Consider the following 144,179-nt stretch of genomic DNA (forward strand, 5'->3'; position numbering starts at 1 on the left):
GCCAGAAAAGTTAAAGAGTGAGCCCCTTTCTAAAAGTCTGACCCAGATGGTCTGGAGCCTAAAGAACTGGGATGAAGCCTCGGTGAAGGAGGGGGAATAGAAAGTCCTTTGTAAAATTTTGTTGGAGACTAGGATTTCAACTGAAACTTAGGTATGTGGTCATTGGCAGAAGGCATGTTTAACTGATATTATTCACTAACTGTAAAGATATAAATTTTAAGATCAACGTTCTCTGAAAAATTATGTTGTTAAAAAATAAAGTACAAAAAAAAAATACCTAGAGAAGCCAAAATGGAAATCTACATTTTTGACAGGAAATATTTCTGCTTCTGTAGCAATTTTTTTAAAAAAGAAAGAAAATAGTTTTTATTAATGCTATAAATTTTTCTTCCTTTCATACAGAATTGTGGCTTTTTCAAATACTCTAGCAATAGTATTCTGGCGAGTCCCTGAAATTTCTTAGAGAGTTTCTTAGCACTATTATTGCACCTTCCAGAGGAAAACTGAAATGTTTGCTTGGGATAACTCTAAGGGTTTCTGAAACTGAGCTCCCTGCCTCGGACCTGGGGAGTTTGGACCGTGTAAAATGCTAGCAATTTGAAAAATGTTGGAAATCTTAGAAGACCACTAAAGAAACCACCAGCTTCTCATCTTCCATGTTTAAGAGCAAAGAGCTATTTTCAAAATCTTTACTGACAAACCGAATTCTGTCTCAATAAGAACTCTAAGTTGACACAGTGACGGTTTTAGGCTGCATAAGGGGATTTTAAGATTAACACACAAAAAATTTTGTTCTAGGAGAGGAATCACTTCCCGAGCCTTGGGGATCAAATGCATAAATCCTTTATTAGGTATAATGATATAGTTATTTATCACCTCACATTTTTACCATACTCTTTGTATTTAATGCCTGGCCAGCCTCCATAAATTTAAGCTGCTCTCCAAATTTACGGAGAGCTATAAAACTAGTAATTAATTTATAGATTCTATCTGAGGAATTGCTATTTATTTCCCAGTTTGAGTCCTAGTACTGTGAGTATCCTCTCATTTCTTGAGCAACATTGCCATCTCGTGGCTAAGTCCGTATGTTTCCCAGAGAAACTCCAGGCCTAAATGAACTAAAGAGGCCCTGATAGCACCTACGATTGGAACTGATCTATGTCCCCAGATTTTCCTACAACTGTGAATCAACTTGGTTAGGGAGGGAGAGGTCATCTCAAGAAACTTTACAACTTTGGTTTCTAATATTCAATGTTGTTTTGTCTTACGTTACCACCTTTGGCTATTCAGTGAAGAAAAGCTGAATTCAGACAAGGAAAACATTAAGAAAAAAATCTATGATCATTTCCACCAAAGCATCTCCATTAGAACTATTAGCCCACGTATTTCAAATCCTGGCACATTCAAATTGGGGTTACATTTGGCCGCTCTCTATCAATATTTCTTTCCTGGAGCTTTTTAGAACCTGCTGTTCCACTTAGACGCTGTAACAATGAGAGATTCTACTGGGCTCTAAAAAGAAAAAGTGCTTCAGTTTTCATGAGTGGAAATTGAAAGAGGTTTCTCTCCAATCTTCTCTTTGGGACATTTGGTAGTTTGCAGAGTAAACAGAAAAAGACAAATTTCTCTCCTCTATTCAATATTCAGGAAAATTGCACTTCAGGTAGACCACGTGTGAGGTCTAATATTTGGATATTGCTTTCACTCTATTTAGATTTTTCTCTAGAGACACATATGAATAATCATAAAGATGTTCCTAAGTCTGAACCATCCAGGTGACTACCTCTATTTGCCAGACAATCATGACTAGGCAAACGATGGCCGATGGGGGCTCATTATTCAATGACTCTAACTCTCACTTATACACAGAGGACACAGATCTACAGGGTGGAAGGAAATGACTGATGATTTAGTAAGAAATACGTATTCTGACAGCTCAACAAAGAAGCTGTCCAAATACAAAATACGAGAGGAAAATTTTAATCTCTAGGGAAGAAAAAAAATTGATATTCTTTTTCATCCTTCTCTTTCTTTCATGGAAAATCTAATTGTATAGCACATAATTAGCCATATTTTTATATGTATGCATGCAAATAAAGAATACATATACTAAACTTTCAGTAATTTACCTATTACTGGAATGAAGCAAGTAATTTAATATTCTGAGAGGCTTTTAAATTAATACATTATTTTCCATTTAGAAAGTTAAGGGCAGCAAAATATGCACAACAAATTATTTCTGCAGCATTTTGTTTGTGGGTCATTAAAGCCCGACACTAGTGCTTTTCAAACTTGTCTGCTGATGTTAAAAATATAGATGCTGCTGGAGATTCTGATTCAATACGCTTGGAGTGGAGTCCAAGAATCTCTCTCTGATAAGCATGCCGAGTGATTTTCATCATCAAACAAATTTGGGACATGCTAGTCAACATTTTTATTGACGTGACTTAAGATTTAAATATAATCACAGCTCAGACTTACTGAAAGTTTAAGATAATTTTAAGAATTGTCATTTTTTAATAACTCAAATACTCAAAATTTTGTTTGAAATTTTTAACTTTTCAAAAATACATTTGAAATTTCCATCAAATACATTATGTGAATCAGGATATAAATGCATCTTTATATGGAATGCTATTCAACGTGTTCTGATTTTGAATACTATCCATTTGTCGCTTTCATTGATTTATAATTTATATCAAAGTGTAGGTGCCTGTTTTTAAGAAGTGTAAATGGATGTGCATTAGAGAGATTAAACAGGAAAACTGAAACCCTGAAAAAGAGGGAAAGTAGAAGAGAACTAGAGAGAGAAAAGAGAAGCGAAGATGGAAAGGTATAACAAGGCAAGAGAGGTAAGGAAAAACATGAACCCTGGAAAAACAACACTCACACAAATATTGGGCTCAAGGGAATTTTATTTTACGATACAATTGATAGAAGGGGGAAAATAAGACTAAAGGAAAAGATAAGCAGAGATATAAAGACCAGAGATAAATAAGAGATCTTCATTTGGGGCCTTCTCTTTAGTAACTAATTTATTAGTCTTATCAGGCAATAAAATCAGGTTTCTTCATTTGTTGTAAAAGTTGATAAAACCTAACTCCCACGGTCAGCAGCATCTGTAACTCTAAAAAAATAAATAGGTTTTCCTGCATTTCCTTCAATAGTTCTTCTAGAACAGTACTCCATGAAGAAAGGGTTCCATGGTGAAACAAATGTGAAGAGCACTGCGCATGACATCGTCCTTGAAGCTTCCCCAACAGCAGAAGATTAAGGGCTCTGCAGAGTCCTGCGCAGAAGATCTGTTCAACTCACTTTTTAACTCATTATTTTCCAAGCCTATATGGTCACAGGATACTTTTTTTAATTCCACATCTTATAAACATCCTGTAGAATCAGTGAAAAAATGGTGGGCTCAACATAAGAAAACCCGGGTTTGAACTTTTGTTTCGACATTTACTAGCTTCGTGACCTGGGGTACGTTACTTAATAATGACCTGGAGCCTTAGCTTCTCCATCTGTAAAATGGGTTTGATAATATAAAGTGCTCTTCACAAAGTCTGGCGTATACTAAATATTGGATTAAGTACTAGTTATTAGTCTTCTACAGAGGATGTTCTGGGAAACTTAAGGTCTTAAGTTTTCTGTCAAGTTATCAATATAACATATATGTATTAAATTATGCCATCACTCATAACATCCAAAAAAAATTCATTTTTCCAATCAAAGAAAACCTGAAAGTTTTTCTTTTATTTTTCCTCCCCCTACCTTTTGCTTTTCAGTTAGGCAGTTTTAAATCAAGAAAGGTCAGAAGTCAATTACATCACACCAAGGCCAGTGATTTGCAGCAAAGAGGTGTCATAAGCAACAAGATGTAGTATGGATACAAATGGGTCTTGAATCAAAGATAACCATTGTCTTAGTCTGTTCAGGCTGCTATAACAAAAATACCATAGGGTGGTGATTTAGATAACAAACACTTATCCCTCACAGTTTTGGAGGCTGTGAAGTCCAAGATCAAGGTACCAGGAAATTGACATCTGGTGAGGACCCACTTCCTCCTTCATAGACAGCCGTCTTCTTGCTGTGTGCTTACATGACACAAGGCGGGAGGGAGCTCTCTGGGCTCTCTTCTATAAAGGCACTAATCCTATTCTTGAGGGCTCCACCCTCATGACCTCCCAAAGGCGCCACCTCCAAATACCATCACATCGAGCATTAGGTTTCAACACAAGAATTGGGGGAAGGACACAAATATCTAGTCTATAGCAATCATTCCTAAGATGAAAATGCCTTTTGGAAAGACAAAACTCTCACTGGCCAATAAGACTGTGCTAAAGCCAAACACAACAGTAGAATGGGCAAAACCTGATTTTCATGCCCTTGACCATCCCAGTTAAAGGGAAAAACATTTCTGTTACATACCCTGCCAACCCTAATCATCCTATAAGGGCCCTAACAGTCCTTCATCTCTCCCTCTATCCATTTGACCTTCAGGAAAGAATCTAAAACCTCATTCATACTATGAGTTACTGCTGCATGTGATATGCATTTGCATTCTAACATCCTACAAAGTCTCAAGTCTGAGTAAAGCTCTACAAGTGAAATGTCAAGAATTTGCTATTAAAGTGTAAGTGGGTAGGGAGGCCTCCCTGGGAGGGCTCCTAAAATTACTCCTGTGGGAAGAATCTACTTTCCAACCTTGATGAAATATCTTCCCTTGTTCTAATTAATGCCTCCTTTCTAAGGGTGAGTACAAAGTCCTTTGTGCCCTACTTGCCATTTACAGTACATTATTTAAGCTGCAAATGTATTTTCTCAGATCGTTCTCACCATGTTACATTAAGCTGGGAAACCTCCCTGAGTGAGTTATCACTCGGTGCTGTCTGGGCTTCCATGTGACTGTGCCATGGAAGACTGATTCAACCCACCATCAACATAATGGGTTTAAGATTATCTCCCAAACAAGACATCATTCCGAGTCACCTCGCTACCTTTCAGAGAGATCACAGACCCACTCTAGAGGTACACCCTGCCAAGGAGTGCTGAGCGCTTTCTCTCCACAATGCAAAGCCTTGTTCACCATTGCATCCCCAAGGCCTAATGCAGTGCCTGGAACTTCATTTAGCAAGCACTAGCAAATGCCTCCTGAATGAACGATTATTGAGCAAATAACTTTTTCCATTCTCACTTCAATTTGTGATGCGTAGAGCTGGGCCGATTCTGAAGTCTGTTATTCTGAAGACATGGCTATGAAACATGTTCCCTGATCTAAGAAGATAGAAGTAGGAGGGTAATTCCCCATCCCCAGCATCCCAACACCAGAAATCAATTGCAAAAGGGTCTGACTCATCAACTGTCACTCAAGATCTTCTGGCAATTGTCCAATTACTAAAGACCTTTTCTAAAATATATTTCACATCACATTTCAACACATTATTTTGGTTGTATCACTAAAACTATGGCTTAAACTGTATTGAAATAAAGCTATAATTACCATTTATCATATTCTTTTGTTGCTCATCCAATAGAAAATAGAGTTAGCTGCCCAGTTTTGATATACTAATTGCCAGTGATACTATGGAAAGTATAATGTTCATGCTGGCACCCAGTGGGCAGCTTTTTAAATGTGAAATTGTCTCATCAAATCTCATTTTGAAATAAGAAAATTAGTTCATACCTCATTTTCAAGGCCCCTGTTCACTCAGTGTATTAAGGCCAGCAAACTTCACTGCTTTGGGATTTAAATGGCATATACTGAATGTCACTTACCCATACGGTTCCTGGGCTCACACTTCAATGACTTAATGCAGTTTGTAATACCAGTTTCTTAAAAGCTCCATACTTTACCCTTAATTATGGTACGATGTTATTCAAAGTCACACTATTAAGAAATCTTTCACTCAACCTAAACTTTATAGAATGCTACTAGCAGCAATCTGCCTCATGAAGGATTTGTGGGGCGCCTAAAAGTGAATTAAAATGATCTCCTAATTGCCCGGTTACTCAGGAATACAGCAGGTGGAACACACAGCTGTGGTCATGGGACGTGTTGGAACTGATCTTATGAGCTCCTCCTCCCCACGTTTATTTTATTATTGATGATTCTAGGATCATAGGTTTAGTAGACATTTGTTAAAAGACTGTGTTACACCTGTGGATAACATAGCCAAGTTGCGCTGTTACATTCTCTTCTGTAAGTCATCGCACTTTTCTATTGCCTTGCATAACTTTCTGATGTATAGGTATTTGTCCCCCAAATTAAGGTATTTGAATTCTTCAACTGATATGTGGCATTCTTTCTTTTAAATTTGCTGTTCTGACTCAATTTTTTTCTTCCTTCCATCATATATTCTCTCCATGACAGGAAAATCACCAAGGAATCCAACTGGACATGACATGAAATTCCATAAGGGCCAGAATCCTGTCCACCACTATATCCCTAGCAAGATGTACTGTATCTAGCACACAGGAGGTATCACTTACTGAATAAGCTTTCTTGAGTGTATGAATGAATGAGCAAACCAGTAAACAAAAGAATTGGTGCTACAAGCCACGGCAGAACAAAAGAAAATAGGATAGACTATCCTTCTAAAATAAAAGGCCTTGAAAGAAGACTGCATGGCGTATTGGATGAAGAGGTTCCTTACTGAAAACATTGAAGATATGCCTGGATTTGCTGTGGGAAGTAACTGAAAGAAGGTATGGGAAAGCTCCATGAAAATGCTTAAGCATTACTCAGAGAGAGTGTCTTGAATATGATGACATCACATTGTGAGTAAAACAGACTAGAGCTGGCAATTACTTTATTGAATTGCAGCAATCACAGAGTCAACCCCAGAGCAGGGGTGCAGTCGATATTTACTGAACGAATTTGTGGCCCTGGTTCAGGCCTCACAGAATGGAGATGGGTGAAGGCCATAGCTGAACTTGGGAATCTGGACAGAAAGCATGTCATGGCACAGAACCTCCAGATACAGAAGCATTCTTTTTCTTGATTTTACTAGTAGATGTTAAACCGATAATACAGAAATTGACACTTAGGTACAAAAGTAAGAGCTTTTCATTTTTCAAAGTTACTAAGGTTAAGGTATATGCCCAGATAAATGAGTACAGGTCACTCTCCTTTGTTTTGTGAATCCTTTCCAAAAATTATTCTAGACTATTCACCATTCCCTGTGTGGTTGAAGTTCAAATCAGAAACTTGAGAAATGGCAATTGGCCAGACAGGGTAGAAATCAAATAAACTGAGCTACATGTGACCTTTTTCCAAATCAGGGCATACATTCCTACATACAACAAAAATTCTGATATTTAGGCATTCTCATTACTTAGTGAGATTTTAGAAAAGACGTTTAACATATAACACAAAGGAATTGTTACATGGTTTTAGTGTACACTGATTTTTCTAGGAATGCATTTACTGTGATAATCAAGGCACAACTGTAAGATTTTTGTTCAAAACTACCAGGAGTTGTCCACCATTTCAGAAAATCATATCCAATGACAACACTGTTAGCGATGTTGCCAATGTAATGATCTGCATTTGTAGCAGATAGGGTGTTCCACACACAGGTGCAAGCATCTGATAACTTGATTTTATCTTCTAGGATAGTTACACCCAAGCTTTTTACGGAAATACATTTTATTTTATTAAAAACTGCTTTCTTTTTTTTCTGCTTTATATTACAGGCAGAGTACTATATTCATTGTTTAAAAGTATATACACAATGCAGATCATGTTAACTTTGAATTTCCTTTCAGAATAACCAGAAAAAAATATTTTTTATAAAAGGGGACACTGAGTCTTGGAGGGTTGAGAAAACCATAATCTCATCCAGCCTTCTTACTCTACAACGAAACTAAGGTTCAGAGAGGTGAAGTAACGTGCTCAAGACCACAAAGCAAGGTGAGGACCAAACTGGACACGGAGTTCTCCTTAGAGCACACTGCGTTGCCTCCAAGTGATGCCCACAGAAATGCACAGAGGGAGGAGAATGAATCGCACCTTTCAGAATGAGCTGATGACCATTAGACCCAAGGGGCAGGGACTGAGGTGGTCTGTCCGTCGTCTCTCCCTCCCAGCACAAGGGACAAGATGCTTTAGAGAAGTTGGGATTTTTTTCACCTTAAAAGCCTCACACGCTGGTTTTTGTACTGAGCTTATGCAAACTGAGCTCTGGCCAATTCAGAGCTTGTCTCTAAAAGGCACACGGCGAAAGAAGGCACTCGTAAGGCATCTGTTTAAGGTCGGCTTTAAAGTGAAAAAAAAGCAGAAAGACCATTATCTTGAGAAAGCCATATTCCATTATTATCTTGAACTTTCAACAGTACTTTAGGCTGAAGAAACTAAGGGATATACACTCAATTTAAATCAATAAATGGTGCCCCAGTTCTAGGGCTTGAGTTTAGGTATTCTAGTCAGATGGAGTTCATAGGAGGTCTGAAGTCGTGAACTACTAGGTGGAATAGATAAAGGGCATGTCCCAGTAGCTTTTATTAAAACATTAAAACAGTATGAGACCTTCCCAGGAGATAAACACAAGGTAATTAGCATTTATCTCAAAGCTGGCTTCTAGCCACATCACTGCTCCACATTTAGGAAGCAAGAAAATTCTCTCAAGTCAGTGGCTTCAACATATAGTACTCAACTAAGTCCTACAGGGCACTCTCAAAGTAGGAAAAGAGAAGCAAGCCAACAAACTGTATTCTCTTAAATCATCATCTACATTTAGCCTGAAGTCACAGCTACAGCTACGAGTCCACCAACCTGAGATTAGGGCTGTCTTCCAAACCTTAAAGGAAGATTAAAACAACAATATTGTTTTCCTGTTAAAGCTAATACCAGCCATTATAATATTCGTGATCAACTTATAAGCTAAAATGACTCATCTTGTCTTTTGGACTCAGCATGGTAAAGATTTTCCACTTTTGTTCACATAGTTGCCATAAAAGGCCTGGTATTTCAGGATGAAAATCCTGAACCTGTGTAATAGACTCTGCTTCGAATGAATATGATCCTAAACACCTATGCAATTGTTTTTTATCAAATTAATGGAATTTGTACCTATAAAATAAAATAAAATGCAATATATCTGAAGTTACAAACATGCTAAGCCAAAACATTTAACTCTCTGTGTGGAGTGATACACAGAATTGCCTTTCACATTATCTTAAATGAGGTCGGAGGCAGACACAGCAGGCGGATGGAGGCACTGGGGAAGCTGACTGTTGCAGATGTACTGTGGCAAAGGAACACGGCTGATGGTTTTAAAACCCTAGGGAGAAAAATAAAGAGTTCATTATTATGGTCATTTTCTCAGAATTTCTTTTGGGAGGACCGAAACGAAAGCAGGGTGGTTAATCTGGGTTTATGTCAATAAGATCTCTCAGTGGGAGGCTGCTCCCATGTCACCCATGGGACCTGCTCAAGTACCATCAGTGAGAAAGCCCAGAAATGAAGAGTGAGGTGGAGGCAAAAGATATTCCCTAGGGAGCAAAACATTCATTTTGCTGCACAATGCTGAGTACTAAAAAGAGCATTAAAAAGCAGAAAACTTGTTCCATCTAAACCATCCCACTTACTGGGCAATACGCATCTTATTGGAGAAGGGCTCCGGCTGCGAGAAATCTGGAAAACAGAAAAGTGTAATGTGAATTACACAGTAGGTGGAGCTCAGAGAATGAATCCTCTTGACCTTTTTTTCCCTAAAACCAGCTAAATAGTTGCTATGAGGCACTTTAGAACTATGATTTTTCTCCCCTAAGGTTGAGCACTGCAATTACTTTCATACCTCCTGAAGGAAATGGGCATTCAATTTAAATTATATTATTAATTAAAAGCTGGCCTCGATGACCTAGTTTTTTGTTGCTTTTTGTTGTTTTTTAGTGGTTGCTAATGACTTTGAGATTGGATGCTCAGTGGCCATATTGAATTCAATGCTTTCTAGAAAATAAAAATTATTATTATTATTATTATTAGCTAATTAAAGCTAAAGTGATCAAATACTCTCTGGCAAATTGTTTATCTGAATTATTTTATGTGTCCAAAATGCTGCCCTATTAGGACAACCAGAAAAGAATCATTTTTCAAATCTCACCTTTGCTTTCACTAAGCAAAAGCCACCACCTATACCTAAAAATCTGTCACAGCTCAGAAATAACTGACTATAAGCATCATTCTTGCTCTGAGCTTTTAAACACTTTAGATAAATAGACACTAATAAACATGGAAGCTGGGGTCGGCCCCGCGGCCAAGCGGTTAAGTTCGCATGTTCCGATTCGGTGGCCCGGGGTTTGCTGGTTTAGATCCCGGGAGCAGATCTAGGCACCACTCATCAGGCTATGGTGTGGCAGCATCCCACATGAAGGGACTAGAATGACCTACAACTAGGATATATACAACTATGCACTGAGGCTTTGGAGAGGGGGGAAAAAAGCAAGAGGAAGATTGGCAACAGATGTTAGTTCAGGGCCTGTCTTCCTCACCAAAAAGCATACCTTAAAAAAAACTCTCAAGATTTCCTTTTTATTGATCTGTCCACTAAATGTGCTATCCTTTCACTTTTACCTACTGTAATTATTTATTCATGAAAAAGGATAATTAAGTTATATTAAAACCTCCAAGAGCAAAAGAACTGTGTGAGATACATGCCTTTTCCATTCTCAGGTCATTTCCTCCACCTGATTATCCCTGCCCAATTTCCCAGCCCATTGAAATTCTGTTAGATCAAAAACCAGTGTCCCCATGAACGCCTTCCTCACCACCAAATCCAGAAGGCATCTCTGCCTCCTCCGATAGCTCTAGCCCTTTGGGCCTCTTTTGTGGACTGCATCGTATACCACATTCAGTTACGTGGTTTAAATCATATTGATCTTCTTATATTGGAACCCATTCAGGGAAGAGACCATGTTTTAGTGATTTTTGTGCCCCCTCCCCGAAATCTCACATTCATCAGATACAGATGGAATGCTTTATAAGGACATTATCAAGTAGGTGTACCAACACCTACTTGAGTAGGTGGAGTAACGATAGATGCTTGCTAAGCTCAGGAAGAAAGGTGGATCTTATTAACTGCAGAGATTTTTATTTTTGTCTTCGGTTTTGTCTTGCTGAGGGGGTTTTAGAAATTTAGAGTAGAGTTGCATTACTACAGGTGATTTCAGAGAAGTGGAGCATTGCCAGATGTGGTTCTCCTTCTCCACTACTCTCCCTGAAACTAGGTTGAACAAACATTTAAAGAATTTTTGTGCAAAGGAACAACAAATTGTAAGCCTATCTGGTGTCCCCATGTCTTGGTCCAGCCCTGTATTCAAAGGCATTGACTAAATATTATTTGTGGAATAAGTGAACAGTGGTAAATCATAATAATGTTTTTAGGGATGTTATCTCCATCATTTTCAGAGATGTTTTTGTTCTTATTTTTTTTCTTTGACAGAAGTGTTAGTAATCCTCTTAAGAACTAACACACAAAGAGATTAATCTTATTCTTCCTACTTTGAAGTTTGGAAGAAAATTAATGCCTGCAATGCCCTTTATATACTATTGAAGTCCAGACCATTTGAGCGATTTCTCCAACAATAAGTCCTGGAGGAACCAGGGACCTGTGCAGCGATCCATTGACTAAGGGTCCCGTCTCCATTCAGAAGACTAACTGATATCTCACAGTCATTTTGATTCAAAGATAAAAATAAAACTATGAAACAAGTCTAGTATTCTTTCAACTAAGAAAAAACTATTTCTACTTCTTTCTTTCAAAAATGATAAATCCCTTCGCCTAAGGTGGTATAAAAATCAGTTTGGGGTTATTGAAACAGATTCCCTTTCTGCCCATAGACTTGTGATCACCTCTTTTATAGGCAACTCTAGAAGAGAAAAATATTGACTGTAGGATGATTTTATGTAAAGATGATTAGACAGATACATACCGTGCTTAAACCAACATGGCTACGGGGGCAGATGGGACTTAGACTCCTGCTGCGACACCGACTTACAGATCGCACTGAATTCCACTGAAAAGAGAGAGAGAAAAATAGTCCATAGTTTGTGAAAGGTCACATGGCTCAAAACAATATGCACATCCCATAGAACCAGAGGTTTTGCTGATATGATTACACTCGCCCATTACTGGTCTTCAGCACAACATACACTCCTGTCACTTCCCATAGCTCCCCAATATTTGACAATAACTTCAGGGTACTTCTCAAATAAAATCCCATTTCAATGAACCATGGGATATTCAAATTCTTGGTGCTAGTAGAATTTTGTTTTGATGAGTAAGCCGTTAGAAATTACATTCAAATTTGCAAGTGTTGGTGAATGCAAGCTCCCCGTGGTGGGCAGGGATTTGTGTGTTTTGTTCATTGCTGAATCCGCAGCACCTAAACACAGTGCTGGGCTCATAAATAACTACTGAATAAGTAAATATTATTGAATGTACTGAATTAACGAATGAGTGAGTCACCACTGCTGCCCATCTACTCTCTAACTAAATGAATGAATAAGAAGAAAACTATATTCATTATAATGAGATTTCACTATAAAAGCCTTCTTACAAATTTCCCTTCATTCAACTCTTTCTTTTTCCAAGTTCTTCCTTTTAGGGTATTCTCGTTTTGTTTCAGGAGTTTAAGCTTGGGCAAATGTTGGCGATATGCTTGATGGGAGAGAGAGAAATTAAAAGACAATTGCTATTTTTTGTAGAACATAAGAATAGTTGACTGTTTTCTCTCCCTCCCTTCCAAATTGCACTGCAGACAGCCTACAGTAAGAGTTTCTTAACAGAAGGTGATTATTGTAGTGGCAAGGAGCATGTTTTATGAGCTCATTCACTGTAGAACATGTATGTTTGTCAGATCAACAGAACCCAGTTTCTATTGGCTCAACTTTCATAGCATACAATAATTTATAGAGATACTATTAGCTATAGTGGGATGTTTATGGTGCAAAAACTCTTTTCTTAAGTTCCTTTAAAATACACTACTCCCCTTCTCCACTATATGTGTGAAAAGCTGCCATGAAGCACTTCCCCTATTCTGCAGTTCAAAGAGAGAAGGAAGAGAGATCATTCAGATAATGGCTTTGCTCTGGACTGAGGAGCTTCACTTCAGAATTTACTTAGCTCTTTCTAGGACGTCTAAAAACTGCATAACTATACAGAACAGCCAAGCACCCGTGGCCCCCAGTTCCCATACCCCATCCCCACCACAACACACACACCCACCCCTAAGACTCCACTTGGAAGGCTGCCCAATTGTTTAATGAGTTCAAAACATTCTACAACCAATGTCTATGGGAAGCAACCATCCAAAACTTATCGGCTCCTCTCCCCTCACCTCTTCTGCCCTCTTTTTCTCCATCCCGCCCCTCCCTACACATCATACCAAGGAGAGAAAAACAGGGCACATTCATCATTTCCCAAAATGGAGAACTGTCAGTAAAAATTTGTCAGACTGTTTCCTGAAAGTGACTCACTTTTAAATGTTTAGAGTTACAGAGTGTCTCCAATAAGGTGAGCACAAATGGTTTGCCCTTATAATAGCACAATATTTCTAAGATGGAGGTGGCAAATATGACCAGTTCCACCTTATAAATAAAGCGACAAAGAAATTACTGCCTGGAAATTAAGAAGAATTGTGGAAGAATCAGAGAAGAGAATCTGTTCTTTTCCAGCCACTCCCTTTTCTCTCCTTTGTATGAAATTTTAGCAAACAACCCTTTATGAACTTCTTTTATAGAATCTTTGGGTTTATAAACGTTCTCGAACTTGTGAATCAAACACTTGGGATGAATTGTCACTATGCAAGGCCACCGTACAAAAGCCCCTCTCTTGGTGACAGCTTCTCCCTTCATAATGACATTGTCATTCTCCATGAGAGCAGGCCAGATGTGATACAAGACCAAGGGAGCAGTGAAATCGGAGTCATAGCTGCGACGGTACCTATTTTAAACACACAAAAGAACAAGAAAGACAAATTAAGCAATTATGCAGCATTACTGGCGAAGGGGAGGACGTCAGTGTAAATTTTCACTTCTGATTATTCTCAGATCTAAATAAATATGGATCCTGATTCTGTTATTAAAGAGACAGTTGTGAGCTCTTAGAATAGCAACCAGTGATAACAAGGACCCAGCATGGACTCACTAAGAACAAGTCACGTCAAGCTAATCTTGTTCCTGCTCTTCTCAGGATTACAAGAGATGCAATTCAGGGAAATGCTAGAGATGAAGACGATCTGAAGTCCCATAGGCTTCCTACAAGATTTCTCGTGCTATATTTGTGGACAAAATAAGAGAAATATAGGTGGATGATTAACTTAAGTAGGTGAATCAGAAACTGGTTCAACGATCATATCCAAAGAGGGGTGATTAATGGGTCAATGAGAACCTGAATGAAGGTGTGAAGGTCTCTCTCTCAATCCTGTGAGAAATCAACATGTTCATCAATAACTTGCATGAAATGTAGAAAAAAATGTTCAAAGGTGGGGAGTGGGTAGGAAAAAAAAAAAAACCAGAGGACAGTATCAAAAACTAGCTCAATAGGCTGGAACAATAAGCTGAATCTAATAAGATACTATATAATGTGGACACATATGAGGCCCTGCAGTTGACTCTAAAAAGCATTTAATTGCACAGATAGAGGTGATAAATGGCTTAATCACAGCACAAGTACAAATATAATAGATTTTAGTTGACCTCAAAATGAATCACCAGTGTTATATAGCTGAATAAGACAAAGAAAATCTCCTACAAATTAGCTGAAAATAGAGAACAAGAATAGAAGGGGTGTCAGTGCCTCTAGGCTAGTCAGTTCACAGTATGGGACTACAGTCAGGGTGGACACTTTCCAAAAAGGAATACTCAGAAGACCATGGAGCACAGGCCAAGGAAACCAGTCTATTTGTCAAGAAGTCTCAAACCCCCGTCATATGGAAAAAAACCCGAAGCCAGAAGGCCGGAAAGAAGATTTGAGTAATTGCTCTCAAATGTGTGAAAAGCTGCCAAGCAAATGCAATCACTATTAGGAACTCCAGTTTCAGCTCCAGTCATCCAGGAGTACAGTGCCCCCAAGAGGCGGCATGATCCTCTGACTAAAGGCAGGTCAGCAGGAGGCCCACCAGAGGTCTGTGAAATGTGCAGATTCCATAAACTAAAATGGGTGAATATTTCTGAGGGGTACGATGCATCCTGTAAAGGAAAAGGAATAAAAGAAGAGGGGTGAAGATGATATGTTCTGTGAGAGAATAAAAAAGACCCAACTGCAGTGTAACGTTCTAATATCCAGCTCTTCCATGAGTGGATGCACGCTGGGAGCAGTGATCTGAAGAAAACTAGACATGGAAATGGCAAGAAAATATGATATTTTATAAGGCAATTGGAAATGCCATCATTGTGATTTCATAAGCAAAGAAAGGTATGTGGCCTCTGTCATCAACAAGCTCACAGGGATAATGGGCTATCACCAACCCATAGCTGTACAGCCTGAAGAAAGACCCAGACAGAGCTAACATTTCCTGGATTCTCACTACATGCCAGGGAGCATCCTAACCGCTTTATCTGAATGATCTCAACTAACCTTCTACAGCCCCAGGAGGTAGGTACCATTATTTCCCTCTTTTGACAGAGAAGAAACTAAGGAACAGAAAAGTTACGTAACATGCCCAAGATGGTACAGCTAATTGGTGGTGGAGCCGGGATTTGAACCCTGGCAGCTTGACACCAGAGCCTCCATTCTTAGCCACTACCTTGGCCTCCTCCCAGATGATCTCCAACTACATCATAAGATCTCATAAAGTTTCAGTAAAATGTTCTAAATTAATTTAATTTCTTCTAATTTATAAAGGAAATATTTACCACGTAAAAGTTGGTAGAAATTGAATGGTCCTCGATAAAAGAATCTAGAGCAGTCACTCTCAAATGTTAGTGTGCATGAGAAACACCTGAGTGCTTGTTCAATTGCAGATTCCTGAGCCCCACTCCAGACCTACCACATAAAATATCATGGCATGTGATCCGGAAATCTGCATTTTTTAACAAATATCTTGAGTAATTCTAATGCAAGTGATCCATACCCCACACTTTGAGAAACCTGGCCTAAATAAGGCAATAAAAACCAATAAAAGCAAAAAAACTAAAAAACCAAACAATCCAAATAAAAAATGGGCAGAGGATTTGAATAGACATTTTTCCAGTGAAGACATACAGACAGCCAACAGGTACATGAAAAGATGCTCAGCATCACTAATCATCAGGGAAATGCAAATCACAACCACAAGGAGCTATCACCTCATACCTGTTAGAATGGCTACTATCAAAAAGACGAGACAACAAGTGCTGGTCAGGATATCACAGGGAACCCTCATGCACTGTTGGCGGGAATGTAAAGCAGTGCAGCCACTACAGAAAACAGAAGGCAGCTGCCTCAAAAAATTAAAAATAGAGCCACCGTATGATCCAGCAATTCCTATTCTGGGAATTTATCCGAAGAAAACAAAAGCATTAATTGGAAAAGATACATGCATTCCATGTTCACTGCAGCATTATTTACAATAGCCAAGATATGGAAACAACCTCAGTGTCCATCAATGGATGAACGGATAAAGAAGTTGCGGTATACACATACAATGGAATATTAGCCATAAAAAGAAATGAAATCTTGCCAGTTGCCACAACATGGATGGACCTTGAGGGCATTACGCTAAGTGAATTAAGTCAAACAGAGAAAGACAAATACCATATGATCCTATTTATCTGTGAAAACTAAAAAAAAACAAAGAAACAAACAAAAACCAAGCTCATAGATTCAGAACACAGATTGGTGGTTGCCAGAGGTGGGGATGGGAGGTGGGCAAAATGGGTTAAGGAGGTCAAAAGGTACAAACTTCCACTTATAAAATAAATAAGTCAGGGATGTAATATACAGCATGATGATTACAATTAATAATACTGTGTTGCATATTTGAAAGTTGCTAAGAAAGCAGATCTTAAAAGCTCTCATCACAAGAAAAAAAAACAGATGTTAACTAGACTTGAATCATTGAATCATAGAATCATTATGTTGTACACCTGAAACTAATATGTTACATGTCAATTATATCTCAATAAAAAGAATTTTTTTAACAATAAAAAGTAGTACATGTTTGTATTTATATAGCACCTTTCTTTTAAAATGTTCTGGGCAGGCTCCAGGTACTCACTAGTTCTCCCCAAGATCACTATGTTCCATGGAAATCATAAAATCATCTCCAGATCACATTTGAGTGAGAAGGAAAATGACCAGGAGAGGGCCCTGCCCTGTAGCACAGAGAAGGAGATGGCAGGGCCCAGAGATCAGGCAGTGTTTGCTGACTGCCCCCCGGCACCGCCCCCCTCCCCCCCAGAGTTCTTTTCCCTAAATTGTTCCCAGGGAAGACAGATAAGATCATTTATTTATAAAGAATCTCTTAGGTTCTGCTCCTGTATCTCTTACTTGCAATCGTTAAAAACTTCTCCATCGGCCCCAAATGCAATATCTAGGGGTGGTTCTAAAGTCTGCATTGCAAAAGCAATGCAACATATCTCCTGGATGAAGTTACTGAGGAGGCAAAAGTCAGCTTCAGGAGGGAATGAAATCTTGGGATTGACATTCATGGCTCGGATCACATCCTGAAAAACAAAAAGATGGCATCACCTTGTTACCAACCTGTGACAAGAAACTCTGACAATCCTAAGGACATTATGACTGATGTGAGGTGGGAAAAGAGTCTGTGAGTGACAACAGTTAAACAAAAAAAGAGTGCATGTACCAAAAGGAGAAAGGCTCATTAATAGGGAAGGAGAAAAGATAAGAGTACAAATGACACAGTAAAGCCCCCCCCAAAAAACAACTAAAGAAAAAACCCTCAGTAGCTTTTATTTATTATTTCTTTATTGTTCTATTCTGGGCAAGTTATACGATGTGCCAAAAAGAACCCTGACTTGTTCATCATATATAATAATAATTATAATAGCTTGCTTTTATTGAGAGTTTACTAGGCACCAAATCTTGTGCTAAGCAAATTACCTGCTTTCTTTCATTTAATCCTCTCAAGAACTCTAGGAGGTCATGACCATTGTTGCTCTCATTTAAAAATTAGAAAATTAAAGCAGAGAGAGGTTAAGTAAATGTGCAAAGTCTCACAGCTAGTAAGTGGCAGAGCCAGGAAGCAAATTCACATCTATCTTTCCCAAGGCTCTTAAGCACTAGTGTATCCTATCTTCCAATCTTAAGGGCCCATCTAAAGACTAGAACTATAAAGCTCAGAACGTTTTCCCCCATAAAAGGCCTAAGAAAGAAACAGGCAATCATGACTGGTTCTACAAAGTAAATTGGATGCTGCTCATTTCTACTCTTCCATTACACAGAAGCAATTCTAAGCACTGGATGGATTTCTGAATTATTAGTATTCAATGTAACAACAGCAGCAGCAAACCAGACCCAATAAGAGACCGAACACTTACGTTAACACTGCTTTGGGAATCATATAGATCAAGATGACAAATGATATAATCCGAGACAGCATCCTCAAAGTCATTTGACTCCACATAAGATGGTGTCAGTGATTTTCTCACACGGATCTTGAAATGTCTGAATGCCATTTTAGCTACATGGAATGCCTCCTGCACATCAAAAAAGCAGGAAATTTATTTGGTGGGAAGAGGGGGGTAATGAAGTCCAAAGCAAGGAATGACGAAAGAATGTCCACCAAAAGTTCAACATCATATCGGTCTTCTGATAACTAAACACAGTGGTCAAAACTATTTTTAATCTGGGAGAAAATACTTATCTAAATTTTGAAAAGTATGTAAATACATATATGACTATCCACATTCACTAATTTCAAAACACTTGACCATTGTTCTAGCAATCCTGAGTGTAGGAAACAGGACAGCACAGAGGTTTAGGAAATAAATCATCTGTGGTTACCTAAATACTTGAAAAGTGCCAGTTGATGCTATGATCACACAGCAATATCATATTACTGGTGGAGAAATAAGAGAAAATTATCAATCTAGTGTTTTGTCATACATAGACACATATCAAGTGTCTGGCATGTTTCCTGGAATATATTAATTCAACAAATATTTATTAAATGCCTGTTATATAGTAGACACTGGGAAAACTCAGTTATGCATGAAAAACGTGCTCTATACTGACAGAACTTTAACCAATTCAGTAATTAACTCTTAGTTATATAAACCAGAGGTTGGCAAACATTTTCCTGTAAAGAGCCAGAGAGTAACTATTTTTGGTTTTGTACGTCACATACTGTCTCTGTCACTTTGTTTTTACAACCCTTTAAAAATGTAAAACCATTCTTATAGTCTTAGTTCTTCAGTGATATTTCTCTTAGAAATACAGGCCTGGGCCAGGTATGGCTCACAGGTCATAGTTTGCTGATCCTTGATATAAATGAATAAATACAGGACAAAGTTCAGGAGATTCTGATAATTCTGCTCTCATACCATGTTCTGTCTTGTTTTTTTATATTAACTGTCCTTATAATGGACTCAGTATCTCAATATGGTTCCCACTGAATAAATGCATTTGCTTTGGGAATCAAGGATTGTATATGAGCATTTTTTAATCTGCCATACTCAAGCAGCTGCTCAAGTTAGCAGTTTTAGGAACTGCACTTAGTTAAACAAAGAGTTAAAACAAAAACAGTCTTCTGATTTTTCTAAGAACAGAAGGAAACAAATGACTACAATAGTATATCCACTGTGTATGGCCCATATAGGAGATTCAGTGCGAATCAACTTTGTATATATACCCATTTGAGATAGACCTGCATTTATGGGTACTTCAACATAAATATTAATATACATGAAGTTACTGATTGTGAAGATGATTCATCCCAAATATCTGTAATGAAAGGAAGGAAGGAAGGAAAGAAGGAAGGGACAAGAGGAAAGAGGGAGAGAAGGACATGGAAAGGACAGGTGGAAATCCCACCGTCCTCAGTGACCTCAGGATCTACCAGTCTTTTTAGGCTGTACTGCTCAGTTTACCAAACCGCTCGCTCGCCGCGGCGCCCACGTTCGCCTGCAGCGCAGCCGCGGGAGCGTCACGTACCACGGTGGCGATGTAGATGATGCGCTGCACGGTCTCGGCTTTGTCGACGCAGCGCCGCAGCAAGCACTGCGCATCCAGGCGGGCCTGGGAATAGGCGTCACTGAAGCGGGACAGGAGGGCAGCCTTGCGCGCAACGCTGGACAGTTTGGCGCGATTTGGGGACGGGCTCCTGATCTTCGCGACCGCGGTGGAGGGGCTGGCGGAGCGGCTGCGGCTGCGGCTCTGACTGCGGCTCTGGCTACGGCTCTGACTGCGGCTCTGACTGCGGCTCTGACTACGGCTCTGGCTGCGGCTGTGCGGGGCAGGGCTAGGAGACCGGCTCCTGGTGGACCTGTTGGGAAGCAAGAACCAAGCATCAGGGAAGCGCTCTGCTTCACTTCTCTCTCGTTCCTGGACTCTGCTTCTTCTCCCCACGGAAACTGCAAATACTACCCAGGAGCCATGGGCCCCTGTAGGCCGTGACAGAGGCCACTTCCAGGACCTCCCCGCTAGGCCTGATCGAGGCAGTGTCTCCACCAGGCCTCAAATATGACCACAACCAAGAAACAATACCCTACATTTGCATGGTGAATTCGAATTTATAAAGCACTTGCAGTCACTCAGCACCTCAATTTATCCTTTAGGCAGCTGGGTGAGGCCAGCATTGATCGTTCACCAGTTTACAGACAAGGAATTTAAAGATCAGAAAAGTTAATAGAGCTATCCCAGAGAAACACAGCTAGGAAGAGCCAGGGCGAAAGAAGTCAGATTTTCTCTGTTTCTCACCCCAACCTCACATCACATGAGCCTTATGGTATAAAATGAGATGAACACTGGTGGAACAATGAGGAAGAAGATCTGTGTTCTCGCCCCAGCTCCACCAAGTCATAGCAATGGGAACATTTGAAACCATTTCTCCTCTCCAGAGCCCCAGTTTCCACCTACATAATTTTTGCCTATGTTGGGGTGGGGGCGGGGGCTGGAAGATCAAGTGAGCTAATACATGTGATGTACTTGTGAATTGTATAGGGCTATATCAGTGAAACGTATGCTGCTACCAAGCACAGAGTGAATTATCAGACTAGCTAGACTAAAGGAAATGGGGCCCCAAAAAGGGAAGTTTTGTAGTAGAAACTATAGGGCAAAAGGTAGTGCAAAGCTGGGGCTGGCCCCGTGGCCGAGTGGTTAAGTTTGCGCGCTCCGCTGCTGGCAGCCCAGTGTTTCGTTAGTTCGAATCCTGGGCGCGGACATGGCACTGCTCATCAGACCACGCTGAGGCAGAGTCCCACATGCCACAACTAGAAGAACCCACAACGAAGAATACACAACTATGTACCGGGGGGCTTTGGGGAGAAAAAGGAAAAAAAATAAAATCTTTAAAAAAAAAAAAAAAGGTAGTGCAAAGCAGACTCTCTAAAGGGGTAAAAAAAAAAGCCCTCATTTCCAGTGTTTGCCAATTTCCATGGTGCAACAAATTTATACTCCCACCATAGCCAATTTCAAGCTATCAATGTGACGTCCTTGAACTCGGAGTTAGGCAGAAATACCCAGAATCGGTTCTTGGGAGGCAGTACAAGCTGGCACCAGCACAACACTGGTGGAGTACTTCCAAAAAATGAAAGGTTAAGGTGACATTTAGGGGAATGGGGACCAAAGGTGGGGGTGGCTTTGATCCTCTGAATCAGGGCATGTTGAGGGTAGGAGGGAGTTGTTAGAAAGAACAAGGAAAATGGAGAGATTCCAGAAAGGAACATCCTCCTTTGTCCTCACTTAACGCTGTCAGAATGACCCGTCTTAATGTTCTGTGCATCAGTAGACAGGGATTTCACAAGAACATCTGCATACTCCATCAAACAAAGTGAGCTACAAAACAGAAATGCCCTACAGTACCGTGACAGCTGGGCATCGCTGGAGAGAGGACTCCTAGGCCTCAGAGAACAGGACCCTCATATTATGGAACATTCTTTTGACATGGTGCCACCTCTTGCATTATTGGCCCACTCAAATCTGGTTTTAAGCTAAAGAATTTTCCTTTTGTGTGTCTGTTTCATTCCTTAAGTTTCACTGTTAGCCCAAAATCAATTAGCGCCCAAGTACTGGCAATCCAGGAGGGGTTTTCTCTGTCTGGAAGGGTGCAGTTAGAGAAAACCAACAATTTACAATTCAAGACTTCCCATATTGTTAGGTTTGGGGTTCGGGGTGTCATTTTACTTTTTTTTCCAAGCCAGGCTTTTATTACTAACTCAACAAAAGAAGCTTAAATGGGAAGATCTGTGAGAATTTGTCAGACCTTCCTTGGAGTGCAGATTTTTCCGCAGACAGAGCGGCTATCTCGTCCTTCAGCGTTCGGAGCTGTTTCTCATAATCGGATATCACTTCCATACTCCGCGGGTCTTTGCTCCGCTTTTCAGCACCCCTCGGCTCCGAGCCCCTTGGCTCCGATTTCCTCTGCTCCGAGCGCCTGTGCTCTGAGCTCCTATGCTGTGAGTTTCTATGGCGGGCGTCCTCCTGGGCTTGAAGAGATTTAAGCCTGAAAAGAAAAAAACAATTTTTATATGAAAAGAAAGAAAGAAAAGAGAGGAAGGAAGGGATGCAAGAAAGATAATAAGCAACAATTGGTATAATTAACAACAGAAGCTAATCTACTTAGTATGCCATTATTGCATCAGAAAACTCTGATGGAAATACATAGGAAGAAACACAAATTAGCAAAGCGCAGAATGCCAGGATCAGGGCGCTACTCCATGTCTGCAGCTTGCATGGAAAAAGGCTCCTGAAGAAAGGATACACATTCACATCCTCTAGCAAAAGCAGAGTGGGCTTCTAGCCATACTTTTCTATACTGATTTTAACTGTGCAAATCTCCTGAAGCCTTTGACTTCCAAAACCTATCAAGAAGCTGGTCAAAGATATATTCTTCTATCCTCACTAGCTTTTCAATTCTCAGAACAGATGGAATATGGGGAAAAACTACCATGGAAATTGAATAACCTCCACAATACTACATGGAAGTGTGGACCTGTGAAAATAATGTATTACAGAAACAAAGTTTCAACAGTAAGATTGGCATCCTCATTAAGATACAGAGAGGCATGGCCATTATAAAACAGGAGGAAAAGCCATAAGATGAGAACAAGCTGTGATGAAAATGATGATGGTGTAAGATGAAAAGGTAGGGGTAAGATTAAGAAGGATGTGGAGAAAGTAAAAATGCAATAGCAGAATTAAAAGCTGCACTAGAAACAGTAAAGAACAAAATCGGTGCTATAGGAAAGCACTGAGCAATATGACCAATGCGTGTGAGAAGTTTTATCAAATAGGAACTAACAGATGAAAATGATGATGAGAGAGGAGATAGAAGTAGGAAATAGAACAGCACTCCAAGCTAAAAGTTATGGGTGTTCCTGAGGAAATCAGAACAATTGGAACATGTGCGAAGGTCATAGAAAGATATTCATATACATATGTATCTTAATACAACTCCCATTTGCTCTTTTTTGGGTAAAAAATCAAAATTAAGATTCAGGAAAATATAACCTTAAAGGATCAGTGTTTATTTTCTACAAATTTTCCTTCTAGAAATTCCCTTCTAGAAATTTATCTCTAGAGAATAATCTGAAATTTAAATTAAGATTTGCCACAAAAATTACCACAATGTTATTTCCAATGTTGGAAATTAGTATCAAAGTAAATATTCAATATTAGGAAAATATCCAAATGATGGAATGTGATGCACCTATTTAAAACTGAGTTATGCAGTATTTTTTCTTAGTAATAAAGAAAAACAACATTAAGTGAAAAAATAGGGTCCAAACTTGCATACTTATGCTTATTTTATAGTCTTAACTCTACTTTTAATGTTTAATTGGAAGAAATAGCAAATGGTAATAGTAACTGGCTGTAGAATTATGAAAGGGTTTTTAGGATCCTTTATGCTATGTTGTACTTTGAAAATCGTCTATGGTAGATAGGTAATGTTTTTGTAGTAAGAAAAATACATAAAACATTAATAAAAATATTGCTGCCTTTCCTTTTCGATTGTAAACAGATTCTTTCATATTGTAATGGAGCACCAAAAAAGCTAAATTCAAAGATTAATCAGCAGGCTGCAATAATCCTGTCATTTTTTTCTTACTGCTTTTTTAGCTGATTTATTTCCTCCTCTGCAGCCAAAAGGGATATGGCCGATCTGTTCTTGGTTTCTTCAAGAGTCTTTTCAGTTGCACCCAGACTGTAAGAGAAATCAGTAACTAAAGACAGATTTTCCAAAATTGGCAGACTTTCTAAATCAAGGCATAGGTTCTCTTGGGAAATTTTGGCATATGATATAAATTCAACTTAAACAAGATCAAATTATAAGACATCTGCATTCAATCAGATGATATTGCAAATATTATGGTGCACTTGTATGCAAAAACATGCTAGGATCCTTTCTCAATGTCAAACAAAAACAAATAACAGAGCTACAATTCCTACAAGACTATGTAATAATTATGAAAATTAGAATGTAAAGGACAATGGAATTTGTTGAATTCCTTCTTCTCACTCTCCTAATTCAACTGCTCTGATTACACCAAATCCCCACGTTGCCCCTCTCTATAAAATCTCCATTTTTCTGCACTATACTAACACCTATTCTCATTACTTTGCACTATAGAGCTGCATTTGACTTAATTTTCCCAGACTTCCTAAATATGAAAAAAAAATTATTTGCCCACCCATGAAGTCCTCCACAGTAACACTTGACTACCAAGTATTTCATGTCTTCCTGCCTCTCACTTCCACCACTTATGGAGCGTGATTTTCCTGAGTTTTCAACATAACTCAGTCATTATTAGTTTCAAGGACTCTCTTCATTGTAGACAAATAATAATTTCTTTAGGTCTATCAAAATTTAAAAAGAAATGGGGGTGTGATGGATGACATTAGATGAAAACCAATGGTTCCCAATTAAGATGTTCTAGTACAGTGAGGGATCATGGGTTGGCAAAGGTTTCTTGTCTTCTCTGACCCTACTTTCCTGGAACATCCAGGCTCTTTCATCATAGTGGTCCTGAGGTTAAGAGAGGGCCACCACTATCTAAACTCACACCCGTCTTCCTCTCCCTTCGAGGGCCACTCCAAGTGCCGTGGCTTACTCTCTCAAGCAAAGTTTGTCTCCCCCTCTCCTGAGCTCCTCCAATGCTTAGGTCACATTTATGATCTCATTACAAACACACTGGGAACTACTTGAGGAAAAGGACTTTGTGTTATTCATCTCTTTATCCCAAGTGCCTAAAACAATGCTTGTCACATAGTAAATATTAAAAAAAAAGAAGAATGAATAAACTAAACATCTAAAATCTAACACAAATCCAAAGTATCAATAACTTCACATAAGGCTACCAGCGGTTGAAAGGGAATTGCTGAGATTTAACTCAAATGTGAATATGCTATAGTTTTAAGAAGTATATTTGGGAAAAATGAACATTTTTATCAAGAGAAATTGTAGAAAATTAAAAGAAGAAAATAGAACCAAGAAAGGAAGGAGAGTATGAACAAGGATAAAGTAGTTTTTTTCTCTCTCAAGACATGGCATATATAAGTGAGCACATATACATATAAGCAAACATATGTGCTAATTTGGCGCCCATGGGTGACATACAGAGAGAAGAAAGGGAGGTACATTCATGTGCCAAGCATTTGTTTTAAGCAGGTTAACATATTTAAATTTTTTGTTACAGATGTATTCATTCATTAAGCAAATTATTGAGAACTTACTATGTGCCAGCCATGATGCTGGGTGCTGGGGACACAACAGGTCAAAATAATGATACAAGACAGTGATCCCTTGGAGCTTCCAGTCTAGTGGATTATAAACATGCAAACAAATTTTTTAAAATTCCAAATTGAGGTAAGTGCTATTCCTAGATCATTGTGAAAGAGAATTAAAGAAGGAAGAGAAGAAAGATCTTTCAATGTATGGTGGTCACAGACTCTGAGATGTCACATTTAAGCTGAGACCTCAAGCATAATAAAGAGCCAGCCATGCAAAAAGCCAGTGGAAGATTTCCATTTTTCTGAAAAAGCAAAGCCTTACGGTGAGGAAGTAGACAGTAGACTAGATGAGGGGAGCCTGGTATGAGAAGAGGGAGGGCTGTGAGAGCCCTGAGAAGGAGTTCAGAATTTTCTCCGAAGTGTAAAAGGAGGTTACTAACAGCTTTTAAGCAGGAGGGTGGCTTTGAATATTTGCTGTGTGGAAAATGGATTGTAGCAGAGAATGAAAGCACAAGAATGAAAGCAGAGTAGCCAGTTGGAAGGCAACTGGTTGAGGCAACAGGTATCAAGGGCAATGGTAGAAGAATAGAAGAAAGGGACCAGTGTAAGAGATGTTTAGGAGATAGATTTAACAGGATAGTCTAATAGATTGGATATAGAAATGAGGACAGGTGAGATTCCCAACCAGAGTCCAGGCATAAAATCTAGTGGTCTTCCCTCGTCTAGGGTTCATCAAACCTGGGCAGACCTGTCCCCATTCAGCACTGCACTGGAGTTTTCACCTTTGGAAATGAGTCACAACAAACCAGTCTCCACCAGGTTAGACATTGTGAAGCTTCCTGGATGGGCCACCTATTCCACAACAGGTAGCACCCTGGCCTTAGAGACAAGTAGGCAGGGTAAGGAGAGGAGAGCTGACTACCATAGAAAGTGAGGAACAGCCTCCGTTATCTGTGATGCCTTGAATAAAAAATAGAATAAGAATCACAGGTGGGTTAAAAACAAAACTCTAGGAAATCCAGGGTAAAGCAGCAAGCACCTCCCTGTGTGCAACTTTCAAATGTGGGGGGGGGGGGGGCAGTGTGTGTAAAGACAGAGAGTGCACACACAAATGGTAAAGAAAACAGGGCAAAAGGTAAATGAAAGGTTGTATGGGTGTTTTGAGTACTATTCTTGCAAATTTTCTATGTTTGAAATAATTTCCAAATAAAATGTTTTTTAAAAGCATGCAGTCATGGGAGAGACATCAGCATCATGGTGGAGTGAGCGTGCCCAGGACTCTCTCCTCTCCAACATACAACAAAAAGGAGCAACGATATTCCAACAAAAAATATCCTAATAGCACAGGAATCCTCAGAGACCCACAGCAGCCAAACGACAGAGTGTGGAGAGGCTGGAGCCCCCCTCGGAGGAGCTAGAATGGCGTAAGAGAGAACTTCGCTCCCTCCCCTAGAGACTGGGATTGATGCTGCAGGAGGCTCTTCAAGGGAAGGAGTCAGGGAGGGGCCATGCATCAGCAGGATCACCCAGGACTCCTCAGGGCCCTTGCAGCCCAGATGGAAGCCCTCTAACGGGGTGAAAGTTTTCATATGGGGTGACCTCATCAAGCCAAGACCTCAGGAAAGCAGATAACAAGAGCTGATTGGGAATCCCAGGTCTGCACACAAGAGACAGCACCCCCGTCACAACCTGTGCTGCGCTGCGTCATCTTGGCTGAAGGCAGAGGCCTCAGAATATGCAGCTCTCAACCCCCTCCTAGTGATGACAGGTTGTAACTGCAACCTATCACAATGGGGAAGACCCGTCCATCTTCCAGCATCCATCAGTCCATCAAATCTCCAGACCAGAGGGAAAACAAGCACCCAGAATTATGTCCTGAGGACTCAGAAATAAGTAAACTAAATGACAATTAATTCAGAATAGCTATCATCAAAAAACTCAGTGAGGTAAAGGAAAATATAGAGAAACAAGTCAACGAGTTCTGGAGTTACTTCACAAAAGAGATTGAAACTATAAAGGATAATCAATCAGAAATGCTAGAGATGAAAAATACAATGGAAGAAATAAAACATAATATGGATTCCCTGAATGCCCGTGTGAACGCCATAGAGGAGCAAATCAGCATAATCCAAGATAGGTTGAATGGCTCCAGCCAGAGGAAGAGAGAGAACTAAGACTAAAAAGAAATGAAGAAAATCTCCAAGAAATAGCCGACTCAATGAGGAAATGCAATATGAGAATTATAGGTATCCCCGAGGGCAAAGAAAAGGAGAATGGAGCAGAAAGCATGCTCAAAGAAATAATAGGAGAGAACTTCCCAAATATAGGGAATGAGAGAGAAATGTATGTGGAGGAAGCTTTCAGGTCTCCTAGATATGCCAATGTAAAAAGAGGTACTGCAAGGCATATAGTAGTAAAACTGGCAAAAGTGAATGACAAAGAAAGAATACTCAGGGCAGCAAGGTAGAAGAAAATAACCTACAAAGGAACCCCTATCAGACTTTCAATGGATTTCTCTGCAGAAACCTTACAAGTTAGGAGAGATTGGAATGACATATTCAAAACTTTAAAAGATAAAAATCTTCAGCCAAGAATACTCTATCCAGCAAAAATATCCTTCAGATATGAGGGAGAAATTAAATCTTTCCCAGACAAACAAAAGCTAAGGGACTTCGTAGCTACAAGACCTCCTCTACAAGAAATCCTCAAGAAGGCTCTCATACCTGAAAAAAGAAAAAAAGGGAGAAAGGGGTCACAAAACACAGAGTAAGGAGACAGATAGAATCAGAATAGGATAGCAAATATACAGCTATAGCATTAGGATAAAGGGAAGGAAAACACCAAAAACAAAGACAATCTTGTCACTTTAACCACAAACTCACAACACAAGTTGGAATAAGAGATGACAAGAATAACTTAGGAGGGGAGGAGGAAAGGGACTAAATCAGTTTAGGCTAAGGAAATAAGAGGCCATCAGAAAATGGACTATGTTATGCATGAGATTCTGAATACAAACTTCAGGGTAGACACTAAACTAAAAAACAAAACAGAGACACAAAAAATAAATAAGGAAAAAGCTAAGAAACGCAGCACAAGAAACTGCAGAAGTCAATGGGTAGGCCAAAACACACAGGATGAGAAACAAAGGAAATCCAGGAAAACCAGAAAACAAATGACAGAATAACAGCATTAAGCCCTCATGCATCAATAATCACCCTCAATGTAAACGGATTGAACTGTCTAATAAAAAGACACAGAGTGGCAAGATGGATTAAAGAACAAGATCCAACAATCTGTTGCCTCCAGGAAACACACCTCAGCTCCAGTGACAAGTACAGGCTCAGAGTGAAGGCGTGGAAGACAATAATCCAAGCTAATGGCAAACAAAAGAAAGCAGGTGTCACAATATTTATATCAGACAAAGTAGATTTCAAGATAAGGCAGGTAAAGAGAGACATAGAGGGTCAGGATATAATGAGCAAACGGACACTACATCAAGTAATAATGCTTATAAATATCTATGCACCCAACACAGGAGCACCAAACTTTGTTAAGCAACTATTAGAAAACCTAAAGGAAGATATCGAAAATAAGACAATAATAGTAGGGGACCTCAACACCCCACTCATATCATTGGACAGATCATCCAGACAGAAAATCAACAAGGAAACAGTGGAATTAAATGAAAAGCTAAAACAGTTGGACTTAATAAACATATATAGCACACTTCATCCAAAAACAGCAGAATACACATTCTTCTCAAGTGCACATGGAACATTCTCAAGGATAGACCGTATGTTGGGAAACAAGGCAAGCTTCTATAAATTTTAAGAAATTTAAATAATAACAAGCATCTTCTCTAATCATAATGCTATAAATCTAGAAATTAATTACAAGAAAAAAGCTGAGAAAGGGACAAAGATTTGGAAACTAAACAATATGCTATTGAACAAGCAATGGGTCATTGAAGGAATTAAAGAAGAAATTGGAAAATATCTGGAGACAAATGAAAACGATAACATGCCATAACAACTCATATGGGATACAGCAAAAGCTGTATTAAGGGGCAAATTCATCGCAATAGAAGCACACCTTAACAAACAAGAAAAATCCCAAATCAGCAATCTTAAACTACACCTAACTGAATTAGAGAAAGAAGAACAAACAAAGCCCAAAGTCAGCAGAAGGAGAGAAATAGTAAAAATAGAGCAGAAATGAATGCTATTGAAACAAAAAAGGTAGTAGAAAGCATCAATGAAACAAAGAGCTGGTTCTTTGAGAAGATAAATAAAATTGATAAACCCCTAGCCAGACTTACAAAGAAAAAGAGAAAGCTCAAATAAACAAAATCAGAAATGAAAGAGGAGAAATAACAACAGACTCCACAGAAACACAACGGATTATAACAGAATAGTACAAAAAAACTATATGCCAACAAAATGGATAACCTAGAGGAAATGGATAAATTCTTAGACTCTTACAATCTTCCAAAGCTAAGTCAAGAATAAGCAGACAATCTGAACAGACCAGTCACAAGGAAGGAGATTGAAACAGCAATCAAAAGCATCCCAAAGAATAAAACCCCAGGACCAGATGGCTTTCCTCAGGAATTCTACAAAACTTTCAAAGAGGATTTAATACCTATACTTTTCAAGCTATTCCAAAAAATTAGAGAGGGTGGAACACTTCCTAACACATTCTGCGAAGCCAACATCACACTGATACCAAAGCCTGACAAGGACAGCGCAAAAAAGGAGAACTACAGGCCAATATCACTGATGAACATAGATGCAAAAATTCTCAATAAAATTTTCACAACTCAAATTCAGCAATACATCAAAAGGATCATACATCATGATCAAGTGGGATTCATACCGGGGACACAAGGATGGTTCAACATCTGCAAATCAATCAATGTGATACACCACATCAACAAACTGAGGAGTAAAAACCACATGATCATCTCAATAGATGCAGAGAAAGCATTTGACAAGATCCAACAGCCATTTATGATAAAAATTCTGAACAAAATTGGGATAGAAGGAAATTACCTCAACATAATAAAGGCCACATATGACAAACCCACAGCCAACATCATACTCAATGGGCAAAAACTGAGCGCCACCCCCCTGAAAACAGGAACGCGACAAGGATGCCCTCTATCACCACTCTTATTCAACATAGTACTGGAGGTTTTGGCCAAAGCAGTTAGGCAAGAGAAAGGAATAAAAGGAATCCAAAAGGGAGGGAAGAAGTGAAACTCTTGCAGTTTGCAGACGACATGATCTTATATATAGAAAACCCCAAAGAATCCATTGGAAAACTGTTAGAAATAACCAACAACTACAGCAAAGTGGCAGGGTATAAAACCAACTTACATAAATCAGTAGCATTTCTATACTCTAATAATGAACTAACAGAAAAAGAACTCAAGAACACAATACCATTCACAATCACAACAACAACAAAAAAAATACCTCAGGGTAAATTTAACTAAGGAAGTGAAAGACCTATACAATGAAAACTACAAGGCTTTTCTGAAAGAAATGGATGATGACATAAAGAGATGGAAAGACATTCCATGTACATGGATTGGAAAAATAAACACGGTTAAAATGTCCGTACTACCTAAAGCAATCTACAGATTCAACGCTATCCCAATCAGAATCCCAATGACATTCTTTACAGAAATAGAACAAAGAATCCTCAAATTCATGTGGGGCAACAAAAGACCCCGAATTGCTAAAGCAATCCTGAGAAAAAAGAACAAAACGGGAGGCATCACAATCCCTGACTTCAAACATACTACAAAGCTACAGTAATCAAAACAGCATGGTACTGGTACAAAACAGGTGCACAGATCAATGGAACAGAATTGAAAGCCCAGAAATAAAACCACACATCTGTGGACAGCTAATCTTCAACAAAGGAACTGAGGGCATACAATAGAGAAAAGAAAGTCTCTTCAACAAATGGTGCTGGAAAAACTGGAAAGCCACATGTAAAAGAATGAAAATTGACCATTCTTTTTCACCATTCACAAAAATAAACTCTAAATGGATCAAAGACCTAAAGGTAAGACCTGAAACCATCAGACTTCTAGAAGAAAATATAGGCAGTACACTCTTTGACATCAGTATTAAAAGGATCTTTTTGGACACCATGTCTTCTCAGACAAAGGAAAAAATTGAAAGAATAAACAAATGGGACTTCATCAGACTAAAGAGCTTCTTCAAGGCAAGGGAAAACAGAATTGAAATAAAAAACAACCCACTAATTGGGAAAAAAATATTTGCAAGTCATATATCCAACAAAGGGTTAATCTCCATAATATATAAAGAACTCACACAACTCAACAACAAAAAAATCAAACAACCCGATCAAAAAAGGGGCAGGAGACATAAATAGACATTTCTCCAAAGAAGATATACGGATGGCAAATAGACACATGAAAAGATGCTCATCATCACTGATCATCAGGGAAATGAAAATCAAGGCTACGCTAAGATATCACCTTGCACCCATTAGAATGGCAAAAATAACCAAAACAAAAAGTAACAAATGTTGCAGAGGTTGTGGAGAAAAAGGAACCCTCATATACTGCTGGTGGGAATGCAAACTGGTACAGCCACTATGGAAAACAGTATGGAGATTTCTCAAAAAATTAAATATAGAAATACCATATGACCCACCCACTACTGGGTATCTATCCAAAGAGCTTGAAGGTCAGTAATTCCAAAACTCCCATGCACCCCTATGTTCATTGCAGCCTTATTTACAATAGCCAAGATGTGGAAGCAACCTAAGTGCCCATCAACCAATGATTGGATAAAGAAGATATGGTATATATATACAATGGAATACTACTCAGCCATAAAAAAGAATAAAATCATCCCATTCACAACAACATGGATGGAGCTTGAGGGAATTATGTTAAGCGAAATAAGCCAGACAAAGAAGGACAATCTCTGTATGACTCCACTCATATGAGGAATTTAAAAATGTAGACAAAGAGAACAGATTAGAGGCTACCAGGGGAAAGGTGGGGTTGCGGGTGGGCACAAAGGGCAAAGGGGTGCACCTACAACACAACTGACAAACAACAATGTACAACCGAAATTTCACAAGATTGTAAACTATCATACACTCAATAAAAATTAACTTTAAAAAAAAAATCATGCAGTCATAGTCTCTTCTTATCCCATGGTGCTCCTTATAGGAAACTACAGAGCCAGAGTGATAAGAGAGGGAGATAGGAATTCCTGGCTCCTACTGGTGCTGATAAAAGTCAAGAACCAGCAAAATCTCAAAGCCCTGCCTCACAACTAGAGGCAAATGGAGGAGCCTGGCCATCAGCAGCAGTGGCAGCCAGTGCCCCAGGAAACCAGACAAGTCACAACTTAGCACTCCTCAGCACAAGACTCTAGTGCCCGGGTGGAAACAAGGCAGCACGAACCCAGAGGGCAGTGCAAGACCCAAAGCCCCTCTCCTCCAGGACCAGGAGAGCATGCAAGCATCCCTCCGCCCCTAGATACCAACGTAAGGAAGGGGGAGCAATGAGACCCCTCGAGAGGGCAAACGCAGCCCCTCGCAGAAGTCTGAACTTGGAATTAACTGAGTATTTACACAAAAGGGACTACAATAAACCAGAAAAAAAAGTGACAAATTTAAGGATTCTCCTCACTCCACTCCAAATCAGCTGACATTCGTTGAAATTTAAGTTGCAGAAATTCAGAGGAATTATGCTTTTTGCACATTACTTTTGTAAATTTTGACTTCGGCAGCTATAAAACTGCTCATTCAAGATGGGGGTGTGTGGAGGTAACTGTGTATGCTTGCAAGCACACACCAAGAAAAACGTCTGGGGCAAAATATTTCAAAATGTTAACAGGGAGAAGATAAGAGGTGATTTTCATCATTATACTTTTATCTGTGTGTGCATTTTGAGAAGGAAATTTGCATTACTTTCTTAATCAAGCAAAACTAAATCAGTCGAGATGTTTTCCTTAGAAGGAAAGCTCATCAGAGAAAAGGGCAGAATGCCACACCCTATTCCATCACACGTCTTAACTAGTGAAAAAAGAATTCCGTGCTGTCCTGTACATGTCAGCAGTGGAGCAATGCGGTGGTAGGAGAAACGCCTTCTTGATGGATTTTTGTCAGGTGTGTTGAGTGCAGCTTCATACACATTTGTCTATCTTCTCAAGTACAAATGCAAAGTTTGCAATTTTCTTTCAGTGATTCCCTAAGCTTGCCAGCCTGGCTTTGCACATAGCAGACATCCGATATCTGTTGCTGCCTGGCATTGCTTAACTTTTTTAAATACATTTTTTGTATCTAATAGTTATTCCAAAATCTTGAATTGTTCATTCTTTATAGGGTCTGCTCTCTCAGTCACGCAAATATACCCCTAAATGACTACAACTGACAGACAAATGCAGCCCGCTGCATCTTACTTTCACTCTCTTTATCTTCATGTTTCTCTTTACCTGTTCTTTCACTCCCTTTAACCCTTCCCCTTCGGCATCTTTTATTTTCCTCCAAAAAGATAGATTTCCATGTAACAATCTTCCCCTACTTATAAATATGGGCTGATAATGGTTCTATGGAGAAGCGGGGGCTCCAGGAATGGAGCTGAGAGCATCAGGGTCTTAGGGATGATAACATAATCTAGATATCCTGTCCCCAAATTCAGAGACACTGACTCCCGACACACACACACACACACCCATATTACTTATTTGTAAGTGTCTACACTTTTACGAGCCATTATTCTCTTTTCAAGCTTAAAAATTAAATTAAGAACAAGCAATTCTTTTTGGAAAAAGATAACTTGCATTCCTCTTACTCGTCTTGAACCTGGTTGAGTTGATTACGAGTTGAGTTCAACTCAAAGTCTAATTGTTGTATGTCCCGCTCCCGAACACCAGACTCTTTCTGTCTCTCCTTATCAAACGTGTCCTGGAATGATACACAAATCAAAAACTAGTCTGAATACATGAAACAACATGGACAGATTGCAAAAACATTATGCTGAGCAAAAGAAGGCAAGCATAAAAGAGCATGTAATGTATGGTTCCAATTACATAAAGTTCTAGTGCAGGCAAAATTAATCTAGCACAATGAAAACCAGGAGAGTGGCTGCCCTGAGGGTGGAGGGAGGTGACAGGGAAGTAGCTCTGAAATGATGGAAATGTTTTATGTTAAAATAGGGTATAAGTTACACAGATATGTGCCTTTGTCAAAATTCCTCAACCTATAGATTTCACTGTAGGTAAATTATACCTCAATTTTTTAAAAAGACATTGAAATATCATCCTATATCTCTATATCTAGAACACTCACAGGGGGTAAAAATCTAAGAAGCATACATAAATCCCCAGGGAAAAATCTGCTTAATGACAACTGAATCTATAGAGTACTCACCACATGCAAGCTGTTTCACATGCTTATCACATTTAATTCTCACAATCTTATTAAGTCAGTAAAAGCACTGTCCCCATTCAACAAATGGGGAAACTGAGATATACAGGTTAGACAACCCACCCAGGACCATAGAAGATAGACTAGAATTCTGTCCAGTGTCTCCAAGTAGGAACCCTTCAGCCACTATGTGATAAGGCCCTCTTCCTTAGGACAGCCTGCTCTAAATGCTTTAATTTTAGAAAGGAATTTATGTAAATCTATGTAAACATTTAAAATCAAGGTTACCAATGCTTTGCTTAGTCAGATATAAGGATGCCAAGGCCTAAAGCAAGGTATATGTTCTCTTTCCAGTCTAGTCTTCAAATGTTAAAACACTGACACTGTTCCATGGAAACCACCGACATCAACCACAAATTATAAGACTCTTTGTCAGTCTACCAGAATTGAGTTTTTTTTCTTATCTTGGAAGTTTCCAATTAATTTCAATATTTCAGAATACCAAGCTTTCCCCCATTTGATGATCTCTTTCTCTTCTGAGCCCCTGCGGTACCCTAACTGTCTGGGTGACATTTGTCATTTAAAAGTTGCTATTTAATGCCCAGTGTGGGCAAGCAATGTCCCAGATTAGACCATCCTCAGGTCCTTTTTTTTTTTTTGAGGAAGATTAGCCCTGAGCTAACATCTGCTGCCAATCCTCCTCTTTTTGCCGAGGAAGACTGGTCCTGAACTAACATCCGTGCCCATCTTCCCCTGCTTTATATGTGGGACACCTGCCACAGCATGGCTCAACAAGCAATGCGTAGGTCCACACCTGGGATCCGAACCGGCAAACCCCAGGCCACAGAAGCAGAGCGTGCAAACTTAACCACTGGGCCGCTGGGCCAGGCCCCCATGGGGTCCTTTTTATAGCTGAGGAAACAAAGGCTCGTTGATTTGCCTGAAGTCACACCACTAGTAAGTAGGCAAAGCTGAGATTTGAATGTAGGTCTGTCTCAAGAAAAAACTCAATCCATTATGCTGCATATTACTGTAAATAGAAACTCACCTTTATAGCTTTGTCCCAATTCCCCAGGCAGAGTTGAGCCCCTCACTAGGTAAAAACCATATCTTACTTATGTCTCAGTGCCCAGAGCCTGATCAGGGTGCTGAAAGCCAAGGGTGATCCTTTAGCATCCTTACCTGTAGAGAGGGGACCCTGCTGTCAACAGGTTTTCCCAGGGAAGCAGCAGTAAAGGAGGCCTCCAGCCAAGGCAAAAGGCGCGATTTGATTATTTCCACACCATCGTAATGTCCTCCTAGAAGAATCCACAAGTCAGGTCAGCAAGAGAAATCCAGCCACACCAGCTCAGGCGGGGAGCACAGAGAAAGAGAGAGAAAAGGCAGAAAAGGAGGGAGAGGTGGTGGGAAAGCACAGGCCACTCTTACCTTCCTGGGCTGTGGTCGTGAGGATCCCAAAGAGTTGTCCCTGCACTTTGGCAACTTGTTCAATGAGTTCAAGGCATTGATTTAGATTTTGATCACATGAGTTTGTCTGCAAAGCCAAAACAGTAGACATCAGTGCAATTCCTTTATTCTGGGACCCACTGCAGGTAGACAGGGGCCTCACTTTATATGACGGCCTTCTGGCTCTGGGATGGGGGCAGAGACTGCTGTGTATTCACCAAAACATACTTCCCTTTCCTTCTGGGCACACAGCTAGACCACTTTCCCCAGCTTCCCTAGCAGTTTGTGCAGCCACATAACTGAGTTCTGGTCCCCAGGATGGGAAGTGATATATGCCACTTCCAGGTGTGACCCAGAAGAAAAACCTCTTGAGTGAGTCTCTTCTTTATCTTTCCGCATCTACCAGAAAATGCAGAGGACCCAGCAGAGGACTCCAAGGGCATAAAGGATGGTGGAGCCACAGGATTTGGAAGGCTCTTAACTGAATACTTGCATTGAACTATGATAAAATCAAGAAAGTTTGTGTGTGTTAAGCTACTGAGATTTGGGGTTGTTTTAATAGCAATAACCCTGACTCCCTACTCAAAGGAACCCTGCAAAAAATCCTAATAAAGTGAATAGATCTTTTGTAACACAATACAAATCACCATCTCCCAATTTACCTGCTTTATTGGTTCTTGTCCTCTATCTGAGTTCAATATGTACATAAAGAACACTAATTATTAATAGTAAGAAGTTATTGCTTGGTTGAGGATACAATGGAGAATAAGACAAAAATGATGGCCCAGGCCAGATGGCAATGCAGACTAGTAGGGGAGACAGCAAAGCAGACAGGTACCCTGCAGGGGAATAATAAGTCTTATAGACGGGTGAGGACAAGGTTTACTCAAGAGCCCACTGTCTCAGAAAGTCAGGGAAGTCTTCTAAGAGGAAGAGAAATCCAGGTAGAGAAGCAATTAGGCAAAATGGGGAAAGGAGTGGTTGGTTCAAGTGGTTACAGAATATTCTACGCAACAAGAACAGAACATGAAGAAGCCAAGAGGTGGGCCTTCTATCTAGTATTCTGCTTTCATCATCTGTTTGGTGAGCTTTTACCATTTCCTCATTAGCCAAACCTCTAATTGATTCTAACTCTAAAGGAAGGAACACAGCTACAAGCAACAAACAAATCATGTGAGTGGAAAAATGCATAGATTTACGTGTCATTTCAAGCCATAATAAGGCACTAGCCGTGGATGCCTCCTGGGCGCTATGAAAACCGAGACAGAAAGTGGGGTTCAAGGAGGATAGAAATTAGAATGAAGAGATGAAGTTTGGATGACCTCTGGGCAAAAGTTTACACGTAAAATGCATATCTGTGTCAACAAGGGAAATGGCTTATCACAGTTCTGTGTGAACCTGCACAGGCACTCAACCTCTCTGAGTCCATTTCTTCTGCAGGAAAAATGCCTTGCAGAGTGTTAGGAAAATTAAATCAAAATAATTCGATAGTCTCTAAATATTCAAACTCAATATGTATTGGATGGATGAAAAAACGAGACGATTCACTCACTTCATACTTATTACACACTTCCTACATGCCAGACACTATTAATGCTTTACATATGTAACGCAGTTAATCCCCAATAGTACACTGTGAGATAGGAGTACCATTGTTACCATTCCCATTTTCAGATGAGAGAACTGAGATACAGAAAGGTTAAATAATTTGCCCACGTTTATTTAGCTAGAAAAATGTCAGAACTGAGATTGGAACCCAAGTAGCTTGGCTCAGAGCCCACGCTGTTAACCACTAAACTACTGACTCGGGCCTACCCAGTGGCGCAGTGGTTAAGCATGCACGTTCCACTTCGGCAGCCTGGGGTTCACCGGTTCGGATCCTGGGTGCGGACATGGCACCGCATGCTGTGGCAGGCATCCCACATATAAAGCAGAGGAAGATGGGCACGGATGTTAGCTGAGGGCCATTCCTCCTCGGCAAACAGAGGAGGATTGGCAGCAGTTAGCTCAGAGCTAATCTTCCTCAAAAAAAATACGAATAAAAAAATAAACTATACTGACTTGTAGATGGCAAGTAGTGCTGGAATAGATGGAAGACTGGATGATGTGACAAAGAGTGAATGGGGAGGGCAGTCAGGGAAGGCCTCTCTGAGCAGGACATGTTTGATCTAAGTCCTGGATGTAGAGCACTGGAGAGAGAGCACGCCGGGCTGTGGGAACAGCAAGGGCAAAGGCCCTATGGCAGGAAGGAGTTTGACAACCTTGGTGCACGTGGCAGAAGCTCAAATGGTCAGAGAGGCTGGCAGGACAGATCCTGGAAGGCTGTGCAGGCCTGGTGAGGAGCCTGGATGGAACGGACTACTCATGACCTGGAGGACCTGCTGGTTTACCTCCCATGCCTGGTAAACAGTACCCGGTGACTAGCTCTGTTGCAGTACTTATTTCTGTTGCAGCCATGTTTTTCTGTCTCATCTGTCTATCCCCTTCCCCCTAAAAGATCATGAATTCTTTTTAAAAATGACTATCTTGCTCATGTTTATATCAATTGCCACTAACATCCATAGCAAATTGAAGGGCCAAACAGTATTTGACGAATGAATGAACAAACGAATGAATGAATGACTTAGCATAATATTGGCATGATCAGAACATTTGGAACCCACAGCCTGAACAGCTATCTCCATTTCTTCCTCTTTGAACCAGCAGCTCCTTGCCCTTGCTGTTTTACTCCTGCACTTACCACAGGGAACTTCAATTCCCCTCTTACAGACTTTTGCCCTCTGGCTAGATCATGCCATATGCTAAGTGGACAGAGAAAGGGCTTGGGAGGCAAGCCAACCCGAGTGAATATCTCAACTCTGCCGCTTGCCACAGTTCTGTGTGATCCTGCACAGGCACTCAACCTTTCTGAGCCCATTTCCTCTCTAGGAAAATGGGGATAATGCCTTGCAGAGTGTTAGGAAAATCAAATCAAAATAATGCATATCCAGCACCTCAGAGACAGAAGGTGTCCAATAATTGGTACCCACAAGGTGGTATATGGTATTGAAAGTAGAAGTGGGCTCAGGAATAAGGCAGACCTTGGTTCAAATCTGGTTCTCCACTTACTGGCTATATTCCTTTAGAAAAGACATTTTAAATATGAGCCTTGTTTACTCATATTTAAAAGGTGGTTGATCTCATGAGCTAACTTAGGTGCAGAGTAAAGGAGGTACATAATTAGAGTGTTATTGTAGTATTATTACTCTATGCTGCTATGCCTTGCCCAGGGCCTGGTACAAAGTAGGTGCCCAAAGGAACGTTTGTGAAATGAGTTTGTACACACAACTTAAATAACAGAAGAAACTATACTATGTCAGACAGTTCCTGTTCCCAAGACATGTCACAACATGCTGCAACTTCTAACACAAAGGATTGCACAAGATAGTCAAGTTGCAATGGAGTCACATTATTCTACCAAACAACCACTCACGCAAGATCAATAGAGCAAAGATGTAAACTGATTATACTGTCTCCTAATTCTAAAGCGCAGACTCCCAAAGTGTGTTCATTCGTAAATCACTGAGTTCCTATTATTTGTAAGGCCTTGGGCGCGGCAGCTCAGGAATCAAAGCTACATTTTAAAAAATGTCAAAAGTTGCCTGCTGTCAACGAGCTCGCCAGCTGGGGAAGTGGGCTGGTGAATGGGAAACGTACGGGGGATAAATGATTACCTTAGAGTTTATTAGGTGCCCTAGGTGGATAGTGAGCTGTAGAAGGAGCAAAACACGCTCCAGTGAGGGGTGAGAGGAAAGAGGGAAGGACATTCCAAGAGGAGGAACAGCAGGTACCAAGGCAAGAAGCAGCAAGGCATATTACGGGCGAAGTGGAATGTGGGATCCAGACACGAAGAAATGAAGGACTTTATTTGCCACATGAAGAGATCTGGGCTTTATCCCATCACTGAAAGATTTAATGGGGCACGTAGAGGAGGATGGGAAGGACATGGTCAGATTTGCTTTGCATTTTACAGAAATCACTCTGGCAGGAGCCGACCAGATAGAGTTTGCATTAGAGAGCAAGTCTGGTGGGAAGGTAGGCAGTTGTAATCATCTGGGTGAGAGATGCTGAGGGCTGTGGAGATGCCAAGGGTCCCCTTGGCAGCCCCAAATAACATCTGTGTCAGCCAAGGTCCCACTGATTCTAGCATTATTTCAAGAGGAAATCAGAAGGTTTGGGAACAGGGAAGAGGTGTGAGAGGGAGAATACCGTTTTTGAGCAGTTTAGGGGTTCTGCAGGACCTTCATATAGAGATGTACCTAACAATTATTGAGCAGCTGCTTTATGCCAGGCTGACACTGTGGTAAGAGCTTTAAATACACTGCTTCATTTAATCCTCAAAACAACCCTACAAACTGGATACCAGCCACCATTTCAAATTCACCAATGACGAAAACGAAGATCTTGAAGAGACAGTGGTTAAGTTGGAAACCAAACCCATTCCTGAAGCTTCTGGCACTGCAGTTGAGCTCTCAATCGTAATGCTTTACCACAAGCAGTTGGAAAATAATCTGGATCTCAGAAGAGAGGTAGGGGTCGGAGGTGTGGCTTTGCAAGCCTTCAGCAGATGGAAAGAGTGGCAGCCAGGTGCAAAGATGAGATCACCAGAAAGAGTATAGAGTGCGGAGAGGGCTGAAGGCAGGGCAGCGGGCAATTTTGCTATTTCGGCAGAGGGCTGAGGAAAAAGGGCCAGTGAATGAAAACAGAACAAGAGCAGTAAGAGATAAGGGGACAACCGGGAGGAAAGATGAAGAAGAAGCAGGAAGCCAGAGGAGATGGTTTCAAGAAGCAGAAGGGCATGGCTTATTCTCTGCTTCACTCGTGCATTTATGCTCTCACAAATCTTTACGGAGGCGGCTACTATGTGCCGGATGCTAGGGACACAATGCTGAATGAGATAGTCTTTGGCCCTCAGGGACTTTACAGTCCAAAATAAACATGCAAATAAATGCTAAACCATGTACTACTTGCTATAATAACAGTAGGTCCAGATTTCAGAGATGAGGCCCGAAGGAGGAAGTGGGAAGAAGCTGAGAAGCTTCAAAAAAGCCTTCACCTGAGGAGCTTTCTGAGCTCCTCCTCCAAGAAATTCTAATTGCTCTAGTGTGAGGCGTTGGGTTATTGAAATTTTTTTAAAGCTTTCTGGATGATTTTTATGTGAAACCAAAATTGAGAACCACGGCACTAGTGGGAAATGAGATGAATTTAGTCTCAACCAGCCCCCTCTAAAAAAATTAATGAGAGAGAAAGAGTACCTCATAATTACTAAAGATGAGCTATTCGTGAAACTTTTGCTTCAGTTACATATGCATCAGGGGGTACGTGTGCTATGTTGTGAAGTAAAATGCATTGATTTCCGTGGGTAAGTTTTAAAAACACTGCTCTAGGGGACAGTGCTTTACCCATGTTGAGAATCACTGATATGGGCAATGAATAATCCCTCAGGGGGCCAGCCCAGTGGCCTAGTGGTTAAGTTCACACACTCCACTTCAGCAGCCCAGGGTTTGCGGGTTCAGATCCCAGGCAGGGACCTACACACTGCTTGTCAAGCCATGCTGTGGCAGGCATCCCACATATAAAGTAGAGGAAGATGGGCACAGATGTTAGCTCAGGGCTAATCTTCCTCAGCCAAAAGAAGAGGGTTGGTGGCGGATGTTAGCTCAGGCCTAATCTTCCTCAAAAAAAAAAAAAAATCCCTCAAACAGCTGTATGCAAGTTGGATTGGAGGTGGGCGTGGATGAAGGTAGGGAAATCAGTAGGAATTTTGTCCCATGTTATAGGCATGGAACTTAAACAAGTAACCCTCAAACTTATTCTAGTGGCTTCACACAGATGGGAAAGCAAGATGTAAAGAAACAAGTAGAATATTCAGGAATATAAGCATCAGCACTATTAACATAAAGAAAACGTGTTCTTTTAAGGCTACCAACCCCTGTGCAACAGAGATGTGCTGCTAGCCTCGTTTTGTAACCATGACAGCTGTAAAAACACCGTGAGTTCTGTTAGGGGCAGATTCTCCAGACAGAGTGAAGCTACTACACCTGTGAGTCTTCTCCCTGCAGTTGCAGGTTTTTTTGCAACAAAGTTCACTTAAGATCTGCCCTAAACATACCCTAGAAGCTGGTTTTCCCACACGTGTAAGAAATGATGGGAGCTTGAAGGAAAGCAATGGAAGCTAGAGGGGGAAAGGTGGGTGACATTTGACTTCTACTTAAGAGGTAGAATCCTCAGGGCTTAATGAACCCATCGGTGAGGCATGCTGGAGAGCGAGGGGGCCCAGGTTTCCGACTTGGGCCACAGAGGGGATTGTGATGCCATTGCCCAACCAGAGGCCACAAGCAGAAAACCAGCAAAACTGGAGAGAGGAAAACTAGTCCTCTTGGTTCGTGTCGGGTTAGAGAATGTGGAGCAGCCACATGGCGCTGTCTGGAAGGCAAGTGGCCATTCAGGTCAGGAGCTCTGGAGAAAGGCCCAAACTGGAGCTAGATTTGAGAGTTACCAGCATCTGGGAAGTAGCTAAATCCATGAAATTTGATAAAATGTGTCACTTGCTGCAGAGAAAGCAAGGAGATAAGGACTAGGGAAGAAAGAGACTGGACTTGACTGACCATCAGGGGGCCTCTGGTGACTGTTATGAGAGCAGTTATAGCAGAATGATGTAGGGGGTACTTGATGTACTTCCATATTGTGCCAGGTTGAGGAACAAATGGGAGTTGAAGAAGCAAAGGCAATGACGGCAGATTACGCTTTCAAGAAGTTTCATAGTACGGGGAAGGAGAGCAACAGGATAGTGGCTTTGTTCCCATCCCTTCGATGTCACCACTCTCTTGCCAAACAAAAGCTCCTCACCCATCAAGCCTAAATGTTGCCTAATTTCCCAGGTCCTTCATCATATGCCTCCACACGACTTACCCAGCCTTCCTTCCCTCCGGCGGCTCTGCACTCCAGCTGCTCTCCTGCTTTGCCATTGCACACATTATGTGTGCACCAGAACGACCACAATCCTTGGATCCCTTTCACTTCCGTTACTTCTGAGCAGACTTGACCTTATTAACATTCCCTTCATGAGAGCCTGATGGATCATCCACGCCCCTACCAATGGTTCTCTCAGACCTACTATTCTATTCCTAACCCTGAATCACCTCCACAACATGAAAAAGAGAGAAAAATCCTCATCACTGAATTAATCAAACGTATCACTAAATACTTGTAATCAACTTGAAAACTTTGGTTTGAAAAGCTATTTAAATCCATCAATTTCAGTACAAAATACAGTTACTTCCATTTTAACAAACTTCAGTCTCACACACACAAAATATGCTTTATATATATTAGATAAGAATTAAATAGTACAAAGGATTCATGGCAATATTCCTTTAAAATATGGATGCTATTACAACATTAAATGACTTACCTTTTTTAATTTTTAAAATGCTTTTTTTTAAAAAAACCTGATTTTTAGATACAACAAGAATACCATTCCAAACCTGCCAATTAGAGAATTTAGAGGTGAGCAAGGAAAAGAGACAATCAGCGCTAAGTATGTGGAGACTACTCTGAGGGGCAGCATTGTGCAGCTCCTTGCAGCTGGCCATAGAAATTCACACATGGAAAACAAAAGCCCTAATTTCTACCTTCTTTTTTTCCCACTGTCCAGGGTATGCATGCTGGGGGATGGGAGAGTGAGAGAAGGATGGCAGGAAATGGTCGCTGCAAGTACGTGGAATTTCCTTCTATCTTCCCTTCCTCTGTAGGAGATAAGAGAATGGACTTGGCAAGCAACAGACCTACTTTCAAATCCAACCTCCACCCTTTCTGCTAGTGGACTGACCTTGGGCAGGTGAGCTGCCCTCCTGACGTTTGGTTTTCTCATCTGTAAAATGTAGAAGATAAAACCCGCTATTTCATACGTTCTTATAAAGTTTAAAGGCAATAATGTGTGAACAGTGTTTTGAAAGTTTTCAAGGGCTGGTTCTGCGCTGGTTTTAACTGTTCGTTGGGAAGTGCAGTCTCTTATATGGGCAGCCTTGCAAATAGCTCTGTTCCCCAAGTCAACCCTCTATTCTACTTCATGGCTGACCTTGTCACAACACCATCACCCCCACAACAAAGTTCTAAAACTGAAACACTGAATTTTAGCTATAAGAAAAAGTAGGCTTATGTATACCCCATCAACTTAGCAAAAGTTCTGTTTAGGCTTCTCCACTGGATTTTAGTGTCTTGCCCATGGTTAATATTCCTATTGGACTTCTTTCATTATTTATTCTCCTTAAAATTTAAACAGTGACGATGTTTACATTAATCAGTTTGTCCAAGATGAAAATAAGAAAAGTCAAATAAGAGTTGATAGCCTCTCTGTTAAAAATAAAATCTTTAATCATTTGTCAATTTCTTTTGGAGCCATGAATTCAACATCAGTAATTGTGGCAGAAATGGTAGCACCAATTAAATATTCCACATGCTTTCCCACATTTCTCAGGCTCCCTTACAATTGGGTTGGAGCCACATCACTAATGCTGGTCAAGGGATGACGAGTGGAAGTGACGGGTATAATGTAAGAGCAGCACAAGTTCTTCGCTATCTTTTGCCCTGCAGACCTTTGAAGTCTGGCGATGAGACGGCCGCTCCACCAGATGGAGGGAGCCTGAAACTGAGCCAATGACAGAGGAGAGCTGCCATCAGACTTTGTATGAATGAGAAATAAATCTCTGTTATGTTGAGACGCTAAGATTTGGTGTTTTATTCATTACTGCAGCAGAGTCTGGCTAGTAAAGAGATAAAGATCCTGAAGGGAAGAAAAATGTTCTCTATAAATTTACTAATTAGATTAAATCCTCAAGAATGTAGAAGTATGTTAACTAAGGGGGAGGGGTGAAGGTGGCCAGGGAGTCTGTTTGAACACATCATAGCAACTAGAACGACCTTTTGTACTAAGAGCCAGCCATATTTTAGCAGAGGCAGCCTCTATTCCAACCATGAAGACTGTTCTGAAACAAACAGAGGAGACATCTCTTTAAGATCTCCCTTTTATGTGCTGATATTTAATATGCTGTTTTCACTTATTAGTGTAGACGTCTGTCACACAAGAGGAGAGTAATGCAAGAGGAGCATCACCAGCCCTCCCTACCATCCCCACTCATACATCAAGTGATCAAAAGTCTCCAGATTGTGGGGCTGGCCTGATGGGTAGTGGTTAAGTTCTCATGCTCCACTTAGGTGGCCTGGGGTTCGCTGGTTCGGATCCTGGGGGCAGACCTACACACCGCTCATCAAGCCATGCTGTGGTAGCATCCCACATACAAAACAGAGAAATATTGGCACAGATGTTATCTCAGGACCAATCTTCCTCACCAAAAAAAAAAAAGTTTCCAGTTTGTAATGGCCTGGTGTCTATTATTTTACTTTAAGAAATGTAATCTTACCCTATCTTAGAGATGAGGTTATCAAGGGTATAGCAAGTTCTTACCATTTGCTACTGTAATTACATAGAGTACACTTTTAAAAGTAATAAATCTCAGAGCCTCTGACCAAAGTTTAACTCCCTACTCCACAGGACTCTAGGTGGAAACAAAAGCATCTCAGAGAGAGGAGAGTTTCAGCCCAGAGTTGACTTTCTCTGGGTACTGCTAACATCGTAAGGAGGTTGATTTCTCTTCTCATCTTAACATCTCCATGGAGTGACTAGGTAGTCAGAATCCAGTTTTGCATAGGTGGTTATTCGACCTTTTTACAGAGCTGACCAATAAAAACATACAGATGGTGCATGATAAACTAGGGGCTTTGGGGGCAGCATACTCTTACATGAACTTTAAGGACCATTCTCAGAGTCTTTGACCTTGTTTACTAAATGTGCCAGCGTAGTTTACAAGAGGCTGATTCATATAATCTCTTGCCTAAAGTATCGCTCAGCCCAGTCGGTTCTCCCGAGAGTTTCCCATCATGCAACAGCTAGAGCAAACTTTCTAAAACATAATCTAAACATATCTCCTCCCTGCATAATGCTTTTAGTTTCTCCCCATTGCCCTCAGGATAAAGTCCAAACTCCTTAACACACCCCGCAAGGCTTTCACCATCTAGTGTTACCGCCCCACCTCCTCAGCTTCATCTCATGTCCACTCCCTGACTTGAACTATTCACAAATATCCCCAATATGCCAGATTTTTCATGCCTCCCTGCTTTTCGCACATGCTGTTTCCTCTATCCTTCATTCTCTTCTCCAACTGGAAGTTCATTATTGAGATGCAGCTGACATTTCTATTCCCAGCACCCAGGACAGACAGGGGCATCGTAAGCTCTGAAAAAATACTTGTTGAATGAATAAATTAATGAATAAATGTACACTGCAAAAATGGTAAATATAGAGTGTCTAACCCAAAGTTTTAGCCATAGTAGAAGCTAAGTAGCCATTTGTTGAATGAATTATTAAGCTCTTAATAATTGGCTCAGTTTTGGGTTGAACAAGAAGGGATTCTCTATGGCTCTTTCACCAGCATTCTTAATAACTGCAAAGGAGGAAAACAATTTCTGAAAGTTAAGTAGTCACTCCAAGCTGTCCCTGAACTTCCGGTGGGATCCAAGTTTTAAAGGCCAAGTAATGCAATAATTCAGCATCTCTTTAATAACGAAAACAAAATGAGTCAGCCATGTTTGCTGTCGTTTTTATGATTTGTTTGTCTAGGGGGGTTTTGAAAAATGTCCCTTCTTAGAATTTTTTAAATAAATAAATTTTAAGTAAATAAATTATTTAAAAATCAAGCCATGGGGCCAACCTGGTGGCACAGCGGTTAAATGCGCACGTTCCGCTTCGGCAGCCGGGGTTTGTCGGTTCAGATCCCAAGAGCGGACATGGCACCGCTTGGCAAGCCATGCTGTGGTAGGAGTCCCACATATAAAGTAAAGGAAGATGGGCACGGATGTTAGCTCAGAGCCAGACTTCCTCAGCACAAAGAGGAGGATTGGCAGCAGATGTTAGCTCAGGGCTAATCTTCCTCAAAAAAAAAAAAAAAAAAAAAAATCAAGCCAGAAGTAGTTTTACTTGGGACCTAGAAGATTGCTAGATGTTGTTAAGATTAAAAACAAGCCAACAGGGGCTGGCCCCGTGGCCGAGTGGTTAAGTTCGCACGCTCCGCTGCAGGCGACCAGTGTTTCGTTAGTTCGAATCCTGGGCGCGGACATGGCACTGCTCATCAGACCACGCTGAGGCAGCGTCCCACATGCCACAACTAGAAGAACCCACAACGAAGAATACACAACTATGTACCGGGGGGCTTTGGGGAGAAAAAGGAAAAAATAAAATCTTTAAAAAAAAAAAAAAAACAAGCCAACAAATAATCAAAAAGCAAAGGCTTTGCGGCAGAAAATTATGTTTTTAAAGAATTTACGGTCTCTGACAACATATGTAGGATACAATGAAACAGGCCGTGCATGAGATGGTGGTGATGGCCAGATTAAGGCAGAGGAGATGGGAAGGAATAAGAAGGAAATTATAAGAGAAAAACTTAGAAGAAAACTAAATAAGATCTGTTAATCCAAATAACATCTAGTCTGGAGGAAAATCAAAATTTTGCATTCTGTTTTAGAATCAATCTGTTCAGGTCATTTATCTATTTTACCTGAAAATAACTTTTTCCTAGGGGGGTAGCTTTAATCACATAGCTAATTCTAAAAGTGTGTATGGCCTTTCTTTTGCTTGAGTTAGTTAGAACTAAATCAATATGGTCACAGTCAGCAAAGTCAACCTTCCATAGCAAACATGACTTACAGCTTTTAATGAACATAGTTCTCTGAGACCAACATTTTAACAAATGTCATTTGCTACAATGAATATTCTTTGTCTTAAGGTTTCAAATCAAAAGTCCTTGGAACTAATAAAACAACCATTGCTAAGAGGAAAGCTCTTAGCAATTGACCAAACTCAAACTGTAGATGACAAGATATGGAATAAGTTTAGATGCAACCTAAATTTGGGTAGGCAGTGAATAGACATTTTCTCTTCCTCTCTCCTTTGCTTCACAGAAAACTGTTAAAAACACTTGCACTATCTCGTTTGTGCCCCTGATTGTAAATCGTGGCTTCTGGTTTCAATTCAATTTTAATAAAGGCTGAATTAAAGACACTTGGAGATCGTTTTAAATTCTATACTGGATATGAAGTTTTAAGAAGAGAAATGAGTCTACGAAACTGGGTATCTGGGAGAATGGTGGTGGCATTCAATCATTATTTATTGAGCAACTACTAGAAGCCAAGGTGCTGGGAATAGAGTGATGAGCAGAAAAAAGGAGAAATCGCTCCTCTTTGGAGCTCACATGTTAGTGAGAGGAGCAGGGAGGGAAGACTGAAAACAAACAAAATAAAAGAGTAAATAAGTAAAAATTAGAAGGTGTAGATATTAGGGAAGAAATAAAGCAGAGAAGGGAGACAGTGAGTGCCAGAGGTGAGGGTGAGAGATTGCAATTGAAAACAGGATGGTCTCTCCTGAGAAGGTGACATTTAAGCGAAAACTTGAAAGAGCTGAGGAAGTGAGGGTGTTGCCATCTTGCTGAAATGTCAACAGGTGAAACTTTCTAGGCAGAGGGGAACAGCAAGTACAAAATGTCCTGAAGCTGGAACGTGGCTGGCATGCTTTAGAACCGTTCTGTCCACTACAGTCACCACTAGCCATATGTGACTATTTGAATTTAAATCAACAAAACAGAAATGAAATTAAAAATTCAGTTCCTTAGTTTGCATTTGCCACATTTCAAACTCCCAATAAGCCACCATATTGGACAGTGCAGATACAGAGCATATCCATCATCAAAGAAAGTTCTACTGGACAGCTTTGCTCTAGAAGGAACAAGGCCAGTATTGCTAGAGTGGGTTGAGCAAGAGAGAGAATTATAGATGAGGTCATAGTTTAAAGGAGCACAATCGTGTAGGAGTTTGATGGCCATTGTAGGAACTTTGTCTTCTATTCTGAGATAGGAGGTTTGGAGGGTTTTGCCAGAGGAGTAACTTGATCTGACTTGACTTTAGAGAATCACTTTGGGTCCTTATTTTTGTAATAATCCAGATAAAAGATGACCGAAGGTGGACAAGAGTGACAGCAGTGGAGGTGGTGAGAAGTGCTGAGGTTCTGCGTGAATTTAGAACCTGGTACCAACAGATCATGCTGATGAAAAGGATGCGGAGACATAACAAAGACAAGAAAGGAAAGAGGTCACCGGTTGGGACACAGGAGAGGCTAAGGTTGGTTTTAGATGGATTTGACCTTGAGACGGCAATAGCACAACTAAAAGTCTCCGATGGGCAATTGGAGAAATCAGAGCTCAGTTGAGAACAGGCCCTGAACATGAATATGAGTATGAGATTCATCAGCATACGTAACAGAGATGAGGCAGAAATGGAGGTTGAAGAGAAGTTTCCTACAGTCTGGTCCTTGAAGAACAGCCACAAGAGGGAAGTGGGTAAGGCAAGAAGATGAAGAACAGATCATCAGAGCCTTAGAAGATTGCCGGTATCAACAGCCAAATACAAGAGAGATGCTAGATAGCTAAAGAGAAATGATGGTGCCCAGGAAATGGCCGCAAAACTTGGAAAGGATTGGTCTCTGACGATGCAGTCTCTACTATGCTGGGGGAATGGCAGGAGAGAAGGTAGATAGAAATGGTTTCAGTGAGAAGAGAGGAATGGGCTGGACCACTGTCACCAAGAAGGGAAAGTGTAATAAACTTTGGCATTTCTCAGTACTTATAGGTAGTTTCTAAAACAATCATTTAATTTGATTGCCAAATACTGGTGTCATTTGTGTTAAACGTTGTCTTGTGACAAACTGAGTATACTCTTTAAAATTCAGAGTTTATGCCAAAGGGCAATAAAAAACTTTTTTGTAAGAGGTAGTTTTAAGAAGGATGAATACATGTGTTAGAATCTGTTATTCTCAACCTTCTGAGACTAAGCAGCAAGTAGTCACTTTTAAAGGGGAAGAGGACCCAAGTCTTTTGTGATAAAGAGGTAATTTTTAATTTTCCTGCAATCTTGATAGAGAAGGAATAGTCAGTGCCTTAAAAGTGGGCAAATGGGATAAACTCTAGAAAAGAAGGCTAAGGAGAAAACTGGAGCTGTCCTCTGAGCTCCCCTACACCACAGGCGCCCCGTGTAAAGGGTGAAGGGGAAAGCCCAAGGACTCAGGACAGCAGCCAGTTGCATTTTTCCGGGTAGACATTCAGAAACAAGTTGATCTAGACTCAAAAAACTGAGATCCGAAAAGGAGCTTTGCCTATCATCTAGTCCAGGCTCTCCCATTTAACAGACGAGGTGCTGCCCCAGGTTGTTCAGCTGGTTCTGTGCAGTGCTAGACCTAGAACACAGAGGGGCTGATTCCCAGTCCTCAGCTCTGTCTGCCTCACTGTTCTACTTGCTGTGTAAGAGTGGGACTCTCCTATTAAAGGCGGACGCAACCAGAGTGAGGTAGGGATTAATGAGACTTCAAGAGCGGCTACGGATTTGATGACAGAATATTGGCTTCTTACAAATGCCTTGGCAACGGGCCTTCTGAAATCTGCGTTGGTGTTGAAACTATTTACCATGCTAAACAGCACACAAGCGAAACCCGCAACGTTAACAAGCATCCGTTTCACTGACATCTAGGTACTAACTCCTGGATGTATTTTTACAAAAATCCATTCTGATGCAACCACTGGGTATCCTCAAAGTGGGAGATTTGCGAAAGGCAGGAGGAGGGGTGTAGCAAAAAAAAAAAACCTCGAATTGGGGGTGAAGGGGTAGATTGCTGGCGGAGGGGATGTGAGGGAGAGTGGCAGGCTGGACCAGAACCGTGGCGGATCGGAGGTCTTTCCCGTTGCTAGGGCCGCCAGCGTCCTTGGTTACCGCTGGATGGAAGGCGCTCTCTCGTCCTGGATTCTGAGGCCCGCGCTCCGCCCGCCGCGGAGCCCCAGCGCCGCCTCGCGCCGCGGGGAAACACAGGCACACGCATGCGTGTGTCCTTCCTCCCCTGCGATCCCGGTTTGAGGCTGGGTCTCCGTTAGGAATCACAACCGCTGGGACTTTGCAAGGCGGCCACCCCGACGCCAGCCCTAAGATACCCCCTCCGACAGCTGTGTGTGCCAGGAACTAGAGGGAGGGCGGGCCCGGGGGTCTCCCACCCTAACTCACGTTGTACTCCCTCAGCCAGGACTCTAGCTTGTCCTGCATCGATCGTAAAGCTTCGTTGGAGACCAGTTTCCTCAGAATTTCCGCCATTGCTCGTTTTTCTGCTCGGCCCCTCTGTGGGAGATGGAGACGTGGAAGGGACCAGGCAGTGGTCTCCGCAGGACCGCGGGGTGATAAGGCGGGAAAGGTGTTATCGTCCTGAGGGTCTCAGAGCGCGGCTGGTGTTTCCATCCTCCCCCTCGGGTGGTACCGGGCAGAGTTAGGGAAGCCGGGGGGGAGGTGCCCTGGGCCACAGCCTCCCCACCTCATCCGCTGCCCAGCGCGGTCTCCTGGCTCCCCCGCGGCCGCCCAGAGCCCCAGCCATAAATACCCGGGCGATTGTTAAACAAACTTTGACGTGGGCGGGCGGATGCTAAGGACGCGCGCAGCCAGCAACTTGGCAACACCCGCGTCCCCGCCCAGCCCCCACTGCGCCCTCCACCCACTTTGGTCCCAGCCGCGCTCCCGCCGCCTGCAGTTGTCCTGGGCACCTGCCAGGGCGCGCCATGTCGCTGCTCCTGCTGCTGCTGCTCTTCCTCCTGCTGCTGTTGCTACTGCTGCTGCTAGTGGCTTTGGAGGAGGGCGCCCTATGCCAATGAGACCCAGGACCTCGGGAGCTCGAGGACGCCAAGATTGCAGATGGCGGCTGCGTGATCCCTTGATGCACCGAGACCCGCCCGCAGTGTGGGATGGGGGCCTGCTGGAGGCTTCTCGCCTAAAAAAGCAAAGGGTATTTCTGCATAGACGTTTTTGGTTAGGCTCCTAGGAAAACACTTGTTTGGCTCCTTCCTTAATTTCACTTCTCAGGACGTTAATTCTGCACATTTGTAATACCTAGGGCTTACCTGGATGAAATTTACAATAACTAAATTTCAATTCTTCCTGCTTCTATCTTTTGCTTTCTTCCTTGGCCGTCTGGGTGAGTGCCTAAATTAATAGATTTTAGCTCCAGGATGTTCATAGATTAAAGTTAACCCCTCAGGTTTAGGCAAGCTTTGGTATATTTCTAGAATCATTGAGCACTATAAACTTTCGTTTAATTCGGAATTCTTTAATTGAGACTTTGTGAAAGTTCAAACCCGGTTTGGCATTATTTCAGAGGGGTGTATTAAGCCACAGTGATAGTTTGAACTACTTAAGAAATGAAGCCATTTAAACCATCATTAAACACCTTAGAAGCCCTTATTTTATGTACCATCAAATGACATGCCGATTGCAAATCATCCTTATCTATTCACTAAAACACTAGGGGTGGAGCAGGGCCTTAGCTAGTTAACTAGTTTAATTCAGTTCCACTTCTTTAGGTACTTAAAAATATACGACTACCGCATACATTCAAGTACTGTACACTTGAGAATTTTCACCACCTCGTTTTTATTTCTCTTAATTACAGTGGTTTTACTGTCCTCTAATAAAAATGAGAGGCTCATTTCTGAAGACTGTGTTCCTACTATTTTCTGTAGACCACAAAATAAAGACTCTTTTCATCACAAGAAAGAAAAGAGTTGTAACTATGTGTGGTGGTAGATGTTAATACACTTATCGTAGTGGTCATTTCACAATATATACAAATATCGAATCATTATGTTGTACACCTGAAACAAAGATAATGTTATACGCCCATTATATCTCAATAAAAAGAAAGGAAAAAGTAAGGACTATAAGAGTACATACACATGTTATTTTATCATAGTAGAATAAAAATTACTAAAGTAAAAAGACATATACCCAAAAAAATCCACTAAGTATTCATTAGACACTTTTGTCCTTTAAAAAATATAAAGAAGAAAGAAGAGCATGGAGAAAAACGTCACAGATTTCTTAATTTGGAGTCAATAATTGCCTATTTCAATAGGCAATTGGAATCTTTAAACAGTACTATTTACTTATTCATAACAAAAACAAGTTGGAATATTTGTTTATGTTAGATTAGGGGTTAAATCCTCTTCGTTGCTGTGGGCACCTTAATGAGCCTCTAATCCCTGGTTTCATCATCTGTAAAAGAGACACAATTGTTCTTACTTCGTAGCAGTGTTATGAGACTCAATAAGAATTCATGTAAAGTACTCAGCATGGTGTTTGGCGTAAACTCTAGTAAATGCTTGATAATGCTGTGATCACCATTACTTTATTTAATAGAGAAAACTAGGTTGGAAACCATCTAAACCTCCAACAATAGGGTAATGGTTGAGCAAATCATTCAATGAAATGTTGCACAATAGAAATCTTGTTATTGAAGGATATCTGTTATCTAGGAATTCTCACCATCTAACATGAAGTGATAAAAGCAGGACACTAAATTATATATATCGTGTTATATTCTCTAATATGAACCCAAGTTATGATTTTAATTTGTTCCTTTATAGTTTTCTGATTCTCCAGATTTCTACCGTGAACATGAATTGCTTTTGTGAAAACTTAATTCAGAAACAAAGTTACTCAAAAACTTTACTGCCCTCAGAAAAATGTTAGCCAAAACATCAATGTTTAAGCTGACTCAGAACAGAATACACTTTGACCAAATATCCATATTACTAATTTAATAATTAGACTTACAGAGTCTTAGGACCTAATAGATCTTCGAATCACCTTAGAATATGCTACTGATGTCATTTATCTGTACAATGCTGTAGCCTCACAACTAGATTCAAGATCCTTAAGGCCTTAAATCATTTCACATACCTCTTGGTTTCCTAGAACTCTGGAGCATGTATTGTGCATAGCAGGAAATTTGTGTTTATTAGTAACAAAGAAGCCTAGCCCTCAATGACTCAAAACAAATGAAATGCTTTACATATTTATTCATTATTTCCTCCCCACTACTTCCAAAAAAGGATCTGAGATGGCTTACAGTGAAAGACACATAGGAAATATCGTTGTTAAATAAAAAATACTTTTTTAATAGAAAAAAGCAAATAAGCCTAAAATTTAAGCTTATGTACTAAGATTGAGCTCATTTAACATTTATTTCTGGACTTTGTGGAAGCCAAGGCAGAAAGGAAAATGAGTTTTATGATTATCGTTTTTTTATTTTAAAAGTACACCCACCAGTTCTTTAAATGGAAATGCATTTTTCTGGTACCAACTGTAAAGTATGTTTATCCTTTTCCAAAGAGTATAGAACAACTCAAATGAAGGTATCTTTAATAACTTCCATCTTTTTTTTAGAAAATATAGGAAGAACTTTTTTTTTTGAAGATTGGCACCTGAGCTAACAACTGTTGCCAATATTCTTTTTATTTTTTCTGCTTTTTCTCCCCAAATCCCCCCAGTACATAGTTGCATATTTTAGTTGTGGGTCCTTCTAGTTGTGGCATGTGGGATGCCGCCTCAGCATGGCCTGATGAGTGGTGCCATGTCTGTGCTCAGGATCCAAACCGGTGAAAGCCTGGGCCGCTGAGGCGGAGCGGGCAAACTTAACCTCTTGGGGGCCGGCCCCCAAGGTAAAATCTTGATATGATTGTTTCTTGTAGTCATCTTTGATCACTGCCAAGGGAGTAACACTAGAACACACATCAGCAAAGAGAGGGCCAAGCAATTGACTTCCAATTTCTTAGTTCTTTAGTGATGTTATCTGATACAAGCTTAGAAATTCCATACCTGTAGGAATAAATGGACATCCTCATAAGTGCCCTTAATGACGATGTTCTTTGCAGAGGTTTTGATGGGTGCTGGATAGCAATCAATTTAAGAGAAAGCTAGAGCCTGGAGTGCAAATAGTCTATGTTGCTAATTAAAGAAGAATCCATATGCTTCAAATTACAAGCATGCAGTCAACAAGGTTGAGATTCTATTTAAAAAGTTGATAAGCCTTCCTTTTTAAATTTGTGAAAGAAAAAGATAAACAAATGTTCTACTGGAGAATATTTTGATGCACTAATTTTGTCCCAATTTTATTATTTTAGGATATTTTCTACTAGACAATTATTTGGAAAGAAAAGATAAAAATCAAACCTTTCTTTTGCAGTACCCTATCAGAAGTGAAGCAATAATAAACTTGAACGTGGACACTCTTGCTTTATCTCACACTCGGCCAGTTAGTGGTTTCTCATAACTTTATATGTCTTTAATCACTCTGAGCCTCATTTTTCCCATCTATATAATGAAAACATGGACTAGATGAACTCTAAGATCTCTTGCAGTTCTGACATTCTCTTATGCTGCTTGTTTTTGTTTATTTTTAACATACTGGTTGTGGTTCAGGTTGAGCAAATCTTGCCCTTTGTTTCAATTTTTGGTTCACAGTTCAGTTTGGGTCAAGCCTTGATTCTGAGAACATTAGTCTGTCTTGAGTACAGTTTATTCTGGAGGCTTGCTAGAATAACTAATATACCTAACTTCCAGGAAATAAACAAGGGGTTTCTCTGTAGTTGCACTTTTAATAAATTTAAACCCAGCTCAAACTGACAAAAATCTCCTGACTCCCCCACCGCCTCAGAGCTCATCGCTGTCTTCTTTATGCTTTCTCTCTTCAACTTTTGAACATGTTGATACTGTTGTAATCATCACACTATATTATACTTATTTGTCTGTCTCTTATATAAGCTTGTGAGCTTCTTGAAGAAAAGGATAGAGGCTTACTTAGCTTTATATCCTCAGCACAGCAGCTGTCACATTCTAGGCTCTCTATAAAAGTTTGTTAAATTGAATTGTTAACAAAAAGAGAAAGAAGTGAAAGAAAATAAGCAAGCAAGGCAAGAAAGAAGCAAGGAGGTGATTGGCTGCTTTATATCTGATGTCATAATCCCATTGAAGTGAAAGAAAGCAAACTTAATAGCCAGCTGGTGGTTCTTATGGCATCAAAATTCTACCAGCCGGCCAGGAGCCACTTGTTCTAGCTAACTGTCATGTCTCAAACATGTGGATGGAACAGGCTTCCTGAAAGTCCTTAATTTTGTCCACCTTGAATTTTACCTACATCAGTCAACCAGAGAGATTTTTAATTTGGGATTTTAAGAAGCCAACAAAAGATGAACTGAATCCTTTGAGGGTCATGAGAGCTGTGTGTGTAGTTTCATGCTATACTAAATATATATATATGTGCAGTAAGCTACAAGGATATATGGTGGACTCCTCATCATCATTTGCAGTTCTTCCTCACTAAGGACAGTTGCAAACCCTTAGCCAGTGTGCCTAACAGAATAATCTGCTCTGCTCTGCTCTGGCCTGGACGTTTTTTCAGGTGCCCTGATCCTCTTCTGTGTGTGCCATGCTATTCTTGTCCCACAGCTGTCTGTGTTAGGCTCATGCTTCTTTGGGTCAGGGCCTGTATTACTGTCTAAAGAAAATCCATTAGTCTTCCCTGACCTACTTGCATGAAGCTGTCTTTAAATCCAGTTTTTATTGGTGGTAATGCTAAGGCACTTTGTCTCCACTGGCAGGTAACAAAAACCCTAATTTGTCCATTTACTCAGTGTTCTCTGAATGCCCTGCGTTCTCATTTTATCAGCTTCATTTGGTCCTTTTTGTTCTCTTCACACTTAAGGAAAGGAAAAGACTTTTAAAAAAACAAACAAAACACCACCCATTAGAGAAAGAACTAATAGGTTGGGATCCGAAGGCAGTTCCCCCCACTGCACAGAAGCAGGGATGTTGTTTTCCTTGTCGTACCAATAAGCATTCCCTGCTCAGAGCAACAGCTCAGAATTGTTCTGTAAAATTATTTCATGCCCACAATTGGTTAAACTACAAAAACAAGAGGAAAATGTTACCTCACAACTGCATCACCTTAGCACCTAAATAAACTATACAGCATATGTTGCAAATACAGATTAGAAGAAAAAAAGAGATTTAGTGTGATTTTTGAGGGCCACAAGATAACTAAACCCAGATTTCCATCATTATGATAATGGAAGACTGAAGCATCTTTGCCCTCAATCTTTGCAGCTCTGCTAGCTAAATGCAGCGGCAAATGCTTGGCACTGTGAAAACGGCCATTGAGGGAATGAGTTGAGGACACATTAAGCTGTTGCAAAGACCCAGTGGGTATGATCTACATTGTAAGATACCCTTAAGCATCCCAGGAGCGGGACATGGGACAGCATGAGGGCAGTCCCTACGATGGAGGATGCTGAAATAGATCTTTTCGGCACATTTGATAAACATTACTAAATTTCTGGTGTGACAGAAATGTCTGCCTTAATCATAAGGCAAAATTAGGTCCACTCCCAGCTCCTAGCACCTCAGAATCTATTCAGGTGAGAGATACACAACCATAGTTCAATGTGACAAGTTACAATAGAGTAAATACAAAACGGAAACACTGACCTTCCCTCCCCTCCTCCATCCTCCTAAAGAAAGGATCGGGAGAAGTTATAGAAGAAAGTGACATTTACAGCCAGCTCTGGAAGGGTGGAGGGGAGTTCACCGGGAAGAGAAGAGACAATGGAACAGGTCAGACAGCAGCGAAGAGGCATGAAATTGCCTGGAGAGGCAGGGAATGATGAACGCTAGTCCAGGGTGATGATCGAGTAGTCAGGGGATCGGGGACAAGACCAGAAAGGTAGTCCTGAGTTCAGCTACAATGAGTCTTCCATATCAGGCTAAAGAAAGTGACCTGTATTGTGTAGGTAATGGGGAAGCAGCAAACGGCTGTAAACAGAAAAATGGTATGTTCTGGTCTCTTTTTCATATCACCTTGGAGCTCCTAGAGGTTAAGTCAGGAGAGGGCAGGACTGGACCCAGGGAGGGTGCTTAGGAGACACAGAGATGAGAGTTAACGAGGTTTTTCTTTGGGGTAATGCACGGTGAGGATTAAAGTGACATACGTAGGAGACACTTAGGTGCCAGTAATATTTTTACCCCGATAGGAAAAAATTGACCCAATATTCACTCATCAAAGTTACGAAGTAGATATTATGTATGTACTTGGTTCCTAATGTATTCAGGATTTGGAGCAACACAGAAGTAGTAACACATTGCCCCTGCTTTGTAATGAGCTTACAGTCTGCTCGGGAGCAAACTATATGTGCACGAAAAGTAAAATAATACAAGATATTGTGTCATTAAGTATCAAATGGGTGCCATAAGAAATTGGTGCAGTAACGGTTAAAAAGAGAGAGCAATCATGATTGGCTTTAATTGTCAGGAGGAGGTGGAACTGAGGTTGATCCTTAAAGAGGGGTGGAATTTGGAGATGTATGAATTCACAGACAAGACAGATGGGCAAGCAAATAAATTTCAGTGTAGTGGGATAAATGTGACAATAGAGGCATGCTTGAAGATCGCAGAAAGGGGCACAGGAATCAGAAATTTGCAATGGGAGAAAGATTAAGAAAGGCTTCCCAGAAGACATATTGCTTGAGTTGAGTTTTAGTGAACATGTAGAAGAATAGGTAGGTAAAAAAAAGAGAAATACCCACATATGAAAAGGCACAGAGACATTAAGAACTTGATGAGATCAGGCAAATGGCTGAGAACTGTAAATATTGCACATGGCTGGAGAGAAGGATGAGTTGGTGGAAGGACCAGGAAAGGAGCTTAAAAGAGGTAGACAGGAACCAGAAAGTAAAGGACCATCTGTGCTAATATAAGGAGTTTAAATTTTATCATGGAAGGTATCAGAGGATTTTAAATTTCAGAGTGCGGAGTGACACGATGGGGTTTGTACTTTAGAAAGAACATACTAGAAATTGTATAGGATGTCTTTGAGGTTTCTGACTGGATGGTGGTGTCATTCACTAAGGGAACACAGGAAGAGCAGATTGCGAGGAAAGATTTTGAGTTCAGTTTTGGATGTGTTGAGCTTGAAGTGCATATTATTTTCCTAAGGGATACCATAACAAATTACCACAAACTTGGTGGCTTCACACAACAGAAATTTATTTTCTCGCAGTTCTGGAGCCCAGAAGTCAGAAATCAGCAGGGTTGGTTCCTTCTGGAGGCCCTGAGGGAGAATCTGCTCTATGCCTCTCTCCTAACTTCGGGTGACTGGTGGCAAGTGTTGGCACTCCTTGCCTTGTAGACACATCGCTCCAACCTCTCTCTGCCTCTGTCTTCACTCCTCAGTGTGTGTCTCTGTCCTCATATAAGGACACCAGTCACTTTTAGGGCCCACCCTAAATCCAGGGTGATTTCATCTTGAGATTCTTAATTACATCTGCAAACACCTTACTTCCAAATACAGTCATGTGCCATGTAACGAAGTTTCAGTCCATGACGGACTGCATATACAATGCTGGTCCCATAAGATTAGTACCATGTAGCTTAGGTGTGTAGTAGGCTATAGCATGTAGGATTGTGTAAGTACACTCCATGATGTTCGCACAATGACAAAATCGCCTAATGATACATTTATCAGAACCTATCCCTGTCATTAAGCAACGCAAAACTGTCATGTCACGTTCACAGGTCCTGGGGATTAGGACTTGGATATATCTTTTTGAGGGACACTATTCCATCGATTACAAAGTGAATGTTTTCATAATCTGACTAGTACTCTAGCCATGGGGAGCTCTATTTTGCACTTCTAAATGTTAATAACATGCAACAGGCAAAAGAAAACGCAGAATTAAAGGCTGTTTCATACGGTAGAAAGAGCAAAGACTTTAGTCGGATGGACCTAGGTTCAATCCTGGCTCTTTATTGTTGAAAACTTCGTTAGCCATTTATGAGCCTTGATTTCTTAATTTGTAAAATGGAGATAAAATGACCTATCTCATAAGACTGTTGGGAGAATTAAAGAGACATTGCCAGGCACACAGTTCTATCTAAATATTATTGTTTTAGAAAAAAAATCTTGAAGATAATACATTTGGGAATGACCCACATTAAAGATGTGGTCATGTGAGTGTATTGGATCTCTTTAAAGACTATAAAATTGGCATCAAGGAGAACAGTGAAGTGTCCTGTCAGAGAGATGGGGATCAGCAACTAGAAGGTGACTTTCCAGATAACCAGAGGAAAATCAGTTATTAGGTATCCCACCACCTGAGTGGGAGAGAAGCTGGCAAAATCAAGGCAGGGCTTCTTGTCTTAGAAACTGGGATATCAGGCAGGTTCTAAAACATTTATTAAATTTCATTACTATGCTACGCATCGGAGATAAAAGGATGAGTAAGACAGGGGCCTTCCAGATAGAGCTCTCCATCTTTTTTTTCTTCTCCCCAAAGCCCCCCAGTACATAGTTGTATATTCTAGTTGTAGATCCTTCTGGTTGTGCTATGTGGGATGCTGCCTCAACACGGCCTGACAAGCAGTGCTAGGTCTGCGCCCTGGATTCAAACCAGCGAAACCATGGCTGCAGAAGTGGAGCAGGCGAACTTAACCCTCGGCCACCGGGCCAGCCCCTCTCTGTCTTTCAGATGATGTCAGACAGATAAACAAGATAAAATACAATGCAACATGAAGTGCTCCAAAGACTAGGAGCAGAGTGAAGGGACAGACCAGCAAAAACTGCCTATGGGAGCCTGGGAAGGCTTTATAGAGAATGTGACACTTGAATGGGTTCTTGGAGGATGAATAAGAGTGTGCTTGCCAGAGAAAAGGAGAAGTTTCCAAGCAGAGGAAAAAGAGGCAAAGCATAAGAAGTAAGGACTACAGTACCAAAACTGGACAGAGGAACACAGCATCAGTCAAAAGCCCAATTATCTGAATTGATAAATGCGACCACAGTCAGACTATTAACAGAGGCTTATGGCCAACTCCCGAAGCATTGGGCTGTAACTTACAGCCTTCCTAAGACGCAGATTTGTCCTAGAGATCTGGGCAGCCGTGAGCCTAGAGCTGTGAGTCAAGTGGTTCCAGCATTTGGGAAAGAAGATATACAGAGACTGATGACCAGCTGCTACTGACATTAGCTAAAATCAAGTGCAAGAAGGGAAAAAGTTTATGAGATTCATTAGGCAACAGATTATCTCACTTAAACTTCACAGCAATTCTCTGATGTCAAGTATGCAGAGCAGTGAAACAATGGCTCCAGTCATCAAAAAGCAAAACTGATCTAGCTGCTGAAGAAAGACGGCTTTTGCCAGCTGCTCTCTTTGGTGGTTCTTGCTGAGTTGGGCAGCCCTAGAACCCAAAGGTACTTACTAGAAGTGGTTTCAGCTACCTAAGGAACAGTTCTTGCTTCTTGGTCGCTCTTGCCTTCACTGCGTTTTGTTGACTAAAATGGTTACTGGATTATACTGACGCCAGGGACCAAGGAGTGCGTACTACTCAAGTTACTTGTACATTGGGTTGCTTCTTGGCGTGCAGTAAATATCCGTTAAATTAGGTTCCTCAAGATAGACATCGACAGCACTATCTCCAATACCTACTAAATGGAAAATCCACCCCCATACCACAGAAAAAAGTATCAGACCTCACAGGCCCCCCCAAAGTTAAGAAGCATCCCTGAACTGATTTTATGGCCTCCTGGAGGACTCTCAGTTTTCAAGATTTTAGCTGGCTAACTGGCAACTTGTTAACCTCTGTCCACACTGTCACCACTCCAGTCCTGGTCCACGTGTACTCTCAAAAGCGCCCTTTCCCACCCTAGCCAGGGAGACCCTGGCCCCTGAAGCACGGAGGATGTCACAGCTCCGGAAAGCACCCACCTTCCGTGATGAGGACTGGAGGGGAAAGGGCGAGGCGTCCCCTGTATATCGAGGGCGCCCTTTCGGGAGAACGCAAAGGCGGCCCGAGGTAGCGTGGAATCCGCCTGCGCGGGAAAAAGCGGCCCGAGGCCACAGCTCTGCACGCATACGGCTGGGGAGCCGACGCCCGTAGCCCCGCAGCTCGGAGCCCCACTCCCGCGAGGGTTAGGAGGGCCGGGAGCCGCAGGGCCCCCTCCCACCCCTGCCGCCAGGGCGCAGGCGCAGGCGCGCGGGTGCAGCCCCGGCGAGCGCGGCGGCTGGCGCGGGAAGATGGCGGCGGCGGCGGCGGCGGCTGCGGCTGAGCAGGTCTGTGAGCCCCACCGCGGCGGAGGACCGGGTGACCAGGGGAGGCCGGAGTCCTGCCGTGGGGTCTACCGTAGGGCCGACGGCTGGGGGCCGGGGCTCGCGGGCCGGCCGGGGCCAGGCCTCGCGGGGCGGGGCGGGAGGAGCTGTCCGCAGCCCGGGATGCTGGCAGAGGCCGGGCAGGACCCCGGGCGGGGGCTCCTGCGCCGAGAACGGGGAACCAGCTGCGACCCTCGGCCTGGCCTGGCGGTCCCCGGGTCGGGGTGAGGAGGGGTCGTTGTCCTGAGGGGCGGGCGGCGACCGTGGCAGCCCGGAGTCTGCGCCAGGACGTGCTGGAGGCGCGCCCGGCTCGGCGGCCGGCGAAGATGCGGGTAAAAATAACCTCATTCCCCAGCCATGAGCTCCCCTGACAGCAGCCACGAAACCGTCAGCTGTTGCCTGGGTGTCAGCTTGCGGCCCCTTCTGGTTTCTGCCATCCCCGATGTGCAGACATCCCGGTTTCTCCTCCCGCTTTGGTCTTTGGAGATTTAGTCACCAGTATAAAACTGTCTCCTGTCCACTTGATTTACAGTCATTTTTTTAAAAGTGCTGTATCAGTATTTCCTGATGTGCATTGTAAACTTGTAACTTAGAATAGTTTAAAAGGCGATTTTCCCCCAAAAGCAAGCTATCCATGCGCGTACATAAACATAGGCGCACGCACACATCTATACCTATACATACCTATAGCTACTAGGGTGATTTGTTATCATAAAAATAACTTTCATAGTCATTTTTTCCCTTAACTATTATTTCCCTTTTTTTAAAAAAAAAAACAAAACTATATGATAGTTTCTTTTGAAAAAGTCTCATTCTTCAACATTGTTGAAAAAACAAATCTGAGGAAGTTGCCAACATTCTGTTTCCAGAATATCTTTTCTGGAAAGATTTTCTTAGGTAATTAACTGCTTTTAGAGACTTGTTATATATATCGCTGGAACAGTCATTCTAAGGGGCATGAAAGATAGAAGACATGAAGTCTGCCTTCAAGGAGCTTAAAGTCCAATGCCAAATAAATGCAGAAAAATCAGCTAAAGACAACAGGTAAGCTACAGATCATCACAGTAAAATAAAATCTAAAGGAATGAGAGGAAGTGAAAGGAGACAAAGCTTCTTGGAGTTGTTGAGAATAGAATTGTTCCTTGGCTTTCCTGATTAATCAGCTCCTGTTCTAGGCGTTTCTTTTTTCATCTACATCACCTATTGATGCTCTTGAGATTCCACCAAGATTCTTTTCTTGCTTTACACATAAACCGGACAATCTGATCCATTCCTCAGTCTCTGCTTCAGAGTTAGGCATTTACATCTCCAGCCTGAACTTAACTGAATTGTCCACAGGCACTCCAAACTCTAAAAGGTTCAAAACTGGATTGTGTCATATTCACCATTAAAAGGGCTACAGCACCATCCATTCACTTGGTTAATCTAGCCAGAAACTTGGGAGCAAGGCCCACTTAAGGGAGCTCAGAAGGGACCCACACTTGGTTTAATGCTCTGCTGTCCCAGGCTTGATATTTGAACAAAGGGCTCCGTATTTTCTTTTGCGCTCCAGACCCCACAAATGATGCTATTCCCTCTGCCTGGAGTGGCTTTCTCTGTGCTTTTGCCTGACTAACTCCTGTTTATCCTTCAAGATTCGAGCAAAATCTCAACTTTTCTTAAAAGCCTTCAGCTGATACCCTTGCTTACTGAGTGGAGTTGCATTCCTCCTCTGTACCCTTTCAGTATTGTGTGTATTGCTCTGCTATGGCATTTGCCGTGTTGAACTGCAATTGTTAGTGACCCTGTCTGTCTAATCTACTGGCCGGTCAGTAAGTTCCTTGACGGTAGGTGCTGTGTCTCGCTCATCTTGGTAGTCTGGAGCACCTGGCTTATATTAACTCTTCAATAAATGATAAAAGCATCAAATTGAATGTAATAGTGTACATGAATTAGCAGAGAAGAGTAGAGAATGCATCCCAGGAGGGATGAATTCTGCCCTGTCTCTCTTTTATGTAGACCTGTATTCAAACTCTGACCAAGACTTTTCAATTGCCCATCTATCAGCGCTACCACAAGCCCATATTAGTCCATGAAAATTAAAAGAAAGCCCACCTCCCTTAAGGTGTTTTACTGCCTTCAGCAAGAAAACTTTTAAAATCCATATTCAACACTAAAATATCTGCAATGTCAGTGCACCCTCCTAGATATTGCACCTCATGCAGGTACACAACCTACGCAACTGTCTTCAGCAACCTGTTTTGTGATCAAATCTGTTGAGTAGATTGAATTGTCTTTTACAGAGCCTTCCTTACTGCTTTGTGGAATTTTACAGTTTTTATCTGCCACATAACTCACAATGATTATTCCTGTCTTTTTCCATTTTCCATAAACCCTCAACCAGCCTGCTATCCCTGCCACCATGATAAGATTCTGATAGCCCTCTCCACTCTTTCTTGGCAGGTAACTTTGCCTTTTACATCCCTAGGAAAAAGAAGAAAACTTTGTCTCGGTGTAAACCATTTCAGTGAAATGGGAGCCCACCCCTTAAGACTATTCTTTTCTCCTGTATTCCATATCGCTTTCTTTCCTGCCTCCTAAAGGATCTCATTTCCCACATGATCCTGCCCTGCTCTGAGATCTTTGGCATCTCCTCTTGGTATCTTTTCCTCTGCCATCGAACATACAAGTCTTCCCCCAAATGGAGGGAGTGGGGAGAGAGAATAACAACAACAAAAAGCACAATTTTCCTCTGACAGTATATAATTCTTTAGCTACAGTCTTCTCTCTTTCCTCTTTTCACCTTCTGGACTCGAAAATAGATGTATACATGCTGGCATCTCTTTGGGACTGTTTCCTGCTTACCAATTTGCTACTCAGAGGTCATCTTTGAAGGTTATGGAGGAACTTCTTGACAAATCAAGTTCAGCAACACTGCACATCCTTGTTTTTTTTTTACCATTCATTGTATTTCTCATTTTCCATTGTCCCTGCACATTTAAAGTTTCTCAAGACCATATCCTTGGCTCTTTGTTCTCTTCCCTCTGTACTGTTTTTCACAGTGAACTGATGCGGTCTCATAGATTTGACTTACCCCGAGGTTGAGGACTCTCAATCTGTATTTCTAGTCCTGACTGACCTAACATCCCATCACATCCTTCCCGTTGCCTTTGAGGCATGTGGTTATTTCACATTCATTTCAAATGCAACCTATGTAGAATTCTCTCCCTTCTTCATTCCCCATGTTTAACTAGTCACCATTCAGTAAACATGAGATCCTCTTTTTGAACCTGGCTACAAATTCGGTTAACTCTTTTCCTGAAGTATCTTTTTAATTTATCCTTTTTCATCCCACCTTAGTTTAGGCCCTCGTTACCTCAAACCTCCTTTACTACAGCATCCCTAACAGCCTACTTACGGGTACAGATTTCCCCTACTATCCGAAAATTCACTTTACACCACTTTGCTTTTACAAAAGACCTACATTGGTACCTGTTTTTGCTAACCAAAAGAAATTCAAAGAGGATTTTCACTTTTATGAGAAAAGGTTAAAAGTGAAAATAGTGTTCAGCATTTATTTTGCAGTGAGCCCTTATAGAGGGAGCGCGCACCCCGAGGAGCAAAAGTGGCCCTGTCAAGCTCCGTCCCTAGGAACTACACTCAGCATCTCAGCATCAAGCCACCGTACGTTTGATACGTTTGAACGGTGCCTGTGAGCATCTGTGCTTTATCTCAGTTTATTTTGGTAGGTTATTTTTTGGGGCAGGGAATGCTCAAAAATTTTTCCCATATAAATTAATGGTAATTGCTTCCTCGCTTTACACCATTTTGGCTTATGAAAGGTTTCATGGGAGCACTCTACTTTCAGATAGCGGGGAAACCTATATTCCTCTTTGCTGTCTCTCCTACAAATGCCCACACATTTAGCATTCTGAGACATATGTCATTCATATTCAGAAACCTCCAGGGACTTCCAATGAAACAGACATAAAAACTAGAATTTGTACCTAGCTGTCTAAGAACTTTCGCAACCTGCCGTACTTTTCCAACTTTATTCTCCCTGCATTGCAGATCTGACCCACCTACTCCTTCTGGTTTCCCTGACAACTCCAAGCCATCTTGTCTCTCCTCCCCTTGAACTCCACAGCTTGTATTGTCTATACTATTGATTTTGGCACCTGAACATACAGAGTACTTGATTGCATTGTTAACTATTTCATGTACCCAAATCACATTTTGTATTTTCTAAAGGATAAGGATCCTGTCCTATATTTCTTTTGTATTTCTATTTATGGTATTAGTGTTTATGCATAAAATTAGGTTCATTCAATAAATGAATTTTCTCAGAGCTCTGAAAAATATGTAAGTTGGGCAGTATCCATTTCTACCCATTCCTTTTGTTGTTTGTGATGTACCAGATTATTACCTAAAATGTCATTCAACCATAGTCTAAGTCAGAGGTTCTCAAACTTTTTGGTCTCGGGTTCTCTTTATACTCTTAAAAATTACTGAGGATCCCAAAGAGCTTTGGTTTATGTGGGTTGTAGCTATTGATATTTACCATATTAGAAATTAAAACTGAGAAATTTTTTAAACACAAGAATACACAAGCGCACATTTCATTTGCTATTAAAGCAGTGATGTCATAGCGTATAGTCATGTAGCCTCAGAAAACTCCACTGTACCTTCATGAAAGAAGGAGAGTAAAAAAAGAAAATAACATCTTAGTGTTATTTTGAAAATATTTTTCACCCTCCGGACCCCTGAAAGGTTTCAAGGGGCCCCTCCAGGACTCTCCAGTCCATACTTTGAAACTCCTGGTCTTGTTGGAGTGATAAATAACTAAGTGTGTCAGCCTGTCCAAATTCTTTTCATATAATTGAAAAAATATATATAATTAAATCATTATAAATCGTTAATGAAAAGATTTCCCACCATAGAATGTATCTATCAACTCTTCCCGCAAATGAGCTAGCTGTACGCTTTACTGACACTAGGACTGTTCAAAGCGGAGAGTAGAAATACGTTATCAAATAGTCACAGTGAAGGTTCGTCCCTACTCTGCCTCTAAGCACGTTAATATCCTTATTCGCAGCCTGCAACAAAACATGACTTGAGGTTTATTTTGGAAAATATATCACTAACCAGTTCAACTTTCTTTAGTTAGGAATTTGCACTTAATAAATAAATGCATCAAAAAGAGAGGGTATAGCTGTTCCATTGTGTTGTATTTTGTTTTTAGCAAAGTTCCAATGGACCTGTAAAGAAGTCCATGCGTGAGAAGGCTGTTGAGAGAAGGAATGTCAATAAAGAGCACAATAGTAACTTCAAAGCCGGATATATTCCGATTGATGAAGAGCGCCTCCATAAAACGGGGCTGAGGGGGAGAAAAGGCAACTTAGCCATCTGTGTGATTATCCTCTTGTTCATCCTGGCGGTTATCAATTTAATTGTGAGTATACAGTACAGAATATTTGTTTTTTATTTACCATGGGGAATTTTTCATCTGTTTTTCAGTGAAATCATGGACTTTGTTTCTATAATTTCTTTTGGCACCCTCTTTTTGTTCTTCTATTCATGTTTCATCTCTTTACTGAGATTTAATATTTTATATGTGAAAAAACCTAGTATGCCAATATTGCCATGTATTAATTTTATTTAGAAAAAAAATGTTCATGGATTCTTCCCTTTAAAGGACTTAACTTTAAAAAGGGTAAAGTCAACTCAATAGAAGAGACCTTTGCCAAGATGATTTTATTGCCTTCACCTCTCCTAAAAAATATAGTCCTTTCTGTTTTCATTCAACTTTTTGTGCATTAGTCTTCCCTCTTCAGCTGGATTTTAAAATTGTAAAGCCTCGGATGGCAGTGAGGGCTACATTTTGTAGTGTTAAATCTCTCTTGTTACAGAATGAAAGGATGGGGTGAGCTGGTTTACATTAAGGACTGACGACCTGGTATGTTGCCTTTTCCAAAGATATTTGCTTTTTTAAAGAAGAAGACTTTTCATCCAAGGTTCTGACTATCTGGGGGTTAAATATGAAACCATCTGGCATGTGGAGGTTGTTATTTCAGTGAGTGATTATCGGTCTACCTAAGACTGATCGTGACCATGGACTACAGTGGTTCTCAAGTGATTCCATTTACTTTATTTTTGACTTCTAATACTCTCAAGCCAGTCCTTTGCATTTTATGTACATCCAAAACATTTGTGTCTAATTCTTCACTTAAATTGAAAAGAATTCTATAAATAACTTTACTAGGAAAACGTGTTCTGAATTTATTTTATAAATTTATTTTATTAGAAACTTTTGGTTAAGATGGCATAATAAAAACATTTTCTCTTAAAAAGCTCATCCCAAGATCACAATGTCAAGAAACAGATATACTTTGGGAGAAAGTGAGAGGCAACCAAAATCCTGAACCCTAATATATGAAGACGAAAAGTAGGAGGAGGAGTGGCAAATAACTTATCAGAGAAGAGAAAGTGCTTGTGTGTGTTGGGGACGGGGTTGCAGAAGGTGTTGGTGAAAGTCCTTGCAGAATCCTGAAAAGCCTCAGAAGTTGAAAGTACAGTACCTTGAAAAGCAGGAGTGAGGCGGGAACTGAAAACAGAGAGCTTGTTCGAAGAGTCTGTAGAAGGAGCCATGGGATCCGTAGCCTTCCTCTCCCTTCCAGCCAGCAGTTAAGCAGCTACCCCTCTAACCCTGCACAAAACTAGTGTGCCTCTGGACACACTGACCCGTAGGGGATTCCTTCTGCCTGAGGGTATTGCACAGAGGAGGGTAGGGATGGGCTTCCACACTGAAAGCAGAGAAGTCTGCATCCTGAGCGCTGAGACCCCCTTTCGCAGGCTCCCTATCCTCATCCTCCACCTCTAGCTTCCTGGCACGAGGCTTATATCCTCCAGGCAAGAGAGAAAATAGCCTTCTCTGGAGAAACTGAAGCACCTAGAGAAAAGACCTGAAGATACTGACACTTGGCTGGTCCCAGTGAAAAAGCCACCTAATCTTCCTACTGTGAAGCCTGTCAGTCACAAGCCCCACCCCACACAGAGTACTTTCTATGGACTTTTTACAAACTCACTGTTAAATATGAGCTGCCAGGGATCAATAGATTTTTTTTTTTTTGGAGAGCTCCAAGAATTGAAAAATGATAGAGACCCAAAATACCCAAACCATGGTGGAAGTAGGAATTCAGGGAGATAGAGAAAATGCAACGAATGACAGAAAACTTAAAAAAAAAATTTTAAATCGATATCTTCAGAAAAATAAAAGGATATTGCATCCATGAAACAAGGATAACATGCCAGTAAAAAGGAGCTATTCAAGAATAAGGAAGAACTTATGGAAATACAAGCACAGGAATGGATGGGTAGATAGATAGATAGGATGATAGAAAGATAGATATTGGAAGATAACAAAAAAGGAACTCCTCCAGAAAGTTCAACAGAATTAAAGAATCAATCGAGGAATTGTAACATTCTGTTAAGAGGAGTTTCAGAAAGAGAGAAGAGAGTTCTTCTCTCATTCTGGGAAGAAAGTTATCAAATAATATAAATCAAGAAAACTGCCTAGAACAAATTGAAAACTACCATTCTGGGTCCAGTGTAATGCATACAAACTCACACCAAGGCCGTTACTGTGAAATTTAGGAAAACTGGGGATAAAGCAAAGACCCTAAAATCTTCCAGAGGGGGAAAAAAGGTTATGCATAAAGGGTACAAAATCAGTGGCATCGGACCTCTCAAAAGCAGCACTGGAAATCAGAAGACAAGAAAGCAAGGGCCTCCAAAATTCACAGAAAAAGTAATTTCAAGTCTAGAAATGTGTACCAAGATAGACTATCAGTCAAATGTGAGAGGTATAAAGACACTTTTTAGCCATGTACACTCTCAAAAAAATCTACTTCACATACATGCTTTCTAAGGAAGCCACTGGAGGATGTGCTCTACCAAAGGAAGGTACTGAGCCAAGAAAGTTGAAGATAAGGATACAGGAAACTGGGTATCTAGTGTGGGAGAACGACAAAAGGAAGTTCCAGCGTGGACGTGAAGGAGGAGTTCATGATTACAGCTGTGTAGCAGTCCAGATGGCGCAAAAAGAGAGGAGTTCCAGAAAGATTTCCTGGGAGAGAAAAGTAGAACTAATAAATTATCTGAGAGGCTTGGATTTTTAAAACACTTTATTAAGAGACATTTGATAGAAATGTTGGAAGGTTTGAAAAGATTTAGTCAGATTTCCAAAGAAACTAAGCAAATGAAAGACAGACAAATAGTAAACTCCAAAAGACACAAAGTACAGGAAAGGAACTGCCGTCATAGTGCAGTATTTGGCTTAGCAGTGACCAATATTTATATGGTCATAATAATGAAAATACGGCACATGGATTTAACCAAAACTTGAGATTGGAGTTGGGGTGAAGAAGTATAAATGAGCTAAAATTGTCATCTGCTAAAATAGAAATTTAATAGATAAAACCTAAAATTCATGAGTGAAGAAATATATACACATATTTGGAAATATGGAGATAAATTCTGGACAAAATAAGCTAGAAGTTTTGAAAGTGGTTTTCCCTGGATGAAAAATGGTGGGAGTAAAAGAAATAAGAAACTGCTCTTCTTTTTATTGTAGACCTTTTAGCACTTTTTGACTTTTAGCTAGTTGCATACCTTGATAAAAATAAAATTGATTTTGTTTACAAGTAGAAAAACAACTGATATGTCCATCTCACTGATGAAGCATTTAAGAGGTTTAATTCTTTGGGAATTATCTTTTCTATTTGTTTTCCAATGATGTTACATGTATGCTACCTATTAACAGTGGGCTTGTTTTCTTTTTTAGATAACGCTTGTTATCTGGGCTGTGATTCGCATTGGACCAAATGGCTGTGACAGCATGGAGTTTCATGAAACTGGTCTACTTCGCTTTAAACAAGTATCTGACATGGGAGTTATACGTCCTCTTTATAAGAGCACAGTAGGAGGAAGGCGAAATGAGAATTTGGTCATCACTGGCAATAACCAGCCTGTAAGTTACCACATTAATTGAGGAACATTAGAGAAAAATTCTTTGATAAAACCTAAAGTTGATTATTGGAAATGGATATTTTCCTTTAGAGAAAATTCATAAGTATATTTAATAATATTGTTGGTATTATAATCTATTAATATTAGATGCTTTCTTAATATTCTGGATCTTGTTCCATGGTAGCATTTTCTGTGATAGATAAAATTACTATAAGAATACATAGTTTACTCTTTTCTCCTCCATATGAGGAGACCATTTAAAAAAGCACCTTCCCGGGTTAGAATACCCTCTACTTTCTGGGAGTCTGGAGGAGAATATGCCAATCTAGTGTTGGGAGCTCATGCCTAGCAGCTGCTGTGACTTAGGTTTTCAACTGACTAGAACCTCAAGGAGGTATTACTGCCGCCTGCCCATCTTAGGCCTAGGTCCATGTGTCCTGTGACCCTTGTCCTTGTGCAGAGCAGTATAAGCAAATAAGCAAATGAGCCTTCGTTTTCCAAAGTGGGTGGAGGAAGGACAGACAGACACAGTTAAAATTATTTGAAGTTAGTCTATTGTTATAGAGTGTTTTTTATAATGTTCTTGATCAATTTTGGATGCTGTCTTCTTTGAAAACATATTCATAATAAAATGTTTCTCTGAAGATTGTTTTTCAGCAAGGGACAACAAAGCTCAGTGTAGAAAAGAACAAAACTTCTATTACAAGTGACATTGGTATGCAGTTTTTCGACCCAAGGACTCAAAATATCTTATTCAGCACAGACTATGAAACTCATGAGTTTCATTTGCCGAGTGGAGTGAAGAGTTTGAATGTTCAAAAAGCATCTACTGAAAGGGTATGATTTATTTTCTTTGTTTTATTAATGGAAGAGAATTGTTGTCTAAAGTTACAAAGGGAGAGAGGAGTTTTACTGATTTATAGTGGTATGCAAGAATAAATTTCAGAACAGTGGAAAAGATTACTTCTAGATTTGTCATTAACTACTACCTTATGTGATCATTATCAAGGCATCTCTCTTGACCTCAACATCTATAAAATGTAATTGAAGACACTTTCCTTTCATATTTCCTGGTTGAAACTCCTATTCCTCTAGCTCTAATAATAATTCTCACTTTAATTTAGAAACTATTTTCACCGCTTTTTTTTTTATTTTCAGATTACCAGCAATGCTACTAGTGATTTAAATATAAAAGTTGATGGACGTGCTATTGTGCGTGGAAACGAAGGAGTATTCATTATGGGAAAAACCATTGAATTTCACATGGGTGGTAACATGGAATTAAAGGCAGTGAGTATTTTTTAAGAGTTTAAGAGAATTATTAGATTCTTGGGTATATAAATCCATATATGGAATAGTATGGAATTATTAAAAATGGTAATGTAGTTGTATAATTTTTGACATGGAAAGATGTTCAAAATGGATTGTGAAGTGAAAGAAAGTTACAAAACAACTTGTGAAATGTCTCATTTTTAGTTTTCAGAATATTTGTATGTTTATAAACACCTGGAAGGGTATGTCAAAATGTCAACAATGGCTGGCTATGGGTAGTAGGATAACAAATGATTTTAATTTTTTTATTTTTGCTTGCCTGTTAGTTTCTAAAAAATTCTTTTTCTTTTTTGCATAATGATATCTGTATTATTTTAAAAAGCAAAAAAACAAAAACCTTCCAAAAGAGAATTCTGGAAGATGAAAGTAGGTATCCATTCCCTGAAGTTGTTGGGTCTTTTTTCAGTTAAATATTTTCATATCCCTTCCTGGATGTTATATCCAGTAATGTGAAAATCAATTAGCAAAGGTATAAAATGTATTTTTATTTATACATCTATTATTAATTGTAAAGGGAAAAGATTTTGCCTTTATTGTAGCTGTTAAAAAGTGAAATTTTCTTTGTGCTTCACAGATTATATCTGAACTTTAATAGATAAAATATTTCTTATAAGGGAGCCATAAGTCCAGAAACATTTTACCTGCTCACAATTCTGGTCAAAGCACATTTATTCAGAATGTCTTTGGGTACCAGCTATGTACTACTTAACTAAAGCTAATTAAATTTGTTTTATCAAGCAGTAAATAGCAAAAGTGAACTTAAACCTAAGGACTTACAAAATAATTTTTTCCTTTTTTTAAGATTCAATTTCATAGTTCTTAGAAAAAATAAAGTTTAAAAAATTAAATTCTTTCACTTTTATAAACAGCTTTTCCTCCCCAAAGCACATCTTCCAATCTCTAAATAATAAAGATGAAGATAAAACGTGATTCTTGCCAGAAACTCAATAGTAATACTGAGTGTTTTTTAGCTGTATTGTAGTAAGAAGCCATTCCTCTAAGCATAGTGTTGGAGAATGTTATGGTGGGACTGTTGTTCTCTGCACTAGAAACTCAAAGAAGCAAGAGATGTGTTAGATATTTATATAGCCATTAGCGAGTTACCTAAATCTTTTATTTTTTCCACCTGAAAATTCTACCTGTCATTAATATGACAAATATTAAAATACTTTGAAATACACATACACATATACCAATTTCTCCACGGTTAAAGAAAAAGAAGCCAGTATTGAAAAGATAGTTAGCTTTATAATTCAGTTAATATCAGCGGTTAGTTTTTAAGTCCACAGCTAATCATTAGAATTTTATCAATTAAACTGCTTTTAAGAAAAAAGAGAGTAAAATTAAATGACCACAAGATGGCAGCATTGGAACAAAATTCGAAAATTCATCACAGGAATGATAGTTATTCCATATACTATCACTACATAGTCCATTAGCCATTTCCATGACTTCATAACCAACTTTCTCTCATTGCTTTAAATACCCTCTGTAAGTTGATGACTCTCAAGTTTGGAACTCCTGCTTTAATCTTCTCTGAACTAAGATTCACATACACAACTGCCTTCTTACCTTCTCCCCTTCATTATCTCATAGGCATCTCAAACTAAATGTCTAAAATCTTCATATCCTCCCTCCTTCTTCAAACATGCATTTCTCTCAGTGTCCCAGTCTTGTTAAATGGCACCCATCAGTCCATTAGCAAAGCCTTCTGGCTCTCCCTTCAGAAGATGCACAGAATCTGGCTGCTCCTCAGCACTTCCAGCACCACCGCCACCACCACTGTGGTGTAAAGCACCGTCATTTCCTGCCTGCACTGTTGGAACAGCCTCCTAAGTGGTCTCCCTGCTGCTTCTTTCACCCCTGTGGTCAGTTCTCTACAGCAGCCAGAGTGATCCTTTATGAAAGATCACGTCACTTCCCTCTTCAGAACCCTCCAAATGTCTCTCCATCTAATTCCAAACAAAACCCAGAGTCCATTTCCTGGCCTTACATCTGGCCCTAGTTATTTCTTTGACTTGTCTCCTACCAGTCGACCCCCTCCCTCTCTGCTTCAGCCATGCTGCCCTCCTGTCTGCTCCTGGAACACCAAGCACATCTTCGCCTTGGGGCCTTTGTGTATTATGTCCTCTCCCTGGAGTGCCTGTCCCAGGTTACCCACATGGCTTACTTGTTCGCATCATCCAGTTTCCGTTAGCCTGTAACCTTATCAGCAAGGCCTTCTCTGACCACCCTGTGTAAAGTAGAACTCCTGCCTGGTCACCCTCTGTCTATTTACCCTGACTTCTTCCTCTCAGATGATGTCCTATTTTGTTACCTGTTCATGAGTTTGTGGCCTATCCCTCCCCATTAAAATATCAACGGTGAGAACTTGGACTTTGCTTGTCTGTTGTCTGCTGTCTGCTGTATCCTCAGCACCTAGAATAGTACCTAACACATAGTAGACATTTAATGGTATTTGTTGAATGAATGAGAAGAAGAAAAGCTAAGAAGGAGGGAGGAAAGGAGAGAGAGGTTTAGGCCTTCCTAAAAAGAACAGGCCTACAATACAAGAATGTTCTGGGAACAGTGGGCTTGAAGAAGAGAGCCTCCAGGCAGTTTCCTTTGAATGCCTGGTCTTCAAAATTATATGGCTCAAATCTTCATTTGTAGTCTTGCAAAAACATTGGAGGTTAAAATTGATTTTCTCTGAGAGAAAAAGTCTTTTTCTTCTCATTGTCCAAAACTCATCAATCAGTAACTTTATTAGAACTCTCTTAGGAAGTAACAAGTGAAAATGATCTGAGACTTTATCAACATAAGTCTTATTGTGCACTTAGGAATTTTGATGTAATTTTAACTAATTGAGAGATAAATTGTGTCACAAGTGTATTGATATACATAGTAAACTATTACTAAGAGATCACTAGTTGAATCTTGACATTGGTTTTGTTTTCTTTGTTGTCTTGGTCATGACTTTACTCTTTCTTTTCTTGTTAATATTCCAGTAAGTTTTCTTTATTAACTTTGTTCAATTCCCACTTGTGGAGGTAAATAAATCATATTGTTGTTCTCCTAATAGGAAAACAGCATCATCCTAAATGGAACTGTGATGGTTAACACAACTCGCCTCCCCAGTTCCTCCAGTGGAGACCAGTTTGGTTCTGGCGACTGGGTGCGCTACAAGCTCTGTGTGTGTGCTGATGGAACTCTCTTCAAAGTACCAGTAACAGGCCAGAACATGGGCTGCCAGATCTCAGACAACCCCTGTGGAAACACTCATTAGAAGAACCCGAGAGGTTATCAATGTGTTCCTATCTTGACTTGACTTTTTTTTTAAAGGATATGCATGTAAATCATATTTTTACAGAGTTTGTGATAACTCATAATTATTTTATCTGCAGAGCACTGCTGTGTCTGTTATATAATCTCCATATTTAAAATATTCTCAGAGATCCTAAATTCTAATACATTTCATTAAGTTGCACTGAACTTCAAATTATAGTCTCTAAAATAATTATCAGAAGTGAATAAAATCTAAATTAATATTTAAAGAAGTGGTTTTTTAAATTCCACTATTCCTTGTCTAAAGGATGGAGGGCTGAAGCAACTGTTCAGACTCACTATAAGCAAGTTTTTGGTAACTAATGGGGATAGACCCACTGAAGATTTTTAAAAGGTACACTGTTAGTAAATGTTACATGCTCTGTCTCCTGGTTTCTGAGAGGAAAGACAGATTTTTTTTTTATATATATAATATTACTTTCCTTTTTTTTTTTTTTTTTGCTGAGAAAGATTTGCCCTGAGCTAACATCTGTTGCTAATCTTCCTCTCTTTTTTTTCCCCCTGCCAAAGCCCCAGTACATAGTTGTATATTCTAGTTCTAAGTGCTTCTAATTCTTCTATGTGAGCCACCTCCACAGTATGGCTCCTGATAGACAGGTGGTGTGGTTCACCTGGGAAGCAGGCCCAGGCTCCCAAAGAGGAGTGCACCAAACTTTAACTGCTAGGCCATCGATGCTGGCTCAGGAAAGATAGATTTTTAGTGTGTTAACTTTCAGCCCAATTCTCACACGCAAGTGAAATCATTAAAGACTTCACGTATGTGAGATAGTAAGAAACTATGGTTCCTTAGGTTTGCACTAGGAGGAAAACACTCTGTAACAGGATGTTTACTCGTTAAATATTGATAAATATTAAGTGTTCACAATGTGGTAGAAATTAAAACACCATCTCAGCTTTAACTTCTAAATAATGATGCTAGCTGTCATTTATTGAGCATCTTATACATCCGAGGCATTGTCCTAGGCATTACACGTGTGATGTCTCTAATTCTCACCACAACTCTGTAAGTAGGTCTTATCCCAGTTTTACCTGTTAGGAAACTGAGGATCAGAGAAGTTAAGAAATTTGCCTAATGTCACACAGGAAAAGCAGGGTTGGGATTGGAATTCAGGTGTGGTTCAAACCTATATGTACCTGCTTGCAAATACCATGTTCTTTTCACTATCTGCACTGAAGTTTTAATTATATGAAACTCTAGAAAGATGAAGAAAGACTAATTCAAACTTGCCTAAGCAAATAAGAATCAAACAAAACAGGTATGCTTAGTCTAGTTAAAAAATAATACTAAATCAATCTCATGTCAAAAAAATATGACCAATCACTGTCAGATTTTAAACTATCTTAAGCCAATTCCAACATATGGTACTATTGAGAGATCAAATTACCCTAGTTGTGGGTTACCCTGGTTTCCCAACAGGTGGGCTTTGGCACCTTGGAGTACCTGACTGGGTGAAAGGGTTGCCAAGATATACTCTCAGTCTTCAGGGCAACACAGTGGGAAGTGGGGAGGCCATGGCCTCAGGTAAGTCCTGCTGGCCAGGAATGGCCTGGTGGGTTCCCCCCAGTGTGCCATGCAAATATTACCCTTTCTGATGTGTGCCATGCCTTGAAAAAAGTTGGGAAGCACTGGACTAAAGGGTGCTAATGCAGGAAATAATACAAGTAATGTTTAAGTATGAGAATTGATCTCTGCTGCTAATATCACTATCCCATTGTAATGATTTACGACCCTCAAGCCAGTTGATTTTTAATGTATTTTATATTTGACTTGAAAGGAACTCTCTGGTATCATTAAGACACACACATCAGGGACAGAGACTTCAAAGTACCTTGCTGTAAAGTAGGCAGTAGGGATAAATCATAGGCCCCACTCTGCATCCAAGTGTATCGTGTTCTGTCATGGTCACTTTGAACTGTGTAGATGAGAAAATCAGTACAAGACAAATTTGTATTCAATATTGTCACAGTTCTCCCTGACATAAAAACCAAATGCTTGGACATTAGGAATAGTCATTAAAGTATACCAAAATAGATTGACTTACTATATAATACTGAGTACAGTTTTTAAATGAAGGAAAAAAAAGTGAAATGTATGACCTCTGAGTGTTATTAGTTGTAGTGATATCAGAATCTATTTGAATATATTCAGTATTATTTAATATCTGAATGATATTCAGAAAAAATCTGTTGGAATTTTCATTCAGATACTGAGTATATTTTTAAATTTTGTATTCATTACTTGTTTGTGCTATTTAGATTTGTTTTGAAGGTTTCTTTGATACGTATTTTTACAAAAACCACAGAACACTATGTTCAAAGTATTATTTATTGAATGTAATTCATGAAATAATCTATTTTTACTCCTCTTTGAGAAATATTTGTTTTTGATACATTTCCATTAAGTGCTTTTGACATGAGAGGCTATTTTGATGTTTTTATAGAACTGATCGTTAAGGTAACAGGTACAGGATTTTAGGACAGTTTACAGGCAGCCCTGGCCTTTTCACTGACTTGTAGACCTGGAAAGCAGTACAAGAACAAACAGTCCATTTTACCTGTGACCTGTTTTACATAACAGTAAAGCATCAGCTACTCATTCTCACCACCAGATGGTGTTTTTCTACAAACTGAAATGTTAACTTTGCCTCTTTCTGCTGGTTATTTCTCCTGTGTGTTGAGCACTGATATGACAAGCAGCAGACTTTGGGGAGGTAGATGACAGACAGGATCCCAGGAGAGTAGGGCGGATATGTGCTTCTTTAAATAACTGCAATACCTTAGAGGTGAATTGCAGTGACAGGGGACAGATTAAATGAAAACAGGATATTTTAGAAATGAGCAGATAGGAAAAATGCCAAACACCACAAAGTGAGGACTGCCTATATATGGTCTGCAGTATTTAAAAATATACTTATTTGTATTATTTTGTGTTATGAAAAAATAAATTTTGTGTGATAGTTTTGATGATGAAAGGTGGAAGTTCTACCTAGTTTTGAATGCGTTTTTTTTAAGAGGGTGAGAATGTTATGGTGCTAAACTTGACAAAAAAGAGACCGTTAAAATGTTGATAATTTTAGTAATCTTTTTTAAAGTGTTGAGGGGGCAAAGATTGCAAATTATGCCATGCAAAAATAAACCTATAAATCTGTTTCAGGTTACTAATTTGAGTTTTGGTTAATTCAGTTTGTAATACCTATTAATGAGCTCTGTTTACAATAAAGATTCTCTAAATTGTTTGCTGTTAATTTTTCAATGATTAAAATATTAGCAGGTTACTACTTAATCATAGAAACATGATGAATTTAAATATAGCCTGAGACTGGGATACAGTATTTAAGTGATCTCTCTGGAATGCTGGAGTTCAAAGTCAGAAGTGGTGCAGTCGGGGTCTGGATGGTCCTCCTCTCTGTGCACTGCAGGAGGCCTCTCTCCAGTGGCTCTTCCCCCCTTGTCCCAGGGCTGTCACTGAGGCAAGAGGCCAGAGCCCGGAGAGGAAAGGGTTGAAGGTTTACCACAGCACATGCTCCATGGGCACATGGGTGGAGCCTCAAAAGCTCAGCTCTCAAATGCCCACCTGGCTTGATCCAGATAGAGACCCATTTGAAAACTATCTAAGGATCGGAAGGTATGCCTCAGAAACAGTGTGACTGTTGTGTTCTTTCCACATCTGATCAAAAAGAGCCTCTTCTGCTTTTTTTCTTCTAGTTGTTTTAACTTCTCTTTCTTTTATATAAGAATGGACTCTTTATTTCCTTTCTGCTTTTTCTACTGCCTTCTCCCTAGCTCTCTTATTCTCTGACACGTATGCTCACTCCCAATATTTCTAAGAGCTTCCTCATACTTCAGCTTGAATATGTCCATTTAAAGATTTGCATGTTACCTAATTGTTTCCAGTTTCCTCAGAAAATGTTTCTGGAGTTCTTGAGGGTTTCTTACCTAATACATATAAGTTTGTATGTGGTATGTATAATTTTTCTCTACAAATTACTACTTTTCACTTTAAAATGTAAGATTATACTTATCTAGCTGTTTTGAACTCAAATCTATTAGTTAATGTATAAATCTCTTTAACTTAGAAAGAACCAGGTCAGTGAAAATCTTTAACTTATGTCCTCTTAAGTATTTTTCAACCATGTTTCTCTTCAATACTGCAAAGTAATGTACCTGTGAATGGTATCTGAATCAATCTGTGTCTGTTTTAAACTCCCCAAAAGATTGTAAACTACCAGAGGGTAAAGGCCATGTTTTCCATGTGATATATATTTTCCCCCCATGTTTTATATTTTTAATAGTCTGCAATTTGTCATAGGGCTACGACATTGCTGATATTGTTACATTAGCTTGGTATACAATTGTATATTTAATGATTGCAGCTTTGAATACAATCCATGCATCACTTAACGATGGGGATGCATTCTGAGAAATGCATTGTTAGGTCATTTTGTCATTGTGCGGACATCATATGGTATATTTAAACAAACCTGGATAGTATGGCCCATAACACACCTAGGCTCTACGGTACTAATCTTATGGGATCACCATCATATGTGTGGTCTGTCATTAACCGAGACCTCATTATGCAACACATGACTGTATAGAAACAAATATCTGTCTGACTGTACAAATTAATTCAATGTCTGGTATTGCATAAGAGGCACACTACAAAAATAAATCACTCCTCCATGCTGCAAGGGCACCTTTGCAGTTCACAGGCACGTGTACCTGAATTTAGATGCCCTTCAAAATATGGGAGAATTGACCTTGTATGAAACCTGAGTTTAAAAAGTTACATGGTAAGTTTCATTCACTCTGTGCATTCATTCATCCAAACAGAGCATAGCCCTGTGACAGACTGCAGACTATTAAAAATATAAAACATGGGGACAAAGTATATATATATAAATTTATCTTGCATGGAAAACATGGCCCTTCTGAAGCTTATCTTTTGGGGAGTGTAAAACAGACATAAAGCAATAGCAACACAGGATAGTATTGATATTCTGTCAAACTGAATGTTACTAATGTGCATTCATTCACTCACTCAATAAATATCTCCTGAAAGATTTCTGAAAACATAAAGACAAAATAGAGGCTAAAGCAGGAAAAAGGGTCTTCGAGCCATAGGATTTGAGATGGGTCTGGAAGGATATGTAGGATTTGGACTGAGGAGAGGAAAAGGCATTGAGCTTGGAATTGGGAATGAGCTAAGAGCTAATTTTAGCATGAGATGTGCATAGGTACTGCTGTGCACAAGCCACATCTTGTGGTTGCTCCACATGTACTTATCAGACAAGTTCATGAGGTTAGCTTTCAAAGCCTTGAATGCCAACCTGAGGGATGTGGACTACAGGCACTAAGGAGCCCTTAGAGGATTTTGAATGAGGGAATGACATGAGGAAAACAGTACTGTGGGGAAACAACCCTTTGGAATCTTGTAGGATGAATCAAGAAAAAGGAAAATCAGGAGGCAGTGGCAGGAAAAATAGTTAAGCCAGGTTAACTAGGATTTCAGATGAGAACTAGACTGGTGCCATTAGAACAGAATGGAGGGATGATTTGTTGTAAATCTATCTACTGAATAATGTACACACACTGGTTTTTTTAATGGAATTTAGTTTAATTAAAGTTTTTTTGTATACATTTAGCCATTGTGATTTGTAGATATTTGTTTTGAAACTGAATTGTTTCTCAAGAATCTTTCTGAAAAAGATACTTGATGTCTGTATATCTTTTTACATCTTCATGGTTCTGAGGCAGAGCATCCTTTTTATAACCCCTTTTATGTTGTATATATCTAAATGATTTCAAAAGGATTTGAAAAGTCACAAAGACAAAGCTTGTAGTTCTTCTAGTCTTTTAAAAGAATTAAGTCTCTTGTGAGTTGAACTTTTCACCCATACAGTTCCACAGTTTAGTGTAACTGGATGGCTTGTCATTCACGTAATGAATCACATGGCTGATTAGGGTGTTGTAGATAAGCAGAATAGACTTTGCTCAGTACTCATGACCAACAAGGAAGCAGAGAAGTCTTTAATCTAATCTTGGTAGGTTTGCCTCACTCCAAAGCAGACTGCTGGGCGAATGATCCTGGAAAAGCAGACACAGAGGTGAGGCCAAGTGAATATGTATTTTCTGAAAAATGAGACGAGTTCTTCCTTTAAAATACGATATAGATGTAATTTTATACTGTAGCTATACCATTTTGGTAGCTACATTTTGATGTCCTAAATTCTAAGAAATAAAACATTTACTTAAATTGGCAATCAAGGCAAGATAACTTTCCTAAATCTTAAATTGAAAATTAAATTTTCTGCTTATTTGCTGTTGTTTTTACATGTTATTTTGAATAAGTCAATTCATTTTCCTTTCTCCAGGCATTATGAAAAACCCGTGTTTCCGAATCGTTACCATAGTTGTAGGTCTTTATGTTACTCAAACAATGACAAACTCATCAAGAAAAAGTAATATTTTATTCAATTCTAAATGCCAGTGGAATGGATATCTTCTGACAAACTGTTCTTTTACTCAAAAGCATGAGATACCTGTGGACATATCACAGACAGCAGCTACAGTGGATGCAAGTTCCAGTTTCTTTAGGGCTCTCTTACAGTCTCACACAAAAAAAGAAGAATGGAATATAAAACATCTGGACCTCAGTAACAACCTCATATCAAAAATAACCTTAAGCCCTCTTGCTCCTGTCCATGCTTTGGAAACATTAAACCTGAGCAACAATGCCATCTGCTCCATCTCATTGGATCTACCCAGTCTTAAGTCCTCATGGGTGAAACGGCACAGAGGCGGCTTCAGAAATGGGCTTCCATTTCTAAAGTTGCTAATTCTTCAAAGAAATAAACTCAGTGACATTCCCAAGGGTAAGTACGATTTTAAAAGATGGACTAGACCAAGAAACAATGAGCATGTGGAGAGTTAATGTTTAATGTCAGTAAGCATTCCATGTTTGTTTTCAGTTTCAAGAAAACAGCTGAAAGTAAAACAATTTGATGAGGGCAATATAATAAAAGGAGTTTCTTAATGGAATTTGAAGTTATAATATGTGGAATTTATAGTCAATGCAATTTAATCTCCCATTACTATCACTTACATTAATGTTACATGGATTTGTCGATAGACTCTAGGACGTATTTAAGTGCTAAATAATAATGCATGATTTTAAATTACCCACTTTTATCATATATTTGTTACTAAGTATAGAAAAGCACTAAGAAATAACTAATTCAGATACTTTTAATATGTAACACAATTCATATTAAATGTTAATGTATTTATGGTTTCTGTTTTCTTAGAATACATTTTGCATCTACTTATCTAGTTGTCCTCCAAATGTAGACTAGAAATACTATGCTAATATTATATATTAGTATGTAAACTTTCTTCTTATCAAGTCAAAATCAGAATTCCTTATCCTGGTTTCTAACAGGATCTTCCACATATCCTCCTATTATAATAAATTCTCATTCATTCTGACATTCAATAATCTAAATGTTGGAGTTCCTTAACTAATCCACCAATGTTTTATTTATTTATTTTTTATTTATTTGTTTTAAAAATTGGCACCTGAGCTAAAAACTGTTGCCAGTCTTTTTTTTTTTTTTTTCTGCCTTTTCTCATTAGCATGGCCTAATGAGTGGTGCCATGTCCACGCCCAAGATCCGAACCGGTGAAACCCTGGGCTGCCAAAGCAGAGTATGTGAACTTAACCTCTCAGCCACGGGGTTGGCCCCCACCAATGTTTTATTTAGAAAATGTATAAGGTTCATAAGCCAGAGCTTCCTTTGCCCTTCTTATATTCAGGAGTGCTAGACAATTTCCTTTCTTTGTTTTTAGTCTTGGTCACTAATTGCTAAGTACTTTATGTAAGACACTATGCTAAAAAAGAAAGTGTAAGGATATTGTCATTTTTCTCCATCCCAAATTATGTATATTTAGTTTTTCTCATTTTCCAGTTCTTTCACATTTTTATTTTTTTGCTCTTTCTCCAGCTTCTGGTCTTGTTTTAAGCATCATTTTGACAATAATAGACTGGCAGGTGAAGGAATGACTATCCCAGTCACCATATTAGCAGAATTGTGTGAGAAGGAGAGAAGTCTTCTCTCCCTGACCTTTTCCATAAAAGCAGTGTGTAGTATTTTCAGGGTAGAGTGTAAACTAATTGGATTTTATAATTTTTATGGTATTGTTCTTATTATAAAAGGAGTACCTGTTATTTGTAGAACATTAGAAATTAAAGAAAAATCTAAAGGAAAAATTATAGTCCCTCAGGTAGGGGGCCGGCCCGTGGCAGTTAAGTTCGTGCGCTCTGCTTTGGCAGCCCAGGGTTTCACTGGTTCAGATACTAGGCGTGGACATGGTGCCGCTCATCAGGCCATGTTGAGGCGGTGTCCCACATGCCACAACTAGAAGGACCCACAACTAAAATATATAACTATGTACTTGGGGGATTGGGGAGAAAAAGCAAAAAAGAAAAAGGTCCCCCATGTAATATATATATTCTCCAAGTTTATTCTTTATGCCTATGTATATATTTCTTCCAAAATTGGATCATACTTTCCACACTACTTCATAATATGTTTTCATAACAGACTATTTTGAACATCTTTATATAATTAAGCAATCTCATAAATAATGTTTTAAATAGTTGAATAGTTTTCATATATACATATATTATGATTGGCTTAATCAAACAACATTTAGATTATTTCCATTTTGTTTGCTATAATTCTTTAATGAACATCATTATAGCTACACATATCCATATGATATAACATATTTTTAACTAGTATGGTAGGGGTGAATCTCAACCCACAAATTCAAGTGTACTAGAGATCTAACCTTCTATTGTCTATAACTCAACATCATTTCTGCTTCTGAGCACCCATTCTACTAGGGTCAGTTGTGAGTGGGGTGTAGGGGTACTTTCAATCAATCTTTCATGGACTCTCCTCTAACTCTTCCCAGATTAGTACCACAGCGCTAGAATCATATACCCTGACAAAGCATCAAAGTCTGTGTGTGTGTGTGTGTGTGTGTGTGTGTGTGTGTGTTTGTATCCCTTACCCCTGCTAGCCAGAGAATATTTCTTTTCAGTCTTTTCAGTTTGGAGAAAATTCTTGCCCCTTTTTGTTTCTTCAAAACCCTGTGTCTAGTTCTAGAAATTCCTTTCCTCTAAAGATTTAGGCCTTTGGAAACAAAAGCCAGAAAGACTAGTAGACTCCTCTGCTTTCTACCTTGCAATATGCCTCCCCCGGGACAATCAACACAGAGCCTACTTTCAGCTTGAATTGAGAAAAAGGGAACGAGGAAAATAGAAGTAAAATATTCAATGTCAAAATACTATCCCACCACAAGAGCAAATAGAGAAATGCTGAGCATATCTCCTTAAGACAGATGAATTCCCCAGAGCTAATTGGAGATTAGGGCAACTGCAATTCCATTTGAGGACCAAATATCCCTATAAAATGTAGATATAGCCCCACTTTCCTTTTCCAAGTTAAACTTCTGCCTCCCAAAATATCAGGAGAAATGTTAAACTTGCAAAGGAGAAAAAAAAAAAAAAAAAGGAAGTGAAATGAGCAAATCTTGTATCTGAAATTCTATTCGAATTCTAGCAAATGAAACCGTAGAGAGATGGATGAAACAGATAGGTGATGGAAGTCCAATGGAATTGGATATAACTCCGAGTTCTTTTATCCATAGCATTTTGTGATTTGAATTATTCTCCTGTAATCATCATACATTTCCATTTTTACTAAGCTGAGTCTCCTTTAACATGCCTTCCCCTTTTATGACTCTGTGACTGGGTAACTCTGACTTTGAAATCCCACTTTGGAGGGAGGAAGCTGGGAAGAGAAGGGTGCTGCCTGGAGTGTCAGGCTATCTCTGACCTTTCCTTTGTTCTTTTGATTCCTTTATTCTAAGCCTCTTTAAAGGTAACATCTGGGTAATGTAATATTGACTCATAGAATTGTTGTGAGGATTAAAGGAAAAATGTACCTCAGGAGCCTCACTTCTTAACACAGTATTTGGCATAATAAATGGTAGCTATTAAAATATATGAAAAGTACTTCGTAAGCTTGTAAAGTAGTTTGCAAATATTCATTATTATTATTCTCTTGGCACAAATTGAGAATAGCAGTCTAGTTAGAAACAAATAAATTTGCTTTTGTCTGAATCTCAAGTTATCTTTTAAAATGTTAAATAACTGTTACAGTAGATGAGACTCCGAGCCCACTATAATTCACGAGCAGAGAATCAGTTGTGTCTAACTGTTTATACAGGTGTTTATTCTCATCTAAAATAGTAATAAATTAGAGATATTTCAGAAAGCAGCCACCAAGCAACTGGCCTTGTAGCACAAGTGTGCCTTTGTAAATCACATCCCACATGTCTTAAAATGGTGACAGTTTACAGAGCCAACAAACAATTGCGTTCACTCAGGAAAGCCCACTTTTGGTAAGGGTGAAATATCACATTGACTAACCCAAAGACAGCTGATCCCCTGTCTTCAGAATCAGCTGTGACGTCACCAATGCGGAAACACCCAGAGGAGGTGCCGGCCAATGCAATTTACAAAACAGAAGCTAGCCATGAATTTAACCTTAACAATCATTCCTCTTTCCTCCCATGCTTTTGTAGTGCAACGTTAATAACAGAAAAATCAGTTTTAAAAAATGTAAAGCAATGGGATGGGTCTCCAGTTAGACTATCCCACCCTCATCAAGCAGTATTTTCGGAGTGCTCACAGAGTACCTGGAAATATCTCAGGACCAACATTTTGTTGGGATTCCAGTTAGGGTGACAGACCAGATGTGACAGCCTGACATTAACACACTAAATTCCAGAACCCAAGAGATAAATTTGTTAGAAACAAGATGAAATAATACCTGACTTTTGAAACTGGTGAAGTAAGGAGAACATAATCGATATATTGTAAAAACAAATGTATTCTTTTCACTTGTAGGGAATTAAACATTTCATCCTGATTGCTACTGGATTATGGAAATACCAATAACCAGTGTTCTCAAAGCCAATTCAGCTTCTAAAATAACAAAGTGAATGTCTGTCACTAAGCTAAGAGGGCAAGGTCTTTGGCTCACCTGTATAAATTTGACAACATTAAGGGCTGACCTTATGAATCAAATATCTTATCTAGGACCATTCCACACTCTATTCCAATTCTTTTTTTTTTAGTTAGCTTTTTTTTTTTTTTTTGAGGAAGATTAGCCCTGAGTTAACATCTGCTGCCAATCCTCCTCTTTTTGCTGAGGAAGACTGGTCCTGAGCTAACATCCATGCCCATCTTCCTCTACTTTCTGTGTGGGACACCTACCACAGCATGGCTTGCCAACCAGTGCCATGTCTGCACCCGGGATCCAAATGGGCAAACCCCGGGCCACTGAAGCGGAACATGCAAACTTAACCACTGTGCCACCAGGCCAGCCCCAACCAATTCTTAATACTCTTTGAACTTAAAGCCATAACCCTTGAATATCACTTATGTTATCAGGTCATCACACTTAGGAGAGCATTTAAGAAGTTCATAGTCCAAAGGAATATTTCTAAGGTCGTGTAATGTCTGGGCATACCCTCTGTGGGTTTATTCTAATAGTCACTGAGATAATTTCTTGGAAATAATAAAACTGCCTCTGGCCGCTTAAATGCAAAAGCTAATCAAATTCCTGCCTCCCGTGGCCTATGTGATCATCAGAAAGCAGTTCAATAACTAATTCCGTCTCCACAAAAATGCCTCCATATTTTCCTCCCAACATTCAACTCTCCTCTCTGGAGACATGGAATCTACCCTCTGATGTCCAAACCCCAGCTGTTAATGCACCTCCTGACCTCTTTCACTCACCTGAGTACCCCCTCAACATTGATTTACCATGCAAAATTTTTAGAACACATTTTCCCCCATTGAGAAATGCAGCCAAGTCTCATGGAAGAGTTTACTCAAATTTCCCAACTTATCCTGAGAGACCCTAAACAAACAAAGTCTCGTAGCACTCCACCAGTTCTCTTAATAAAATCAACTCTCTAAAACTGGAGGTAGAGGGAAAATCTTCATGTGGGCAGAGTAACTGAACGTAACAGTCTTACTTCCCATCTGCAGAAGAAGTCTACCTTGTTCTTGAGGGTCTTAGCTTGATATTATGAAGGGAGTTGAATAATAGGATACCCTTGTAACTCTGTGCATTCAAAACCTCCCCCATGCTTGGGCATGTTCTGGTCCCAGTCCTCTTATTTACTCTTATACTTCTCCTTCTATACTCTTAGAACTTTTATGTTACTCTATTCACTTGTTTATTGACCTCAAGGAAGTCACTTAACCTATAAAAGCCTCCTGGTCCTTATGTTTAACTAGAGATCATGATATATTCAGGGTTGATGTGAGGATTAGAGATAGTGTTTGTAAAACTGGAAGGCACAGAGTGATGATATATGCAAAACATCTCTCACAGTTCCTGGTATGTAACAGGTGCTCAAAAAAGGTTAGTATCCCATTAGCCTTTGGATCATCCTGAGTCTCTAATTCTGTTTCCCATCCCAGTCTTTGACATAATGGTCATTTCCTTGATTTCAAGTACAATGGGTAAACTGAAGGTGATTTTCATTCTCTTTCTGCAAATGTTCAGAGTTTCTATGAAGTTCAGAATTTTCATCAACAATCTTGTTACCGCTGTTCATACTTCTATAGGTGTGTACAATGTTGGAGTCCCCTGCTCCTCCATGTTCTGAGCACACTCTGATCTGTCCTCTGACTCTCTGAACCACACTGACCCATGAGACCATCACCATTGGCAAGATTATGAACTATCCATTACCCCCAAAAGTTTCCTCATCCCCCTTTGTAATCTGTCTTTCCCACCCATCCCCACGCCCCTGCCCAAGTAACCACTGATCTCCTTTCTGTCACTATAGATTTGTTTGCATTTTCTATCATTTTACATAAATGCAATTATACAATATCTCCTTTTATTTTTGGTGTAGCTTCTTTTATTCAGCATAATCATTTTGAGATTCTTCCATGTTGTTGTATGTATTAATAGTTCATTCCTTTTTATTGCCAAGTAGAATTCCATTGTGTGGATTTCTACTTGGCATTTACCTGTCAATGGACACATAGACTATCTTTTTTGGCTGTTACGAATAAAGCTGCTAGTTAAAAGGGTGGAGAAAGATAAACCACTAGATAAACACTAGCCGAGAGAAAGGTGTAGTAGCTGTATTAATTTCAGACAAAGCAGACTTCAGAATAAGGAAAATTATGTGGGATAAGGAAGGGTACTACATAATGATAAAAGGGTCAATTTTTGAAGAAGACATAATAATTCTAAACGTGAATGCACCTAACAACAGAGCATTAAAATATGTGAGGGAGAAGCTGACAGACCTGAAAAGAGAAATAAACAAATCCACTATTATAGTTGGAGACACCAACATCCCCCTGTCAATTGACAGATCAAGCAGGCGGGTAATCAATAAGGATGTAGCTGAATAGCACTATCAATCAACTTGATCTAATTGACAGGTATAGAATACTCCCTCCAACAACAGAAGAATACACATTTTTCTCAAGCTTACATGAAACATTTACCAAGATAGGCCACATTCTGGGCCATAAAATACATCTTAACAAACTTGAAAGAATAGAAATCATACAAAGTATGTTCTCAGATTACAACAGAATTAAAGTAGAAATCGATAACAGAAAGCTGCAAACTCCTCAAATCTTTGGAAACTAAATAACGCATGTATCAAAGAAGAAGTCTCAAGAGGAATTTTAAAATATTTTGAGCTAAATTAAAATGAAAATGCAACTTATTAAAATTTGTGGGATGCAGCAAAAGCAACGGTTAGAGGAAAATTTATAGCATTAAAAGAATACAGTAGGAAAGAAGAAAAATCTAAAATCAATAACATAAGCTTCAACCGTAGGAAATTTAAGAAGATGAGCTTGGAAGCCTAAAGGAAGTAGAAGAAAAGAAATAATAAAAATTACAGTAGAATCCTTGAAATTTAAAACAGGAAAACATAGAGAAACTCCACAAACCCAAAATCTGGTTCTTTGAAAAGATAAAATTGATAATTCCTCAGGCAAACTAACCAAGAAAAGAGAAGACACAAATTGCCAATACAGAGATGAAAGAGGGATCTTCACTACTGTTCCCATTGACGTTAAAAGAATGATGAAACAAAGTCTTTGTGGCAACATATGCTTTCATTTCTCTTGGGTAAATAATGTAGGAATAGAATGGCTGAGTTGGATGTTAAGTATATGTTTAACTTTTGAAGAAATCGCCAAAATGCTTTGCAAAGTCATTGTAACATTTGAAATTCCCACCAGCACTGTAGAAGAAGTTCAGTTGTCCTACATCCTTACCCACACCAAGTATGGTCAATCTTTTTAATTTTAGGCATACAACGGATGTATAGTGGTATATCATTGTGGTTTTAATTTGAATTTCCCTAATAACTAATGATATTGAATATCTTTCTATGTGCTTATTTGCCATCTCTATATCTTTGGTGATATGTACAAATCTTTGGCCAATTTTTAAATTTTTAAAAAATTATTGAGTTTTGAGACTTCTTTATATATCCTGCATACAAGTCCTTTAACCGATATGTGATTTGCAGATATTTTCTCCCAATCTGTGGCTTTGGTATTCCTTACCTTAATGACATCTTTCAAAGAGCAGAAGTTTTTAATTTTTATGAAGTGCAATTCACCAATTTGTTAGTGTACAGATCATGTTTTATTGTCATATCTAAAAAGTCTTTGCCTAACTGAAAATCACCAAGATTTTTCTCCTCTAATTTCTTATGGAAGTTTTATAACTTTACTTTTTTTACATTTTACATTTTAGGTTTATGATCTAAATACATTTAGTTTTAAACTTAGGTTTTACATTTAGGTTTATTATCCATTGACTTCATTTTTGTGTGTGTTGTGAGTAACATATAGAAGTTTTAAAGATATGCAATTGTCCCAGGACCATTTGTTGAAAAGATTCTTTCTCCGCTGAATTGCTTTTCACTCGTGTCAAAGATCAATATGAGTGGGACTATTTCTGAACCTATTCTCTTCCAATGATCTCTTTGTCTAGTTTGACACCAATACAACAGTATCTTGATTTCTGTAGCTTTGTAATAAAGTCAGACAATGTAAGTCCTCCAACCTTCTTCTTTTTCAAAGTTATTTTGACTATACTAGGTTGTTTTCATTTACATATGAATTTTAGAGTCAGCTTGTCAATTTCTACTGAAAATCCTGCTGGAATTTCTATTGGGTCTGTGTTGAATCTATAGATCAATTTGGGGAAAACTGACATTTTAACAATAGTTGGTCTTCTGATACATGAACATAGTACATCTCTCCTTTTATTGAGGTCTCCAGTTTCAACAATGTCCTGTAGTTTTCACTAGACATGTCTTGCACATATTTAGTCAGATTTATCCCTATGTATTTCAGATTTCTTATGCTGTTTCAAATGAAATTATTTTTAAAATTTCAATTTCAGATTATTTATTCCTAGTATGTAGAAATACAGTTGCCTTCTATATATTTATCTTTTATCTTGCAACCTTACCAAACTCACTTTTCAGTTCTTGTTGTTTTTCTGTCTTTTTTTCTTTTTTTCTTTTTTTTTTTTTTTTTTTTTGGTAGATTCCACAGGATTTTCTACAAAGACAATCAGGACATCTGTAAATAAAGACGGTGTACTTCTTTGCATTCAGGATGGCTTTTTTTCTTGCCTATTGTACTGACTAGAACCTCCACTACAATGCTGAATGGAAGCAGTTACAGTGTATACCCCTGTCTTCTTCCTGATATATGGGGGAAAACATTCAGTCTTTCACTGTTAAGTATGATGTTGGCTATAGGTTTTTTATGGATGCTCTGTGTTGGGATGAAGAAATTCTTTCTATTCCTAGTTTGCTGAGAGTTTTTATCAGGAACAGATGTTAGATTTTGTCAAATGTTTTTTCTGGATCAATCAAGATGACTTTTAGTCTGTTAATATGGAGAATTATATAAATTTTCTAATGTTAAATCAAACTGGCCTTCCTGGGCTGAATTCCACTAAGTCATGACGTATTATATTTTTTTTTTTACATATTGTTGGATTCAGTTTGCTAAAATTTTAAGAATTTTTGCATCTATGTTCATGAGGGATATTGGATTGTAGTTTTCTTCCTTGTAATGTCAGTGTCTAGTTTTGCTCTCACAGCAATGCGGATCTCATAAAAGGAGTTGAGAAATACTTCCTCTTCAATTTTCTGAAAAAATTTGTTTAGAATTGGTTTTATATCTTCCATAAACGTTTGGTATAGTTCTTCAGTGGAGCCCTCAGAACCTGGAGTTTTCTTTGTGGGAAAGTATTTAACTACAAGTGTAGTTTTTTCTTTAATAATATAGGAGTATTCAGATTATCTATTTCTTCTTGAGTGAGTGTAGTGGTAGTTTGTGTCTTTCACAACAAAAGTAAATAAAAAAATAAAAAAGAGTAGTTAAATACTTTATTTCCCTTTGGATTTCTTCTCTGTGGGTTATTTAGAAGTGTTATTAGTTTCCAATAACTAGGGTTTCCCAGAGATCTTTCTGTTATTGATTTCTAATTTAATGCCATCCTGGCCCAAGAACATATTTTACGTGTCTTGAACTCTTTTAAAAATATGGTCTCAGGCTGGCCCGGTGGCTCAGCAGTTAAGTGCACACGTTTTGCTTTGGGCGGCCCGGGGTTCGCTGGTTCGGATCCCAGATGAGGACATGGCATCGCTTGGCAAAAGCCATGCTGTGGTAGGTGTCCCACACAGAAAGTAGAGGAAGATGGGCACAGATGTTAGCTCAGGGCCAGTCTTCCTCAGCAAAAAGAGGAGGATTGGCAGCAGATGTCAGCTCAGGGCTGATCTTTCTCAAAAGAAAAAAAAAATTGGATTGTTTGCTTTCTTATTGAGTTTTGAGAGTTTTAAAAAATGTATCCTGGATGCAAGATACATCCTTGGCAAAAATTTTTCTCCCAGTCTGTGGCTTGTCTTTTTATTCTGTTAATAGTGTCTTTTGAAGAGCAGAAGTTTTCAATTTTGATGGAGTTAAATTTGTCCATTTGTTCTTTGATGGGTTGTGTTTTGGTGTCATATCTCAAATTTTTTTTGCCTAACTCAAGGTCACAAATATTTTATGTTTTCTTCTAGAAGTATCATAGTTTTAGGTATTGCATTTACATCTATGATTCATTCTGAGTTAATTTTTGTGAGGATGTAATGTGAGGTATGGATCCAAGTTCCCCCCCCCCGCCCTTTTTTTGTTGTATATGGATATCCAATTGTTCCAGCACCATTTGTTGAAAAGGCTGTTTTTTCCATCCGTTTACATGTATCCTATTCATCTTTTTATTTTCTTATTTTTTGGAGTGGGGTGAGGTAGATTGGCCCTGAGCTAACATCTGTTGCTAATCTTCCTCCTTTTTGTTTTGTTTTGTTCCTCCCCAAAGCCCCAGTACGTAGTTGTGTATCCTAGCTGTAGGTCATTCTACTTCTTCTATGTGGGATGCCGCCACAGCATGGCTTGATGAGCGGTGTGTAGGTCCATGCCTAGGATCTGAACCAGCGAACCCCAAACCACCAAAGTGGAGCATGCAAACTTAACCACTTGGCCATGGGGCCAGCCCCTCATGGATTATTTTTATGTAGTATTAGACTGCTTGCCTATAACACAAGAAACTTAGCACATTAGTCTCCTCTCCTAGGCTTTGTACTAGTACTGTCATACATTTTACTCCTACATATGTTATAAATCCCACAGTACATTTTTATACTATTTTTGCTTTAAAGAGTTTGTTACCTTTTAAAGAGATCTAGATGAGAAAAAAATATTTATATTAACCCACATAATTACCATTTCTAGAGCTCTTTGTTCTTTTGTGGAGATCCAGACTTCCATCTGATTTCGTTTTTCTTCTAGTTGAAAGACATCCTTTAACATTTCTTCTAGTGTGGGTTTGCTGGTGATGAATTCTTTCAGATCTTGTATATCTGAAAATTCTTTATTTGCCTTTATTTTAAAAATATTTTGTCACTCAGTAAAGAGTTCTAGTTTGGCAAAATTGTTTTAGTATTTTTTTAAATTTTGCTCCATTGTCTTCAATTTGCATTGTTTCCAGTAAGAAATCTACTGTCATCCTTATCTGTGTTCCTTTTATGATATTCTTGACCTACATTCAATTTAATTTTTTGCAGTCAAATTTATTAATATTTTTCTTTATAATTTCTTCCTTTGCTTTTATTCTCAAAAACAGCTTCCCCTCAAGTTCAACTCCACCATGTTCTTATTTACATGTGCTTCACACCCCACGGACAGCAATATTGTCTGAGAAAATTTTTCAAGCAGACTATACTTTTAATCCAGCTGGAATTTATTTTGTTGTGTGGGGATCAGAATGTCATCTGCAGTTGATCTCTGGAATTCATCCAGATCAGACTACTTTATCAGGAGCTCTTCTCCTGAAACCTTGTCCTCAGAGCACCCCAGACCCACTCAGTCAGGACCAGCTGGATATCATGTCCTGGGTTTTCCACAGACCAGAATTGGTAAGCTATATTTGATGCTAGCCCATCAACAGCTTCTGTCTCATCTTCATCTCAGTATCACAAGACAGTATGTCCGCATTTACAAAATTTAGTCCAGCATAATCCACACACAGTCATCTGAGGCTGGTAGCACTCATGTGCCAGTTCTCACTCAAGGGCTTTGATTTTATAAATAAGACAAATATTTCAGCAGCCAAGAGCAGCTCCAACCTTACTCTTATACAGTTAGTTTTTATTCCTCAAGGAATTGTACCTATTTCTCCAGAGCCACGTGTTGGGTCCAAGTCTGCTCCACATATATCTCATTGTCTTTGGATCAGCAGGCTAGTCAGGGCATGTTCTTTGCATCACAGCATTCCTGCAAGAAGCCAAGAGAGCAAGCCCCACCACATTAGCACATTTTAAATCTTTGTTCACATCATGTCTGCTAACATTTCATTGGCCAAAGCAAGTCACACAGTCAAACTCAACTCAATGGGATGAGGAAGTATACTGTGCCCACAGGAGAGTGAATATTTGCCGAGCAATAATCTAAACTACTACACCTGGGCTTCACTGAGCTCAGAATACTTGAAGATCAGAGACAAAGACAGATCCCAATTCCACCTGCAAGAAACAATGAGGCATGGAGACCTCAAGCGATACTCCCTGATTCCCGTCAAAAGTCACAAATAGAGCTGGAACAAACTCACTATCTTAAGTCCCTCTCTGGGACCCTATTAACTACATGACAAGTAGAATCACTAAACAACTCCCAATATATATTTGGCAATTTCATGTATTCTACGGTCCATACCATTCTTATGCCTAGAGCCCTGCCCCTCAGCCTCCTTTTCCTCTTTCTAAATTCAAGTAATCTTTCATGGCCTTGCTCATGTATTTCTTCTTCTTATTCTTCTCCTCCTCCTCCCCCTCCTCCTCTCCACCCTCCCCCTCCTTCCCCCTCTTCTCCTCCCCCTCTTCTCCTCCTCCCCTTCTTCTTCCTCCCCTTCTTCTCCTTCTCCTTCTCCTCCTTCTCCTTCCTCATCTTTTCCTTCTTCTTCTGTACAAAATGTGCATGGATAAAGGATAATGGTTAAGAGATCTAAGTTTCAGTCCCAGCTCCACAGCTCTACCCCTCATGACATTGGGCAAGTTCTTAATTAACTTCACTGCACCAAGGTTTTGTCATTTGCAAACTGGTAATAACGCCCAGGGATTTGTGAGGATTAAAAGGAGATGCCTGTGAAATGTTTAGAGCATAAAAGAGTACACAATTAACTAGGAGTTTTAAACTATTTTCTTCCCTTCACTCAAAAGCTAGGCATGATCTCCCCCTCCTCTGAACTCGTAGAGTATGTATTCAATTAAGCACTAAGAAATTGCAGGAACCATAAGTTCACATTCTTATGTAGGCCACCAGGCAGACATCAGGAAAACGTTAAGGAACCTATGGCTTCTTTCATATTGATGTCTTGTCTTGCATCTTTTTCTCACAAACCTATATGTTTACATATTAAAACATGTAGGAATATTCTTTTTTTTTTTTTTTCTGCTTTATCTACCCAACCTCCCCGTATATAGCTGTATATCTTAGTTGCAGGTCCTTCCAGTTGTGGGATGTGGGATGCCACCTCAACATGGCCTGACGAGCGGTGCCATGTCCACGCCCAGGATCCAAACCCTGGGCCGCCGCAGCAAAGTGCACGAACTTAAGCATTCGGCCACGGAGCCAGCCCCTGTAGGAATATTCTTTGCTCCACAAAGAAATACATTTTCTCCAGGGGTTATGTTCAAAGTATTTAACAATTGGCCTTTCGCCTGGACGCCACAGTTGGATGCTTCCTGGCTGTAGTGATAGAACAGAATCTTGCTGGGGGCGGGAAGTGGACGGGGGATACACTGAGATGCCTCAGGCAGTGGGGCAGCACACGGGGCTCGGCAATGGCTATTCCCAAATCAATATGGAAGAATTTCTTACTAGCTTATGCTAGCTGAATATCAGCCTTGGTTCTCTCCCACTTGTTTAAACATGCAGGTTTCTTGGCCTATCCTTTGTTTTCCTATTTTTGATAGAGATATGAGCACAAAGAAATCATATTTCACGTGTGTTGTCTAAAGCAGGCAGCCCTCATTCAGCTCCAGCCAAACGTCTTGCGCCAGCTGGAACTTCCAATTTTTCAAGAGAAGCTGGAAATACAAACTTTTGTATTGAATCTCTATTGTTGGCTCAATAATTTTTAAATCTGTACAGGCCAAACACCGTGACCTCTGGCTTATTGAATGCATATTATACTCTGGGCATTGCAGGAGTTCACAAAGATGTGAATTCTGCCCTGAAGGGACTAACCATCTGATGGAGAATCTGACAGACAAACAACAGTTAATTTTATAGCTGGATGGTGGGGTATAACTGCTTTGTATAACCAGTAATTTTTCTTATGTGTATGTCTTACTGCTCAATCAGACACAAGGAGTCTATGCTTATTTGTCCTCAGCACCAAGTGCCTGCTCACAATGTTTTAATTGACCTGTTGTCCCAAAGATCTCTTGCTTAGTCTGTGCAACTGAAATGAACATGAGACATAGACGTACAGCCATTTCAATTAAGTCATGATCTCTGCATAATCAGTCTTACGATAAATACTTTGCAGACAGTAGGCAAGGAATAAACCCTTCTGGAAATGAACCAACCTGATCTGTTATGTAGTGGTTGGTCAAAGACACAGGCTACATGTGAGAACAGAGCAGAAGGAAATGTAAAAATGCAGAGCTTCCTTGCAAGACTCACATGGGAAATCAAATTTGGAAGACTGCTATGACTGGCACCTCTTTCTCAATCTTTATTTTCAGTGCCAAATGGTTTCTCTCTGGAACTGAGCGAAACACAAAGGCAGAGACCAAAACTCAATTAGATTATTTTGCTGGAAAACAAACCTAGCTACAACTTATTACCTTTGAAAAATACAAGAATGCCCAGGAAATAGTTATAATATCAACAATAAGAAAGAATATATCTATAAAATAGAATAAGAACATTTTAAAACTCAAAGAGCTCATCCATATAAATAAATCATCAAAACGGTATTCAGTTTTACCCATAGCTCAATCAAATAAACAAATGTTTACTCATCACCTCCTTCAATAAAATTTAGATTTTTTTAATTGATGCTTTCATTATAAAATTAGCATATGCTTGGTCTGGCCCAGTGACACAGTGGTTAAGTTCAGAGCACTTTGCTTCAGTAGCCTGGGGTTTGCAGGTTTTGAACCCCTGGCACGGACGTACACACCACTCATCAAGGCATGCTGTGGCGGCATCCCACATACAAAACAGTGGAAGACTGGCACAGATGTTAGCTCAAGACAATCTTCCCCAAGCAAAAAGAGGAGGATTGGCAAAAGGTGTTATCTCAGGGCCAATCTTCCTCACCAAAGAAAGAAAGAAAGAAATTAGCACATGCTCATTGAAAGAATTCAAAAGTGTATAAAATAAGAACAAAATTTCCCTCTTTATCCCACCCCACCTCCCCCCACCATCCTACTCCTAATTGTAACTGTTACTGATAGCCTACTTAGTTCATCTCCTGCCACGCCCTCTTCTCTGCTCACTCAAAATATATGCATATGTTTGCATATGGGTCTGTTTTTCCAAATACATTGGAATCATACTCAATACTATTCTGCAACTTAACATTTTCCTTCCTGTTCCATCAGTTCATGTCAATCAGCCTCATTCTCTTTTAAAACTGTATAGTATTTTGTAGTATTAATATACCATGCTTTGTTTAACCATTTCTCTGTTGAGAACCACTTAGGTTGTCTCCAATTTTTCACCATTACAAACAATGCTGCAGTAAATATCATCAGTTTATATTTTAGTTTGCTTTTTAATTTAAACAGGACTGTGGAAGCTGAAGTCATTACAGAGTTTGGATCTGTCATTCAATAAGATATCGCAAATTGGTTCATCTGATTTTCATAACTGCCTGCGACTGGAGAACCTCAACTTACAGAGCAACAGGATATTCAGAATTCATCCAGAAGGCTTCAAGGACCTCAGAAAATTACAGGTTATAAAATAATTTTAATAATATTTCAAATATGCAGATATATGGGCAATTACGTTAGATGAATATTTCCATGAAAGAATTTCTTCACACCCAGCAGTACTGGCTATTAATCAAAAAACAGAAGTCTATTTTAAGATTCCCCTAAAATCGCTGAAGTCTCTCACTTGCCTCAAAAATCAAAAGCCTCTGTAATGGACATGAATTTTACTCGAACATAATACTCCACAGCAAGAATTGGCACATTATTCTTCTCAATCAAATTAAACCTAACTCCAAGTTTCCACTTACCAGTTATGAAGAAATTAAATCTTAGTTATTAGTGAGGCTCCATCACAGAGCCGCAAGGTCAGTCAGAGGTTCCTGGGGTCTTACGCAATCTGGAACACATGGTTGATGCTGAGATGTCAACAACCCAGGACTGTATGGGCCTCTGAAGGCCAATGACCTGTTGCTTCCATACCACAATTGGGTACAGAACACAAATGACAACGCTAAGAGCTCATTCTTGTAGAGCACTCACCCCATACCACCCACTGTTGTAAATGTCAGACCCATGTTGGGGGCACCCAGGTCACCCTTTGGAGCCGTAGGGCCCGTCTCCCAGGCACCTTGCAGTTAATCTCACTGCAGTCTTGACAGCTGTGAGGATGGGGAACCCCCACAGCCCGGCTCCAGTCTTGGCAGCTGCCGCCCCTTCTCCAAGCTATTTTCTCCACCCGCCTCCTCTTTGAGGGGATACTGTAAAATCTCCCCTCAGGGCTCCCTCAGAAACACCCAGGTGGCCTCCAGTGTGGCACCTAGAGACAGCTGAGGAGAAGATTTAGTCCCCTCCCCCTAACCTCCATCACACACCCCGATTCTTTTTTTTTTTTTTGGCTTGGTGAACTAAATTAATTTATTTTTTCATTTAATCAATTGGACACATTACAATTTGTAAATTTAAGGTGTACAGCATTACTTTGATACATTTATATATTGTAATATGATTGCCATTGAAACAATATCACATAACATCATTATAGTACAGTATTATTGACTATATTCATGTGCTTTAGATCTCTGTGGCTTATTAGATCTTATGGCTTACTACTTATTACAAGTTTGCACCCTTAAACGCTATCAGTCTCATCCTCCCAACCCCCATCCCCTGGGAACCACCATTTTACTCTCTGTCATTTTATAGGTTTGACTTTTTTTTTTTTAAGATTCCACATATAAGTGATATCATACAGTACTTATCTTTCTCTGTCTGACTTATCTCGCTTAGCATAATGTGCTGATCTTATATACAGAAAATCCCAGAGTCAATCAAAAAACAGTTGAAATGAATCAGTGATTTCAGTAAAGTGGCAAGTTACAAAATCAACTTACAGAAATCACTGGCATTCCTTTACACCAACGATGAAACATCAGAAAAAGAAAGAAAGAAAACTATCCAATTCACAGTAGCATAAAAGACAATAAATTACTTAGGAATAAATTTAACCAAGGAAGTGAAAGATCTGTACAATGAAAAACAATAAGACTTTGCTGAAAGAAATCAAAGCAGACACAAACAAATAAAAGACATTCTGTGTTCATGGATCGGAAGAATAAATATTATTAAAATGACCCTATTACCCAATGCTGTCTCATCCACAGATTCAAAGCAGCCTCCATCAAATTACCAAAAACATTATTCACAGAAATAGAGGAAACAATCCTAAAATTTGTGTAGAACCACAAAAGACCCCGAATAGCCAAAGCAATACTGAGAAAAAAGAATAAAGCTGGAGGTATCACACTTCCCAGGTTCAAATTATACCACAAGCCACAGTAGTAAAAACAGTATGGTACTGGTACAAAAATAGACATGTAGACCACTGGAACAGAATAGAGAGCCCAGAATTAAATCCTAGCATTTATAGTCAATTAATATTCTACAAGAGAGCCAAGAGCACCCAAGGGGGAGAGGATAGTCTCTTCAACAAATGGTGCTGGGAAAACTGGAGAAATACATGCAGAAAAATGAAATTGAACTCCATTCTTTTGTTTATTTTGGGGGTTTTTTGGTGATAAAGATTGGCCCTGAGCTAACATCTGTGCCAATCTTCCTCTATTTTGTATGTGGGACACCATCACAACACGATGATGAGTTGAGCGGTGTGTAGGTCCATACCCAAGATCCTGTGGGGGTCTGGTCTTGGCCATGCCAAGATATGTCTCTTTGGCATGAGGATTATTTGGGGCTGGTTGCTTTTGATAAACTGGGACAGGGAAGGAGGCTCTGAGGAGTGGAACTTGCTTGCCTTTTGTTAAGAGACATTTACATTGTAAAGGAAATCTCCATCTGTAAACGTCCCTCCCTCTCTGTACCAGGAAGAAGAGGGGGATGACTTTATCTCTAGAAACTCTTAATCAATACCAAAGGCAAGGACTTAAATCTGCATAATAATCTTATTCCTGTTTCTGGTAACCTCCTGTAACTGATTCCCCCCACCCCCAATATCCTCCTTTGTCTTTAGCTGGATATGATATTTAAGGTGAGGGCTTCAGCCATTTTGGCAAGTTGCTCAGCTTGCCTGAGCCTCTCCCATGTATACATGTTATAAAGCTTTGTTTAATTTTCTCCTGCTATTCTGTCTCGTGTGAATTTAATTCATTCTCTGGCCAGATGAACCCAGAGAGGGTAGAGGAAATGTCTCCCTCCCCTACAATCCGAACCCACAAACCCTGGGCCACCAAAGCGGACCACACAAACTTAACCACTACACCACCAAGTTGACCCCCTGAACTCCATTCTTTATGTAGGCTGGTATCTTTCAATAAAAACATAATGTGAGCCACATATGCTATTTTAGATATTCTAGTAAGTAGATTCAGAAAGTAAAATTAAGCAGGTGAATTTCACTCAGTAATATATTTTTAACCCAAAATACCCAAATATCATCTTGTACACATGTAATTAATATAAAAATTATTACTGAGATAGTTTACCTTCACTTTTTCCTACTAAGCCTTCAAACCTGGTGTGTATTTTACACTTACCACACATCCCATTTGGACTAGCCACACTTTAATACTCCATAGCCATGTGTGGAAGCAAGAGCATGAGTCTCAAATCTGCTTCTCCAAAAATAGGGACTCAAGAGATATTTATGGGATGGGGGCAAGATGGTCTGAAATGTGGAGAGAAGTTATTGGAGGTGAGGAGAGGTGAGGTAATTGATGATCTGCACAAGCATAGTCAGACTTCATGCCTCTTCATAGGATGCGTGTTCACAAAATGGCAGTATTAGCATGATCAGAGGGTAGAATTTTTAGCCTCTTGACATCAAAAGGTCCCCAATCCAACATCTGCTTGGGCCCAGTTGATGAGTTAGTGGTCTCTAGTGCTGGCTCAGTGAGTCGAGGAGTTGAAAGAAAGATTTCTTGGACTCTCAAGGCCTGGCAGTAGTGCTCTTTTATTCAGAGAATAGCATGGAGTAGCATGGGGACAGGACCCATGGGCAGGAAGAGCTGCAAAAACATGGGTTGAGGGTCGGGCTAATTTAAGGCATAGGTATGTGAGTTATCTCCTTACAAGACAAAGGAAAGAATATGTTAAAGAAAAAAGTCATTAAAATGGTATCAGTGCAGGTGGGGTCTGGTTATTGGGTGGTCCTATAACTTTAGATAAGAATCAGATCAGATTAAGTAAATGGTTGAAGCCACCACCTTAAATATCATCTTCAGCTAAAGACAAAGGAGGATGTTGGCGGCGGGGGGGGGGGGGGGGGGGGGGGGGGGGGGGGTCAGTTACATGAGGTTACCAGACAAGTACAGGAAACAAGAGCAAGATTATTATGCAGATTTCAGTCCTTGCCTCCCCATTAAGAGTTTCTAGAGATAAGGTCATCCCCCCTTCCTCCTGGTGCAGAGAGGGAGACACCCTCACAGATGGAGATTTTCTTTACAAATGTAAATGTCTCTTAACAAAGGGCAAGCAAATTCTACTTTTCAGTTTCCCTCCTGTCTTCAATTTTTAAAAGTAACCAGCCCAAAGTAATCCTCATCAGTCTCAGCTGGCCTGGAGTGGACAAAGGGGTTCTAATTCCTGAAGCACAGCTCACACACCCATTACCATGGTGACCCAGGCTCCAGGGAGATGTTATCTATAGGAGCCTAGTGGGAGTCAGAGAGCATATTTCCTAAGCAGCACAGTTAACAATGGGCGGGTAAACAGCTAAAGGCCATAATCAGTAATTGCAAAAAGGAAAAAACCTTTAGTTCCTAGCTACTTAATCACCAATGGCTAACTCTCTGCAGGTTTCAACTACCTGAAAAACGTTACAATATTTTACTTTCTTGTTGAGGAAGGGTAAATAAGAAAGCTATTGATCCTAGGCCAAGCCAGGCCAAAGCAAAGGTTTTTTCCTTCCCAATCCCAGTCACCTAGTTCCTATTTTTGGCACCTTTCCTTTGGGAGTTGTGATATTGTGATTTACAATAAGAAATATATATTTGGTCTCTGTCACCTTTTCAGGCACAGAGCTCCTAAAACCCTTGACATTTCCCAAATGATGAGAGCCATAAAAGTGTCTTTTGTTATGTTAAGAAAGTGACTTTGGAAAAGCACTTAAGTAGGGGGGCTGATTGCCAGCGGGGCTAGCCCTGGATTAGAAAGCCTTTCTGTCCCGCCCCCCTGACCTCCAGGGAGGGGAAAGGCGCTGGAAGTTGAGTCAACCACCAATGGCTAATGAAGTAGTCAATCTTGCCTATGTAATGAAGCCTCCATAAAAACCCAAAAGAATGGGTTGGAGACCTTCCAGGTTGGTGAACACGTGGAAATGTGGGGAAAGTGGCAGGCTCAGAGAGGGCATGGAAGCTCCACACCCTTTCCCTGTACCTTGCCTTGTGTATCTCACCCACCCAGCTGTTCCTGAGTTATATCTTTTTTATAATAAACTGCTAATCTAGTGAGTAAAATCTTTCTCTGAGTTCTGTGAACCACTCTAGCAAATTGCTTGAACCCAAGGAGGATATCGTTGGGACCTCGGATCTATAGTCGGTAGGTCAGAAGCAGAGGTGATAACCTGAACTTGTGATTGGCATCTAAAGTATCGGGGTAAAGGGGCAGTTTTGTGGGACTGAGCCCTTAACTTGTGAGATGTAACACTATTTCCAAGGAGATAGCGCCAGAAGCGGGTTGAATTGTGGGACACTCAGCCGGTGTCTAGGAATTGCCTAATGTGTGGGGACAAAGTCTACATGTCGGAATTGGTACTAGAATCAGAAGAGTCGAGACTGCTTGGTTACTCAACACTGGAAAGGTCACTCTCCCGACCTAAATTCAGGGAGAATTCTGCCGCTACATGTAATGGTCTGGGTTACGGTGCTGTTTGATTGCTTGTTTGAATCAGCTCTTCTTAGGAATTTATGTAATCTAAGATGTCAATGCTGCTTTCTCACCGATGTTTCTAAAACACCTGGCCTTGATAACATACGGCCTTTTGGTTTTCATCCATGGCTCTCTTTTCCTTTTTTTCCCCCAAGAAGGTTTGTGTGCTCTGTTTTATGATTTTCTCTTCTTCTACTAACCACCTGCCCCTCTCCAAACCCCATTACCTGACCCTGGTGCCTCCTGCTCCGGCCTCTTCCCCCCAGATCCTCGCTCCAGTGCAGTGGGAGCCCAGGCTCCGGAGGGTATATTCCGGAGTGGAGGGCACACAGCTGTGAAGCCTGGTCAGATCACAACTCTGCAATTTCATTAATTCATTCCTTTCTCCATTATTTACTGAGCACCTGCTCTGTCCCAGGCCCTAGTCATAGGGGCTGTGTGGGATATACTGTGAGACCCAGCCCAGTTTCCTCCTGTAAATGGGAAAATGAGGACATTGTCGGGAGGATTAGCCATAACGTATGTAAGACACCCAGTAGAATGCCTGGTCCACAGCAGTGCTCTGCGAAAGGTAACTGGAGCTACACCTAACTATGCTTTCCCTGTCGTGTCAGGCAACTGCTATACCCACCTTCAACAGGTCCTGCTCTGCGTTTCCAGAGCCACTGAATCCTTTTTGTTCCCTGGTTTCCCCTTCATTTCTGATTAGACTAGAAAAATTAGTCATGTTGTATATACTGAGTAGACATGGAGGGAGATAAATGTACTGCTACCCTTGAGATAATACTTGATGCAAAAGATTTCCCTTTGCTACTTCTGGTCAACCACAGTTCTTTGGTGTTCTTTGTCCTCATCATCCAGTATCTTCTGTCAATTCCAAGATCACAGAGTTTCTAGACATTCCAGCGCTGGTATTTAATCTAGACCTTGATAACAACAGGGAGCCTAGGTTTTATCTCACAGTACAAATTATAACTCATAGGAGAGAAGGAAGGGGAAATGATTGGGTATGTAAGATAGGCACCACTCTTAAAGCTTTCACATATATTTAATTCTTACAAAAACCCTGGGAGGCAGGCTCAGAGAAAATAAACAGTTTGCTGAGGCTCACAGAGTTATTAGGGGCAGAGCAGAGATTTAAACCCAATATTCTCCGACACTCAAATGCATGCCAACTTCATATTGCATCCACTGAGGTGTAAGCAATATCTGTAACCCATTTATTTTGTCTCTAAATGTCCTTATTCACAGACTGTCCTAAATTTGTTTCTTCTCAAACAGGTTGTGGACCTCAGCAACAATGCTCTGACCACCATCCTTCCGATGATGATCATTGCTCTAGAATTTCCCCATCTGGAGGTTGACTTGGCTGATAACCAGTGGGAGTGTGACTATAACGTGGCAGTCTTCCAAAATTTCATTTCTGAATCCTGGAGGAAAAAGTGGAATGAAATTTGCAACAAGTCTATAGGTCAGTCAGTGGTGCCTCTTCTCTCTGAAATGGTTCCATTTAAACTGAAACAAGCACATGAAAAATTTAGTCTCATTTGAAACAATGACAGGGCCCCTGAAAGCAAGGGTGCTGATCCCTGGCGTTCCTTAGCCAGCCCTGGGCTGCATCGCAGAGCAGTCACTGGTACCTACCTGTTGTCCTCTGTTCATGGATGACTTTCCTCACGTGGTCCAAGAAACCTAGTTCAGATAGCTCCGAAACCACTGGATTCGGTCAAAAACAGAAATTTCACAAGGAGAGAATTTTTCCCTAAAGCCTCAAAAGGTCATGTTTTTATCCTAATTCTTAACAAATAATCAATCAAAGAGAGAACTTTTAAAACTTGAGCCACGGTTATTTAAAATCCTTGCGAACCCTCTGAAAGTGTAATCGTGTACATACACAAAACACACATATTTCAAAAGCATATTTTTCTTTGATTTGTTCTCTGCCACTCTCCCGGAGAGCTAGAATATGTTACGGAGTTGAACATTCTGGAAGCTTTTTTCACTGTTAACTCTCTCGGCTAAATCTCAGAACTAACTGTGGGGGAGACAGTCAGATTTTTTTTTTTTTAAATGAGTCCTGGCCTCTGTTCTATTCGGGACTGGCCTCAAAGGAGAAACACAGCCCTGCTTACCAGGTTTAGTAGAAATCCGTGAAGATCATAGAGAATATTGTCAGCCACACTTATTTCATCCTCTCTAAAAGCCATAACTAGCCTTCTGAGTGTGGAGGACAGAAGGTCAGGAACCAGTAGAGAAACCTGAATATGTTTGCTGCTTACCGACACTGGAGAATGGTGAGGAAATGATATTGCAAACATGAGTAGGGCTGAGGCAGACTTTGCAGAGGGTTGATGGAATGTTGTTGCAAACGTGCAGTAGGTGAGGTTGTGGAGGAAGGAGAAGTGGTGTGGCTGCCCCTCCATTCTGGGTTTCTCCTTCCATGGGCAGCAGTGAGGCAAGAAGCCTAAGGAACATACGGCCTCCTAGGCCCATGAGCAGCAGACCCGAGCCTGATGGCCGTGTGTAAACACACACCGAGCATGTACATATTATTGGCATTAGCCAATCCATCAGTAAAGCTGCTTATCATCATGTAATAAAGAGCTTAAATACAGCCAGATCAGGACTGAGCAGGACCCATGGAAGCTTTTAAAACCACTGGAATCTTATTTCAATGCCCACTCAGTATGTGTTTTTTATCCCCTATTTTCAGGGACTGAGAAGGTATATTGGTGGACTCCCAAAAGGAGAATTTCCAGGGAGACTCACCTTCCTCACACTGAATTGAATCCTATGAGAAGTCTCGTGATGAGCAAAGCCGAGAGGCCCCGGGAAGGGCAGTACACGCACTTTTCCCCACTGGGGAGGAAGGACGATGCCATGCAGAGACAGCTGCCAAGACGGGTCAGGAGAGACGGGGATGATGTGCAAACTCCTGATAGAAAGCAAGACGCTTCCCAGGACCTTGCCCTGGCCGTCTGTCTGGCGGTTTTCATCACATTCTTTGTGGCTTTCTGCCTGGGGGCTTTTGCAAGGCCTTATGTTGACAGGCTGTGGCAACAGAGATGCCGGAAGAAAGGCCCTGGTTCCGATACTGCGTATTCAAACGAGGGCTTCTGCGATGACGTGGAAGCTGCAGAGAACACGCAGCACCCAAGGGTAGGTCAGCACCAACCTTGCTGTGATCTAAAGCTCTATGAGAACCAAGACTCTTTCTTGGTGACAGGAGCCAGCCCACATGCCGCCATCATTCCTGATAGAACCCTGAACACGAGCAGAAAGGAGCCTGACAGTCGGCAGAGCAGGGAACAACTCGACGACAACAACGGGGCAGGAAGTAGCAAGGATTACATGCTTCCAAGTGACAGTGCAGCCGGGGCCCTTCTCCGCGGACAGCCAAATGCTGATCAGAATGCACGATCTTCAGCTGCACAGGACCACATCTACAGCAATGCTATTCTTGGAGAAATAAATTATGAAACTGTAGCCCAGGAAGATCCTCTCAGTGAGCTGTCACTGGGCGTCCCTGCAGTAGTGGGCAGGTCGCAAACTGTCTCTAGCTCAATCCATAATGATTCCAGTGAATTAGACCCACCACTGTTGAGAGAAACAACGGCTTCTCTCTCGCAAATGCTAACACATCCGAAAGCACAGAGGACTGGAGAGCATGAGGGAAGAGGGGGCACTGAACAATTACCCTCAGAGTTCTCTAAAGAAATGCAAGCAAGCACTTACGTTAATTTGCTGAGCACACAGCAGCAAAGGCTCAAGGGGTCCAGTGCTGAGGAAGAGCTTTCCACCTACTACAGTGCAGTCACACTCAGTGACCCAGAAGATACAGACCCATCCCCACCCGTCTTCCCTCCAGGATGGGGGAGGGACCTGCATGTCACTCCTACTAAAAAGGAACCAGGGCAGGAACACCCTCCTGACACTCAGTACGAGTTGGACACCGACTACGATTCTGATGAGGGGTCTTTATTTACTCTAAGTTCAATAAGTTCAGAGGATGCAAGAAATATGACTGAAGAAGAGGCACATGGTGAGGAGAGCCGTAGAGCCAGTGAGGCCCCAGAGGACCAGGACTCAGGAATGAGCAAGGACAATGTTATGTCATTAGAGAGTCTTGACAATGACATCACCTTCCAGAAGGTTCTGGGGAAATGTGAGAATCAAGAAGATCATTTTGAGAAACCTCTAACTTCTGGTCCAGACTCTGGTTGGCGTGAAACTCATCTGGAAAGTGCCTCTAACACCAATAAATTTGAGGATCCATTGACCTTGCCCGAGTCACTGGGCAATAGTCCTTTCACTGATGAGACTCCAGAGGAGTTCAGTCATGATTGGGTCACAGCTCTTCAACCTGAGGTGGGAGAGTGGCTTTACTCACTTAAAGACTTAGAATTTTCATATGTGGATATTTTACCACAAACACCACCTCGTTCTGACGAAGTTCCCTCAGATCCTAGTAAGAGTGCCTGTCGTGAAAGAGACTCAAACACTTGTAAGGATGAAACTTTCATTCAGGAAACAGACACAGCTCGAAACCATAGTCCCTTCAAGATCACAACTGGGGAAAACTTAAGACCTTCACAACAAGATTTTGAAGAGGCCAACGTGAATTCCAACCTAATGGAAACTGATGCAAACGAGAGGTTTGTATGTCCTCCCGAGGACCATGATTCCAGAAGAGTTATAAGCCAAACACAATTGTTCCAATTCTGTGGTGATGAATCTGCTGTTCAGGGTGAAAGAGGAGGGGGCGAATATTTTGAAGATGGTTCCAAGAGCCAGATACCATTATTACCAGAGCTTGCAAATGACGCCAGTTCACTAAGATCACAGGAGCCCTTCAGTGATAGAGACTGGGGTAAATACTCACAGGAGAATCTGTTGCAGTCAGAAAAAGATGATTCTAATCTTTATACTCATATGCAGACCCAGAGCAACTCAATGGGAGTTGACGATCTACTTGAGGACCAATGTTACTATGACGAAGACAAGGATGTTCAACTTGAAAGTCAAAGGGAATTCAAATAACATTTTTAGTACAGATTGAAGCACTTAGATGGAACTGCTGGACAGATTTTTACAAAGTCTGCACAAAGAACAGCACAACTTTTTGGAGGTTTATTGTGAAACTGCAAAATTGGAAGGATTCAGAACAATCCTAAATATTTTTTAATAAGTTATGTTAAAAGAGGGACCATTTTCTAGAACTAAATGTAAATTAAAAATCAATTTTCAAGAAGAGAAGTGAAGTTTTTTGTCAAAGAAAAAGGTACTCTACCATTATCCTTGACTAACCTTTCCTCGGTGTGACTCTCCAATTTGGGCTCTCATGAGCTGTGTTCTCCTGTTTAGCCTCCTGCTTCTCTAACATTTTCTCCTTTTCCTTCCTGACACTCCTCCTCTGCTTGCCTTTTTTTTTTTCCTTGGTGAGGAAGATTGTCCCTGAGCTAACATCCATGCCGATCTTCCTCTATTTCATATATGGGACACCTCCACAGCATTGATTGATGAGCAGTGTGTAGGTCCATGGCCGGGATCCAAACAAGCAAACTCCAGACTACCGAAGCAGAGCGTGCAAACTAACCACTGTACCACCAGGCCAGCCCCTCCTGCTTGCCCTCTTAAAGAGCATTCCTCAAAGGTCTATTCCCAGTCTTCCTTTGCATCCCTTTACCTCTCTCCTTGGACCCCACTGCCTCATGAGCAGCTCTGTACATGAGGCCCAGGTCTGCATGACAAGACCAATGTCCTTCCCAAGCTCCAGACTCACCTTCTCCAACCCAGTTGTCCAAATCCACATAGAGCCTTCTGGGACCTAAAATTCCTCCTTTTCCTCACCAATGTGATCTCCCACGTTCTCTTTCTTGGTCAATAGTGTCATGACATCCACCCAGTAAAGCCGGTTAAAACTTCTGAGTTATCTCTGACTCCTTCTCTTTCATTTCCTAAATCTGAGTGGCCTCTAAGCTCTAGGCAGTGGAAGTGTCTGTGTGTCGATCTATACAGTGAGATGTTTAAGTATGACAGTCTGGATGGGGGCTAGGCAATTTGTGGGAAACCAGTGTTTGCATAGACAGCACCCTGTTTTTACTTAGAGGGTACATTTATTGAGGGTAGACTAAGACGGAAGGTGATTGTGAGTTTTGGGAAGGACCCGAAGGATCCAACTGTTGGCATTAGCACTAGTCCTGTGAGGGATCTAGCTCCTCAGCAACTCTTGACTTTGTACTCTCTGCTCTCAACCCCCAAAGAAGGCACGTCCTTGGCTAGCACCTAGATTATGTTAAGGCCTCTTTGTGACCTGTAGTACTTTTCCTTGACCCTGCTCACTCCCAAATGATCTTATATCCTGTGCATCTCTCTACTATGCAAAAACCTTTAATAACTCCCCATTGCCTAGATAAAGACCAAGTTCCATAATCTAAACACATCCTCCCTTTCCAACTTCATCTCGTGACGTTGGCACTGCACCACACATTCTATATTCTGCTTTACAGCGTTTACAGCCATCATTTATTTCAGCAGACCTGAGGCCTTCCCTAGTCCCTGATCAGTTTCTCCCTCCTTGTGCACAAGGGCTATTTTGAAATTCCTTGTCCTTAAACTTTCACTGAGAAAATTTCAGCTATTAGGAAATACCTCCCTCACTCCCCTGCCCCACAGCAGTAAGCACTTTTACATTTAAATCTACACTCACTACTTTCCTCCAATCTAAGAAGAAACCAGCATTCCGCGGGCACTGTTCCCCCCTGCCGCTGCTCTTGCTGCAGTCCCGGCATGGACCCGTTCACGTTTCCCGTTCCGGCGCTTCTCAGCCTTCTCCACCTAATGGCTGCTTCCCGCAGGCTATAAGCACGCTCCAGTCCCTTCCACACCAAAATCCAAGGAAGAAGACACCACCGGCAGCTCCCTCAAAAAAGTGCACGGGGCAGGGGGCAGGGGGCGGGGGGGCAGCCCGGTGGCGGAGTGGTTAGGTTCACACATTCCACTGCGGCACCCCGGGGTTCACTGGTTCAGATCCCGGGTGCAGACATGGCACAGCTTGGCAAGCCATGCTGTGGCAGGTGTCCCACATATAAAGTGGAGGAAGATGGGCACAGATGTTAGCTCAGGGCCAGTCTTCCTCAGCAAAAAGAGGAGGGTTGGCAGCAGAGGTTAGCTAAGGGCTAATCTTCCTCAAAAAAAATCCCAAATATACAAAAACTGCACCAGTGCTCCATTCAGAAACCCGGAGTCACTCATTTGACTTCCCTCTCCTCACTCCCCACATCAAATTCATTGGTCATTAAGTACAGCCAATTCTAGCCCCTAAATATCTGTCAAATCCATTCCCTCTTCTCTGTCCACAGTGTCGCAGCTCCAGCTCTCACCTCGGCTGACACTCCGACACCGGATCTATGATAACAGCACACAAACTAGTTTCTTTATCTCCCGTCCTACGTGCCTTTATTATTCCCACACTACAGCCAGAGGTGGTTTCTAAAATGTAAATATGACCATGTGGCTCCCCTGATTAGAGTCCATCCATAGGCTACAGGCTCTCCTATTTCTCTAAAGCTCCACATAACTCCCCATCTCCAGGCCTTTGCGTGTGTGGCATCTGCCTGAAATGGTCTTTCCAACCTCCCCAACACCGCCCCCAACAACCTCACCCAAACAAGCCCTCCTTAAGCTCAGGAGCTCCTACTTGGTTCTCAGGTGAGTTGCCACTTCCTCAGAGAGGCCTTCGTGGACCCCCAGACGAAGGCAGACTTCCCTACTAGAAACTCTTCCATTACATTGTCCTTCACAGAGGAGAGCTTATTACCAGTAAAATTAAATCATCATTTGTGTGATTATTGATTTAATGTCTGCCTGCCCCTTTTATACTATAACCTCCATGAGAACAAAAAAATGTGTCTTGTCTCCCCAAGGCCTGGCATTTAGTAGGTTCTCAATACATGGATTTATCAAATAAATGAATGAAAACAAACTCTTCAGTACAATATGCAAGGATGTCCATGATCTGGCCCTGCTTTGCATCTAGTATGTGTTTCATTGTGCCCTACCTCATTCCTGACCTCAAAGTTACGACCATACTGGACTACGGCACCCCACACGCCATAGCCCACGTGCTCCCGCTTTCTGGGGTGCACGTCTGGCCTCCCCACCAAGCCCTGCCTCACCTGCCTGGTACATGTCTACTCTTCTTTCAAGACACTATTGAAGGGTCACCTCCTCCAGGAGCCTTTCTCGCCTCATTCCACCCAAGGAGAACGGACCACTCCCTTCGTCCCTTGGCTCCCACTGCACCGTTGTGTGTTGTGGCAGAAACAAGGCTTCACACGGCTTGGCTGAGTTCTACCAGAGACTCTTTTGTCGGCCAACTTCCAACCGTTGGGTGAAATCCAGTTCTGACATAGAGTCCCTGAAGATGAAAATCATCTCAGAGGTGGCAGCTATTATATAAAGTGAAAAATCGCTTTCTATTCCAGCAGCACCAAGAAAAAAGTATATACAATTTTGACTACTTTGTTTGTTTTTATTCACACTTCTGGGAAAAAAAGCTTCTGGTAATGGGGCATAAACCTCATGGGCATTGCAGTTAAGTAGCTCCCTTTCCCAGCAAGCGCTTGTAAAAGCAAAGTTTAAAACCCCTCTCAACATGCCGGCTGTCAGCTTGGCTAACGGTGCCCGGCGGGGAGCGAGATCTGAGCCTGCACTTCCAGGGGCCCAAGCATCTGGGCTTTGGGGTCTGCCCGCAAACTGCCTCCCATTAAACCAGCTGAGCTCCATAGCGCCCCTCACCCCAGTTCTTCCCTCTTAGTTTCACTTATTTTGATTATTTCTCTAGTTTTATTATTACATAAATGATCTTTAAAACTTATCTTACTTTTCATTAAGATAAGTCTTTTTGCATTTCTTTAGCAGAGTGACTCAAATTTTTATCAGCCTAACAATTCCATAATAGCATATTTTTGTCTAAGAAACATTTGAAAAATCCCTGGTATAATTTACCTTTACATGTTTCTAAAACTATTAGGTACATCTTGGACCAAGGTGGCAAACCCAATATATGAAACATTAAAAACTTCTTCTTTAAGACAAGTCATTATGCCGTATACCTTAAACTTACACAGTGTTGCATGTCGATTAAGCCTCAATAAAACTGGAAAAAAATCTTATTCTTTTTGAAGAGGAACTAGTACCATAAATGAATTCTTTTTTATTTTTCCTACTACTAAAAGTAGTTTTTGGTTTTTGTTTGTTTTTTTTTCAGGGAAAGATTGGCCCTAAGCTAACATCTATTGCCAATCTTTCCCTCTCTCTCTTTTTCCTCCTCCCAAAGCCCCAGTGCCATATATCCTAGTTGTAAGTCCTTCTAGTTTGTCTATGTGAGCTGCCCCCACAACACGGCAACTGACAAGACAGGTGGTGTGGTTCCACAACCTGGAAATGAACTTGGGCTGCCGAAGTGGTGACAGCACCAAATTTTAACCACAAGGCCACAGGGCAGGCTCTGAACTGTCTTTTTAATGTTACCTCCTACAAACCTTCAGCTTCAATAAACTCATTTTTGATCAGATTGACAAAACTTCTCCTCTTACCCTCTAGAACATTCCAAAATGTGGGGTCTTTGGCCTCCCTCTCTCTCCTCCAGTTCTTTTCAGTGGCCATGCAGGGCAGGGGGAAAATCAAGCGAGCAATGAGGAGCAGCTGTTAGAACCACCAAACAGCAAATGAACACAAGCAAGCAGATGTCTCCACATTTCCAGTCTATTCAAAAGACAAATCTACTCCACTCAAGGCTACACGTTTTCTTTGAAGTGTCTTCAGACCCAAGGGAGATGGAGGTGGGAGAGGGAGAAGGGGTTCTTTAGCTATTGAACGAACAGCTTTGATGAATTTCATTCATCGTTTATACCAGATTAATAAGTGATCAAATAACTGTCGGTGGCAGCCGTGGACTTACAGCAGGAGGACTCACAAGCTCGTCCACTAAGAAGTAAGGGGCGAGAGTGCTGTGTTTCTGCTGCCTGAAAATCCTGTGTTCATGGGAGCTTGAGGACAAGACTCTGGCCGTCTGAATCTAGTTTCTGCACAAACTTTAGTCAGCTTATGTTTTTCAAATTCCCACTTTAACATTTTACTACTATCTGAAAATTCTAGGTGATATGGGCAATGAAAGTGTTACTAAATTTTAAAGCTTTGGAATCTCTATAATTTAGCATATGACAAATGTCCCTTTGTCGCTGTAAAGGACAAGGATGTCTCAAACCTGGGCGTGAAATTTTTTCAGTCTTTTGTTGACACGTATTTCGTCCCCCTTGGTGTGTCTACGTATCTACAATCCTGAAGCAATCCTGAAGTATGATTAAACATGAATAATATCTTTGCTCATTTGAATAAATACAACCCAAATATAATACTTGTTATTTGAAAAGAAAATTCTCATTCGTTTTCCTTGAATATCGTTATTGATTCTGGCTTTTCATTAATCAAAATATTTTACGTAACCATAATTTTTTGTTTTATTTTTTGATACTCAAATTGCTGCAACTTGGCCAATAGATTCCTCTTTAAGCTGGTTTCTGTGTCCTTCTCCAAAATTTCTAAAGCATCATTGCTTTCTGGCAATAAATGTTCCAAGCCAGTCTAGCACATTACCTCAAGAATGGAATAAGCTTCTCTCCAAGAAGCTTGCTTTCTTTTAGCGGAGAATAAATTGTTCAGGTTTTTCCACTATAATGTGAAATTTGCATTACTGAAAAAGCTCACATTCTGTAAAATCACACATAAAAGCCATGGGCTCATGGGATAAATAAAGCTGGGGAGACCACTCAAAAGATAGGCAACCTTGAACCAGAGCACCAAGGAAAACAATCATCGGTGCCTTGGAAATCACCTTGGACGGCCCAGGCAGGCAGGTCGGCACGGCTAGAAGCTACAACAGTAGATACTGAAAATTCACAAGGACCCTTGAGTAGAGACACTGGCCACAGTGTACTTAGAGCAGAGCTGGGGGCACTGGGACAACGCAGACTGAAGGGCTCAAAGCCAGGAGCTTCCCGGCCACAGCAGCCAAGAGTGGCACAAGCCTGGACGTACCATCCTGGGCCTCCCCAGAGAACCTGGCGCAGCAGCTCATTTTCAATTTTCTTAAAACACAGCTAAAGGAATTCTGCTCTGGGTACAGCCACTGAGTTGCGGGATTTTTTTTTTTCTTTCCTGCTGAAGGTTCTAATTCTATTCTTGCTCTTCTGGCTCCCCTTGCCTAGAAAAACTCCGATATGATTGAACTTGACTTCTAGGTGAGACTGACATGATTCTCTAATCACATGTGAACTAATTCACATTGCAGAAGCATGCTTTGTGAAACCATCGATTTCATCCCTCTTTGCACACCCGGGGCACATTGGGAGGTGAGGGCTCTCTGCCACCGCCTGGAATCTGAGCTGACTTGAGACTGCTTTAACCAACAGACAGCAGCGGGAGTGACACTGCAGGACTTCTAAGATTGTCACGAGTTTTGCAGATTCTACCAGGGTGTCTTGGAAGGCTTGCTCTGGACAAAGGGAGCCACCATGTAAGAAGTCTAATCACCTACGACCGCTATACTGTAAGGAAGCCCGTACGGAGAGAGAGATGCGCAACCAGCTCCCAAGTGTTTAGATATCCCAGCCCAAATGCCAGACACTGAAATAAAGATGATGACTTCTACCACAGTCACCCCCTGACTGCGACCCTGTAAGACTCAAAGCAAGAACAACTCAGCTGAACTGGTGTGAAAATTAATAAAGGAAGACTCATCAAAAATGCAGCGAGTGGGGCCGGTCCAGTGGCATAGTGGTTAAGTTCACATGCTCCACTTCAGCAGCCCAGGATTCGCAGGTTCGGATCTTAGGTGCAGACCTACACACTACTCATCAAGCCATGCTGTGGCAGAAGAATTAGAAGGACTTACAACTAGGCTATACCACTATGTACTGAGTCTTTGGGGAGAAAAAAAAAGAGAAAGATGTTAGCACAGGGCCAATCTTCCTCACCAAAAAAAAAAAAAAAAAAGGAGTCAGGAAGCCCTGTAGGGGGCATTCTCACCCACTACCACTTGTTTCTGTCTGCAGACCCCAAACAGGAAGAGATTGTACCTTGCATCTTCAACAGGAAGGAGCTTACTTTGCTACTCCAGCAGGAAAAAGGAAGACTTTCTCCTTGCCCAGCAACAAGCTCAGCCAATGAGAAAATATCACAACTCAGCCAATGACAAAGTGTCCCCACCCTGAACTCTCACTGTCCTCCAATGGATGTTCATTCAGCACAGCCCCTCCCAACTTCCTCCTTTTTTCTCCATAAAGCAAAATTTCTCTCCTTTGTTTGTCAGACTTGTCTATGGGTTAGCCATAGACTGCATGTCCCAAATTGCAATTCTTCTGCCATTTACAGCTACACCTATTTTGTTGGTAAAATAACTGGCTGTTCTATTTTTAAGGTCGACACTGTCAACCTCCAGAACTGTGAGAAATAACAGTAAATTGTTTTAAGCCACTAAATTTCAGGGTGGTTTGTTTATACATAGTTAACCAGGACATAGAGGAATATACTGTACCAGCGTATAAAAATTAGGCACGAGAATGCAGAACAGGTGATTTGCGTGGAGTGGAGTGTTGGGTAACTGTTGCTGGGCTATTTAGGGGCAGAGCAAGAAAAGATCTTTGTGTACATGAGTTCACACTAATACTTTTAGGTTAGTTTTGGTTTTGCTCTAGGACATAACTACTAACAATTTTAGTTCCTATTCCAAACTTTAATTTTAACTTCTTTTCTTTCATAATTTACCAAGCCATAGAATTATTTATAACTTAAAATAAAATAATGTAAGTATTCGTTTTGTCCTTCTACACAAAATAAGTCCAAAGTAAAAAGTGTTAATATTAACACAGACATTAAAGCGACTGGATGAACAATAAGATTTAGCGTTGCAGTGTTTGGTGCCACATTTGGAAATATGCTATCACTGATCGCTACTCAAAGTCCTGTGTTTTGATTTACTGGAGTACAAACATAAACACAGCTTCCTGTTGTGTTGAGGTTGAGATTGCTTGAAAGACTTATTTTTACCACTGCTGCTATTTCAAATACCAGAAATTATAACGTGCTTTCTCAGGTATTGGTAAAACCAGAAATACCTTTTAGAAGAGAAAAGAGAAAACATAACTTGTTTCAAGTTTATTTACATTTATCATCTATATCTCTTACCTTAGCTATGTTTTGTGACTTTTTAAACTTCTCTAGAATGTTTCATGATTATTGACAAACAAACAAACATTTCACGTGAGTAGAAGGAAACTTTGATCATAAACCAATTTGCTAACAAGAGCATTCTGACGACTTTACACTGAAAGGCCGGGAAACAGCTAGAGAGAATTGTCACCAGGGACAGGGCAGTCTCCCCAACCTGAGACTTTATCTCAACCCTATTACTTAGCAAATATGCACTTAGTTACAGCACCTTCTCTCTTCCTCAAAGAGATATTATGTACATAAAATGCCCAATTAAACAAATGTACAGTGACGTGCAAGAGAGTTTGCTTATAGTTCCTTTCTTTTTTTTTTTTGGTGAGGAAGATTGGCCCTGAGCTAACATCTGTTGCCAATCTTCCTCTTTTTGCTTGAGGAAGATCATTGCTGAGCTAACATCTGTGCCAATCTTCCTCTTATTTTTCTGTGGGATGCTGCCAAAGCACGGCTTGATGAGTGGTGCACAGGTCTGCACCCGGGATCCAAACCCCCAAACCCCGGACTGCCAAAGCAATAGGTGTGAACTTAACCACTACACCACCGGGCTGGCCCCCATTTATAGTGCCTTTTAATTAAGACATATTCCTTTCTTTTTTTTTTTTTATTATTTTAAGATTTTATTTTTTTCCTTTTTCTCCCCAAAGCCCCCCAGTACATAGTTGTATATTCTTCATTGTGGGTCCTTCTAGTTGTGGTATGTGGGACGCTGCCTCAGCATAGTTTGATGAGCAGTGCCATGTCCGCACCCAGGATTCGAACCAACGAAACACTGGGCCGCCTGCAGCGGAGTGTGTGAACTCAACCACTCAGCCACGGGGCCAGCCCCAAGACATATTCCTTTCTTAAAGAGACTGAAATTTTTTTCTGTTTCTTATTTTTCTCAAAAAGTGGCTTATATTTCTCTGGAGTGTGTAATCTTGTATTTGTCTTCTTGCCATGTGACTTCACCACATATCTCATAGTTCTCGTCTGTGACCTGTCTTCCACGGAGCCCCTTTCGTGGAGTCCCATACAGGCCTTCAACTGTGCAGGCCTCCTACACAGGACCCTTCTGGGTGGCTTCTGTCCAGGCTCTGTGGGATTTGTTGATTCCAGAACAACTCTTCCATTAGCTTTACAGATTGTGGAAAAGCTACGAGAGTGGAGGGAGTGGGATCACCATGGAGACTGCTGACAGGATCTGGGCCTTAGTTAACGAAGGGGGGAGGAGAGGCAGAAATGAAAGGGCCACCTGGAGAGACAGTCTACACGCAGGATCCACAGTGTCAACGAACTAACCCAGGGCTTGTCACATAGTGAGTGCAGGATAGACATGCATCAGCCACATAAATGAAGAAATGAAGCGGGAAGGCAATTCTGCTACAATGAGGTGCAGCAGGTCTTTCTAAATCTAGACTAATTCTCGTTCCACCACCACCTCTTTCCACGCCATTGACTTGCTTAGAAAAACAGGATAAATTGTCCCGCAGGGTGACCCACATTCTGTATTTGGCCATTTGCTTCCTCCTAGTATTTTATCCCACCGAGTATTTGGAATTCTTGCTGCGCCTGCGCCCAAGAATCATGTTTCTCCATTACCTACCTGTGACTATCCCACCCACCCTTCAGGACCCAGCTCGAAGAGGCTGCTCCCCTCTTTATGGAGCCTCTCCGCGTTGTTCCAGAATCAGTCTTCTTCATTCCTCTCCAAATGCATACCTTATCATTCCAGATAGACTTTATTCCATCCTGCCTTACACGCCATTATTTTTCTGACACAGCTGTGTCTTGGAAGAGGTCCCTGGATAATCCCCTTTGGGAGCTTCCCTCAAAACATCATGTGACAACAGGACCTTAGACTTGCTTCCTTTAGTCATCAGCTGTCCCCCAAATTTAGTGAGATAAAAAGCTCGCTCAGGAAATTTGATTGCTAAATGACAGCTTAGATTTAGGCCCCAATGTTATGTTTTAAATGTAAGTGTGTGACTTTTTGCCATATATTTTTATGGGATTGGTGGGTTATCATGCCAGCGCAGCCCAGGCCCTTAAAGCTGGCCTCTCTTGATATGGGTCAGGACTACACCATTGACCCCATAAAAAGAGAGCGCCCTCTGACTTTCTCTGCAGGGTAGCCCAAAGCACAAGGATGTGCACTGGGTGATGCACCGGGTACCTCTTGGGGACTCCAGGCTGTCAGAACAACTCCTTCTTCCTTCTCTTCTCTAACAACACTCTAGGTTCTACCCAAGAAGGCTGCAGATGGCCTTGAAGCTTCCTGGGGTTTTTACCCATACCTCGTGGGGCTGCATAAAGATCCACTCCTTTAGAGAAAAAAGAACGTGCCTCCAATTCCATGCCCAGAACTGGAAAGTCAGTCCTAACACAGTCTGTGTCCTGTAGCATCTGGACTGTAAGCCCGTTGAGAGCAAGGATCATGTTTATACATAACACCCACTGCCCTACATTCCAGGATCAAATAGTGAACAGAACTTAAGGAAAAGTCAAATTCCAAATAATCCTTATTTGGTGAATTATTTCATCAAAATAAAGTAAATAAAGAATTGACTCTTCAGTTTTAATGAAAAGTAGTTAGGTATAGTAATAAACAAAAAGAATTAGCAATTCTGGGTCAACTATTGTAACCCATTCAATAGCCGATGTAACTGGAAGGGGTGAACCATGGGTTCCTGCAATTTTTGCCTAGGACCTGCTGTAGAAGTTAGAATTCTATTCAAATCAAATGTAAAGTTCCAAAGTGAACAAAAATAAAAAATAATCCCTCACTGTCTATTTTTGGAAAACAGAACATTTTATCAATACTGGATATTTCCCATAAATTCTTTGCATTCATGTTAAGTCAATTCTTTCTCTGTACTTAATGCCCTTAATAACTAGTGTAAATATTGGGGCTAATTCTTATATCTCATTGATTTAAAAGCTCACCTTCCATCCAATGCAATGCTTTGTTTAAATAGCAGTTACACCAATATACCTGTGAAAAACCTAGAGTTACACACATCTTCCTTGACTATTTTCAGATTCACTAACTAAAATTTTTGCCATATTTGCTTTCTCTCTGAGATTATATATATATAATATATATGAGATATATATATTCAGAGTACATAAAATCCAGAAACACAGGTAAATATACATAATATTGTCACAAATACCTTCAATCTGACAAAAAGCAAACAGTATTATCTATGTTTTCAGATTCTGTGACACGTTGTAGATACCAAAATCACTATAGAAACATTGTTGCCTCAGGATTAATTTATTAATGCTTCACATTCCCTGAATGCCATCCACACACCCTTCAGCAAGGGGAATGAATTTTTTATGCTGGACGATGAAAATAATGTTGACAATTATGCAGGAAATAGCAATTGCCTTCCCTTCCTTTTTCTTTCCTAAATTTGTCATTCTGTTCTTTCCTATAGATGGTGTAGGCTACTAAACCGTGGAATTTGGAGCAGTTTCCAGGTCAATAATGAGATCAAATCTGGAAGAGGCCACCAGTTATTCCAACCTCATTCCGTAGATGAGGAAACAGAAGCACAGGGTAGTCAATTTATGTGCCAAGGTCACCCAGCTAGTGCTTGTTTCCAACCAGAATTCCCCCACGGTGAGGACAATTCTTCTTTCCTCCACCACTCTGCTGCTTGCCTCCTGGCTTGGCTGGCTTGCTTGATAGCGAGGCCCTGCCGCCCGGGAGATTTAGAAAACATTCTTTCCAGGATGTCACAGCATCTTCCAGCCGCTCTTTCCCAAGAAACCCCGCCGCCGGCTGCAGCAAACGCCTCACTCACCGGGACAGGGGTGGTACCCAGCGGTTTGATGTGGCGCTGTGCTTTTCACAGTTCCGGTCTGAACTTCACCGTCGTGCCATGGAAGATGGGCTCCGACGGTCAGGATTTCTCGCTCTCCATCGCTCCCTCGGGATCCCAGGGAGCCCTGCGGCTCTCCCGAGCCCGAGCCCGCAATGCCTTCCCCTCCAGTTCCTTCCCCTCCGTGGCCGGGCGCACACAGTCCCAGGTCAGCAGGAAACCTCTATGCTCGCAAGAGCGGTGACGTCTACACCACCCAATTGCTCCCCACCCAACCTTCTTAAAAATTTCAGCAGCTGGAGTGTGTTTGCTGTGGAGTCGCTGCTGCTACAGAAGACAGCCCGACCCAGCCGGCAGCAGCCCCCGTTCGCTCTGGCATCAGCCTCCCTGCCTCGTCCCAGCACCGGCTGGCGGCTGCACCCCGGGCCTGGCTCCCCCTCACTGGGACAGGAAACACCGGGCGCCACCGAAGACCTGGAAAAAAGAGAAAGGGCCCAGTCCACGTCTCCCCGTTTACTGAGGGAGCACACGAGCCAGCAGCGCTGGCTGCCAGTGTGATTGCAATTAGGGCTGCCAGATTGAGCAAATAAAAACACAGGACGCCCCGCTGAGTTTGCCTTTCAGGTAAACACCACATACTTTCCTAGTATGTCCCGTGCAATATTTGGGACCTGTTTAGACTAAAATTTATTCGATGCTTATCTAAAATTCAGATTCAACTGAGTGACCTGTATTTTACCTGGCAACACTATTTTAATACTTAAATAAAATAAACTGAAAAATCTTCCAGGCAAGGTAGGAAAGAGCCTGCAGTTGCAGCAGGGGTGGAGGAAAGCGAACATCGGGAGTTATGTCTGCTGCAGCAAAGAAGTGATTCGCAGTCTGGTATGTTCTTCATGAGGCATGCAGCACATGCAGGCCGCAGACACTTCCTCCTCAGAGCCTGGGCAATGATTTACAAAGCAGTAAAAATGGAAATTCACTCACACCCAAATCCAGGGGAGGGAAAACCCAGAACACCGTGTCTTGCCTGCAGTTGCCAAGCAAAAAACAAAATAAACCAGTGGCAAAACCAAACAGTTGCAAAAGTGTTTCCTTTCACAGAAGCAAAGAGTTACTTGTAGGGAGAGTGGATTACGCAAAAGCTTGATATTCCAAAAGGACAGCCTTCCTGAGGTCCTGCCATTCTGTGAATTCTGCCACTAGTGGTCACACCACTCACACACATATTCCATCTTCGCCCCACTTCATGGCTTCAAAAGGCACTGGCCTTTCCTTTGGCTGACTCAGCAGCCTGGAATGAATGACTTTCAGTTAACTCGGTGGCGCATTTAAAAATACCGTAAGCACTACTTTGGCTTGCTAAATTGTACACACATATGCACAGAGACACTTGTATTTACCACACAATTCAGTTGAATGCCTCTAATGTGCAAAATGCTGTGCAAGTCCCCCAGTGAGGACGGAGTATGAGGTGTGAGGGAGGATGAGAGCGGGGCTGGACCAACGCAGTCCTACCCTCGGCGCGCTGAGCATCCAGAGGGAGACTCACAAAGATAATCTTCCCGCACCAGAAGTGCCAACACGGCTGTCCAGAGAAATCAATCCCATGTCTGGGAAGGGAGGGTTGGAGGCGGGGGGGCGGTGCGAATGGGAAGCTAGGGAGAGGGGACATATGCACGCTAGACTTTTGTCCATATTGTAAAGTAATTTAAGGATATGTGCACAAAGAGTGTCAGTGCATTATTTAGACCACATATCGAAATAATAGATGTTAAATTGAATTCAAAAGAACTATTTGTGTGAATAAGATTCTCACTAAACAAAACATAAAACGTTTCTTTTAAAAAAATGTGAATTCTGACCCAGAAGTGAATGTACAGATTGCTCTTTTGGAATTCTCTGTGAAAACACAGCTGGAACACAGTTTCCACTCAGCAGCCAGACCATGCCACTGTCCGGTAGAAAAATCTTCCAGCTCGGTTCGATCCTTGGCCCACAGCACCCCCAGGTCACCCGCACGCCCACCTCCTCACCAACGTCACCACCTGCTCTTCTCCCTGTTTCACCACTTTGGCCACAGTGGCTCCTCTCTGCTCCCGGACTACGCCAAGCTTGGTGCCACTACAGGGCCTTTTTGGTTTACTGTTTCCTCTGCATGGAATGTGTTGCTTGTAGTTCGCACCATGGTTTCTTACTATAATAAAGATCTCAGCTCAACTCTCACCTGCACAGACAGGCCTTTCCATCTTATTCCATCTAAAGTAGCACACCCCACGCAAAGCATTCTTTATCACATTTTGGTGCTGTCTTCATACTTCCTAAAATTATCTATAAAAATCTTGTTTGTTTAAGTGTTTCTTTGTCTTATTGTCTGTCTTCCCAATAAGGGCAAAAATCTTATTATCTTGGTCACTATGGCATCACTAGAGCGAAGGACAGTGCCTGGCACAGGGTAGATGCTCAGCAAACACTTTTTGATTGAATAAATAAATTTCAACTCCAGATAAACCAGAAACAGTGCTTTTCAATATACTTATATTAGAAAGGGCACACATATCAATGACAGGAACCAGGTCCCAGACTGTTCACTTTCAGAAACAACTAAAGAAAAATCATTCAATCTCCTCTAATAATAACTGTATTTGATTTATTGGGAAGAATCCCCATGTTCTAGAAAACTTAAAAATTAGGAGAAGGATGCTTACTATTCCTGACTTTCAGTCTAACTTTTCTTCACTGAAAACATTTTCATAAAATTCCAATAGATAGGGCTACCAAGTACTAGCTCTCTGACAATTTTCACCCTTGGAAGACAGCTGCTTTGACCCAATTTTTATACGCTTTGGTGAAAGGAAACACACCTGTAAGTGTATTTTTCAAGCGGTTGGGTAAGGATTCCTGGGATTTCTAGGCCGCCAGTGGTATCCACCCTCGCCTTTCGTCTCGTGAGTCTGACATACCTTCCTCGGCCTCTTTCAGCGCTTTAACCAAAGTCCTGTACTCGCCCTGGCTTTTCACCCATAGCAGGACACGACCTTGATTTCCATATGACTCATGTGCCTAAGTGCACAGTCATCAATGGAAGGCTTTGATTCAGTCAGTGGAAGCCTTTTATTATAATCTTCCCTTGGTCTCACCAGCAAGCATGGCTTGAGTTTTAGCACTCCTCAAGGGCAAGGAGCACTTTCATATAATCCTCTTAGTACAACACCTTAGTCTACAAAACTGGGCTGGTGGGGACCGCCAGCCCCCCGAGGGCCTCCCTCCCTGGTCTAATTGTGTGATCTTCCATCTCTCTTGCTATCTTGAAAAGTCTTTTAAAGGGAGTGTGCACAACCCTGTCATAAATAAATAATCTTGAAAACTTTAAAAATAAGGACATGCTAATAGTTTCATTTTCCTCCCTGCTCTGTTGGAGCTTATGTCAAATCACAGATCTGGTTATCTGGAGCCAGGAAGCCAACAAATAGCTGGTTGTTTTCTGGAAACAGTTAACCACCTGGCTTTGTACATGTTCAGGTTCCATGGCAGCCGCTGATTCAAGCTGCCATGGTGAGAAAAGAGGCAACTGCTACAAATAAGCCCCCTCACCTCCAAATTCTTCACTGGACCTGACCAGGTGCTCACAAGAAACACCAGGGAAAGGGCGGGAATGGTTTGTGTCACAGCCAGGGAACACGGAGTTTCTCATCAGCATGGACTCTAACTTGCTTCTCTTGTCTTGCCTAAACTCTATCTTTTTTTCTCTCGTCTTGTTTGACCTAATTCTCTTGTCTTGTCAAAAGGTTCAGATGTTCCTTTCTCTAACAACTTTGGGGGCTTAAGTTTATGCAGTTTCAGCTGTTCCACGAAGAAGCTCTAAGGACAACCATTCTGGACCCAACCACTCTGAACCCGGCCAGACCAGCCCAGACGGCAACCACAAAAATGACCCCTGCGCAGACAGGCAGAGTTAGACCAAAGCAACCTGCCCTCATAAACATCGTAAATTCTCCTCCTCTGGGAGGGGCGAAGCAGCCATTTTTACATCATGTAATGTATGTAAAGCGTGATTTCAAATCACACGTGTGCAAGCTTATGCCCACCTCTACATGCAATGAGAAAACTTCCCCCTCGAATACTCATTCCCTACCCCAAATAAAGGTACCCACCTCTCCGTGCTCAGGGAGCCCTAGCTTTGTGAAATTATCCCTTATGGTCTCCATTTTCTTTGCTGCATGCCGCAAATAAAATTTCTGCTTTGGGAAACAACTACTTCTGCTGCAGTTTGATTAACTCACCAAGAAGGGGACTCGTGTTTGGTCCAGTAACAAGTTGAGGGAGTCATCTCTTTCATAGCAAACCTGCCTTTTGTCTAGGGGAAGATGTTACCTCATCCCTCAGGCTGCTCCCTGTCAACAAAACCCTGAGAAGTGGCTAGGGGAAGAGGTGAGAGCCTTGCATTCTTGGGACACCCAGTAAGAACCTGCTGGGACCCACATGGCGGACGGACTCTCCCAACAAGGTCAAGAACCAGTCTCAGAGGACCTGCCCGGGGAGTCCTTCCACTGAATGGGGAAGATCCCTTTTCTGCCCAGCACGCTAGGCCAGAGCTTGCAACTGAGGACAGAAGGACATGAAATGGTAGAAGTGAAAGGTTGGAAGGTGCCCCTTCTGGTCTTGAGGGATTGTAGGAGGTAATAAGAGAGGAAGTAGGAGAGCAGGAGTGAGATGCGCATCCTCAATATGGGGGGAGGGACTTGGGTTGGATGAGACCAGGAAAATGCTGAGGGCGTCAGTTAAGACTCTGGGAGGGGGCCCAGCCTGGTGGCACAGTGGTTAAGTTCTTGCTGGCCCGAGGTTTGCCGGTTCGGATCCCAGGTGCGGACATGGCACCGCTGGGCAGAAGCCATGCTGTGGTAGGCATCCCACATATAAAGTAGAGGAAGATGGGCACGGATGTTAGCTCAGGGCCAGTCTTCCTCAGCAAAAAGAGGAAGGATTGGCAGTAGTTAGCTCAGGGCTAATCTTTCTCCAAAAAAAAAAAAAGAGTCTGGGAGAGGGTCATCTCAGACACCCACACCCCCCACCCCAGTGACCCAGGGCCATGAGAGCCAAGCCGACTCAACTGTGCAGCAGGTTAGGACATGGGGGACAGGAAATTAGCTTTCCAGAGCTGCTCTTTGTACCCTTGTGGGGTGGCTCAGACCCAAACAATCCCACCATGACCCAGGGCATGTACTGGACCTAATTTCCGTGCCTTCCCAGATTCCTTTGGCCTTGTACTTCCGGGCCCAGTCACGGGGCTGCTACCAGCCACGCTGGACGCTTTCCCTTCTCTGCCACAAGCTAGCAGCACATCACTGCCTGTAAGCCTTAGTTTCTTCATCCCTGTAATAGGGATAAGAATAGCACCCTTCCCATAGGCTGACGTAACCACTTTGTGCCTCAGTTTCCTCATCTGCAAAAGGAAGAAAATAATAGTACCTATTTCTTTTTTTCCAGTTTAATGAGATATAATTAACATACAGCACTGTATAAATTTAAAGTATACAGTATACCGTTTTGACTTACATATATTGGGAAATGATTACCACAATAAGTTTAGTTAACATCCATCATCTCACATAATATTACATATTTCAAATGAATGCTGTAAGGATTAAATGATTTAACATATGTAAAGCACTTAAAACAGTGCCTGGCAATAATAAGCACCGTGTAAATGTTTATTGTTATTCTCTTTCCAAGTTAGATTCCTTTCATCAAAGTTTCTTTGTGCAGCACAGCCCTTAAGAAATGAAAATATTTAAATGTCACGGAATCATAGCCTTTTAGAGCTGGAATGAATTTTTTTTTAAAGATTTTATTTTTCTTTTTCCCCCCAAATCCCCCCAGGACATAATTGTATATTTCAGTTGTGGGTCCTTCTAGTTGTGGCATGTGGGACGCCGCCTCAGCATGGCTTGACGAGCAGTGCCATATCCGCGCCCAGGATCTGAACTGGCAAAACCCTGGCCAGCAAAGCGGAGCACGTGAACTTAACCACTTGGCCACAGGGCTGGCCCCAGGAAAGAATTTTTTAAAATTAAGCTAGTCCAATCCTTTTGTGATCTAAATGACAAAAACAGGCTCAGAGTAGCATTGCCAAGGTCAGCCAGCCCATCATGGCAGGGCTGGGACTAGAATCCAGCCCAGAACTCTTTCTGACATGCCGCAGTGTGCTCCGTGCTTATCAAATAAAGCACCACGTGCCAGTGGCCCTGATCAGACCTGCGTCTTTACTGCAACAATGGAGCTTGGGTCCAGAAGGCAACACAGAAGCTTAATGGAAGATCTGGAAATTACCTCCACCACCACCACCATCACACTGTCTTTGGCTTTGGAACAGCTACAGAAGATATGAAAGAACACGTATTAGAGTCTTTGATTCCAGGTCAGGAGCTGTCACTGAGGTCTGCCTCTGTGCTCCACCCACCACAGCTTCGAATGGAATTCTAGAGATTAAATAGAAAGTTTCTCTAGTTCATCCCAAACGAACTCTGTGTCACCACTTAATTCTCCCTGAGAAGACTCTTGCCTAGGGAGAGACTATGTAACTTTCTGCTAAGGTCAAAGCACTGTTCTCTCTAGGCAGCAGGATATTAATTAGTCATTGGCCTTTGAACTCTGCTTTTTCAGACTGCTGCACTGAGAGGAACGAAAAGCATGTCTTTTAGAGTGCTTTCTCCAAAAAGTCTCTCATCCATCCTTTCCTGCGCTTGCCACTGCCTCCTCCCCAAGGTGGACCCTTTTTACATCCGGGCTGATTTAACACAGAGGCGCTATAGAGCATTGGTTAAAAGGGTAGTTTAGGGTGAGACCTGGGTTTGAACCTCACTCTGACATCAGTGTGCAGAGAAATGCTTTGGGGGAAGTTGCTTGACTCCTCTAAGCAGAGACGTGCTAGAGCAGGCTCGAGCCGGCAAATGGGAGCAAATTTTGTGCATCTTTTCCTAACTCTGTGTTCAATGGCTTCCTGATGGCAGACTGAAATTGGTCATGCTGATGTTTTACATCATGGACATTGGCAAACACTACAAGTTAGCATCCCCCTCCGTCCCCCAGCTATTAAACACCTACCAGCACACTTCTGCCTGTAAGCCTTAGTTTCTTCTTCCAGGTAATGGGGATGATAACAGTATTTACCCCGTAGGGTTGTTGTGCAAGTTAAAAGATAATGTACGTAAGGTACCCAGGAAGCATCTGGCATAGAGTGCTCAATGTCATTGCTATTATTTCGTCCCTCCTAACTAGTCCAGTACCTCCAAGCTATTTCCATTCTAACCTATCATTCATTCATTCATCAAACATTATATTCAGCCCTGCCATGCTCCAGGTAGATCTCCCTACATCAATTTTCCCATACTTTCCTACTGTCTATAATAATTTTCCCAAACCCAACTCTACTGTGGACCTATTCGGGATCATAGATTCTGTGAATGAGGGGAGAGGAGGAAAGGGGATGTGAAGGAGAGGAAGGGAAATATCGAGCAAATGGGGCTGTGAAGAACTGCTTCACCACGTCATGGACTGGACTTTATTCCTGGCTCCTCCACTGATTCTTTGTTGTCCTGGAAATGTGACATTCTCTACATGCCTCTGTTTATGCATCAGCAAAACAGGAGCAGCTGCACCTGTGTGTGTGTACGAGCACAAATGCACTCACACACACACGCCACCAGCAGTGTGGGGAGGATTCTCAGGTTTAAACTGTGATGGTCAAAGCTTGTCCCACGGAAGGTGCTGTCCACCACTCAGTTCTTCCTGGATGCCCTCCAGGCCCTTTGCTGCCTCGTCTACTTCCTGTTTGGCTTTCAGCTGTTCTTGTCTGTCAATATCATCATCTCGTGATGGAAGAAGGGAAAGGAGGTTATACTGAGATTGTGCCCACGAGATGTCAAAAGGCTATGAGCCTGCATGTGTACAAAAGCGAACTCTTGCTGAATGAACCAGCTATTTATTTGGCTTGCTGGCTTCAGGAAATCTGCTTTGTGATTTGCTATGAGCTCCTACAGAGCGGTGGGAGGAAGATGAAACTATGAACTGTCCTTACTTCTAAAGTTCGCAAGGTTCATTATTTCTGCGAGGGTTCTGCACACTCCCTTGAGGGAGGCGGGGGGAGGCCTTCTCCACTTACTCTTTCCACCTTCTCCTTTCTGCCCACATCCTTACCACAGCTTAGCTGGCTATTCCCTGATGTTCCAGCGGGTCAACTGCTCACAAACCCTCCTCCTGATTCCCCTAAACCCATCAACCTGATCTAGGCCACTCTGTCCTCCCCAGCTAACTTGCTCCAGGTACAGACAAATCTCCTCCCTCAGTCCAGGGCAGCAGAGTTTGTAGATCCTAAAGGGCAAGCTAGTATGGAGCTAGTATTCACCAGTATAATCCTACTGGTTATAAAGATATTGAAATTTTGCAAATGACGTGATTTTGTATGTATAAAACCCTGAAGATTCCACCAAAAAACTGTTTGAAATAACAAATAAATTCAGTAAAGTTGAAGGATGCAAAATCAACATACAAAAATCAGTAGCATTTCTATACACTAACAACAAACTATCCGAAAAAGAAATTAAGAAAACAATCCCATTTATGATAGCATCAAAAAGGATAAAATACTTAGGAATCAATTTAACCAAGGAGGTGAAATATATGTACACTTGAAACTATAAAACATTGATGAAAGGAATTGAGAAAGACACAAATAAATGGAAAAATACCCCGTGTTGACAGATTAGAAGAATTAATATGATTAAAATATCTATACTATCCAAAGCAATCTACAGGTTCAATGCAATCACTATCAAAATCCCAGTGGCATTTTTCACAGAAATAGGAAAAAAAAAATCCTAAAATTCACATGGAACCACAAAAAGCCCAAATAGTCAAATCAATCTTGAACAAAAGGAACAAAGATGGAGGTTATCACACTTCCTGATTTCAAAATATAGACAAAGTTATCAAAACGGTATGATACTGGCATAAAAACAGATGTATGGAATAGAATAGAGAGTCTAGAAATAAATCCATGCATTTACAGTCAACTGATCTTTGATGAAGGTCCCAGAACACACAATAAGAAAAGGACAGTCTCTTCAATAATGTGTTGGGAAAGCTGGATGTCCACATGCAAAAGAATGAAATTAGATCCTTATCTCATGCCATATACAAAAATCACCTCAAAATAGATTACAGACTTAAACATAAGACCTGAGACTGTAAAACTATTGGAAGAAAACATGGGGAAAAGCTTCTTGACATTGGTCTGGGCAATGATTTTTTGAATATGACCCCAAAATCACAGGCAACAAACCAAAAATAGACAAATGGAATTGCATCAAACTAAAAAGCTTCTGCATAGCAAAGGAAATAATCAACAGAGTGAAGAGACAATCCTTGTAACAGGAGAAAATATTTGCAAACTATACATCTGATAAGGGGTTAATATTCAACGTATATAAGGAACTCAAACAACTCAATAGCAAGAAGACAAATAATTCTATTAAAAAGCAGGCAAAAGAGCTAAATACACATTTCTCAAGGGAAGACATATATGGAAAATACTCAACATCATTAATCATTAGGGAAACACAAACCAAAACCACAATGAGACGTCACCTCACACCTGTAGAATGGCTATTATCAAAAGACAAAAGGTAAGTGTTGGATATGGAGAAAAGGGAACCCTTGTGCACTGTTGGTGGGAATGTAAATTGGTGCAGCCACTATGGAAAACAGTATGGAGAGTCCCCCAAAAAATTAAAAATAGAGCTACCATATGATCCTCAAATCCCACTTCTGGGTATATATCCAAAGGAAATGAAATCAGGATCTTGGAGAGATATCTGCACTCCCATGTTCATTGCAGTATTATTCACAATAGCCAAGATATGCAATCAACCTAAATGTCCACCAATGCATGAATGGATAAAGAAAATGTAGTGTGTATACACACACACACACACACACACACACACACACACTGGAATATTATTCAGCCTTAAAAAGAAAGAAATCCTGTCATGTGCAACAACTGAATGAACCTTGAGGACACTATGCTAAGTGAAATAAGCAAGGCACAGAAAGACAGAAACTGCATGATCTCACTTATATGTGAAATCTAAAAAAGTCAACCTCAGAAGCAGACAGTAGAATGGTGGTTGTCAGGGGTTGGGTGGGGGAGAAATGAGGTGATGTTGGTCAAAGGCTGCAAAGTTTCACTTAAGGATGAACAAATTCTAGAGATCTAACGTACAGTCTGGTGACTATAGGTAATAATACTGTATTGTGTACTTGAATTTTGCTAAGAGAGTAAATCTTAAATGTTCTCACCACACATATACACACAAATGATAACTATGTGAGAGGATGGATATGTTAATTGAGTCAATTTGGTTATCATTTTCCAATAAATACATATACCAAAACATTGCATTGTACACTGTAAATATATATAATTTTTATTTGTCAATGACACCTCAATAAAGCTGGGGGAAAAGATTGAAACACTTCTGTACCAGCTTCCCCAAGCCCTGTGAAGGCCCCCCCACCAAAGGCAGAGCACCTGCTAGCAGCATGGGGAGCTCTAGATCCCTGCCTAACGCTCAGCAAGCATCCACTCAACTGATCAGTGCTTGTCATAACAGTTGAATATTACCCCACGCTAAGGGGAATAAATAAGATTATACATTCTGTGGCTCACATTCCTCATCTGAAGTTAAGAGTGGCCAGAGACCGGCAGGATCCTCCTACGGAGCTGCCCTGTCCCAGGGAAACTAACTCCCTTGGTTGAGGCCAAGGACACTTCACTTCTCCTTAGCTGTTTGTAGCCTAGAACCTGGGCCCCCTCCTAGAAGCATGAGGCCTCCTGGCCCAGGGATTCCCAAACAGTCACTGAGGATCAGGGCCATCTGTGATGGAGGTTTACCAGCCTGCTGAGATGTGAGTGATGCAAGAGACACACTCATGTAGGGTGGGTTTGGTTTGGTTTTGTTTGGAAGAGGAGAATGATGGCTTCATTTATTTTATTTTATTTTATATTTTATTGTAGTGAAATACATATAACATAAAACTTTCCATCTTAACCACTATTAAGTGTACAGTGCAGTGTTAAGTATATACACATTGCTGTGCAACACATCTCCAGAACTTTTTCATTGTGTGAAACTGAAACTCTGTACCCGTTAAACAACAACTCCCCGTAACCCCCACCCCCAGCCTTTGGCAGCCACCATTCTACACCCGTCTCTGAGTTTGACTACTCTAGGGACCTCATATAAGTGGAATCACACAGTACTTGTCCTTTTTGTGACTGGCTTATTTCAGTTAGAATAAGGTCCTCAAGGTTACTTACATTGTAGCATGTGTCAGAATTTCATTCCTTTTTATATGTATATGATGTGGTATGTATATACCACATTTTTTTCATCCATTTATCTGTCAATGGACATTTAGGTTGCTTCCATCTTTTGGCTATTGTGAATAATGCTGCTGTGGGGGCCGGCCCAGTGCATAGTGGTTAAGGTCACATGCTCTACTTCGGCAGCCTGGGGTTCATGGGTTTGGATCCCGGGTGCAGACCTACATACGACTCATCAAGTCATGCTGTGGTGGCACACTGCATACAAAAAAAAAACCAGAGGAAGATTGGCACAGATGTCAGCTCAGAACCAATCTTCCTCACCAAATAAATAAATAAATAAATAAATAAATAAATAAATAATACCGCTATGAATGTGGGTGTATAGCCATCTCTTCAAGACCTTGCTTTCAATTCTTTGGGGTAAATACCCAGAAGCAGAACAGCTGGATCATATGGTAATTCTATTTTCAATTTTTTGAGGAACCACTGTATTGTTTTTCATAGCAGCTGCACCATTTTACATTCCCACCAACAGCGCACAAAAGTTCTAGGATCTCCATATCATCGCCAACACTTGTTATTTTCTCTTTTTTTGATAGTAGCCATTCTAATGGGTGTGATCATGTAGGGTGTGAAAAGATAAATTTATTCCATCATCCTTTATTCTAGGATTTGTCTTTTCTTACTTTTTTGAAGGTTAAAATCTCCTTTCGTTCACCAAATGATGGCAATCGTAGACGATATTTTTTTTAAAATATCCTGACATGGAAAAATTAAAAGTTGACATTGCTATGTCAGTCTCTGCAGTTAAAAGAAAAATTTCAGGTCATGAAATCCAAGACTAGAAATCTACTGGACAGGAAAGAGCAGTAAGTACACTAACACTTGCTTAGGGGTAAGAACAGAATGTGTTTAAAAAAAAAGAAATTGATTCTATCATAGGTGTAATAGACACAGAATAATAGATCGGCTAGCTCAAAGCCAGTCCCACTAACTCTAATCTAGGAGGGAGAGCAGATGGATGGATATCAGAGGGCACAGAGTAGCACCCTGTCTTACCCACCCCACTTCCAGTGAGGCCGCGAGTTGAGAATGGAGGCAACAGACACAGAATCATCTATTCAACTGGTCATATTTTATATTCTTTTTTATTTCATATTCCTGTTTAGAATTTTTCCCGTTTAAGTAACTTATAGCCAATGTAGCTAACAGCTACACTGGAATTTGTCTCAGAACACAGGAACTAAGGGAAAACTGCACAGAACAGGTGTATTTAGAAAGGCTATGCTACGCAGAGCTGCCTCATACATGGCAGAAGTCTAGAAAAAATAATGTAATGCACACTGTTAGCTTTTCAAGATTCTAGATGATATCCTATCATAGACCTAAAACCATTCAAGTTTCTGTCCCTTGTTCATAATTCTTAGCACCAAAGAGAGAGAGAGAGACAATTGATATCACAAGGCAGAATTTACAAGGGTTAATATCACAGCATCGCTCAGAATATCCAACCCAGGTAATATAAATGAGATGAAATCTAACATAAGTCCCTGGTTTTTTAACCAATAAGAACGTAAAGAGGTGAACTGATGTGTCCTTTTAAACCTCGTTATCTTAAAGGCTATAAGCGTATTTTAATGATTTTGGGAACACATTCTTTTGAATGACTCCCCGGGCAGTAAACCGCCATGCACTCAGAATGGACATGATTCTGGAAATAACTAACAGTGATTCCGAGCCACATCTGGTGAAGATGATTGGAATCACTCAAGGAAATGCTAGTTTCATCAAAAAAAGGAGATATAGCTACAAAATAATATAGCTGATTTGTAAACTTTTCTGAAGGCAATTCCAAAAGAGGAATTGTGGAAATATTTTGAGCAACCAGAGCATTATCGGTAAAAGTGTGTAGGTGCCCAACTTGACTACTCTGAAGGAAAATCTACAAGTTCAAACTCTGCTATGAATATTTGGGGGAAAAAACCCAAAAACAAAAACAGGCTTTCCAAGGATGCCTCGTGACTTACTCTCTTGGAGCGCCAAACACAGGCTGGCAACCCACAGGCCAGAACTTGGCCCACACTTTGGTTTTCTTTGGTTTGCAGAGTATTTTTTTTTTTAAGATTTTATTTTTCCTTTTTCTCCCCAAAGTGCCCCGGTACATAGTTGTATATTTTTAGTTGTGGGTCCTTCTAGTTGTGGCATGTGGGATGCCACCTCAGCATGGCCTGATGAGTGATGCCATGTCCACACCCAGGATCCCAACGAGCGAAACACCGGGCCGCCAAAGCAGAGTACGCGAACTTAACCACTCGGCCACGGGGCCAGCCCCTGCAGAGTTTTTTTTCAAATACCCTGAATATTTAAATCCAGCGATTTAAACTAAGAAAAAAACCCTCAATTCCTGACTAATCATGAAAAATCAGCAGAATTATGCTATTCTTGTACTGCCTGAGTCTGAATCCCAGCTCTGCCACTTTCTACTTGTTTGACCTTAAAGTTATTTAACCTCTGTGCCTCAGGACTCAAAGTAACTCAAGTTATTTTCTTCATCTGAAAAATAGGGATGATAATAGAACCTCCCGCATAAGGTAATTGTGAGCTTAAAATGAGATCATCTATTTGCCTCAATAAAGGTAAGCTATTATCTGGGAACACTGCAGGAGTCGAGCAGTAGCTGGCCGGTTTATATGGAGGAAACGCCCCAATTTGACACGGTTCCCGTCAAGTCCTCTTCACCCACTTACATTACCTGCCTGGCCCCAGTGGGCATTTGCAGTCTGCGACCCCTGCCTTAGAATCACGGATCCGGCCAGACAGCCACATTTCAAGATAAAGAATTACTTCCCAATCACAAAGTCAGTTAACAGCTCGCTGGCTGGCTGCCCGTCCAGGGCCACAAAATCACTCACAGGGCACGCAGACTCGCAGAGCAAATGGAATTTCTTCCTTTCACCCAGAACTGATATCCTTCTCGGAGAGCAGAAACAACTTAGACTTGCCGGTGAAAAGTATTTCTCTCTCTTCCAATCTAAATTGTCTTCTCTCTGTTAGGAACTTCAGTTTGGTGAAAAGTAATTGAACTTCGTCTCAGGACTGGTTTAAGCAGTCTCGTTGGCACGATTTCATCTCTCTGGTTTTCGTCTCCTCTCCATTCTTTTCCTCAGGTTAGTGTCTGGGTACATGAGGGCCACACTCTGTCTCTGAGGCGTTGGAGAGAAAGGGTTCTCAAATTAGGCTTCGCGGGAGGGGCCCCTGGACTGCCCAATGGCTGCTCATCTTGTTGTCATTCTCTGGCTCTCACTTGTCTTGGCTTTGTCCAGGTCTGTCCCTCACTGTCACCCCCCCCCCCCCAGGCCTTCACAGACACTGAGGTCTGACTAACTCCCCTGCACATCCATCTCTAAAGCCCTACACTGAGGGCCACCCCGCCCCGTCTCTGATCTTCTTCCGCAAGGTCCCCAGGCAAACCCTTAACTCACCTCCAGACATGCTGCCTGAGCCTCCGGTCCCCAGGAAAAGAGTCTGCAGTAAAACCTAAAACCCAGTGCATTATTGGCAGGGAGGGATGGGACAGGGAGCAATCCCAGGGAAGCCAGAGTGAGAGGAAAAGATAACTAAAACAGGGGACAAGGGACTGCAAATACAGTGGTCCTCTCTTATCGGCGGTTTTGCTTTCCATGGTTTCAGTTACTGGTCAACTGCAGTCTGAAAATATTAAATGGAAAATTCCAGAAATAATTCATAAGTTTTAAATCGCACACTGTTCTGAATCTCACACTGTCCACTTTGTCCTGCCCAGGATGTGAAGCATCCCTTTGTCCAGCGTATCCATACTGTGTACTACCTGTCCGCTAGTCACTTAGTAGCTGTCTCTGTTATCAGATTGACTGTCACCGTATCACAGTGCTTGTGTTCAAGTAACCCTTATTTTACTTAATAATGGCCCCAAAGCGCAAGAGTGGTGATGCTGGCAATTCAGATATGCCAAAGAGAAGTTATTGCTGTCAGTTTCTTACTGTGCCTGATTTATAAATTAAACTTTATCAAAGGTAAGAATGTAGAGGAAAAACATAGTATACATGGGGTTCAGCACTATGTCCATCCAGAACATTTCAGGCATCCACTGGAGGTCTTGGAATGTATCCCCTGCCGGTAAGAGGAGACTACTGCACCAGAACATGCACAGGGACCCACAACTGGGTTCTCAGTACATGGACGTCTCTGGAAAGGCTGCATGAAATCTCTGAGTCTTGGCATAGGCCATGGGAGGGGGATATGGGGTAAAGAGGAGAGGAGGAAGGGCCAGGAATGTGTCCACTGGCTCCTTCCCAGTTCCTGTCTCTCCCTGTTCAAACTTCATCCCACAAGTCAGAACTATACTGCACTTCTGGGCTGTGTTCCCGGGCCCTCCATGCAGCACTGAGAGAAACCAAATCCTTGTCAAATTGTGCTGCAACTGAACTTGAAAATGGAGGAGCTCTGGCTTTAGCTGCAACGGCTCCCATAGGGCCCACATTTCGGACAGTTAGAGAGTGAGGTCAATAGCACAGCCCAGGGCCGGGTGCATGCTCAGGCCATGTCACTGCAGGCTGAGCTGGACAAATGGCCACCGTACCTGGCCCAAGCTGCCTACAATAAGAAAAAAGTGGCAGAGGACGGAAAGGGTCCAGTGTGGCTGGCAGCAGCCCCATGACTGGGCCTAGGAGCACTTGACCAAAGGAATCTGGGGAGGCACAGAAATTAGGTCCAGCACACCCCCTGGGTCATGGTGGGATTGTTTGGGTCTGAGCCGCCCCACAAGGGTGCAAAGAGCAGCTGGAAAGCTAACTTCCCGCCCCCCATCTCCTAACCTGATGCACAGCTGAGTCTGCTTGGCTCTGATGGCCCCAGGTTGGGGTGTATGGGTACCTGAGATGACCTCCCTCCCAGAGTCCCAACTGATGCCCTCAGCATTTTCCTGGTCTCATCCAGTCCAAGTCCCTCCCTGCATACTGAAGAAGCTCATCTCCCTCCTCTTCTCCTACTTCCTCCCTTATCACCTCCTACAATCCCTCAAGACCAGAAAGGGCAACTTTTCACTTCTACTATTTCCTATCCCCTGTCCTCAACAGCAAGCTCTGGCCTAGCATGCTGGGCAGAAAAGGGATCTTCCCCATTCAATGGAAGAAATCCCTGGGCAGGTCCTCTGAGACTGGTTCTTGACCTTGTTAGGAGAGGCGATCTGCTGTGTGGGTCCCTGCAGGTTCTTACTGGGTGTGCCAAGAATGCAAGGCTCTCACCCCTTCCCCTGGCCACTTCTCAGGGTTTTGTTGACAGGGAGCAGCCTGAGGGATGAGGTAACATCTCCCAGACAAAGAGCAGGCTTGCTACGAAAGAGGTGACTCCCTCAGCTCAGTGTTCTTTGGCCATGACACAAACCATTCTCGCCCTTTGCCCAGCGTGTCCTGTGAGCCCCTGGTCAGGCCCAGTGAAGAACCTGCCAATTCTGTACACACTCTGTGCACATCCTGTAGCTCCAAGGGGTTCTGTATTCTTACCCGAGCCACACTCTGCCTTCAGCAATTCATTAAAAATCTTAGCTGGATTCTTCTTACCAGCTTGTACGCATCTAGCAGCGTGTGCCCTGACCAAGCGAGTGCTCCCAGCCCATTCCTCTTTGGAGGTGCCTGTCTGTCCTTAGATTTCAAGTTAGTTGGTTGACCTGCAACCTCAGCTCTCTGATAGGTTCAAGAAAAGTTGTGAATTTGTGGATTTTTTTTGGCAGATCATCACTTATTTAGTTAAGGCCTAAAACATTAAAGAGAAAGTCCGTGATAAACCAACTGAACAAAATGATTCCATAGTAAACAGATAAACTGAAGAACAAACTATCAACCAACAAGAGAAACCTCTTGGATATAAAAACATGATAAGGAGTGAACTGAGCTGGGAATGAGTGGACAGATGACTTGGTTTTCATTAGAATCCTTTCTGAATTATATAATTCATAACCATGTTCATACACTCCTTTGATTAAAATCTTTTAAAATTATGAAAGGACAAAAATTCTTACTGATCACTAAGTCAGAGCAATAGGCAAAGAATCCAACCCATGCGTTGTTGGTTGCTCTGCAGTTTGAGGACATAACATGAAAACAACAGAACCAAATCTGTCCCATTGAGAGAATTTAAATCGGTTCCTCTCCAACAAACAGAAATTAGAAGGCCAGGAAGTGCTGGCTCATTATAAACTTGGCGTTTCTGTGTCTCTTTTTTATCTATTCGATGACTAAAAACATTTGAGTCGCTTGTGGCACCAAGTTGGCGTCTAAGAGTATCCTTAAAATTAGGATTCATATAATTAAAGTGTGTGAGATCAGCAATGCGTAGCAGATCTCACGTGTTGAGATCACTGCCTGGACAAGCAGAAACATCGCATCAGTTACAACAATTCATGTTGACCTCAGTCGCGTTTCATTCCAGCAAACAAACACTTTGCCATCTGCTGACACCCAACAGTTACCTGGGTTGGAATCATAGAGTTCCCAGACAGCCCGGCACCCCTGAACCATCTGAGCCACATCAGGGTTCTACTTGTCTTCCCTTGAATCACTTTCTTTAATCAAGCATTTCCAGAAACACATTTACAGAAAGAAATGAGTCACAGTGATATGTGTAACATTTTAGCTGTTAGTGAATTCCTTGGACATTTCCCATTCGGTTGCTTAGAACTTAATTTGAAGAAATAACTAGCTTTCATTTGCGATAAGATGAGATCAGACCAAGCAGAAATTTGAAACTTTGGAAATGCAGCATGTTCTTAATAGCTTAAAGGAGGGGAGAAGTGCCAAAATCTGGGTCGCTGGCTCCCACGTTGGCCCAGTTGCTCATCAGCAACTCCCACTGAGAAAAGTCTGATGTTGCAAAATGACACGCAGTCTATAATCTCCCTTCTTCCTAAGGAATTAGGGTTTGAACAGGACAAGGTCTTGAACAGAACAGGACTTTGCAAAGAGAGTGCTCCTACTGCTTCCAGAAATGAGTAGAGTTACTCACTGCCACAGCCAAACTCAAGATGTCTAGTTGTCATGGAATCTTCTTGTTGGTCAGCAGCCTCCCCTAATTCCAACTTTCCCCTTTGACTAGACAGCACAAAAAGTTTTCTGTTGAAAAGCTGCCATGTGGAAAAGCAAAAGCTTTTCACACAGATGAGTTTTAACCACAGCTAGCGGAGATAAAAATAATATTTTCTTTGGGCGGGAAGAACATTCCTCCAGTGCATAGAAAATTGTCTTCCTTCCATACCATTACTGAGCATGTATGCACGAGCAGTTTGTAAAGCTGCTAATTAGCCAGGAGGAGCGGTGTGAATAGAAGTTGAGCATGTGCTCTGTGGCCAGATGGCCCAGGTTCAAATCTTGCCTCTTCACTTCTTATCTATGACCTTAAGGAAACTGCTATACCTGCCTCTGATATTTTCACCTGTGTGGTGAGAATAATAAGGTTGTAGTGAGGACTAAGTAAGTTATTGCCAGCAAAGAGCTGAGAACAGGACCTGGGTCATAAAAAACACTCGGCAGATGTTACCTCTGATGATTTTGGTGGCAAACTATTCATGTCCCAGTTGCTCGTGATCCATGAGGAGTCCTCTACCAGTCAGTGGAGGACGAGCATCTGAGTTCCCACAAGGGATGTGTTAACGGAGCCTTCTTTGAAGCCCCTGCTTCACAAAAGATTTTCCTAAATATCCTCTGGTCTTCGAGGTCCCCGGCACCTCCGTAGTTCCAGTGTGACAGCCCAGGGATCCGGCTGCTCCACATACCACATCTAAAGCTCTGCACTGTGCTCGTTGGCCTGACTCTTGCATGGATTCATAGGATGAACTGTTGCTGCCTTTCAGAACAAGAACTATTGGACAGTATTTGTATAGCAATTCAAAGATTTAGAATTTCAGTGAAATGGACAATTTCCTATGCTATCATGTTAATAATATACATTATTTTATTGAAGTAGAATACGTATTCCCAGCACAGATTTTAAGTGTACAGCTCCATGAGTTATCACAAAGTGAAGACACCTATACAACCGTCATCCTAAGACAAAGTCACTCCCAGAACCTTAGAACTTCACCCCACCATCCACTGTCTCTCCAAAGGATGACTTTCCCTCTTCCTCAGAGGGAACCACTGCCCTGACTTCTACCCTATGAATTAGTTTTCCCATTTTTGAACCTTATATAAATGGAATTACAAAGAAAGAATTGCATCTTCCTTCTTTCATTTGATATTAGAACTGTAATAATCACCTATGCTGTCGCATGGAGGGGTGGTTAGCTGTGAACATTCATTTCTAGGTCATTTGGTACACTTACGTAAGCATTTCCAATGACCACATACCTAGAGGGGAAATGATGAATCCCAGGGTGTGTGTATGTTCAACTTTTGTAGATAACGCCAAACACTTTTCCACAGTATTTGTACCAAGGTATACTCATGCTGGCCACGTATAAGAGTTTCAGTTGCTCCACATCCTCACCAAAACCAGGTATTGTCAGTCATTTTACTTTTAATTTTAGCCAGAATGGGATTCTGATTTGCATTTCTCAGATGATTAACTGTATGAATCACCAGATGCTTAATTAATGAATCTCAGCTGCCCAATTGCATGAAATTTTTTTTTGGTCTCTATTGAGATTATTTTTTTCTTTATTTTATAAATACAGTAGATTGCACTGATTGATTTCCAAAAGTTAAAATAAACTTTTATTCCTGGAATAAACCCTATTTGATGATCTTTAAGTTTTTACTCATTTCAATTTGATATTTTGTTTAAGATTTTTGCACCTATGTCATAAAAGAAAGTGGCCTACAACATTCTTTCTCCTAAAGTTCTTAGGTTACACTGACATGATAAAACAAAATTCAATATGTTAGTGTTATCTCTTCCTTAAATATCTGGAAGAATTCATGGGTGGAGCCACCTAGGCTTGAAGTTTTGCTTTATTTTGTTTTGTAGGAAGGTTTTGCTGGTGTTAACTTCTTTATTTTATTTTATTTTACTTTTTTTTTTTAAGATTTTATTTTTTTCCTTTTTCTCCCCAAAGCCCCCCGGTACACAGTTGTATATTCTTAGTTGTGGGTCCTTCTAGTGTGGCATGTAGGATGCTGCCCCAGCGTGGTTTGATGAGCAGTGCCATGTCCACGCCCAGGATCCGAACCAGTGAAACCCTGGGCCACCGAAGCGGAGTGCACGAACCCAACAACTCGGCCACGGGGCCAGCTCCTCTCTCCGTCTTAAATGTGTGGCAATGCCTATGATGATGTCATAGTCCTGGGGTAAGGCCACCAGACCCGCTCTTCAGTTTCACTCACCATCAGTTGTATTTCTAGATTGCTCCCCGAAGGACGGCTTGTCTCCTACCTAGTTAGACTCTCAGTCTCCTACACTTCCACCCTCCAGAACATCCTTCAGGATCTCCTATATGCCAGGCAGGGATCCAGGCCTAAGGATGGCCCACAGGAGGAAACTGGAGCACCACTGGGTGAGTACTCTTAACCTAAGTGGTCATAAACTGTCCTTCCACCTTAGCATCCTTCTCCCTGCTAAGGGCTTAACTATAACCTTGGAAGATTTTCACCTCTTCTATGTTTGTTCCAAATTAGTAAGGAGTAGTCTGGTATTCCTGGTATTGTAATTCTGAGACACAGCTTGCCCCTTGTCCTGTCCCACTTTTTCTTTTTAACCCAGCGGGTGATACCCTCTAACACCCCAGAATAATGCCACAGACACCCATCTTTCATTATGCTTGCAGCTTAAAAGCCACAGAAAGCCTCTGGATGGATTACACCACTCCAGTAATTTAGGAGTGTTCTCATGCTTGCCTGTCTTTCCTTGATACCTTCTTACACGAGGTCATTCTGCCCAATTCTGTTGACCATTCCACAGGACAGGCTGACCACAGGGCTGGTCGACATTTGAAGACTGATAAGAATGGCAACTCCACTTTGTTTTACCATCCTTTTATCTAGAAAACAATGCAAAGTATATGCAAGCATTCAAGGATACATGATCGTTAAAGCCAGCGGACATGGCTTCACTGAATCTCCTTTATTTTTCAGAAGATACACCCAGAGGTGGGTGGTCTCAGCAGTCTGCAAAGAGAGAGGACTCTCCCAAGTCAGAGGAGCCCAGAGCCCAAATCCTGCTATCTTTTACACCCATTTAGGCTGTCGGCTGTCAGCCATATCACCTGGATCTAATGGCGACGTCTGCGATCCATAACTTCTTGCTGTGCCACAGTTACACAGCCTAGTCTTATTTTTACCTTTTATTTATCTTAGGGCAATGAGACCTATTCTTTTTTTTTTTTTTTTTGAGGAAGATTAGCCCTGAGCTAACATCTGCTGCCAATCGTCTTCTTTTTGCTGAGGAAGATTGGTCCTGAGCTAACATCCATGCCCATCTTCCTCTACTTAATACATGGGACGCCTGCCACAGCATGGTTTGCCAAGCGGTGCCACGTCCGTACCCGGGATCCGAACTGGCGAACCCCAGGCCACTTAAGCAGAATGTGCAAACTTAACTGCTGCGCCACTGGGCCGGCCCCAAGACCTATTCCTTAGTCATCTTTTCTCACTCCCTTCAGGGGCTCTTCCAAACTTCCATCTCTCTCCTTGAACCTCCTACTTCTCCTTTCTCCCTCTCAGCAGAAATCTTCGAATCAGTCCCTGAGAAAATCAAGGCCGTGGGGTGAGGACTCTCAACTACCTCCTATCCGTTGACAAACATCTCCTGCCTTCTGCTTATCACAGAGGAAAACTGGCCCCTCCAGCTGTGCTTTGGAGTCCTTCCTCCTGTTTCCTTCAGTCCTTCATTCCATCCATCATCTCCTCTCTCCCCTTTGAGAATGAAAAGTTCTTATACTCCAAATTCAAGAAAAGGGGGGGGAGGGGTAAATCTGACTATTCACTGGCCATGGTAACAGGTAACCACTAGAACTGGTTTTAAACTTGTCCCAGTTGATCAATGACAGCTATGTATCAAGTACTTATGTGCGATGTTGTGATTTTTCATCCTGTTCCCGGCACAGAGCTCCTAAAACTCTTGGAATATCCTAACTGATGAGAGTGATTAAGGTGTCTTTTCTTATATTAATGAGGTGACTTTTGGAAAACCCCTAGGT

The 144,179-nt window shown here is 41.0% G+C and overlaps 3 protein-coding genes across 11 annotated transcripts; 2 read left to right on the top strand and 1 right to left on the bottom strand.

Annotated features, from left to right (window-relative positions):
- Nucleotides 1-6,789: 6,789 nt before the first annotated feature.
- Nucleotides 6,790-62,705, bottom strand: SPATA18 (spermatogenesis associated 18). Of its 6 annotated transcripts, none has more exons than XM_044765955.2 (13): nucleotides 51,891-52,227; nucleotides 36,681-36,786; nucleotides 36,435-36,550; nucleotides 34,678-34,790; nucleotides 24,208-24,303; nucleotides 22,363-22,602; nucleotides 20,094-20,424; nucleotides 18,479-18,637; nucleotides 17,469-17,644; nucleotides 13,817-13,940; nucleotides 11,929-12,012; nucleotides 9,586-9,631; nucleotides 6,790-9,278 (listed from the first exon to the last, which is right to left on the bottom strand). In XM_044765955.2, the coding sequence occupies exons 1-13, from the start codon at nucleotides 51,975-51,977 to the stop codon at nucleotides 9,271-9,273; spliced, it is 1,686 nt and encodes a 561-aa protein (XP_044621890.1). In that variant the 5' UTR covers nucleotides 51,978-52,227; the 3' UTR covers nucleotides 6,790-9,270. The 6 variants fall into 6 exon arrangements, 5 of the variants coding, with proteins under 5 accessions (XP_044621890.1, XP_070361992.1, XP_070361993.1 ...); XM_070505890.1 differs by lacking the exon at nucleotides 51,891-52,227 and adding an exon at nucleotides 62,462-62,703 and having other exon boundaries at nucleotides 6,986-9,278; XR_011502236.1 differs by lacking the exon at nucleotides 51,891-52,227 and adding an exon at nucleotides 62,462-62,705 and having other exon boundaries at nucleotides 7,684-9,278; nucleotides 13,767-13,940.
- On the top strand, nucleotides 62,656-79,740 carry SGCB (sarcoglycan beta). 2 transcript variants are annotated; one of them, XM_070505893.1, is made up of 7 exons: nucleotides 62,741-62,806; nucleotides 66,407-66,566; nucleotides 68,064-68,273; nucleotides 71,664-71,849; nucleotides 72,494-72,685; nucleotides 73,007-73,138; nucleotides 76,242-79,740. In XM_070505893.1, exons 3-7 carry the CDS (start codon nucleotides 68,094-68,096, stop codon nucleotides 76,443-76,445), a joined length of 894 nt encoding a protein of 297 aa, XP_070361994.1. In that variant the 5' UTR covers nucleotides 62,741-62,806; nucleotides 66,407-66,566; nucleotides 68,064-68,093; the 3' UTR covers nucleotides 76,446-79,740. The 2 variants fall into 2 exon arrangements, with proteins under 2 accessions (XP_044621888.1, XP_070361994.1); XM_044765953.2 differs by lacking the exon at nucleotides 66,407-66,566 and having other exon boundaries at nucleotides 62,656-62,806.
- Nucleotides 79,741-80,023: 283 nt separating this feature from the next.
- On the top strand, nucleotides 80,024-110,457 carry LRRC66 (leucine rich repeat containing 66). Of its 3 annotated transcripts, none has more exons than XM_070505889.1 (5): nucleotides 80,024-80,129; nucleotides 82,879-83,379; nucleotides 98,999-99,168; nucleotides 105,809-105,998; nucleotides 107,241-110,457. In XM_070505889.1, the coding sequence occupies exons 2-5, from the start codon at nucleotides 82,884-82,886 to the stop codon at nucleotides 109,565-109,567; spliced, it is 3,183 nt and encodes a 1,060-aa protein (XP_070361990.1). In that variant the 5' UTR covers nucleotides 80,024-80,129; nucleotides 82,879-82,883; the 3' UTR covers nucleotides 109,568-110,457. The 3 variants fall into 3 exon arrangements, with proteins under 3 accessions (XP_070361990.1, XP_014717825.1, XP_044621887.1); XM_014862339.3 differs by lacking the exon at nucleotides 80,024-80,129 and adding an exon at nucleotides 82,493-82,611; XM_044765952.2 differs by lacking the exon at nucleotides 80,024-80,129 and adding an exon at nucleotides 94,825-95,116 and having other exon boundaries at nucleotides 83,241-83,379.
- Nucleotides 110,458-144,179: the final 33,722 nt, after the last annotated feature.

The sequence above is a fragment of the Equus asinus genome, chromosome 3 (genome assembly GCF_041296235.1).
Source record: "Equus asinus isolate D_3611 breed Donkey chromosome 3, EquAss-T2T_v2, whole genome shotgun sequence".
Classification (NCBI taxonomy): domain Eukaryota; kingdom Metazoa; phylum Chordata; class Mammalia; order Perissodactyla; family Equidae; genus Equus; species Equus asinus.

Bases quoted from the DNA above. Each gene is read 5' to 3' on its own strand.
- LRRC66 (XM_070505889.1), top strand. From the start codon at position 82,884: ATGAAAAACCCGTGTTTCCGAATCGTTACCATAGTTGTAGGTCTTTAT. The intron at 83,380-98,998 runs GTAAGTACGATT...TAATTTAAACAG, and splicing joins ACTCAGTGACATTCCCAAGG to GACTGTGGAAGCTGAAGTCA. The intron at 99,169-105,808 runs GTTATAAAATAA...CTTCTCAAACAG, and splicing joins AGGACCTCAGAAAATTACAG to GTTGTGGACCTCAGCAACAA.
- SPATA18 (XM_070505890.1), bottom strand. From the start codon at position 62,608: ATGCGTGCAGAGCTGTGGCCTCGGGCCGCTTTTTCCCGCGCAGGCGGA. The intron at 20,425-22,362 runs GTCTGACAAATT...GCTTCCCAACAG, and splicing joins AAATCTGCACTCCAAGGAAG to GTCCACCAGGAGCCGGTCTC. The intron at 9,632-11,928 runs GTATGTATCTGT...TCTGTTTTCCAG, and splicing joins GCCATGTTGGTTTAAGCACG to ATTTCTCGCAGCCGGAGCCC.
- SGCB (XM_044765953.2), top strand. From the start codon at position 62,771: ATGGCGGCGGCGGCGGCGGCGGCTGCGGCTGAGCAG. The intron at 68,274-71,663 runs GTGAGTATACAG...TTTCTTTTTTAG, and splicing joins TGGCGGTTATCAATTTAATT to ATAACGCTTGTTATCTGGGC. The intron at 73,139-76,241 runs GTGAGTATTTTT...TTCTCCTAATAG, and splicing joins GTAACATGGAATTAAAGGCA to GAAAACAGCATCATCCTAAA.